This window comes from Gasterosteus aculeatus, chromosome 7 (genome assembly GCF_964276395.1).
Source record: "Gasterosteus aculeatus chromosome 7, fGasAcu3.hap1.1, whole genome shotgun sequence".
NCBI lineage: Eukaryota > Metazoa > Chordata > Actinopteri > Perciformes > Gasterosteidae > Gasterosteus > Gasterosteus aculeatus.
This window is the reverse complement of record NC_135694.1, coordinates 27351891-27486465: the sequence shown is the minus strand read 5'-3', so window position 1 is coordinate 27486465 and position 134575 is coordinate 27351891. Positions and strand designations below refer to the sequence as shown.

The window sequence follows — 134575 nt, the reverse complement described above, 5'->3', positions numbered from 1 at the left end:
CTTACTCTGCTTCTATTCTTCTAAACTAAGAGCAGCCAGCAGCAGGAACAACCAGAATAAAAGGTAGTTGCATCATCAAAGTTCACGTGAGATTGGGATGCAAACACATGTGCACATCTTTGGTCACCAGGGCCAATCACGAAAGGGTAGAGTGCCACCTATTGGTGCACAACCTGAATCCTCTTTCCTCCTCGCCACCACCCATCAGCGCTCCCTCCTCCACCCACCGGCCCACCGGCGCTCCACTCCTACACACTGACTCACCATATGTTTTTTACACGGGCACAGAGAAAATCACAGTTTGACTGCACATGGTGCCCCCACACACACACACACACACACACACAGGCTGATATGTAGAAGATTGTGCGTGTGCGTGTGTGTGTGTGTGTGTGTGTGTGTGTGTGTGTGTGTGTGTGGAGACGTTGCAGAGCGTGCCTAAATATGAGCAGAAGAACAGCACACAGATTAATTCATGATGCAACAACATTAACAACAACAAACATTAACAACTCGGTAAAGTAAAGTTACACAGCTGAATATTGTAACTAAAACCTTTTTCATTTTATTTTTGAAACTCAATGTTCTCTGAATTTTCTTTGCCATCTATAATAAAAGGCAGACAAATAACATTTATATTCAAACAGGCACTGTCCTAATAAATTTGCCGTTGTCACCTCAGAACAAATCTATTGATTATGTAGCTCTGTCCTCTAAATATATGTGCATCTTTAATTCAATTTAAATTCAAGTGACGTGTCGATGCAAATCAAGTCAGTTTCAGGTGCAGAGACAAACTTGAGCAGCAAGCAACGTGTGTTTATCAATGCAAAAGTTTTACACATTATTTGCTTTGGGAAACAATTTCCAGACTGCGAAAGACTCAAAGTCACCGAGCAGGTGATTCACAGAAAGTCATTCTGTGAGTTTCAGTTTGTTTGTCGAGTATCACCAGTGAAGCCTGCGTGCCATCACCACCGGGAGGATGTGAACCCTTTCAGGAAAAGCTGTTAGAGAAAGGAAGGCGCCTTATTCTGCTGACCTTTGACTCCCCTAAAAACACACGTGGATGCACTCACACACACACACACACACACACACACGTGAAGAAATGCTTCCCCTACGCTGGCACACTGAAAGCGCGAGTGATGGAGGGCGGACGGGCCAAAGTGTGGCCGTGTCTCCTCCAACTGCGAACAATTCCCAAAGCGCTGTCAGCAGGCACCATATTAAACACATCGGATTCACTCAAACGCCAGACTGCGCCAGGCTGTCGGATCCATCCACCTTCCACGCTGTCAACCCAGGAGACAAGAGAGAAGACGACGGAGAGAGACGGAAGGCGGCAGAGGTGGAGAGGTGAGAGGACGGCCAGGAACAACCTCGAGAGGCGGAGGGCGCAGCCGACCAGGTGGAGGAAGAGACGGAGAAGATATTTGGATAAACAGATACATTAGGAAAAAGGGGGGAGGGTGGGTGCGTTTAGGGGGGCACAGGCAGAACACCAGCTCTCCTGTGCCCGACATGTCAAGCTGTTGCTCGGGGGGGAATGCAACAGTGTAAAGCAGCCAATAACCCGGAACGCTGCGTGTTGCACAGATGGGAAACAGACTCAGTGTCTCTGGCTGTGTTCGTCCCAGTGTGACGGAGCCACGGAAACACACGACGCCGTGCATTATGTCGAGGTGGCGGCCGATTTAACTCAACTTTATAGACGCTCTTTTTTCTCTGAGGCATATTATGCGCTTTCATCCACACTGATCCGAAATACTGTTGACTGTTTTGTGGTTTTGCGGCAGTACGGTACATTAAAATGTGTCACTGTTTGAAATGCATATGACTTCTGACCTCTAGAGGGAATTTATCACTGCCAAGAGTTTGATGACAACATAATTCATGTAGTTTATTTAACCTGTTAAACTTGCTGCTTATACACCAGCAGGGAGGACATCTGCTCAATGTGGATGCACTGAGAGTTGCAGAGTAGAGGATTGAACCTTTTTTTTTTAATAATCTACAGTTATGGTGAAACTTCCTTATTACATATAGGAATATTGAAAAAGCTATAGATTACCTTTTTTATATATTTTTAATTTGAATAAAATAAAAAAGAACCATTTCAAATATACGTTTGTCTGTGTGTTATTTCTCCATTATGACGTAACTAACCTGCTCTGATTGTCAGCTGTAGTGGACAAATTGCACTACTCCACCCAGTAGGGTAACCCACTCATGTGATTGACCTACATCCACACTAATAAGTCTGCTACATCATGGTAGGGTACATGCACAGACCCAGTCTCATTTCATGAAAATATATTCCTGGTTGATTTGATGAGGAACATCCTGTTCTGATTAGACCTGCACACGGGGGCCGGTTAAAAATAACCCCAGAATCAGTGACGAGCGACCTCCTTCGATGTACTACAGCACGCCGCATGCTTTTGGAACAGAAACACCACGAGGGGCAGATGAGGAGCTCCGATTAACATTTTGACGTCAAATCAAAAGGATCATATTGACGCCATTTGTCCGTTTTTCTTATTGAAAAGGAATGGCAACACATCGTATTTTAATCTGATCAATTAGTTGAATTTTGTTGAAAAATGTCAACTTCAATTAGATAATAATCCTTTAACAAAGTTAAAACAAGATTATGCAGATTCAATCGATCAGTTTTGAAAGCTTCTTTCGGTTTTGTTTATTTGACACTAATGAGGGATCGGGATTTATTTGGACATAAACCAAAAGTGGACACAGCTGGAACTACCAGCAGAGGGAAATCCTTCTGACTGCTTCATTTTCAAATACCAACAAATATGTTGTACAAATACATTTGGGTAACAAAAAAAATCAGGAAATATGGAAGATGCTTGCATTTGTGTTTAAGACTCTTTCTATGAAAATTGGTACATTTGTTTGATACATTTCTTCAAAATAAATTTGCCTTAAGCATTGTAAATTCATGGTGGATTTTTTATTCTGTGGAATATTTATAAAAATGCAGAGCAACGTTCATCACCTGGGCACTACCTAAAAAAATACACCTGCAATTAGTTCGTTCTTTGGAAGTAACTGGTCTGTATCAAGCCTCTACACACTGTAGCAACAGAGCATATTGTTAAAATGGCTCGAGTCACCATGGCAACCAAGTTGTTCTTATTCCAAAAGGGTCATCTGGAGCTTGTGGAGAAGACGGCACTGAACCAACGACGTGGGTCTCCCACGCTGGGAGGTGAAAGGTCACATCTCAGCTTCTGCACCAGGCTTTTGACAAATTATTATCTGTTTCTTTATTTATAGTGTCAACATCCTAGATATATTCCCCGGACACTCAAAACCTCTCACTGAACACCACATTTAGAATGTTTTGGCTCTCACATTCCTTCGCACCATCTGCACAAACACCTTTTGCACCACACAACGATTTGCCTTTCATGATTTGAGACGGTCTTCATTTGTTTTAGTTGTGTGTTTCATGCATCACACTCAGTGACACAGTGATTTCACATCAAATTAGCAAGTATTACAAATAGATTGTGTACTTAATAATAAAGTTGCTGCAGTTTGTGTGAGATGGGGAGACGTTAATAGCTTGGGCAGCCGGCCAACAGGATTGTTATCCAAAGCATCTCATTTAAACAAGGCAGCAGAGCTGCTGTGTTGATCTTAGATTATGTACACAGGACGGAAAAACAACATTGTGAAACACTTCACCTCTTTTTTTTCATAGAAATCAAGTCTTTTAAAGTTATGACCAAATAAAACATATGAAATGCAATGAATTTGCGCCTGAAACACTGGATCCTGAGAAATAACAATAATAATAATAATTGTCTATTGTGAATCATTTATATGGACATTTCTGCATTTGCTCACACTTGGCGCAGCGAGCTGGTGTTGAGCAGGTTTGGGAAATAAGCTGTGCGACCGTTGTTCAACGTGAGGTCACTTTGACTTCACATGGTATAATGAAAAGTGCACCCGTGTCCACAGAGGGTGGGAGTACGACGTAGACGGGTCAAACAAACACAGCTTACGTCATCGTTTCCATCATTCTAACCTCACACATATACTATTATAGCCTAATCCTAAGAAATCATTTCACAACATTAATCCAACGTCATTTTCCACTTTAAGTGGATTTCAATTATTTACTTGAACCCCTAATAATGCCGGTGCAGTGCATGATGATCAATAAAAGTAATCGATGACTTAATCATCGGAATTTAACTTTGCAATGATTTTTGGCATCAGTCAAATGGCTGAATTGAATTCAAACATGAATGAGAAAGCATAGTCTTGCCCATAACACTGCAGCGTGGGCATAATACATCATTGTGAGGATTACAGCAGAGGAGGGGAGAGAGAGAGAGGGTGATGGGGAAAGCCGATCACTATACTTACAGACGAACCAGTGCTATTAAGCAGCTTGGTGTGACCTCAGCATGTAGATTATATTGCAGATATGCAATACTGTGGATGCACTCCGCCATTAATCCAGATCACATGGAGCCAGAGACGAGCCGATGGCCCGTGTGTAATGTATCAGAATCTAAACTCATTAACATGGTTTGCATGTGTTTGTTATGTCTGTTTGAAATAGATACAAAAAATAGTCATACACACATCCTCTTACCTGGAGAGCACTATAAACAGCTATATAAACAATTTATATCATCCTTGACTATATTACTGCGCCATCATTTATGCATTAAATCAACAAGAGCTTTCTGGCTTCATGCACTGAGGAAGGGAAACTATCTTTATCGGCAGGAGAACCTGCAGAGAGCAACTCATTAAAATGAATGCAGATGGCGAAACTTTAATATACAATAATAAATTCTGTCACACGGTAGAAAACTATATACTCTGTGTTGCACCGGCTGCAACCATGACGTCAATAAATAGAAACAAACGATGAGCGTTGATATAAAATGAAGCTGCTCCACGTTGAAGTGTCCCTGAGCAAGACACATAACTCCTAATTGCTCCCCAGGCAAAAATGTAAAAATTGATGGGTTAAAAATTGAACTTTTTTGGGGGGGGGGATAAAAGCGTCAGCTAAATGACCTGTAATGTAATTTATCATTTAGCCCCAATCTCTGGCCTCCATGAAACCTAAAGTAAACATTACACATTAAGACCAAATTGCTACTGACCTTTTTGTTTGCTTTCCCCGGACTTCAGCACAACATTTTCAGGATCTGCATTTTCCAAAGTCACACTTGTAGGTTGAAGTATTGAACAGGGACCTACTCTTTGGAAAACAATGCTATGCACCCAAAGGATAAATATTGTGTCCCAATAAAATGGCTGAATCTCAGGCTACATGGAGCAGTGAAATCTCCCTCTTTAGTTTGCGTATTTTTAGCGGGGGATTGACGACAGGCCTCATGCTGAGGACAGAACCTGTGAGAATGAGGAACACAAGAGACCTCCCTCATGTTCAGAAAGCATGTTGGACCAATGTGGGAACCGTGACACTGAGCACAACAGTTGGTCCTGTTGGAAATAGGTGTGTACATGCGTGTGTTGGCAAAATTGGCCAAAAGGTATTCTTGATAGCCAAGTCAAATTTGCTTAAGTGGAAATATTCCTGACTGAGCTGTTTACAAGTATGGAAGGACATGCCAACATTGTCATGGAGAGGATTTGGTGGTGTGGGTGTGCAGTAGAAATATTAAGACACAAATAAGGTCAAATCCAAATTACCATGGTTACCAACCAATGGAGACCAGCTGGTCCATCTGTTCGACTTCGACTAACTTTGAGTCGTTTCTCACGCACCTCATACCAGCTGCTGCTGTTAGTCACACAAGATCTGTTCACTCAAGTAGCAACATCCTGCACTACGCAGTTCCACTTTATCTTTTTACTATTCATTTTTACTGATTGGTGCCGTTATTATTTCTTTGCCTTCATGCTGTATCTCTAAAGAATCAACAGTATCCTTACTTCTGTCTAGCTGAACTGTAACTGAGACAAGGTCACACGTTCGGTGGACTTTTAAATCGAAGATCCAAATAAGATTTGCATAAATCAAGAGTGGGGCATTACAATTCAACACAGTCCTTCCTAAATACAGCACAGCTTATCACAATGAGTTGAGTTTATCCATTGTTAGTAAATCCCATGATATATAAATAATTTTGCAAATACTATGAGTTTTAAAATATGCCTCTGTGGTCCTGCCTTCGTTCACATTCCTTCAAAGTGGTTTGTGGGCAATTTTCCAGCTACCATATGGCTTTTGACTTTTCCGCTTGTCACTCAAACCCCCCCTGGTCTGAGAAAAAAAACAAAAAACATTCCCAGTCACGTGACCTTCTCCACGAACCTCTTCACCTGTGCTCACTTTCCTTCACCAGCCCTGGAGGTTCCTTCCCTTCCCACCTGCTTCCCGTTTGTAATTACTCAGCCCAGTTGTATTCGTACAGGTGAACGTCCCCTTGTTCTTTGTCAGTTTGTCAAAGACGTGATGCTACATTGACTTGTCAGGCCTTTGGGTAGGTTGTTTCAATAAATCAAAGGGGTTCTTCTTATACAAAGTGACCCAGAGATCACATACTAATCTGCAAATAAAAATCTGCATTTGGGTCCTTCCCGTTACCTTACACACACACACACACACACACACACACAAACACATTCAAATTGTAATTTAACTTTCTCAAAACACAAACCGGTTAATTTAGCAATGACGAGCGGAGGTCACCTGGCAAAATGTAATTAACATAAAACGTGCTTTGAGATGATGCATCGCCCCAACCGGCTCTTTAAAAGACAAAATCCCCGTAAGGCAGCCGGCCCGGACTCTGTTTCCCCTCACACCCTGAAGCACTGTGCTGACCAGTTGTCTCCGGTGTTCACTGACATCTTCAACACCTCCCTGGAGACATGCCACGTAGATTCTTGGGAACTTCCTGTTCCCAAGAAGCCCAGGATCACAGGACTCAATGACTACAGGCCCGTCGCCCTGACCTCTGTAGTCATGAAGTCTTTTGAAGCAACACGTGAAGCTAGGGAAACATGTCTCAGCCTCTCGGACCATCAGCACCGGTTCCCCCCAAGGCTGCGTTCTTTCCCCTCTGCTCTTCTCCCTGTACACCAACAGCTGCACCTCCAGTCACCAGTCCGCCAAGCTCCTGAAGTTTGCGGATGACACCACCCTCATTGGACTGATCTCTGGTGGGGATGAGTCCGCCTACAGGTGGGAGTCTGACCATCTGGTGTCCTGGTGCAGTCAGAACAACCTGGAGCTCAACACTCTGAAGACAGTGGAGATGGATGTGGATTTCAGGAGGAACAGAGCCCCACCCTCCCCTATCACCCTGTGTGACTCCCCCGTCACTATTGTGGATTCCTTCAGTTTCCTGGGCTCCATCATCACCCAGGACCTCAAGTGTGAGCTGAACATCAACTCCATCACCAAGAAGGCTCAGCAGAGGTTGTTCTTCCTGAGGCAGCTGAAGAAATTCAACCTGCCAAAGACGATGATGGTCCACTTTTACACGGCCATCATCGAGTCCATCCTCTGCTCCTCCATCACCGTCTGGTACGCTGCAGCCACAGCCAAGAGAGCCCGGTCCACCACTGACTGACTATAACATTCCACCGGTCACTCTGCTTCATACTGCACATGTCACTTTAACTGTAATTTTTCACCTTGTAGTCACTCGTCACTTTGTCGTCACTCGTCTCTTTGTTCCTTGTTCGATAGTGCACTTTATTTTTTATATTTTTTAACTTTTTTAACATTTTAAATTTTTAACTTTAACTTCATTCTTTTATTTTATACTAACCAATATCCTTATTCTACTGACCCATTGCATTAGTATTTCATTTTATTTTATTACTTATGCACTGCTGTCTTGTTGTCTATTGTCTGTTGTGTGTCTACTGTCACGCACCAACCGCCAAGACAAATTCCTTGTATGTTTGACATATTTTGGCAATAAATGTTTCCTGATTCCTGATCACTTGGTGACGTTTCCGGTTGAACCCTAACTCTAGCTAACAAGCTAATTGGCGCTAACGCCGCACACACGGATAAACCTTTCACCCTGCTCTGTATTAACGTATTTTAAAAAAACGGCATACACATTCTGTCGGCAACAACTGAAGAAGAACAATAACATACCTGCGAAGATCGAGAATCAATCATAAGAGTGATTTTGTGGTGTTTTCTCAGTAGACGTAAAACCCGCGTAATTCACAGAATATGCAGACGGAGACCAAAGCAATCGATCCTTGTGTAGCTCATCAGGCTGTTTAGTAGATAAAGGATTAAGGACTAATGACTCATTTATTTTCAATAAAAATGGATTAAACACACAACGGATAACTAATTCCCAGCATTTCAACCTATTCATTAAGATGTATGGACTCTTTAAAATGATAGCAGGTCATTATTTGCATTTGTCGCACTGGCAGGTGCGTCGATGAAGGGACTAGAGGGGTGTGCAGTTTGGTTTTAGCTCGGAGATCCAGAGAAAATGAAAACTCAAATGTCACTGACATTTATTTGTCGTTGACAATAAATTGATTTTGCTCTCCTATATATACAAATGCAAAAAGGGAGAATGAGGTCCAGATGTTATGACATAAATACTCCTTCGAGGCAATGACGAGACATGTTTGTCACATGGGTCAAGGCTCAGCTGTTTTGGTTTTATGGTCAGCTTGTCTGTCTGGACACTTGACCTATGTTGATAGCTTACTTGATAGTTGCCTTTTATATTGTTAGAAGGCTCTATCTCTGTGCTTCAGGTCTGCCACGCCCCCTTTCCGGTGCCTGCTGCAACCTCACTTGAGTTGTCCTCAGAGGAGGAGATGAAGGTGTTTTACTAACCAGTCTGGGTAGCTTTCACAAAGCTGTGTAGGTGTTATCTATTTTTGGGCTGAGAGATCTTTGTGCTCCTGCTTCCATTTTAGTTGGGTTGTTTCTGTTAATCATTATTTTATTAATAAATCGTATACTCAAGTCTTCAAGATGTCTTCTTTTTCATTTTGTTTTATTTGAGACGCGTTGAATAAGCCGTAACAGAAAAGAATGAGTGTAAATGCCCAAAGAATGTCCCTGGAATGTAAAATGAAATATGTATATGGAGTAATTATAGGGGCTAAAGAGAAGTTGTAAAGGGTCAATGAGGGAATGATTTGGAATAATAAATATTGATATTAGGAAGATGGTGACATTGGAAATAGCAAAAGGTGAAATGGTTTGTGGGAAAAAGGGGACCAAAAAAGGTAATAGAGGCGTACAAAAGAACGGGAGAAGAATACTGTCAAAAGAAATATGTGACAGATGTCAGGAAAAGAAAGGAGAAGTAATAATCCCGAGGCAAGAGAATATGGGGGGGAAAGGATCCAGTCAGGGGCACAAAGGTGAAGTTGTGCAGAAGACACTAAGGGTGAAGAATTGTTGGGTGGAGGGAAAAGCAAAAAGGGAATTGGAGGAAGATAAATTAGCATGGGGGTTGAAGTAGGGAGCGGAAGGATGAGAGACACATACTGTAACAGCACTGCGGGATAAGGGATGAGAGCCCGGAGGTAATGGACACTGTGTGGAGGAAGATAAAGGACTGGCTGGAGGGACAGATGAAAGTATACGGAAGAACAAATGATCGGATGATAGCTGGATAGATGCGTGGATGGAAGGATGAAGGGTATGAACGAGGAGAGAGGAAGGTTACCGGACAAAACAAATGAGAAGGGAGGTGTCTGAACACGGTCAATGTGATGAAAGGACAAATGAGAAATAAAGAAATAAAGATTTTGTAAATTTAATGATGAATAACAATAATTGTAATGAGGAGGACGCTTTTACAACCTCCGTATGTTCTGCCTTCCCAGCATGGATGGTCTGCTTGTCAGAGTTTGCTGCCCATTAATTCTATATCAACCAATTTATATGCCGGGCCTATATGCTGACGGTGCTCTCTTGTAAATGCCTCCTCCAAGGGGAACCTTCAGCCCAATGTTGCATTGACATATGTCACATCAGCATATATCCCTTGAGATCTCACACTCAATCCAAACCAAATAAAACATTCTTTTCCCCATGACCCTCAGAAGCACAGCTGTCACACATCAACTCATCCAAAGAGGGATGCCTGGAAAATAGTTGATTCCAGGAACAGTACCCAGAAAGCTAAAGGTCACAGGTTTGATGAATTCCAGTGCAGCATAAGTCAAAGACTTTTTAGAGATAAACTTCAAAAGAAAGTCAAATCAAATATTAATCTAGTTAGAATTTGAGATTTGTATAATTAGAATGATTTTTTTCTTGAGTTATCGCCAGAAAAGTGTTTTGTGAGGACACAGTGATGTTTGAACGCCAAATACTTGTTAATTTATGCCTTGGAGAAATGGATGTTATTGCCAAATTTTAAGAAACTCAGCTGTGAAACCTAACTAACTAAAACCGTTAACTATTGATATATTCTGTAATCATATTATTACATTTTATATTCTGAATATAATAATACTTTTTTCCTAAAAGGTGGATTCCAACAGCCGCCTCAGACAAATACCGACCATCACCTTGGAAGTTTGACTAAACCCCATGTCCCGAATTTTAACACCCACTTGGAAATAAGTGGCGTCACCGCAAAGTGGATAGGTCATCTCAGGAGGGCGAATGGCTCCAGGTGTCCTACAGAAATCTATTCCCTCTTGAGAGATTGATGTCTTGGCCCTGGAGGTCAGAGAAAACATTAATATGACAATTCTAAATCATAGCTTGAGAAACACCACAGGTGCAGCAAGCCCACAGAACACAACTGGGGAGGATTACAGTGTTCAAATTCCAAATTCACCTCAAATGTGCAAATGTGTATATTTTTACTGGGAAATTAGCTACATTTTTCATTTCATAAAGTATTATGCATTCAATGATTATTGTGGATCAGAATTACTATAAAAAAAACATTTCAAATTCATTGCCTGTATTTGAACCAATTCATTCCTTCTCATTGCAAAGGTCACTTGTTAAAAATTAGTCCCACAAGAACCTTGCAATAGTAAGATTAAAGGACACACGTATCCTACAGAAAAGTTAACATAACCGGTTATCCGGCATACTAATGAAGAATGTGTTCTGGGATTTGAATAATGTGATTTTCAGGAAAAATTATTAGGAGCATCCGGTCATCTAAATGACTTTTGAACGAGAACCAGGTTTTTTTTGTTGTGCATCGTGAACATGCTGAATAATTCTTTTCATACACATTAAAGTCACAACTGACTGACTCTTAAACCGCTTTAACTCCAAGGCAGCATCGGCCAGAGCGCTTTATCCAAAATGGGATTGATGCTTGATAGAATTTGAACCTACATTCCATGGCGCCTGCCACTAATACATTCACCGGCGCCATCTAAACCACCATCACACCCTAATTCTTGAGCTGAAGTGGTCATCTCTCCCTTCACCGATGGTTTCTATCGCTTGTCATCAATCATGGTCGTCTGGCAATAGAGACTGAACGGACGCTTGTTGGTAGTTAAAAAAAAGCAACTGGGACGAGCTAATATAGGCTTAAACACACAGCCTGTATATATGTAACTATATACGTGACATCTTATCAGACTTTATTCTACTCTGATATATTGTCTTTGTGGCACACAAACTCCCCTGGGCTGCTTCATTCAAACACACAGCCACACAGTGCTGTCAATTCAAGTTCATATCACACACACATCAATCTTCATTAAGCCTTTGACCTTGGATGTGAACAGCGAAGAATGGATGATATCACCAAGCCCAAAGCTAGAGCTCCATTGTGCACTACTTTCTGTCTATTGGTTGCATTACTTTTTTATTGTATTGTTATTTCCATTTTAAAGTGGTTTTGTATTGTTGATACCTCTAGGTGACAGTTTGTATTAATGATAATGAATGCCAGCAGTTTAGTTGGAGCTGGATCTCTAATAGGTCCAAATTAGGGAGCAAAGGCTGTTATTTATTATTATCTCAAAACCTTAAAGGATATTCTACTTTACAGAGCTCGTCTTTGACCGGTTATTGATCGCACAGTATTGCAAGGCAGCTCATCGGTCTAAAAGGACAGGAAGTTTTATTATGAAACCCCCCTGAACCAGGGGATGAACTGTGAGTTATTGACTTCTGGATGAGGGCCGGTCGTGCTCTTAGAAGTTGCATTTAGACTACTGCTTTTTAATTTGATTTGTTAGAGATTGGACTTTCACTTCACCGGATCCATTTTCCTAATGGTTTGTTGCATTCTTTAATCTAATTCTTTGTCAGTTTCTCAGAGTTTTCCAAATCACAAACGGCTCCAGTCCAGTCAGCTCAGTGATTATGGTTTCAATTAGCGACCGGTTGCTAATGGAGCAACTCAGACTTAACTGAGCCCCAAAAACTAAACCCTGAGCACTTTGGAGAGGTGCTGATGGTGGATGGCGGATCCACGCATTTCTGTCTGTTACATTCGGTAAGTAAGGATGTCTGGGATATAGCTAAATAGATTCGCTCAACACTTCACAAGTGCAACAAAAAAGGATTTTCCATGAATTTGTCAGTTTAATCTATATATCTATATATATTGCATACACAATGGCTTTTGTTATACACAGAGTGGAGGCTAAATATATTTGAATGTACCATTAGAGTGATATAACCCCTATAGGGAGTTTTTTTTTAAGGAAACCATAGAGACCCAATGGCAAGGGTGACTTCAAAGTACGCTGCAATGCACGAGAGCAAAAGCACCGTCACCTTCTGCACATCTTATCTAAAGAGTCAGCTGGTGTTGGAAATATGTGAGCGTTCCAAAGTGTAGTGATCTTCAGAAGGACGAAGGTTGTAGGAAGAAAAAAATTACAATTGAAATGTTTTTTGCTGTGTATGCCATCTTCATTTCACATATAGCAGTGGGCAGTGCAGGCTATTGTTCTACCAAATTCTACCATTTGGCACAATGTTATAGTCCAAGAACACCCCTCCAGGTATTAATCACAACAACGCAAGTCAGAAAGAAATGACCTCAGTCTTGTCTGCGTGGTGGAAATTTAAGAGCAACTTCTTATGTGCGATTAGCACCTCCACACAAATTCACAGTTTTGCGCAGTGACTGAATGCTAAGCTCTAATGAGGTAGGTGATGTGTGAAAAATATTTTTATTTTCCCTCTGATCCCTCCCTATATTTCCATTTTTTATTATGTCACTTTCTTTCTTTCACACTTGCACACGCGCACACAGACACACATACAGAGAGACAGACACATGCATGCACACTCTGACACCATCCGTTTCTCTCTTAATCACACCGGCTCACACACACACACACACACACACACACACACACAGACATGCATACACAAATACTCCTACACTTCCAGAAATAGAGGCAGTAACAGTCTGAATCTCTCAGCCCACATGTTGATAATGTCACCTTTTCAGTGTTTCATTACCTTGTGCTAACAATCAGAGGACATCTCTCTCTCTCGCTCTTTGTCCCTGTATAGCTTTCTCTCTATGTCTTTATTTTTGGATGAGTGGGATGTTTGAGAGGAACTGTCATTCCGTGCAATCGCCATAGCTACATTCACGGTGCTACAATGCAATTTCTCCATCACATCTGGAGAGGAATAACAGTTTACGATGCATTAATGTGAACGTGTAAACCGCACTCTGAGGAAATATCGGCCGAAGGGAAGGACACTACAGAAGCGAGGTCCACCGCAGGGGAGAGCTCTTCAACTATAACATCCTGTTTCTCCTAATGGCCCTAATGACCACTGAAATTATCACACATTAATTGTCCCATAAAATTGCAACCCGGCTGCAGCATCAGCGCAAATCCTGCTGTGACGGTTGAAACAGATGATTTTCTAAACACCACTTATGTTATGGAGACATAAAAAGGTAAATTAAATACAAATTGTCAAGATCTGCGAGTTATTTAAGGAAAAAGCATGACTTAAAAGAAACATCTGTGCTTACTACTGTTTTAAATAGCGATGAAAGAAAAAGCGTTATGAAAGTATGCTAAATGTAGACATAAATGAAGAGAAGAAGGATGCATGAAAAATATCTCTTTCACAAGATCAAACAACCATTAGATACAAGCAGAAGTATAAGTAACATATCAAAAAAAGGTAGAATTATGATATTATAAGATATACATTGTGGAGGCTTCAATCTCTCAATCACAGTACAACAACAATACATATATAACCATGTATGGTTTAAGAGTGAGGTAGAAAAAGTGTTTGCTATATGTATTTAACTGAAATGTGTAGCTACGTTTACAATACAAACTTCATTCTGACCTTGCTAATCATGTACTTCCATCGGATGACCATCAATGATCCACAATTGTATTAGTACAGCACAGTAATTTAGTGGAGAAGAAATAGAAGACAGAAAGTAATCCCACATTACTGCTGTGTGATATCTGAGCGACACTAGAATCAGTGGGCGGAAAAAAAACTATTTGAAGGAAAGCAACTAAGCGGTGGAACAGATGGCCGCTGAGATTTTAATGCCCAGGCCAAAGTAAACTGTTGCTCGTTGGTTGGATAAATCTCAGGGTTATAATCAGTGTTATGTAAACTGACAAGTGAGAGCGCTGTTGCTGCTGCTGCTGCTGCTGTGCCTCCTCTCAGTGGCCCTATGGCTCTGCCCACAGTGCTGTTTGTGTTGTGATGTTTGTGGAGTGGATGCACTCGCTGACGTCAGTGTTTTTTTTTAGGGGAAAAAAGAAGAAAGAGAGAGTGTGGAGGTGAACCAAGGAGGTTGAGGTGGGAAAACAAAGAGAGAGAGAGAGAGATAGAGATCAAGGCCGGAATTCAAATACGTCCTTTGCCACAGAGGCGTTTGGATGATGACCGCAAACTTGGAATTCTCGGGGCAAGCTGAAGCATAAGCAGGGTGTCCAAAGAAGCAGTTCATCTAGTGGCCACTAGAGGCTGTATTGAAGAGGCTGGGGAAACACGTCCAGATCTACAGATGAACTTCACAGCATTGGAAAGCACATGTTACTGGTTTAACATTCACAACATCAAGGAATCAAAGGCAAAAAACAGGTGAAACATTTAGATAAAATACAAATAAAAAGTAAGTAAGTAAGACACAGTTTAAAAAAGGGGAATATTATTAAAATGAGTATAATCAGATTGACATACATTTACAGTCAATAGGTAATAGGTCTTTGTAAACTGTTAATTATTATGAGTTGCACTTGTCATTCAGTTCAATAAATTCATTACATTTTTTAAAATTCTAATACAAAATACAAAAACTTTTAACAGGCCAATTACGATACAAAAGACCCCCTATCCCTCCTGCATGAAAGCCAGGCAGAGAGACTGAAACAGAAATAAATAGGATTGTTGTCATTTATGCTCTTCTCATCACATTTAAGTCTGATTTGGAGTGATTGTCTGTTACGGACATTTTATTTCACTTTGTGACCATTTTGTGATTCTTTCTAGTCGTGTCAATGACTTTCCAACAAGAAATGACGATCACGTCAAATACTGTAGATGCTCAATCAATAATCCATCTGTGGTACTGACAAAACTGCACCTCCTGACTCTGTGGGAGCAGTAATGAAAAGGAGTCTAAATATAAACGACTTCATAAGACTTTATTACCAGTGAGTGGGAAACTATTGAATCCCACAGTGTGAAAAGGCAGCGTAACATTACATTTTACTGAAAAAGTACCGGCTGTGTCCCTGAATAATAATTAAAAAAAACCTCCCTCCCAGTCTCCATGGGCTCTGATGTGGAATATTAGGGTATATACAGTGGTTCTGAGAAGGAGTGAATATGGAGCATGTGTTCTTATGTACCGGGTCGGCCTGTATGTGTATTCACGTACACACGCACAGTCCATGGGGGGGGGTCTTAGTGTACAGAAAATCAATAGTATACTGTGTGTGGGGTCTCCCAATCCTTAACACCAGGATGTTGGCACAAACATGTGTTCTAAGCATGGACGCTTGGAGGACCAGTGACTAATGTTGATAGTCCTTCCAACAGTATTTATATATTATGGTGTTTCATTGCCAAATTTTGAGGGTGAGAAGGTCAACTGGTTGCTTAGTGTAGTTGCCGGAAGAGATTTGCAGAATCTGTAGCTTTAGCTTAGGATTTACCTACTGTAGGGGGGGCGAGGGGGTGGGCTCTTGCTTGTTTGCAAATATTTACCAGTGTACATATGTCGTAAATGGATGAATATTTGTTCAGAGCCTTTCATGCACTCATGCACGCATTTCTGCCATGTGCATTTTGGAAAAGCACTCAGTTACTTTGCAGATGACATCTTTGAGTTTATCTTATACTGCTACAACTTTACAATTGTTAAATTGGGACATTATTTACAGATACACATGTTAAACGTATGAATCCTTTATCACTTACAGGATAATAACAAGTAGTGTTTATGTGTAGCATTCGTGTGTAGGATTTATGTGTAGCATTCATTTATATGCACCAAATGTAGTTTGGCTGTTTTGAAAGAATTGGGATTTCTTGCATCTTGTTGTTCTGGGTCTGTGCCCTCGTGGTTGAATGCACTTTGTGTAAATCACTTTGGATTAAAATGTCAGCTAAATGAAACGTAATGTTCCGTAATGACCAGTTGTGAGTGTAACAGTAAGCGGTGGAAATGCAGCAGTTGAGTTGGAGGTTCTGTGTGTCTCCTGTTAACTATTTCAGACAGGACAAGCAAAGCTTTTTTTGTTAATTTGTAAGTAAAGTAAGTACAATTTTCAACATTCATTTTATTTGGGAGATTATAATTTACAGATGGAGTTATTCATTTTCTCTCAGAGAGTTTCGCTGGGCAGTGGATTAACAGAGAAACCATATTTCCCAAATGCTTGATGGCCAAAGGGTAGTTTAATCTGTTATGAATGATATTATATAAATTATAATGATGTTCTCAGTGCAAAGAGGGAAAAAGACAGATTACAGAGGAGAGAAACGGTTATTTAAAAACCTGGAGTACACTTTGAATAAAATCTGTAATTGTTAGAACAGAGAAGACTGTTTCCAAAGTGCAACACACTATTTTGCCAGTGAGACAGAAGTAGAATTTTTGTACACCTGCAATGCCCACAAGTAAACTACGCCCATGTGTGCATTCAAATGCAGTTAAATGTTTGTTTGCATCAGGAATGAGCCTGCTGATACGTGTTAGGATCAAATGATTCATAAATGTCCAACATATCGGCAGCATTGATACAAAATGAATGACTGAAATATCTTAAGTACAATACTAATGTTTTTAAATTTCTTCAACATATTTTAAAAAAAAAAGGTATTTGGATTGTAACATCTTTTTTGGTCAATAATTGAACACCATCCCTGTTGTCATAATTTTCTATAAGAAACGTACCCATGAACATTTTTTATTTAAGTATACTTAAAGTATGCACACTTTTGTGTCCAGAAAGGCGTCAGCAAGAATGCATGAGTGAGTGTGGATGCGAACACATGCCCATGTGTGTATGTGTGTGTGTGTGTGTGTGTGTGTCACACACCGACCTGAAACAGGAGACTCACGTTTACAGCTGATTGCAGAGAGCAGCTCACAGAGGGGAAGCCCTCTTTTGTCCTTTACAAAACCCTGATTTATTCCTCAGGACGTCTGATTGAGACGAGTCAGCTCTTAATGCTCTGTGAGAAGAGAACTACGGCCAGCATGTCCGTGTCCACCAGTCAAATTGTTTGAAGGGCATTTGCCATTTAGCCTGACCAACTTCTTTCTGCGTGCCGGCGTCTACTTTCCTTTATTCCCATTTGAGTTGTTCTCCTCCTCTTGGTGCCCCATATTAACTGGAAACGGATTCATCCGCACCTGAGGAAGGTCTCAATTGGCCTGCTCCATCCAGATAGGATGGAATAGAGATACCAGATGAAGCCAGGAGCTCCACAGAAGGGAGATACTGCTGAGCAGCGGGCATTAAGTCCGGGTTCAAGAGCCAGAGCAGCAGCACAGCCTCCAACCCGCTGGCACTGTGAAATGCAAAAGCCAGAGGGGCCAAAAAGGTAAGCATAAATCAAGCCTTACTACAGTAATTGAGCTGGAGAATGCCACCTCTCACCTGCAGCCTCAGTTGGAGGCCAGATGGGAGCCCTATACCTGCAGTATACCAAACCGTCGTGAGTGACCGCTTCACCTGACAAGGAATCTCCAATCCAGTAACACCACGTGTCAGATGAAGACATTCCTGCATGATCAAGGGTGCTCTGGTCCAATCCATAAAATACATTAATAAATCAAAGAGGAAAAGCCCTCTTACACCTAAGCTGCTTAAAATGCACCTTATACTGACACGGACACTTCACCAGCCTCTAAAAGAACCGTAGTGCCTATTGTGAAGGAATCATTGAGAGCCGGGTTTTCACAGGTAAAAAAAGAAAACATCTGGGTCGAAAAAAAGAAAACATCTGGGTCGAACTTACTTTACTCTCTGGGAAGAGGCTGCACAGGCTGCACAGGCCGGCCTGAGGAGGTTGTACACTTATGTCAAACCATAAAATGTCAGATACAGTAAAGTGTGAATGTCATAACTTCCAAAGGTCAAATGGGAAGCTAATAAAAACATGCTCTCAAGATTTATTGTACACACTAACACAACATTAGCAAACACAAATGGGCCCAGGAACAGTATCACAACAAACCCACACAAACTCTGCCGCGCATTGCTTGTGAATGCCACTTCCCCACAGTTGATGCTCTTAGTTTGTGTGAGGCAAAACAAATTATCACCGCATGATGGATGCACAGACGCAGGGGGGGAGGGGCTTGGGGGTATTCCGTCAATATACCTTATTTTACAATTCAAAGGCACTGTTCCCGGCGAGTGATTATTTCTCCATAACCTGCACATCTCTCACCTAAATTACCGTCATCCATCTCCCCCCGTTTAGCTGCGATCACACACGCGCAGGGCACGCGCTCACACTTCTCACTCCGCTATCGGCTCCCATCGCGGGCAGAGATGGAGCTGCGAGAAAGGCAGGTCGCCTTTGCTTGTCCTTATTTGTATGAGCGGCGTCAGTGAATTTTCGTCTCCATTGATCACTGGCAGGGTTTTTGGGGAGGCTGTCTTTCGTTGCCCACGGAGACCTTCTCCTTTCGGGTGGAACGAGAGGTTATTAAAACCTGAGGAGGTGGGCGGAGAGAGGAGAGTCGTATACTTTTTAATCCTCACCACGATCCGTCTCGGGTGTGCGCGCTAACGCAACGCGCACGCTGGCACGTGTCGGTTACGCACGCTCTCGCGTGCACCCGCAGAGTGCACAGACACACACACGCAGGGCAGTCGAGTCACATGCAGCGGTGGCGGCTTTGGGGAAAGGGAAGCAGCTTGAGATGATACCCGCTTGCGTTACAGTAGCGTAAAATCTGCAGGCGGAGCTCAGAGGACGGCTCTCTTGTTGACATTATTTAGACATGCGCGTGTACCTGCAGCATATGGACATGTAATGAGCACAAATATATGGGAGGAAGCCCATATCAAGTATGTGGGTTTGGTCATTTTATTTTGACCATTTATACTTATTTATTTGTTGTGGTCTTTGGATGGTTTGAAGACGGTATTCCTATCGCAAAACGTCAAAACCGATAAATGGACATATTGATATATCTCTTATTCTATACGGAGGCACGAGCCCGTGACGTCCCGTGACGTCCCTCATAACTAATCACGTACTACTTTAAGCACACGTGAGTCGGCAACAAACACACGCGCACACACAAAAACAGCACACTCAGAGAGGAAACGTTGCACTGCAGACCAGACTGACGTGACTACACTGCCAGCTCACTGTGCCTGCTCTGTTGAAAATAAAACCCCCAGTCAAAACTAAAGGCGAAAAAATGAGTTGCTCCTCTGTCAAAAGCATTCCAAAATCAACAGCTGGGATTTATGGGGAGTTATGCAACCATGAATTACACTGATGCGCTGTGAACTGCCCATAAGAATGCCCTTGTTTTCCTCTTATGCCTCTCTTGCCGTGGTCCTCGGCGATGAAATGAAAATGTCTTCTGATTTGTAGTTTAACTTAAAATACGCAGATGACTACAAAAATATACGCCGGGTAGGCTATCAGCAGCCCCCCAATTTTTTTTTTTTCGTTCCTCCCTTGCAGATGCACGCAGATCCGCGCTCCTCGGCATCCTGAGCTCAGTCTGGAGCAGCGCGGCCGCAGCAGCAGAATATTCGGCTGTAAACAGAGACGCGGTGCTGTTGTCTCGATGCGATACGCAGGCTTTTAGAGACGGTGAGTGATTTGAGGAGGATGTTTATTGCAGAGGGAGGCTCGTTGCAACAGGGCAAGCTGGTGAGGGGAGCACGATATTCTTAAAAATTTCGGAGGTGTCTTTCCCCCCCCCCGCTTGCCTGTGTGCGCGCGTGTCGGAGCCGTGCCATCCATTCGGGTGTCATTCTCTCGCGTTTTTCGCTTGATCGTAAGTACTCGCTGTCCGTTTTTATGACTGTCGCTCGTGTCCATAATGTGCCAGAGCGGTCTTTGGTTGCGAGACAATCGTTCGATGCGTGTCAATTGTATCTGCTTTGGAAATCATACAGCACAGTATGAGTCAGGGAGCGACACGGAGGAAGCGCGATAACGGGGAGGGGAATCAAGGGATCCTAGTTGAACATGTAAGAGGATTTTTTTATTTTATTTAGCAGCCACTAAAAACCGATTAAGGCGGCAGCAGTGGAAGTTAAAACGTGCTGCATGTGAAATGGGCGGGCTAGTCTTTATATGAGATTGGTACAGCCTATTCCAAAATGAAACGGTCTGAGCCTGGACACAGTCTGTTTGCCATGCACTTTATTTACAAGCACGAGCGATAAACTAAAGCATTTATTTTGGAGAGAGCTCCGGTACACGGAACCAGCTCTTACATTTGGTAGAATTATTGTGATTTTTTTTTTTTTTTTTTTTGCTGACAGACTAAGAGAGTTCAACTCACTACAGCACCACCAATGAACAGTGAGAGAGACCTGCGCATATCGTCAGCAGCCGCTTCTCCAGCCTCAAGCTGAAATTCGTCAGAGATCACAGAGGATTTTTTTCTCTCTCATTCAGTCCGGCAATAAAATATATTCTCAAAAGTTTGAGGATATAGCCGGCGGACACCGACTGTATCCCGACTCGTCTGCTGTAAGTGATTTTCTCCATGTTGATCTCGCCTTTTCATCAGGCAGAAGAAGGAGAAGAGGGGAGCAACACTCGGATTTAGTAGAGGCAGGTTTATGTAGCTGGACGCCGCTAGAATCGAAGACGAGTTTTTATTGGGGGGGGATAAGGGGGTGTCTGCCGTCGAGATTTCGGACCGCTTGAGGGGCATTTCGCGGCAAACAAGATCCGTGAGATGTTTTCTGTTTTTAACAGGGAAACGCCTGATTTCAGCACCACGGACAGCGCTTCGAATAAAACCGCGTCAACGCACATTTGCTTAATTACTCCGCCATGCATGCATTTCGACGAACCTCGCAGGGATGCCAGTTGCATTGCTAAATGTCAGGCAATCTCGGATGCATGTATGCATGTGTAGGGGGAGAGGGTGAGATTTCCTCTGAATAACTTAGAAAGTGGGCTCGTGCAGGATTTTCTCCTCCGGTCGTTAATCTGCATCATCCCCCCACCCCCTCGCCGCCTCGTCAAATCCTTGTCAACGAAAGGATTTTTTTTATTTTTTTTAAATTTCATTTAAGCAGAGCATTGTACGTCCCCCCACCCCAACACTCCTCGGCTTCCATCCGCTCTCGGTGCACCTTGGAACGAAGTGTAGCAGCGGCATTGTCTTCTGTGTGGGCTTCGCTTCGCTGCCGGGATTTTGTGGTCGTGTGTGAAATACTGGTTTAGCGGATTTCAGATAAGTAAGTAATTGGTCCTCCCGTGGACGTATTGATCATACCTTCAAAAAATGGAACGAGAACCTGAGCACTGTGTTCGCTTGCACAGCAGCGCAGGCTAATTGCTCACATACTTTATGACCCGGCTGACATCATAGTTTAATGTGGAGGAAGCCAACACTCTTCCTTGAGAGGGACTTGATTTGATATTGCGGCATTGTGCATTTCACGCTGCACATCATGTACAGGTGCTACAGGGTGTTACGTGGTCGATGGTGTGTTGTCTTTTTTTTCCCCATCCGTATGCGCTACAGATGCAGCCATATCGTGTATGTGTGTATTGAGTGTCAGTTATGAAAGTCGTAATACCACTGGGTCCCTTTATGATCATTAAAACACTGACCAGCTATTGAAAACCCGCTCTCCCACAGGGACTAGTTAGGGTGTAGAGTATGTCTCTGTCAATGTGACACATCATTTAAAATGATGATGTGAAATCTTTGAGGCGTGCGTGTGTCAAGTAGTATGTGATGGCCCAATGCATGTGGCAGGGCCATTTGGTTTGATTCATGTGCTGTCAGTGGATCCGTAAGGGATGTTAAGAAGCAGAACCAAAAACCGCATCTTTCCAGGAACAAGCCTCCACAGTAGCTGTTGGCGTTTTTAGCACACCTACATGTTCATTTCTGGTCTTGCTGTGATGAAATGTATTGGTTGACGGCGGGCCATTGGGTTATATGTCTCAGTAATGGTTTTCAATCTCTCTCCCTCTCTCTCTCTCTCTCTCTGTCTTTGACCTCCAGCAGTGAAAGGTCCTCATATTGCAACTATGTGTGGACGAAGCAGGACGGCCTTTCTGTTTCTGTGGGCTGGCTTGCTTGTCACCAACAGCGTACTGGGTGGGAAAAGGTAAGAACATACTTTAACTAACATTCGTATACGTGCCTGTGTATTCCATTGGGTCCTTGGGTCATTGTAAATGTATAAAAGTCGTAAATATCGTGCACACCGCTGACATGACTTGGTTTTAAAGTTTTGCGCAGTGTTTGGGACAATTCTTAAAATTGCTCACGATCAAGATATTACTGGAACAATGCAAATCAACACAGTTACATTTGGAGGAGAAACTGCAAGGACCACATGGCAACAGGCAAAGCAGTCAATGACCTTTTTGAAAGAGGGCGATTACCTTTTAACTCTGCTCTCAGAGCCTTCCAAAGGGTTAACTGAACAATAGAAATGTCAGTAAACCAGTCTGCCAGTCCGCCAGCAAGGGCAGCAGCCAGTAATACACACACTAGCTTCCTGCTTATTTCTCGCGTTAATGGCTTACACGCTCATGGACATTCACTGGTTGCCACTGGGGCATCCCCACAGGAGACTTGCTTATAATTGCATTGAGGCATGATAAGTGAAACGCAGAGATAGAAGATGGGAATTTGAAATACCCATTGACGATATTACCGAAGCACAGTTCTTTGATCTCATTTGGTTGTCCGGCTTTGGGGAAAAACCTCTAAATTCTCAGTTCTCACATCTGGGCCGCGTAGATGACTTGTGCTGCACCGGGATATTTGGCACCGATTTGTGAACTCGTTGGCAGGGATAGTAGGGTCGACGCACAGACACACTTCTCAATGTCAACAGTGAGGTGTCGGATGCCACCTAACCAGAGGCGAACAAAGTGAGGGGTTGATTGGATAAGAGGTGGCAGCAATTTGATCCACCATCACGCGTCTGCATCTGCATTAACTGCCACGTCATTCAAATGCCGGCGGTCATTATCGTACCTTCAAACAGCATCATCTGACCCCACTCCTTGGATTAACGTGGACCGCCCTGACATTGAAACCCTTATATTGAATAAAAACAAAGACAAATAGAATTAAAATTCATTAGCTGTTGCAACTGCATGAGATCATGTTAGTTCTGATTCCATTGGGGTTCTACCAGATAATCTTGTAGGAACTCAAGAGATCCCGTTTTTCAGCGGGGTTGAATAATTCAGTAGAACTGTCACAGCGAGTTGACTTGAATAGTGATGTCTTGAGATGGTCCGAGATGGTCCAGCTTGCTTCTCTGCTTGTGGGATCTACACCAAAAAAGAAACGAACATGCCTGTGCACAGTACATGTTTCAGCCTAAATGCCCCGAGTACATACAGTACACAGATGTGATGTGTCCTACTTTATGCATGATGCACTGCGGTACATCATTATTGCACACATATTTGATCCAACTGATTAATCACAGCTGTAGGGGAGGTTTGAGATGTATTCACTTGCAAATGGCAGGTTTGATCTGCTGGGTTTGATGTCGAGCACATCAGAGGAAATCTAAAAGTACTGATTACGTTACTCAGGAACTGTCACTGCAAACTGCAAAGCAATTAACACTAAAAGATTTATGTTTAATCCAGTCCCCTTTTTGAAGTCAAATACAGAATCACGCACTCTCTCTCCCACACACACACACACACACGTGTACACACCTTGGGGGATTTCAACAAGACACAGTAATCAGGAAGACCTCGAACTCTGCTACAGTATGTTTCCAACGATAGAAATTGCCTTATAATTAGATAACCGAGTGACGGGAGTGAAAGGGAGTGCGAGAGAGAGACGTGCAGTAAAATGGAGAAAGGGAAACAGAGTGAGCGTGAACGGCACTGTTGCTGTTCGGATGACCTGTAGATGGGGATGGTGTACAATGTTTTATGAGGAAGTGGCCCCTGGCTGATAAACATGTGTATTCTTCCACAGCACCTTTTTCACACCATTTTCTTTTCTTTTCCTTGACATACAACCCCGAAACCTCCAGCGCCTGTGCTACCCATTTACACTGCAAACAGAAACACATCTGCCATATTATTGCATTTATTCATAACAAATTAATAATATATATTTTTATGCTCTTGAGATTACACATTTAACTTGCCAGTGTCTTAAATCAAGGTAAAATATTGCAGACTGTCATTCAAAAAAATGCAAGGTCAAAGAAATACGCCCAGTGAAAGATGATTTCTTTGGTTTACAAAAAAGTGTGATTTTCACTATTATTTGACTATCATTGATACTTATTCCTATAAGGATAGATTGTTCTGTTTGTATATCCAATTGTCCTTATTGGTTAACTTAAAATAGATATTGGTTCAAGCTTCAGCTGATGTTCCGTGGAGGTAATTTGTTCCTGTATTTATACGTAATTGGCTTTCCAGACCTGAACAAAAAATAAAAAATGAGACTTTGAGTATTTATAAGCTGTTACCTCCAAGAAAAACAAAATTGCTTATCACAGTTACCTCAATTTCTAATGCTGGCTTTGTTTTTTGGCTTTGGTATTATGGGAAATTGGTTGCAAAGACATGGGCATTAACTGCTTTTATTCAAATCCATGTGCGACTGGATGCGGCATCCTTGTTTTGGGAAGCAAAATGTTCCGCATCTCTCGTTCAAAGCTGTGGGTTTGAGGCAGATCCTACAGCTTTGAACTTGAGCTGTCTCACCAATCGCCACCCCCCAGCGTCACTTAGCAATTTGCTCACCTCTCCCCAACCTCAATCGTCTCCCCGTATCCCCCCCTCCACTCTCCCCGTTACATATGCATCATTTTTTCCTCTTCTTTGTCCTTTTGGAGCTTTCCTTCCACGTGTCTCCAGACGCCACTCTCCCTCCAGCCATCCCTCCTACCCGTCCTTCCCTCCCATCCCAAGTCCCTGCTAAATAATCTCGATGACCTCTCCGTCTCCTTGGAGCCGTTCAGCTTTCAGAGCTCGTTTCCAAACACTTGCTGTTTATTTTGCATGCAATCAAACCAAACGCTATTGGCATAAAGAGCGGGAGAGGATGATTGCTTCGAGGCATAAGACAATGCATTGCGAGAGAGTTCCATCTGATTGTTTTCAGCACATGCAAACATATGCATGAATATGTATACAAGCTTGCATAATTGCATTGACCCTAAGTGTACGGCACAGGCGTGCAATGACTCGGGTACGCAAACACACACAGGCGCCCACATACCTTCCTCTTGCACCCCGCCTTTATATAATGTAATTAGGTGCTGCATCCCTGATTATGAGTGCTATCAAATATTTATGTGTGGAGACGCTGCAAACTCTGCTCTTACAATTACTGATTGTGACTGTTTTTGGCATTGCTCTAAGCATTTTGTTTCATGTTGTCGAAAGAGCACATTCAGCAAGGCCTTCGTGGTCCAAGAGACCATATTACGGTATAAATAATGTATCATGAATCCTCTAGTCTCCCCCTCTTTCTCTCTGGGTGTGAGATAGTGCCTGTGTACGGGTGTGTGTTTGCACACGTGCATGTTCTTTGAATGCCCACTTTTACATTTTGAGTAAATGACCACTCTTCACTCCAAGGGGGGGGGGGGGGTACAGGGAAATCTGGCGTTGTGGCTTACCAGTTAATCTTTTAACAATCCCTTGTTCATTCGTCCCATATCAATACGATATGAATCCTCATGGTCACACACCGTGAATTGTAAATGGGCATTGAAGGGCGTCAGCGTCGTGCAGGATTCATGTTTTCTTGTGTGCGTTTTCACAATATGATTCATGATGCATTCTGTGTTTCCCATCCACTTCAACAGACTAACAAAATCTTTTTTTATTTCTGATTTATTCTGTGTTTGTTCTTACTCTTTCGGCGGTTTTGAATGTGCTTTCGGACTGGCTGTGACTTTAAATCTTCTCCTTTGCTTTGCCAGCTCTGGGCAGAACGGCATGACAGATGAGCAGAAAGATAACACAACAGTGTTCACCAAGATCTTAGACAGTCTTCTCGATGGCTATGACAATCGCCTCAGGCCAGGACTAGGAGGTCAGTTAACCCAAGTCATTGAATGTCTTTTGTCCCTTACGGTGACTGTTTAAATCTTTTTTTCTTCTTTCTTTTGCCCTCATGCAAATATGGTCCTGAAGGACTCCTATAAATAGCTTACTTTTCTCGTAGTAATATCCATATGACAAGATCTAACAGAGGTGGGTTTGCTTACAGTGTCAGATTTTGCGAGCAATACTGAAACTATTTTTATTCACCTGCTCTGCCTTTTGTGAAACCGTGAATTGGCATAAAACCAGCGTTTCCAATATGCAATAGTGGGCATTGTGTGGCCGCCACTTCACTCTATTTTCAACTGTCCATTGTTTGAGAGAGAGAGAGACAAAATGGCAGGGAGACTAAGAGACGAATCCAGAAAATGAGAGAGATGGAAAGAGAGAGCGTACAGAGAGTAAAAGAGGAAAGGGGGGAGAGAGATAATGTGAGAATTGGCGTGTGAAGGGCACCGAGGATCCTACACAATGATGCGCCAGGCATCAAACAGCCGAATAAAACCAGACCTGAGAGACGTTCAGGGATCACGAGGGATGAAATTATGGCTTATGACGGGTATCATTCATAAATCAAGCTCTCACATATTTCAGTTTCAGAATCAAAAGGAATGAACCGAAGACTCGCACTTACACGCACATTGCTTCAGCTGTCAGTATTATGGGACAGAACAACGCGCACATTTTTTAAGAGGTCGCACCACCATACGAGTAACATTGAAACCAGCAGAAATAGTTATCGACAGCAACAATTTTTTTATGTATAATATTTTTTTTTCACTTGTGTCCAAGTGTTAAAAATACCGTTGAACAGATTGAATGGATTAGAGATTATAGCCAGGTGGTCTTGTATTAACGGGTAGTTAGGAGCTAATGAATGCCACAGATAGTCACTCACTGTGGCAATTTCCTGCTTCAACAGAGCGTGTAACCGAAGTCAAGACTGACATTTTCGTGACTAGTATTGGACCCGTTTCGGACCATGATATGGTAAGACTCCTTTCGCCTGTGTAAATGTCACTGGATCCCCCCTGTTCCTGTCCTTCCACACTCACCCCTGCCTGCTAACCTCTCAAGGCACAACGGTCTCCAAACTGTAAAGTAATTCGTTCCATTAACTCTTGATGTGTTAATAAAACTGTCACATTTGTCAAACGTATTTTCTGGGTGCGTGGTTGGTAATCACCCTTGCACTACATAAACGCAACCCCTACTTTTAAATGTGATTGCACGTGACTTTTATGTGGAAGTCAAATTCTTATTTGCTCTGACCCCAAATTGTGGTAATTCTTCACATTTATTTAAATCTGAAGCAAACCTCAATGTCAGAAACGGTCTGATATTGAGGTTCAAAGACTGTAGGTGCAGAAATGCAATCCAATTGCAGCAAACATTGCCGCTTTGTTATATCTTAATGTGATTTGGAAGGTCAAGCTGTTGCCACATCCCGTTTTGAGTTAATTGATAAGCACTACCGCATGATGAAATGCTTTTAACTAAAATGCAACATCAAAGTATGAGTCATCACATTTATGGTTTCTTAAATCTACTTCAATGTCCTATAAACAAGTCGTGGGCTTTTCAGACCGGATCTTTGCTCTTTGCACTGGAAATCAATCCCATCCAAATGTCTCAGCGCCTCTCTTTTTGGAACCCCCCCCCCCACCCCCACACACACACACACACCTCCCGCCCGCCTCCTGTTATCTGCACGTGAAGTGCTGTACTCCACTTGATGTAATCTCAGTTAATTGCAGGGGTTGACATGCCGGCCGGGACTATTTTGCTCCTGCGTTGTGGCCAGAAGGAACAGCTCAAGAAGGTTTTCTCAATCTCGAGTCTTTCCCGATCCCTCTCTATTACCTTGAAGCTGTTTCAGCTCACTAATTATCTTACGTGGACCAAGTGGAAATGGGGAGAGAAGAGAACAAAAAAAAACACGCAGCGCTGTAATTCTTACAGGCTCTCTTTATTTTGCCGGGCATTCAAGTGGATCCATTAGAGTCTGCTCTCAGCTATAGTCATTAGCTGCTTTCAAAATGAAATATTCTTTATACTTCCTGTCCCGTGCTTCCTTTCCCTTTTTGATTACGGAACAAAGAAGTTTCCCAAAAGCTAAATGCTGGCAATGATCCTTTTAGGCATTTACCTAACAATGCAACACCAAATGATGGAACATTTGCATATAGTTTATTGACCATACCGCAATTATGTCAACTTGTAAAAGACAACCTCACATATTATTAAGTGGAATAAAGTACAATTATCAAAATTATAACAGAGGCATTTTTTCAGAGAATGTATACCGGCAAGGAGACCACGGACCTCCCTCCACTAGATCCTCTTTATATTTGCAAAAGCATCTAACACGAGGAGACAGTTAGCAGCAGGGAAACTAGGCCAAGACTACCATAGGAAAGTCAAAGTGACAAGAGGAAGAGAACACAGAAAAAGTGGGAACAGGAAAGGGATAAAAAGTAAAAATAAGGTTGCATCTTTCCTAAGCCAGCTTTAGTCGATGGGGGCAGAAGTGAAAAAGGCTGTAATGTTGGGTTTTTCTTTTTTTTTTGTGTGTGTGTTTGTCTCCTTCTTGACTCAAATTCTTCTCCACCTGCCACCTGTAGGAGTACACCATCGATGTTTTCTTCAGACAGAGCTGGAAGGACGAACGGTTAAAGTTCAAAGGACCCATGGCCGTGCTGCGTCTCAACAACCTGATGGCCAGCAAGATCTGGACCCCCGACACCTTCTTCCACAATGGCAAGAAGTCGGTGGCTCACAACATGACGATGCCGAACAAGCTGCTGCGAATCACAGAGGAAGGCACGCTGCTGTACACCATGAGGTAGGGTGTGCATCCCGTACTGGTGCATCTCCGAACTAGCCGCAGAGATAAATGTGTTTAAGCAGAAATGAAATGGTAACATTACTCAAACTGAAGTGCGTAGAGAGTCGGTGGGGGTTCAGCTGTGAATTTATCCGGACAACTGGAGAAGGAACATGTTGTCCTGTCCAGTTTGTTGATTGGTTATTAATGAAATTAATTAGCACTGTAATGGAGATATGTGGCACAGAGGCTTCAGCTAAATAAGAAATATTAGTATTAGTATCTAATTGTTGTTTTTTTCCCTTGGTTTTCAATTACAAAATATGTTTTCATTAAGAACACAATTGACCATCGCATATTTAGGAAACATTTTATGGAAATACGTTTTTCAATATCTTTAACATTTTTTCTGAAAACGCGTAGTAGAAAAAGGCCATGGGAAGTCAAATGGTCTACTCTTCACCACCATTACAAAACACACAATACTGTGTAATGTTTAGGGTTATTCACTCTAATACAAATTCTACGGTTACATATTCTATGTTCTGTGTTCCCCCAACAATTTCCTGTCATTTTTCAATTGGTCACCAGGACAAATTAAATAGTTTTATCCTGTCACGGTTGATCCCTTTCTGGCTGCTGCTAGAAGGAGGGTGAGGTGTATGACCATCTGTGCTGGGTTTATAATCAGTCGTGGCACCTTGGTAGCCTTCAGCGGACTGTGGGTAAATAACTGCTCTGCAGACACTACAGTCCTCGATGCGAAAAGCATCAACGATTGTTGGCGTGTTTGCTAGACGGGGGAGGGGTAGAATTAGAATAAGTGCTTACAAACAGGACAATCCTTGATGCACACTGCTGAGTCGTGCTAATGTGAGATGTCTAAGGCAACGATGGTAAAACATTTGTTTAAGCATGTTTACTAGCGGGGGGGGGGGGGGGGGGGGGGGGGAGGGGCTGAGGCGGAGCACATATTGCTGTCACAGACGAGAGAGATGAAGGATAGATGGGAGATTAGTGTGTCACGGGTGGCCCGACGTGCTGTTTTTCTCCAAGCTGTCAGGAAATGGGAACCCACAGCTCAGGGAACTGGAGCGTTTATGTTGGTTTGAGGGAAAGTATCTGGTGTTCGGTGCTGAGAGGCCGAGAGAAAAACCTTGCACCACATGTTCCTGCTGCCTCATTGTACTAAAATGTCATTCTTGTGTTTTAATTCGTGCCGTCATCTCCCTGACCCCTTCGCCGGCCCTGTCAGCATGGTTATTTTTCCCTTTGCGCTGCCATATGCCGTGTTTTGCATTATCTCCTGGCTTTTATGTAATTCGCAACCGATGTCTGAATGTATCTCTCTAGGCTTACAGTAAGAGCAGAATGCCCCATGCACCTGGAGGACTTCCCCATGGATGCCCACGCTTGTCCGCTGAAGTTCGGCAGCTGTAAGTTGCCTCTGCACTCGTGCACGACCTCACGTACCGACACACTTCGACTACCTCGTTCGAATTGGACGCGTGACCCCCCCGGCATCGGTCCCCGACAAGGGAAGACAGTGTGGTAACGGCTGTTCTCTCGGAGGAACTGCCCGCCGAGGCCCCTGTGGTCCCCCACCCTATCCAACCCTGCCTGCAAGACCCTGGCTGGCATCCTGCACACGGACCTGCGTTTATCCCAGAGCATCACACCAGCTGCTCCACCGCTGACAGCTCCCCCTTTTCCCACATCGTCCTCGGGAAGGCATAACGAGGGAGAGACGGAGGTTGGAGACAAGAATATAGAATGAGAGGAAAAATAGACGGGAGAGAAACATAGGAAGTGGGGGGAGAGAGTGGAAAGAGGTAAAAAAGTGAACATCACACTGTCTCTCTTTGGCATTCTGTGGGCAGCTGAGAGGAACGCCCCCCCCCCCCCCCCCCCCCCCCCCCCCCCCCCCCCCTCAACCACACACTCCTCCCGCCTTTAAATTGAACTCACTCCCTAAATATTTCAGTGATGAGCTCTCTTCCTCATGCTGCAGTCTGCAGTGGAGCCGTCGTTTCCTCTGCAGTGGCCGAGCCACACTGCAGCTTTGACAGGTCGGGTGGCCGGAGGGAGGGAAGGACTGACTTGGCTGTTTTAAGGTCATGATGTCCTGTTGGGATGTTGTTTATTTGTTTTTCTTACATATAGAGCAATGACATGACCCAACGTGACATGAAAACCCCCTCACGTGTTGAAATGCTGAGGGGCTTTGTGAGAAACAACATCATATGAGACAGAATGATCTTATCTTATGACCAGATTGGATAAAACGGGGGAATAAGGTAAGAAGACGCTCTAATGAGGTGAAAGAAAAGAATATGCTTGAATAGCAAATGAGAGAAGACAAGCAGAATTGAGATGAGAGAAGATGAGAAAATACATTGGTGAATTGAGTGGAATTCCTCATTCTAGGTTTGCCTTTTTCCTCAACTGGCATTCAACCCAGTAACTCGCTAAATAGCTAAAAATACGACCTGCAGGGCATCACGTGACAACAGACAACCAGCAGACAAATAATTTATAACTTTTGACTCTGTCCGTGCTCGTCAGATGCCTACACTCAAGCTGAGGTGGTGTATGTGTGGACCAGAGGGGCTGCCCAGTCCGTGGTGGTAGCAGAAGACGGGTCCAGATTAAACCAGTACGATCTGATGGGGCAGAGTGTGGATTCTGGTGTGGTGCAGTCCAGTACAGGTGGGTTTCAGATTGATACAGTTTACCATGAAACATATATGTATATATATATATATATATATATATATATATATATATATATATATATATATATATATATATATGTAATGTATTTAGATTAGATTGAATTATCCAGTGAGAAACACTGAGTCAGATGGGAGTCCATGCACGGGTACACTGTCCTTTTCACGGCTCATTCCGTCTTCTTCATCGTTCCTCACTGATCAAACTGACTGGTCTGAAACAGCAAATTCTGACACAGCTGCTACAGTTCATCTGTATCTTCAACCGCATCAGTCTGAAGCTTTACAGGCGACTGGCCGTGACCTAGATTCAAAATGTCGCAGCTCTCGATTACATTTTTTGCCCACTTCCTTGTTCCTTATTGATAGAGGCAAGAAATGAGTGAGAGCCTAAAACGGGTGAGCAGTTTGCAGTGGCACTGGCAAGAAGTAATGCTGAAGAAATCCCAACAGTCATTTGGCTTGTTTGCATCAAGCTCACCATTGACTGCGTTTAGCTCAATGAAATGATGTTGATGTTTAAACGTATTGTATCTTTAATTTGTTCCAGTACTCTGGAAAGCCTCACAATATACATAAAACCATCTAAAATGTGGCTGTAGTGGTCGTTTCGTCTGTGCAACTGGATCTAACTGCACGGAGGAAATAGGTTGTGCCTTTGCATTGGGCTTATTGACAAATGACACCCATGACTATGCCAATAAATCTCAACCGCAATAAAAAATAATGGCAAAAACACAACAAACCACTTAACAAAATAGCATGTCTAGAGGGAGAGCTACAATAGATGTCCTTAATATATATTTTGAAGTGTAAAGGTCATTTGTGCATTCTTTCTGACTCTTCTGTGTCTTTTGTCTGCTCACCACAGGAGAGTATGTTGTGATGACAACCCATTTCCACCTGAAAAGGAAAATTGGTTACTTTGTGATCCAGACATATCTACCTTGCATCATGACAGTCATCCTCTCCCAAGTGTCTTTCTGGCTCAACAGAGAGTCCGTCCCTGCCAGGACTGTCTTTGGTGAGTTATTACCTCGCTTGCTTCTAAATGTCGGTTATTAGAGAAATAAGGCCGCCAGCACTGAATTAAAAATATGTTGTGAAATCATAGTGTGACATCAAGCACTCTAACAAAACTGTAATGCTGCGAGGAAAGCAGGATAGAACAAATAAAAAGTCCTTCTTACTTTAACGAATACATAATTCAGCCACTTAGTGTCATTATATGTTGATCTAAGTTTTGATACTTCTATTTATGTTTGATAATGTAATGTAATAATAGCCGTCATGCCTAATAATATAAATTGTTTGGTTGCTTGTAAAGTTTTTATACAATATAATCTGGTATAAGGTTTAAAAAATAGCAAGCATCAATTTTAAAAAACATGTTCACAGAGGTCTGATTAACAGTGAAAGCCAGGCAGAGAAAAGTATATTGCTTTACATCACAATGGAGTAACATTATCGGAGACGGGCAAATGTCTATCATTTAAACAAGTAGTTAACATTTGCGGAAATGTGTGAGTTTGCCTCATTTGAATGAAAGTTAAACATTGGTCTGAAGCAGAAGATTATTTAAAGCGTAACAAATGCCAACCCCTCTGAAGCTGTTAGATCAATAATTTGCATGTTGTATCTTGCACCATTTTTTAAAAGAAAATGGGACCACATGAAGAATTTCATGAACAGTGGCCACAGCTTCTTCTCTGAGTCTCTGCTGGTTGCCTGGCAACCTGGCAACCTCGCAGGGATGACAGAATGGCATCAATCTTCTCATCTAATTCTCAGCAAGAAAGCTAATAAACGTATTTGCCAAAATGTCAAACAGGGTCCTTCAAGGACCTTAAATGTTAAAAAGAAAAATGCCCTAACGTCATTGTGCGATATTTCAACCCGTCTATTCCATCCTGTCTCTGCACCAATGAGGCGAACAAGCGCTTTAATCAGCTGTGGCTGGCTGCAGTAGAATTTCAAGCACAAGGCTCAGTGTGAATTTAGATTTACGTGTCCTGAATGTTTGCCTACAAGTGTGTGTGTGTGTGTGTGTGTGTGTGTGTGTGTGTGTGTGTGTGTGTGAGTTGTGCCTTCCTGCGTGTGATGTGTTTGTCAGTGTGTGTGTCTGTGCGTGTGCATTTGATGTTTGTGTATCTAACTGTCTGTCACACTGAGGTCTTACATAATACCGCCCAAAAGGAAAGCTCTTGCTAGTCTGCAGCATGCTCTGTAGCAGCAAAGCAGAGTGTCCTTGAGTTACCTCCCCCCTACACTCTTTCTACTTGTCTTTCTTCTCTCTCTCTCTCTCTCTCTCTCTCTCTCCCCCTTCTTCTCATGCATGTGTCTCCCCTGGCCTAAATGACTTAAAGAGCTTTCACAGAAACATTGTACTGAACCGTGATTTTGCAACTCTGCAGTCTCAAGCAGCTTTTTCCACTCTGCCCGCAATGTTTTGCTTGTCTGTTTGTGTGCGTTGTGAGTGTCTTTGTGTGTCACAGCTAGCTACCTGCGGTGCTCGTCACGTGTCGAGGGGAAATGAGGATGGCCTAGATTAAATTCGAATAACTATCTAGGGCATGTGTGTGTCCCTCATGCTAGCATTGCTGGTTCTGCTTCATGAGATTACAGGCATGCAGTGCACAGACACACACCCACACGCACGCACGCACACAATCTCGGTCGAGTAGGCACGTGCACGCGCTTTCATGAAGACGCAGAGCTGCACTGCATCAAGGTATGGTAGGTAGGTCGTTCATGTGATTAATGTGCATCACCTGAGACCACAGATGAATGGGGCTGTTACCATGTCAATATCGCTGTAAATGCATCGTTAAAAAGACATAGTCGACAATTAGCGTATTTCATTGACTTACTCCGTTGGATATCTTCTAAATCGAGAGATTTATGTGGTATATTAAACCATTGTACATGTTTTTAGTGGCATTAAGATGGAAGAGTTTACGCCGCTATCTTCACCCAGAAGGTTGGATATTTAGTTTATATGTTATGGTGAATCATAGCCAAAACGCAACCTAAATAACAAGCTCAATGCAAGCCCATTGATAATATGTTCACGTCAGAAAAAGGTTAAGGTCCTGCTTGTCATGTTTGCTGGCAGGAAATTGGTCCATTAGCAAGTCTGGTTCCATTTGTCTCGTTGTGACTTGATACGGGCGTGAACGACGCTTATTTACAGAGCCGGCCTCGTAAATGGTGCTTTAAACATCCAATGCATGTGATGTGATGCAGACGGGTGTCGGCTTGAAGGGAACAGAGTGCTGACAGACACAAATTATACTTGATTATGCCGTGGTTTGAAGACCCTTTCAGAGACACACTTCATACGGACATTCAAATCTTATTTTTACATTTTTAACTTGTCAGAAGTCTAAATTTGGATGCACTCCCCGTTAATGCAAAGGCTAATAGCTGACAAGGTCACAGTGGTCACTCATTAGATCTTCAACGGCAACGTTTTGAAGTCCCTTATGCAACCTGTAAAACCATTCAATCGAACCCTAACCCTCCAGCAGACACTGATTCCCACCTCGACCTCTCTGTGTTTAATACCAGAACAGAATCATTACGTATCAAATATGCACGCGCGCTGAATGCAATAGAAACTGAAGATAATAAACTACTGATATGGTATGTTTGTACTCTTATTATCAAACCAGGTGATAAAAACGAACAAACCAAAGTCCCTGTTTAAATCACATTATGACTATGAAGCACAGCTCTTCACTAAATCCTGAGCTACAGAGCTTCCTCAGTAGATGAATTGGCAATTTAAAAAACCCAGCAGTGGGAAGACTTATCTTATTTATCACTGTGCGGAATAGGAGGCTGATTAGTGCGTAGCCAGATTGCTGTAGTGGAAAACTGTTGGCAATGTATTCATTCGCAGTCCAAATGAAAACCAAAAGGAAACCGTCACTGATGGTGCTGATATGGGTCTCCCTCTCTCTCCCTCCCTCTCTCCCTCCCTCCCTCGCCTCTCTGTCGCTAAGCTGTCGGGGACAGCAGTGCTCAGAAGATTATCTTGCTTCCTTCTCGTCTCTTTAAGCAATTGGCCGCCTATTTATTGGTTCCCCCATGACGCTGTTTAACGTACCTGCTCGTTAGGGAACAACACCTTGGGTGTGTGCGGGGGGTCTGCGCTTGTGTGTATTTGTTCGCTATATACGTGCACGTGCTGCTCGTGTGCCAGTCGGTCCTCGTCAATTCACGATTACCAGCTGACAACATTGTAGGCGGTGCAGCTCCTGTATGCATGTGAGTGTGTGTGTGTGTGCACAGTCACTCTACTCAGCCACCAATCGACGTGTCAATTTATTTCTTTGTTCATGCAAATCCGAGGTGACGTAGTGATGCTGAATGGAATGTGTTTGTGCGTCAGGCCCCCCCGCTGCTTCAGTTATTGATAAGGCATGAAGACGTAAGTAGCTGCAGCACAGTGGAGATATTGATTCAATAAAGACAGCTCCACCCCCTCGGGTCTGGTTGATGGAGTATGAAAAATGGTTTGAAACTTCCCTGTATTATTAACCATCTCTACAAATGGTTTAACATTATACAAAGCAATTTGTTTTTTAATCTGCAGCCCCTCACAGGCAGTGGAGCACCAAATGTCTATCGGACTCATTACCCTGATAGACATTAAATTTAATTTCAACAAGGTTTGCAATAAAGCGCAATGAAAAATGTACAAGCTTCACCTTGTCTGCCTGCGTTTAGTAATTTCAAACTTGACTTCTCCTTCCCTGTAACCCTGCGTGTATTTAAATGACAGTCTGCAAACAGTGGCAAAAAACGTATTATAAGAGTTGTACCATATAAATCAAGAGTCAGTCACTGTGTCGATACACTGAGCTAAATTGACACCACTATTAATGCAGCTCTAACATTCTGGATCAATTGATTTTGTTCATTAACACCCTCACATGTCAAATGGAGTCATTTAAAACGCTCCAGAGTCACATTTTTAATTAATCAACCAACCAGTACCCTGAATGATTCCCGAGTAGACCTAAATAATAAGAAAATCCTATGTTTCGAAGCATCATGTAATGTTTTTACATCTTCTGCAGCGATGCATTCCCATAACATGTCAACGAACCATGCTGCCCCCTATCACCATGTCCTGCTAAGTGCACAACATGGTGATAGGGGTTTTTATTATGACATCACATAAAAGTATTGTGCACCTCATATCTGAGTATGTAAATACAAATACAATTTGTCAATGTATGACCTCAGAACAAGTACTTTTCTGATACATATTATATTATTTATTACTGTTATTCCCCTTTGGAGCCCTGATGAATAGCATAAATGTGTACCAACTCTACCTATTCAGTTAATCAATTAGAGGTGTTATATTCAGTTCTGGCTAATAAACAATACGTTTTTATGCTCTGACTAATGAGAACAAAAGCCTTTATTCCTCATGTGGCGGCACTAACTCAGTAAAGCCAAAATCATGTAAAAAGAGAGTGGGAGGAGGAGGAGTCTGTGATTCATCACTCACGGGGAAGAAGAATTCACAACTCCAGAATCAATCGAGCATCTTTATTAAGGGCCTTTGTAATTTGCTGTTTATCACCATTAGTCCATATGAAGGAAGCCTTAAACATAATGACAATCATAAGAAGTCAACTGGCCCGAGGGGTGGCGGACAGATGCCAGCACTGACTTTTTTTGTATTGTCGTATCTTAAATTTGAAATGAAACTCACAGAGGGTGGCTCATTCAAACACGGAAGTGTGTACGTGGCAGCATCATATAACTGCACACGTATGTTTCTATGTAAACACCTCTCGCCACACGTGCGGGCGGGTCCTCTCTGCATATTTTATAACTCCTCAACAAGCCAGCTGTGCCTCAAATCCCTTCGTGGTGGCCCCGGCTGAATTGGTTGATGGTTTGTTGCACGGGTTGCTGTTAATTGGTGTGTAAACATCTGCAATAGTCTTTTCTGCGCATCGATACGCTGTGACCCAGTTCCTCTCGCTCTCTCTGTCGTGGCTTAGCGATTTGACATGAGCCCCTTAATAAGAGGCACATTGGCGCTAAAAAGCTGCAACTGCATTAATTAGTGCTTTTTTCCATTTCTTGATCACTGCTTTAGCGTTGGTGTGCGGATTCAGATTGAGATAGAAGGCTTGGTATCAGCCAACAGCTGGATCTTCCAGCAGCACATGTGGAAACCTCTCGCAGTCTAAGCAGGAGCTACAAGACTCTGCTCACATCGATTAATGTGGACCGCTCGCCCATTTGATATTAGAAGACTTGCTCTGCCTACAATTCCCTACACGATGCCAGCGTGTATTGCTAAATTTTAGCAAATGTAGACCTTCTTATGCTGCAGAATTCATTTAGGTTAACAACAAATTCAGAGATTGATGATGGTGCTTTTTTAAAATCTATTTGACAGTGTTGAATCCTTCTGAAAACACACACACATTTTCTTTTCATACATTTTAGCAGCTGTCTCGTCTTGTCTCCCTGCAGGAGTGACCACTGTCCTGACCATGACCACACTCAGTATCAGTGCCAGGAACTCCCTCCCTAAGGTGGCCTACGCCACGGCCATGGACTGGTTCATCGCCGTCTGCTACGCCTTCGTCTTCTCAGCCCTCATTGAGTTTGCCACAGTCAACTACTTCACCAAGAGGGGCTACGCCTGGGATGGAAAAAGTGTTGTGCCAGAAAAGGTACTTGAAGCGTTTTCTCAGTAATACTTCTAATTCACGAGATTTGCATAGAAACAAATAGATGTCCGTTAGGCGTTTTTTTTTTTTCTCCAGTTTTTGTTCCGTCCCTTGTTTCATCAAAAGCAAAATGAGGGGGAAATCCTTGCGTCACGGCGAGGAGCGAGCCCGGGACAGTTAGCGCTTAACCGTTGAGGGAGCTGCGCCTGGCAGGGAAAACCACGTTTGCAGTTTGAGGAACATGACACGGACATTAATAGTTTAATGTTCATCTTGTTTTCTCGTCTTGTCTCAACGCCGCCGTTAGCAGGAGGCAACCGTGCTCTGTGATCTCCCCCTTTAAAAAAAGATATTAACTTAGAGAGGCCAAATGTAACCGTTAGATGTATCGCTTCTGTCTGGAAATAGGTTGACGTGAGGATTTGATAAATCACATGTTCACATCCTTGACAGCGCAAAACATGTAAAACACATCAAAATCCTGACCTTCATTTTGACTTTTCCCAATGCCCCCCCCCAACGAACGGCATCAGCAAAAGAAGAAGAAGGAGTCCCTCCTCAAGAAGAACAACACCACTGCCTACCCAGCTGCCACTGCTACGGCCTTCGCCCCCAATATCGCCAGAGACCCTGGATTGGCCACTATTGCCAAAAGCGCCCCGGCACCCCCGACTGAGCCTAAGGAGGAGCCGAAGCCCAAACCTCCAGAGGCCAAGAAGACCTTTAACAGCGTGAGCAAGATAGACAGGATTGCCAGAATAGCCTTCCCGCTGCTCTTTGGAACCTTTAACTTGGTCTACTGGGCAACCTACTTGAATAAGAAGCCCAAGTTGCAGGGGATGGGTCCACACTAATCCTACATTTCATTCCTTTAATATTATACTTGTCTAATTTTTTTTTTTTCATTTATTTTCATATGCCTCTTGTTTATTTTCTTTTTTTAGACAAACATGGTGTCCATGCTAGTTTGAACTCCCAGTTGTTGCATTGCTTCTATGTTTATCTAAAAGTTTGAAGATTTTGAAAAAACTAAATAGAGAAAAAAAATAAAGTTAGCTATACAGACTTTTGAAAGGATGTTGTTCAGGTCTTGGGTGATGCTACTAAGAAAATGCTACTATAAATATATAGCCAAGAGAATGCTATTCTACAACTCTACATTGCCCAAACCTGTTGGTGGGCTTTTATTTCTATGTTTGTTTTCTTATTTATTTATTTTTTCTTTTATTTAAAAATGGAATCACAGACACGGTAAAAAGGCACTTGTGTATATGCATGAGCAGGGCATCTTCTTATGTGTTTATTTATTAATCAAGATACACTGACCACACATAGCTTAGTTTATTTGATATCAGCAGCATCAATGCTACGCTCATTCTCTGTTCAAGTTTGAATTCTTTGTAGATGTTTTGCGAGATTAATTACGTCATTTTGAAAATACTTTAGGGTTTCTGCAATAGCAATAAAACATGTCTCACACCATTTATTTAGGAATACAATATTTAAAAAAAATGCAGTCATAATGTGCTAAAAATATTATTTTTGTTTCACATCATTGTAAATATTATCAAGAGTTAGAGATGTCAATATTATGTTTAAGCTTTGCAAAGTGTAACTAAAGGGTATGTTTATTGAATACATGGAGAAGATAACTTTTTTTAATTTAATCAGTTATTTGCTTTGGTTCACGACACTATAAAAAGAGTATATGCCGGTCTAATTCACGCTTAAGTGACTGTTCGCGTTCCATTCAAAGCTGCTTTCCCACTGAAGTAAAATATTATCCAATTTGTGTGTTTGTGTACACACTGACGGCCACAAAAACATCAACGGTGTAATCTGAGATCAGTTGGTCGTGAGTAAGATTGTAAAACACCCTCTTAAATCCTGGAGCGCATCCGACATTTAGAATTGAACCACACTTTCTTTTGTTTACTCTATTTCTGGTGGGGCCAAAATGCCGTTCATAGCAAAGTCCAGTAGGCATCGCTCAACGGCAGCCGGGGCACATTAAGAAGGAGGACATCGTCCTTCCCACCGTGTCCCTCCCCCCCGACCCCGTTTAGTCCCCCATCTCCTTTCAGTTATAAAAGAATTGAGACATAACACTCAGAAAGTACCAGCTACACTGCCTTCAGTATCACACGCCCGTTTGGACTCATTGGTTGCTATTGGTGAGCAACAGCGACGGAGACAGAGACAGGGACAGGGACAGAAAGAGACAAAAGACAGGAAGGCGACGGTGAGTGGAAGTGGCACTGTAAATCTTACTTTAGCCGGCATTGCGTTTCTCACAGAGGACTCGTCTCGTGGTTCCACGATAGCCACGCAGATTAATATATTTTTGTAGCATGATGTCAATCCCTCTTCCGAGAAAAAGAACAGAAAACTGACGCAAATGTGAAACGAATGCTTCTGTTTTGTCTTGAAACATTGCTTGCTCTTTTTTTTCTTTTAACTTATTAAAAAACACACACACACATTCGAAGTAGATGCTTCTTCTCTGATGTGGCAACATTGAGGTTTCACAACAGTCCATGTTAGATTACGTTAATGTAGCAATATTAATTAGCAAGGGCTTTTCTTAGGACCTGAACACGACAGTCTGGGGCGGATATCCGTTGTAGCTTTACACTGACCCCTCTGCACTTGGGTTTGTCTTCTCGATTTTGGTCAAAGATAAGATCTTTCGCCGTTTCCAGCCCGGCTTACGGAGCCTTCGGGTTCCCACACTACTTGTTTCACAAAACTCCACATTTCTGGTTGGGGTGCGTTGTGTTGTGTCATTGTGGGTGTGCTTTTTTTTTTTAATATGTTTTACAGGACGCTGAACGGGTTATATGACATGTAAGAATCCTGCAGAACTCTCTGAGCGCAGTGGTGAAGGGATCACGCTACCGCCAGAGGAATGCGATAAAGAGGCCCCCCCCCTCTGGTTGTTGCTAATTTTTTATGATTTGCATCATCATTATGACCAACGCTGAACCGATCCCCTGACGGCATACCTCTTTGCAGGTCTACCGTTAACAGCCACTTAAACTAGAGGCAGAGGCTCACGGAACTGCAGAGTTCAGGAAGAAGGGTTGTATAAAGATATTTGAATTCTAAACTAGTGTATTTATGTTTATTATCATGAAGAAAAAATCTATATATACATATGTAAAATACATAATGCATACAGTATTTGATTCTATTAATGAAGTTACTAGCTAAGATGATGATGAATATTGTTTGTATATCAACTATTGTTATGCATTTTGCACATTTAGAGAAACAATAACATTACATTTCTGTAGTCAGCTTTGTGCTATGCAAGGACAGCTTCGAACCCCATCATCCACCTTCTCTCCCTGCCCATTGTGTTGCAGATTTACAAGCTATTATGAACAAAAAAAAAAGGAAATAAAAATAAGCTTAGCTTTCACACCAGCTGCTCAACTGCTAGCTTTTTTTCTTTTTCTTGTATAAACCACGGCCGCACAGGGTGACGTGGAAGAAAACAGTGGAACATCTCTTTTGTTGGCGCTTTGTGGTTGAAGGGAAAACGGCTTTTTATTTTTTGATTGCACTTTTTCTCCAGAGACATGCAATAAAGTGATCAGACTAAAATAACCAGGAGCAAAACTGTAACAAGATCAACTTAACGATATTCTGTTCATTTCTTGAGCTTGTTTGTCATTACAAAAATGGAGGCAGGTGAATAGGTCCCTTTGCTAAGTGGACGGTTCTGGTTATCTTTTGCTCTCCAAAGCTTTACGATATTACAGGGTGAGAGAGTTTGACTTTGCGAGAGTAAGTGAATTTTGTAAACTTTTCAGTCGGGAAAAATCTTTGCTTAAGCCCCTTTCTTGTACTCCGAGCAGGATCAACCAAATGCTCCGGACCGTTACAGATGTGTGTTTTTGAGCCAGGTCTGGTTTCGTTACGTTTGATGCTCCGGAGAGAGAATGTGAAATATGAGGCACAGTGCAATCATGAGCTTCCAGCTTTTACCCTCACGTTCATATGCAGGTATGCGTACATGTAAATATCACATCTGTAGGCACATCTGGTATTTCTTTCATTATGTTTGATGCGAGTTCCATGGCAGTTCTCAGCAGCACTTGCTTTTCAACATTGAGTCTTTGGTTATTCCTAGATACCTACTGGAGTTTTTCTTGTATTTTTATCAAGCAACATGTTCTGATTTTCACTGAAATGTAAAAAAAAAAAAACTAATTTTCTAAAGCACAAAAGTTGAATAAGGAAAGACAAACTAGAGTGAGACTGTCTACATACGGACATTGAGAAACACACGTTCAAATGACACACTTAACACACATAGACACACACACACACACACACACACACACACACACACACACACACACGCAGGAATGTGTTGATAGTCCAATGATACTGGGAAATGACGAACCTCCTGTAAATGTTTTATTTTGTTTCTTTCGGTTATGATATGGCCCTGTAGAATCTGATTCTCTGCATTAGTCTTTAAATAAAAAGAAAACAACTGAAATGTGTGTCTTTTACGTTTTTTGTGCACAGTTTGAAATCGCAGGTAGTCAAAGTGGGAATGACGAGGCGCTAATATCAGAATCACCTTTTTGTTGTAACACTATATGTGATGTGTGTACACTTAACATTTCACCAGATAGATAAAAGAACATTTTAAAAGAAAAATGAGACATTGCTCAGCAATATATATTTATATGTATTTATATATGACAAGAGGCCTTGTATCTCACTTCAATTCGGAGTCCATCTTTTATTCATTTGTTGGCTCTCGGGGTTGTAAATGTCCGTCCACCAATTTGTTGATTACTGACTCTACTTGAGTTTGATGAATATCACAATCGCTTAACCAAAGCGCGTTGGCATATTTCCTGTCAGCAGTGGAGTCTTACGGAACAACCAATGCTGTTGGCTGTTGTGTTGAAGTACGACACACTTGGCATCAGAGCCCATGTTTAAGACAATGAAGAAGTACAACTGTCTTCACTTATATTCCACAAGCACGCGTCCCTAAAACCCCGACTTACCCTCCAGGCTCACATTAATTACCTCACGGTGCATCCGTCACAGCCTGCTTTCTGCACCACACACACCCCGTGTCTCACGTTTTCCCCTGTCTTGTCTCTCATTAAATCCGCAGCTGCTCTCAAGCGTCCACCTCGTCTCCATCTTCTCCCAACCTGCCGCGAGATTTCAGGTGGAAAAGGAGCATGTGCTTCATCCTTAAAAAGCATGTGAGCTGCCAAGTCCTGCGACTGTTACGTAATGAAGCTGCTTCTCGCTGGCAGACGAGCATGCGAGAAGCAGAAGGGTTCCCGCTTCTTAGCCTCTCTCGCTCTCTTGTTGACTGTCACTTCTCTCCTCAGAGGATAGAAAGACCTCAATTGTTTTCATGCTTTAAATGAATTGAATTCTCTTTCAATGGATCGCGTTCTTTGCAGCTGCTAATGGAAACTCAACCAAGGCCGTCTTCATGCAGCACTTTCAAATGTAGCAGGAGCTGTGATGAAAAACAAATGTTTGTCACAACGAACTACATGTTCTTCAGAACCAGCTTTTAGTGAGTGTTACTAGAGGACAGGTTTGTGGTTGTCACTGCAGTATTTTGAATAGTCCAAAACGAGAAAGTGTTAGGCACTAATTTAAGTTTATTTCATGACTCACAGAGATTAATGTAACAAAGTAAAGTAACTGAACGACTGTCAAATGTGAAGTCGCTTTACTTACACTACTTAGTACAGGAGTACGTTTTTAATACGACTTAGGATTTATCATTGTAAAGGATTCGTTTTTACTCTGCCATGACCTCAAACAGCAACACATCATTTTATTTGGCCTCTTAGCAGCAGCTATACAAACTACCTTCATACATTATTACATTTAAAGTGGTTGATATGGGACCCTTAAAACCTTTTTTCCTTTCACCTCATTGGACGACGGCACAGTTTGGGGACTCTGGGATTTGCTGAGACACAAAGCAGCCCCTCATAACATAAGCATCAACCTCAAATTTGCTTGGATTTAACCACAACTACGAAGGAGTCCCTCGTGGGGAATGTTACCGTTTTCAGCCATAATCGTGCTGAACAATGCAGACCTGAAGCCCACAGGCTGTTCCTTTGCAATAAAGGATCATTTTAGTCACGTAAGACAACATTTGAAGAGCCGCCATAGTGACAGGTTTATCTCAATGAGCTGGACATTAGGTCTCGTTAGACCGCTTAATGCTGGGCTAATGATGATCGGCTAATGGTGGTGGGAGCAGCCGAGGGCAAGACTCGTCAGTCCAGGGGAAAGACACGGTGACGGTAGCGCTGAGAATGGGACATGTCCTTTAGGCCACCGTGATATCATTCCCATTTTGTCGTTGCTTCCTCCAGCAGCAGTCGTCAGAACATATTGTGTCTCCTCCCCGTCTCTCATTCGTGTTGCCTCCTGGGACGAGAGCGAGGCAAATTTGTCTCCGCAATTTCTGTTGTATTTCTGCTCGGTTTAGTTTGCGTTCCTCCTCGTCTCGCTGATTGTTTTGAAGTTGATGCAGGAGGGTCAGTCCGACCATTGAACCACGGAACAATATGACTCCTAGTAAACCTTTGTCAGGACTGAAATGAGGAACGGCCCCACAGAGACCACAAGTAACTAAAGGTGAACTGAGAGAATTTTTAAAAGCTAGTTGAATGGAAAGGGGGGATGTTAGGTGGTCAGACGGTAGGTTAGGAGGGTAAGAGAAAGAAAATTGTTGGAAAAAACGTCAAGAGAAAATAACAATAATGAGGAACAGGGTGAGAAGAGGAAAACATAATATAAAGTCATGAGTAATTACAGAGAAAAGGGAAGTAAATGAAGTATTGTGGCGAGGGAGGAGGAAAAGAAGGATAGAAAATGAGGAAATAATCAGCCGTTGGACAATAGAGAGATGTTGGGGAGTGCTATAATTAAGTATGACGCCCCTGCACCACATGAAAAGCAAACAATTCAAAGAAGCTATTTGGAAAATAAATTCCAATTATTGTTGAAGGTGGATTGTATTCTGTGCAAGACTCTAATCAGCTTCTCCCTTTTGACTATTATCTTCCCTTTCAGCTCACCTTCTTTCATAGACTTCTGCAAAATCACAGACTATCTCGCCCTGACTCATTCGTTCTTAACACTTTGTCATCTAAAAAAAATTGCTTTTCTTTTTTAACTTGGTACACAGTTTTAGTCCATCAGGTCGCCTTATGTAGTGGCAGTTATTACAAGTTACTGTTGTACCATCACAGGAATATATTGGTGTGCTCTCTGATGCCATAACAATTGTCTTTAGCTGGTTGCAGCCTTGCTTATATTTAATATCAGAGAACAGGGGTCTATTATTTGGCCAACATCCCCGAATACATCCCGTTCTTTTAAACTGCAAGTGAAGTCTTTAATGTGGAAACAAAACCACCGGTTAATAGAGTCAAACATTATGAAGGCAGGTGGAGCTTCTTGCTAATTTTGGACCACTGCTTACACACAATTATTTTTGCTCTTATGGCTCTTTTACAAACGTAATAATTACATTGGATAACGATGATATCTTAAATCTTGTAATCTAACAAATCAGGTGGATAAAGTAACACGCTTGCACCTTCAACTGGCAATGGACTGGAGGTGTGAACTCATTAGATTCAGTTAATATTTGCAGCAAACAATGCCCTCTTTGTTGCAATACAACTGGATTTATGTGGAACAAATTTGACCCATTTGCGTATTTGAATGGTACTTTTCCAAACAATGGAATTGGAGTTTTGCTGCGGGAAGCCATGCAGCCACGCAGTGCACAAACACGGCCTAATTCTTCAAGGTCACAGAATAAAACCCATTGGATCCAGTGTGGACGGCGTGTCTGCACGGTTCACTGCGCGGCTTTACGGAAATGGTGCTTGTTTGTTTTACACAGCTCTCTTTTCAGGGTGTTATCAGAACGTGTGCGTTGACAGCTGTGCGTGCTCAGTGTCAAACCACACACACACACACACACATGCCCACAGGTATTTTTTTCTGTGCTCTTATTCTCATTTCGCTCACTGTAATTGTCAGCGTTGCTAAACCCACACATACCACGACCAGCACAAGGTTCTCTGGTTCTCCTTCCTTTGAGTCGTCGTTCCCCCGTTCGACCTGGGCGCCGTTCCCCCCCCGCAGGGATCGGAGCGCGTTCACTCTTCTGTGATGTTCTTTGACCCGCCTTCTTTCTTGTCCCTTGTCTCCCACTGTTTCCATCCGTTTTCCATGTCCCTGCTCTTTCTGTGGCCTTTCGGATGCTCTTTGTCAAAACCAATGGTTGCTATGCGTGTCACTCACAAACCAGCTCTGCGGTAAAAGAGGATGTGAAGCTTCTTTCTGCTCGGCTACCAACCATTCACTGTTGCCCCCCTTAAACTCTGTGTTTTTGAAGGAAAAATACTCATTTGAAGGACACACATCGTATTAAATTCGAACACAAGACAATAATATTTTTCTGTCCTTTCATACCAAATAGTTCCTTTCACTATGGACTTTTAGAAAAAAGGTTTTCCACAGTAAATTGCCCTGCAAATCAGATTTTCTGTAAGTATGAGACTAGCCTTAATAATTGTATTGGCTTGTACATGAACACAACAGGATTCCTCTCATGGCCATTTTTTTCTTCTCTCAAGAGCATAAATCAATAACTAACTAAAAGAATAACAAGGGTGAAACATTCATTGGATGTCTAGTTAAGATACAGCATGCTTTTGAGATGCAATGACTATGGGGACCATCTCAAGAAAAACAGACTTTAAGGACGACATGCTTCTCCGCTTCCATTGCTGATGCCATGTCTTTACATAACGACAAAAGCCTACCAACCTGGGAGCGTAAATAGCCTCTTACCTTATCCACATTGGTTCTGGAGCCGCTCGTCTGCGCGTGCTAGGCAGCTACGTACTTCCATTTGTTGAACCTTCAATGCGGACCTGATGGTTTGTGTACACTGAATGGACACGTATCTCACATCAGCTCCCCGGGGACCCGTTGGAGGTGGAGGCATCCATCAACAAGTAAGCAGGTTAGATGCAAATGGATCCTGATCTAAACCTACGGTATTATTTCCCAGTGATTCTTAATGGGCCAGTGAAAACACATTGCTATTATTGTTAATGTGTTTATAGTCGTGAGACTTGAGGCAGACCTTTACTGTGAGAGTTGAGTTACTTGACACTGCTTAAAGACAAAACAACTAAATGATGAATAAGATGCAATCTAGAAAAATACACACGGATTTTCATGTTTTGGGATTTTCACTTCAAAGAAAACACTAGTGTTTCCATTCAGCCACCTCATTAATAATATAAATCTAAAAAAATACATTGACATAGACATGAAGAATATTAATCAATACGCAAAGAGCTCCGTGCTAACAAGTCAGTTGACGTCTCATGGTTGAACTGTGATTTATCCACAAACGTGTCAAAACAAGCTGAATAGAAATGAGAAGTTTGGATTTTTCTATCGACATAGACGTATGAGTTTATGGGTAAATACTCTTCAATAAGTAATAGGACATTGGCTGGTATTGTTTTCTCATGTCTTAATCGGTGTGTGTGTGTGTGTTTCATTTTGGCCAGATGTGGGCCTGGAGAGATTTGCTGAATTGGAAACCACAGAAATGTTTGGAGAGCAGACCAGCTCTGGCAGATGTTCATGCGTCTGTCAGCGGGCGGATGATGTTGACGGCGCCACGGCTCTGCATGATGCAGTCGGGGAACATCACGGGTGTGTGAATCGAAGCCTGAGGTTCGCCGGGTGTCGTGCGAGCAAGTTGTCCTGGAAACGAGGGCCAGGAAGTGTGGACGGGACCCGTTATTTCCTGACGTGGCTGCATGGATCTCATCACGCGGTGGTCTCGGACCTAATCAGCTCTCCTGAGCAATTACATTATTAAAGTGTACCTCAGATATTGAGAAACGTTTAAAGAAATTGGGCCATAAAGATAGATGGAGGAAGGGAAAGCTTAAGAGAGCAGAAGACTGAAGAGAATATAACGGGCAGGGATATAAAGAGAGCCTCAATTAGTCATCTGCTCATCTCACGACAGTCGATCCAGCAGGGGGAGATGTTGCAATATTTGGTTGGTTGCTGGCCGTCCGTTGCAAGAATCCAACGAAATGCAAAATTAGACTTTAAAGAAGGAAAAGTAAAACCAACTTCTTTCTCCACACTTGAGAAGGGTTCCCCAAACAGTATCCTTGGATATGTGATAGTTATTCTTTTTTGCTTTTCTACATCTACATATTTATCGTAGGGCCAGATTCAGCCAATGATTTCTAGGTCTTAAATTGTCTGCCTATTTCTCTGCAGTGCCTCTGCATTCTTCTTGGTTCAAAATAAATGACTAAAATTTACAAAGACAAAATGCTGGTAGGATTGTCACTATGTAGCCACACCATCTCCTGTCTGGTAGCTGTGTAACAGTGTTACCTGTTTACTGTGAGTGGGACCCTGGTTGGCTTGAGTTGCTCCACTTGCCAGTTTATTTTTACGGTGTTGTCTTTTTTACGACGGCCCCTTGGCTCGTTTACTTGTACGTACGTACGTGATGCTCTCCGGGTTATGGAGCCCCCATCTCTCTGGCGGCGAGATTGCACCGGGCCCCCTTCGCTAATGGCGCTCCGCTCTCCGCTCCCGGGCACGTTGCATTACTTATAAATTACTAATAAATGACTTACCTCTGCCATCCGTCTCCCTCTTATTTGTCATGGCTAGAGAGCCAGGTCGTGACATGTGGCTGGTTTATGATGTGAAAGAACTACACACGCACACAATTGGCAGGAGGCAGACGTTTCATAGCCAAGAGGTAATGATTGGATTAGTGACAGTGATGTTGGTTTTGGTTATTCTATATCTGGAAGTCAACATTACAACAAACAAGCTCCACATTACATGTTGCAGGTGGGCAGTTTTCGTCTAAATTATTAACACATTCTCTTTGGTGTCTTTGGTGGCAGCTATTACTCCTTCTGAGACCATAAATGATTATGATCATGAATTCTTAAATAAATAATTTGATTTTAAACCTGACCGCTGAGAAAACTCACTCATATATTATTATTCTTTTTTGAATTGATGCACTAACATTCTGAATTTTTACTACATTCTGTTGTTGCGTGGAATTGCTCCCTGTGTCTGAAATTCAATTATGTGAACCAAGCAAATTGTGGTTCATAAACATGCTGGGGAACCACATGTCTAACCAGATGGGTGTGTGTCAACAAAATATGATTTTTATCAAAAAGGGCCAATTAACTGCCATTGAAAGTGACAGATTTGGTTTTAAGGCCGCTGATCTTTTTCTTTTTCGTTTTCATGATACATTTGGATTTCTTGAACTCTTAAGTTAGTTAAGACCATAATACATCATATGGTGCAAATATGTGGTAAGATGCAAAACAGGCGCTTGGTGATTGATTCTGTGCTCTATAAATCTCAGTCTTTATCATAACGTTATTTTTGGAGCTGGCATTACTGTGAAATGTCCATTTCCCATTGCCTAACCATAAAATCAATCAATCAATCAAACAATTCCATTCAGGGAAGACAGATATTTGATGTTGTTGGATCTGCTTGAAAATCCACTGTTATCAGTTTTTCACGCAACCCTTCAGTAAGGACGGATTTTTTTACTCATATCACTCTTTACGGATTCACTGTGTTGTTTCATTCTTTCAACATCTGAACATTTTCTCACATTTAATTAGCCGGAGAACGACAATCCTGTTGGCAGACTATTTGACGGCACTTGCGGTCTGCAGTTGTGTAAATGTTCTGCCAAGATTTCTCTGTGATAGTTCTGTGGAAAGTAAAGAGAGTTTTGTGAATAGAATCAAAAAAAAATCTTTTAACTTTCCCAATGAATTTTCACCAGTGTGCAACATCTTGAGAAAACCGACTCAAACAAACTCAAACAGGAAAGGATGTTCTAACGTATTCTGAAGGTACAGCGTGCAAGTAAGGATCCACTATGGGTTTGCACGGCATCGACAGAACACCAGATATATATGGCTTCCTAGCTGTCTTGCAGCCATCGAAGCGGGTTTCATCCCAAGTGGCAGCATGAGAGACAGGGAGGCAGGTGTGAAGCCGAGGAGAGAGAGACAGAGAGAGAGAGGGACAAAGGAGGAGACACAGGGGGGAAGAGTGATGGAGGGAACGGTCCAGACAAGAGGCAGGATGAAATAATCCAATCGAGGTTTTCAACGCTCTCTGGAAAGGGCATTAAGGAGCTACTCAGCTAAACGCATTAAGCTTCACAGGATGCGCCTGCCGTTCTGCTCTCTTCTCAGACTATTGTGTCCAGGTAATTGTTCTCACATTTGAAAACCGACATCCTGCCAGCATCGACTAAATGCTCATTTAACCTGCCCCATGAATCTGAGGTGCGGGAATCACTTGATGACGGTTTAATGCTGATGACGCAGCAAACAATGTGAGGACAGTGTAACCAAAACGGCGTACGTGACACTAAAGAAGCAGATCCAGCTGCAAGGATGACAGAGGTGACAAAAACCACGGTGATGATGATGATGATGATTACCTCTTTTTAAAACAAATTTACTAATTGCAGTTTCCTAGTTACACGCTGCTGAGCTTGAAGGCTCCACAGTAAATGTTGTTGTTCTGTAAAGCAGCACAACTGGCAAGTCAGCATGATATTTCAATTTTGGAGATTGAACTGAAAATGAAACCAGATAACGGTTTGGACCCCCCCAAAAAAAAAAAATAGGATATATTTCTATCCAGGGTCTAAGTTCACGGAACACAACTTGAAAGCTTTTTCACTGACCCCAGACACAAACTCCACTGCTTAAGTCAGAGATGGATAACTTGGGATAACTCACATAACCAGCAAATGAAAGCTCGGTGGCTTCATCCAGAGTCATTTCCACGTCTCGTTCCACGTCAATCAGTTCATTCTGTTCACCTGCTAGTCACGTGCACCTCCAGTCACACTCACCTGTGCACCTGCTCGCTCACTCACTCACGCGCTGCCAGGTCGTCCTCCGCGTTCACGCCAGACCTTCCGGAGCGTTCTTTAGGACAGATTCCCCGTTACTGACCCTGCCTGTCTTGGACTACCGGCGTTCTATCCCCGCCCGCGTCTTTTCCCAGTGTCCCTTTAAGCTGTTTGTCTGCGTTGAGGAAAATAAAAGACTTTAATTGGAACTACTGCTGCTGTCTGTCGTACTGCGTCTGGGTCCGTTACTCCAGCGTTCTTACTTACTTGAAGCTCCTGCAGACTTTATCTTTATTTATTTTTAATTTCCTGCCTTTTGTGCGTTTCCTTTGCTTTTTGAATATCCACACATGCACTCAATTACTCACCTTTTAGCCTTTAGTCTACACTATTTATTTACTCCTTGTTAAGTTCCTTGTTCCCGTCGGGTTGTTTTTCTTCAAGCTTGTAACTACTAAGCTTTCTTTCCTTGGTTAGATTTATGGTTTTCACCATGACTTTGCCTTGACTTTGCCCCCCCTCCACCCCCACACTTAAAACTCCTCCTTTTTGCTCTACTTTGTGTCTTCCGTTTCCATGTTTGTTTTACCACATTGGGCGTTGCTTACATGATAATAGTTAGTGAACATTTGGCCTCTTTTGTTGAACATAAGTAGAATCAAAGGGAGCGTTTGTTATAAATCCGCGTTGGTTGGTGACGGTTGCTGCAGGTCACACTGGCATCCTACGGATGTCTTCCCAGCCGATCCTCACAATCTTCTCCAGGGCTCTCAGGTGCTTTCTGCAGGTGGTCCATGATTTAGCTCAACACAACAGGATGGGTAGAACAACAGCTCTGAGGTAATGTAATGTTGTATATAACACACTAAAGCGCACAAATCACACTGCAGGCTGACCACATTAGTCCTCATTTGTTCTGCTGCAAGTAAGAAAAATGACTGCTACAGCAAATGAATTACTCAAACCTTCAATGTGTGAAGCCCAAATCGACCTTTACATGGAGCCTATCAAAGGGGTGTATTACATAATTGAAAATCTTTGAAATATAAATGGATACTGAATCTCATCAACTTTCAATGTAGAACATCAAGAGGAAGACTGGACTCCGTGCTTTGAGTCTAGAGTTATTTGGCTTGATTTGCCCCCCCCCAACCCCCTCTTTGCTTTTTGGTGGAAATATTCCTTTTTTTGACTTTTCATTAAAAAAACTGCTTACAACAGAAATCTCAAATTTTATACAACACCTGGTTTCATTATCTTCTGATCTCGAAGGACGTCCAATTTCAAGATCTTACCAGATGTACAGTTTACAGATCAGTTGAAAGAAGAAAATAGTGTACGATCTAAAATACAATGCTGCGTCCTTGGTAGCCTTCAAAAGCATCATGAAATCAAATTCAACAGAAAGTGCACATCACGTCCCAGATTCTGCATCGGCAAACAGAAAAAAAGTCTGTCGAAGTCAGACAAAAAGAAATTAAGGAATCATCTTTAATGTAATTATTTTACAATGCATTTCTTGAAGAAAAGAAGAAACATCAAATAATAAAATTCAAAAAATAAAACAGACAGAGGTTTTTACTCTGAACTCAAGCGAATCCCAAAGCGGAGTGCTAGACACTCTTGTTTCACCAAATGCGTCTCTTTCAGCCCGAGGCACTTTACTTTCCATCTAAATTACACCCGAGTCATGTTTCAGCTCTGCAGGTAAGAGCTAATGGCCTTGGGTTAGGCGTCAGGCGTCAGGCATGAAGAAACTCCCGATGATACATTATGTCTGCTTTTATAAACAAAATACTCTGTAAACTCCCAGTACGAAATCTGTAGCAATGTTGTATTGTCAGAAGGGATAAACAAACAAGAGCCGTTTCTTGTTTGTTTGCACCCCCTACCAGGTTGTCTCCTTGTCGCTGCACTTCTCCTTTCAACGAGTCTACTGCTGATATTCATGCGTCAATAGAAAAAAAAGTTCAACGATGGACAGAGAAGAAGTCCATTGTGATGCAGGAGACGTTTCTCTCTAGTTGATTTCATTTGAACTGTCCACTGATGTCCTCCTCTTCTATCAGCGGGGAGCTAATTTGTCAGAGCAAACTCTTCTGGCCTTCAGGGCGGTTTCAGGCAGTCCACACACACTGTTCACTGAATAATCAATTCATTGTTCAATAAATATAATATTTTTTTGTGGTGCCATGGAGTTTATGGTCCTCAATTCTTAGTTGGATGCAAAAAAAAACGGGGGACCACCAACCAAATTACCACATATTGTTGTAACAACCGATGGCTGCTACACACAATGGGACAGAGTGCTGTGGCCTTGGGTCGAACACGACGTTACGTAAGCATTCTGACGGGCGAAGAGAAGAGCTCGAGATTCAGCCTTTTCCTACGCATTCAAATCCTCTGAGGTGTGTTCAGATCTGCTCCACTGATTGGGCAAAGTACTTCTCATATTCATAAAAACGTTTTTTTTTTTTTTAAATCAGTGCGCTGAAGTACAGTAATTTATTTCTCCTCTGATCCTTTTGAATTTCATAGCTGAGGTAAAAGAGATGCGATGCTCTAGCGTGTAAAAATGATCCAGGGAAAGCAGCAGTCACACATTTATGGATAAGCCGGGAAACATTTAATAGGAAATGATTGCGGGGAATATTTTTATGAACAGATTCTGCAAATTAACACAGACTGTAAGCAAAGGAGCGAGATTTTGGCATCTGTAGTGTTCTGGTTTTCCGTGTAGTGCACTTGTCAACAAAGTAGCAGTATATAGATACATAGATAGTTATTTATAGATATAGCCTCAGATTATGACATCTGAAGGCATGTTGAATGTGCAGCGTTGCAGGCAAAGTGAATGCACTAAATGTCTCCATTTCCACTGCGATGCTTCGGATGGCATTTGGATGCAATTTTATTTTTGGTTAAAAAAAAAGTGTTACAATAAAGGACACAGACAGAAAAGCATTTTGTATTTTATATATTTTGTGTTTTTCCCTTCAGCACAAAAAGCGTTAGCATTCTGTCAGGGGGACCGTTGAGCTCGATGGCAACTGTTGTTTAATCAAAGGGAGATTTACTTTTGCTAGAATAATGTATAATATTATGAGTACATCCCAAAGCAGATAATACTTTTGGCATGTGTTGAAGCATTTTGTGATGCGGCTTTCTCTCACTTCAGTTTTATTTTCCTCTAATTTGAAAAAAAAGGTGACAAATTCCTGAGGTTTCAAAGAAGTAAAAGTAAAAAAAAAAAACACTTTACCCTGCTTTAACTCATTATTCAACTAGCAGCACTCTCCCATTGTGGCGTTTTCTCCCCGGTATGTAATCTGTAGTGTCTGCTTCGGTGACTTCGGGCTCCGCCGTGGTTTGGGCTCGATAAAGCCGCGACCCCGAAGCGAACACTAAAGCCCGGATAGCACCAGCGCTGAAAGCAGAAACTCCCAGTGATCTACCTCTGGGAGTGGAGATTATACCTGCTTAGCGTCAAGCACACCGAGCACCGTAAACAGAGGCCATGAAATCAGCCAGTTAAATGTCCCCATGATCGCAGCGGCGGTCAGACGCTGGCTGGCAACTCCGAGCCACAGTTCAGTGGCATGTGCGCAAACCTCATGGAAATCATCGTGGAAGCTTGATTGTTACAGGCTTACAGCAAATCCACAAACAATAGATGGTTTAGCGGATCGAAACAATTGAGATAGAGCAATATTTGTTTGTCTTTTTGAACCATCTTTCAACTATGTATCGCCAAATCGAAAACTCAAATGGAGCTTAAGATATGAAATATACTGTAATTCTTGACTTTAAGGCCATTTTTCCTTTTCGACCATTGCAAACATTACTATTACTGTTATCTGTTATAACAGGTTCTCAAACCTCAAAATATGGATTGACCTTTGGTAGTTTCCATGTCCAGTAGATAGATTGCACTTCATTGGCAGCTTCTATCTGCAAGCTGTTACAATATATATATAGCTCACTGCTTTGCAGTGCAGCATTATATATTAAGCCTATGTGATGAATGATTGATTACACAATATAATTAATCATTCATCACATCGTCTTTCCGAAACAAAGTCCATCTATTTCAGCGTGTAAAATGCAAACAGAGTGAAGGTAAAAGCTTGTTTGGTCGCGCCATTCTGACTCACCGGGTGATTGGTTTGGTGGCTCGTGCCCCCTTCAGGATGACATCTCTGAGTGGCCACAGGCCTGAAAGAGTTCACATCCTTCGTGGCTCCCTGTCCACGCCGCGAGTGTTGCTGCTGGCATCACATATCAAGCCTATTCCAGCGGTATCTTCCCCAGTGGCCATGACGTGGTTGTTATTCAAACCGCACACCTCCGTGTTGGTAACCACAGAGGGGCGTCTCGGGAACAGGCAACAGTTGGTGTCCTGGGTCGAGGTGGCAAACGACAGGATTATTCTTATTATATTGTTTTTTATGTGGACATGAAGCATACAGTATGACGGATTGTTACGAGCTTGAAAGTAAACTGCAGCAAATCAAGAATTGCTGTGCTGTTACTCTTAATGGGGGACTGTGTTAAATCAGCAGACGGCCACGAATGACTCAGCAGCGCATGTTGTTGGATTAAGAAACAATTTCTAAGGAAGGTTTTAAAGAAGGTTCCGCTACGTGACAGCTATGGTAAATAAATGGACTGAAGGTGAACGAGGTGGAATCCGGACAGGCAGCATTTCAGCAGAGCTTTAAGCATTTTAGTCATGTCAGACCTCAGCGAGTGCTTTCTCGTGTTCGTGTTTTTTCCGACAGCTCTCAGTGAGCAGGGATGTGTTTGCACGTTTGCTATTTTTGACAAGCAGACCAACTCATCTTCGTTCCAGTACTTTTCTATTTTATTTATATTCATCCATGCCGCCGAATATTCCAATAAAGTTCCCAAAAGTTTTTGTGCCTCGCTTCTTTTTGGGATGTTACGTCGCAATAGTCTGAATGCCAGACCAATATTCTCATATCCAATGGTGCTTACAGTGGATCATTCTGCTCCCACAGCTTGATGCTAACCGAGTGGGCCTGTGACAGCATATGTGTGGGTTGTAAAACTGGAATGATAGTGGAACTGGGCATCTGTGTGTTCAATGGTGCCATTGTAGAAGACTATAACTCCCCCAGCTCTTATCTAAAGATGACACGACATGTCATCGTAGCCAGACTCACACACGCACCCCGTCTGCAAAAAGAATGGGTGCCGTGAACGATAAACTCACTGTTGAAATTTTATTTGGAAGGTGTGTCACTAAACTGAGCCTTCGAAATGTCGCTGCTGTCATTGCCCACAACACACCCAATCATTTTGATTTCTGAAATAAAAACCATGGGTGCTTTATAGTAGGCTGATTTTATTTGCAGTTTGCTGCATTGTGATGGATTTAATGCACTTCACTACGGCACTAAAGTCCCTGGTTCAATTTCAGTATGTCTGTATAACACTAAATTCCACGTGTAAATCCATGTTTAAGAATTACGAGTAAAAGGCAATAAAGGTACCTACACCCATGTACTTCCTCAATGTTATAAATACAGACGAATGCAACGGTTTCTGTAGGTGGGTGAATGTGTGAGAGCTCAGGTGCACTGGTTATATGTGGATGCTGCGGTTTGGTGTATAACTCTGCTGTGACTATTGAACCAAGTGGATCTAACCTGACATCTCTCATTCTCTCTTCCTGTTTCTCTCTACATCAGTGTGTGTGTGAGAGGGAGAGAGGGGGAGGGGGAAACAGAGTTGGAAAAAGAGGAGGAGAGGTAGATTTCTTTTCTATGGATATTAACTGGCAGCCTTTTGTCATCAGAATAAATGTTGGTATATAGATTATATTTCTATAGATAAACATCTGGTAACATGTTGTAAGGGAAATACAAAAGCTTTTACCTCTACTTAATTGCTTTTATAGGGGCGAATAAAAGCAATTATTTATTGCAATTATTTAAAGCAATTATTTATTGCTTTTATTCGTCGTGGCGCAGGGTTTAGAGAAGGTGTGCTGGGAAGCACAAGGTTGGTGGTTCAAGTCCAGGCTGCCCCATGTTCCATGTTGAAGTGACCCTGAGCAAGACACCTAACCCCTAATTGCTCCCTGGGCAAAAATGTGAAAAAGCCGTGGGTTTAAAGTGTAATGTAAGTCGCTTTGGATAAAAGTGTCTGCTAAATGACCTGTAATGTAATGTAAATATAAACCAACCATGATGGTCCACCACTAACAAAATACATCCAACATAGGTTAATTAACCATACAACTTTGTAACCACTAGATATATTGCATTCTTCTGAGTGACCTCTTCCATTTGTCAATATCTCCTACTAATAACCAGTGTCTTTAATGTTGTCATGACCTGCACGGAAAAAGTCTCACCACAGCTGTGGTGACATGGCTGCAGGGCAGAGAGAGACAGCTTGTCCCGGGGACTGAATGATACGGGACATGCAGGATCGTGTGTGTGTGTGTGTGTGTTTAGACCACATCCATTCCCCATGTATAATGAGCAACGCCAAAAATGTCATTTGTATTTCCAAAGTTGTAGATATGTAGAATATCTATGCTGGAATGTCAAATTGGAAAAAAAACAGGCATGCAAGGGTAACAGAGGTTACTCTCCTCGTCTCCTAAAACGTAATACAGTATACCTGCTAGGCTTGTGAGACCCAAATCTCCAGTAAAATATATATTGAGCTACACTATTGCCTGGTAACACACATTGCAAAGTGGTTATAAGAATATACAAAACAAATTACAAGACTTTCTCTCATCATTAACCCTGCTTTTCTGAGCGGCTGCTGGTTTATTCTCTTTTGATGAGGGCTGCAGGCCTTATGAAGCATCTGTCAATTTTATTAGGATGATTAACCGAGACTGAGCCTCACTTGCCACAAATAAACACAAGATGGTTATTTCCAATCAGACACAGCTCATCTTCCATGCATGTCATGCTGAGGCAGCGCCAATCAACTCTGATTGCTCCGGTCTGAAAACTAATGTTAAAAAACCCACGTGATCTCCAAAACCCGTCCGTAAAAATGTATACGAAAATCTTGAACATACAAATTCGGAAAAATACATACGAACTGGCGGTGGTTAACCACGCCCCTTGAGTGATCAACATGGCGGACCATGTTGGTTTCTTGAGTGAACGTCTCTCCGCCATGTTGGATTTTTTGAGGGGGTTAGGGTTAGTATTGTATTCTTACAATTTAACATTGATTTCTCGTTAAAAATGCAATCATAACACGGTTATTTTACATTGTTAGACTTCTCAAGTGTGTTTACGGGGTGCAGGTCCCCATTCACTTTGAATAGGGTGACGTCATCAGTTGCAGTCCGTATTTATTTTGTATGTATCACTACGAATTTGTATGTTCAAGATTTTCGTATACATTTTTACGAACAGGTTTTGGAGATCAGGCTGTAAAAAACAGAAACCAGATGACGGACATTTGTCATTCGAAGTGAATGAGTTCATCAGGACTCAAACATTTGAAGAAAAAAGCACCAGCGTGCGCCTTGATCCTTTGTTTGGTGGTCATCTTTTGACCCCTTCCGGTCAAGGAGGATTTCTATTTTTCTATTTTCACAGTTAAGAGGAAGACTTGAAATACTTGACAGATGTGTACTTGGGTCATTTGAAACAGACAACAAAACAATGCTGCTGAGGACATTTCTGCTTTGGTCTTGTCTTTTACGTTACGCACATAGAAAAAGTTGCTCTCTCTTCAAGTAGCATTTAGAGACGCTGTATTATTGAATGTGTATAAATAGATCAAGCGAGAGAGAGAGAGAGAATTGCCAAACGCAGTATGAAAGTTATTTATGAGACAGTATGGGATTGACTACCATGCTGTATTTTAGATTACGAAGACATATTTCTTCTCAAATATGCCTCAAGGTGTCCTTGGAAAGAATTTACACCGCACCAAAGCAGAAGCATTATCTTACTTATATAAGGATAATGAAATGGGTGGGTGCACCCTACCAAGGACTATTCAAACCTCAAGATGCTGTATCTGGATAGATTTGTTATTACGTCAAAGGACTTGGAAAAACCCATATATCATTAAAGAAATAGAATAATGCCAAAGTTTAGATATGTCCTCTGGCAAAGGCTACCTTGGTTAGCGACACAATCAATTTAAGAGGAAAAATTAACAACCAAGAAAACAAATCAGTTCCTTTTGGGGGATGCCGTTGTTTATTCATGTTTTATTGTTCAAACTGGGCCGTTACAGCGAGCATCGTCTCATTTGAGCAGCAGCCAACGGACGGAAGCTGTCCTCGGTGCTGAAGCTAGTAGAGCTGTCCAAGGTCCTGACAGCGAGACCGGGCGCAACTGAGGCCTCATTTAGGATTCTTAGTGAAGCATAAAGGGACACACACTCAAACACAAACACACACACACACACACACACACACAGGGAAAACCATAAAAAAGATTTCTTTATGATTACATATTGGGGAGTTGTGTGGAAAAAGTAAATTGAGATGTCAAGGAACATGTAACATGAATTTGCAGCAAATAAATACTTATATATAACTATATTATATACACATACCAATTGTGTGCAGCTAAACATAACACCCCCCCCCCCCCAGAACCGGGCCAAGTATTTTTCACCGGAGTCGGTGCAGCCGCGCTTCCGCTCGGTGAAACCACGCATGTGTCGGTGGTGCTGCAGCAACGTGCATCCGCTCCTCTCTGACCCCTCCGTTAATCTGCATTCAGCCTGACGCTCTTCCGTTGTTGTTTTTTTTTCTCCAGCCGCTCGACATCAGAATAGCATATTACCGGGGTTATTTTTTTATTTATTTTTTATTAGGGCCCTGTTAGACTGACGATTCGCCAACAGACACGCGGAAGAAGAAAAAACAAAAAAAAACCTTTCTACTTGCATCGATTTTGTTTTGGCTGGTTTCACTTCACCGCACCTCCGCCTCGGGTCCACATTTGCAGACCCGCCGTCCGCTAACGTGCGTTATGTGTCGCAGGGAGGACTCGCAGTAAATAGACGGACACGTCCATCTGCAATAGGAGCGAACGAAGATGGTGAAGAAGGGTTCACCGAATTTCGCCTCCAAAAGCTCGACTGCAATGGCGAAGCCTTCCCTGCCCCTAAAGCTTTTTCTCTGGGCGTTCATTGTCGTTAATCTTCCCACAAGGTAAGCCGTCGATTCGATGCCCTCGCATTTACCCTCCAAACCGCGAATCTATGCCGCTATTTGTTGGTTTGCGTGTGTCTTATTCGAACAACGCGTAATGCTGCGGCGCCTCCCATCCGATGCCAACACAACCCCGCTGTCCGAGGGGTCCCGGGCGATCAGAGGCACCTCGTTTTATTAAAAAAAACAAGACATGCTGTGCTTGCATCACATGTTTCATCGTGGTTCGACCTGGCAGGTGATATATATATTTTTGTAAGACACCTATAGCCACACATGCATCGCATTTTTTTTTTTTTTTACATAAATCACCAGCGACGATCCGCTAAAGTGTGACTTCGTTATCCGCCCGTGGATATCAGATGATTTACCACCGCGCAGTCTTGCGGTTTAACACGTCTAACGAAGATCCCAGCAGCTCTGGCAATATGTCCAGTGCTGGAAATAGCATAGTGGTGGCGTGCTAATGTGCTCGGAGCTATAAGGCTGCATGTATCTCATGCCGAGCAGGCTTTGAGGATCAGGTCTATTCTCAGAAGCCGCAGCATCCGTACTTCAAAGGCGGGTGTCCGATGTGGCAGAACTCGAGTGGCTTAAATACAAACAATCGTTTCAATCAACTGGAGTCTGAATGAGGATATGGTTCATCTCGAGAAAAAAAAAAAAGCATTTCAAAATGGCAGACAATCACATAGTGATGCAAGTGTAAAGGAACAATAAGGACAAGCATAACACATATGGAGTCATCCTTGACACCCAGAGAAAGGACTGCCGTTTCAGCTTGAAAGGAGGTGCAGATTTGAGTTTGTTGAGAGAAGCATTTTTCTTCCCCCCCCTCTCACCTCCTCTTCGAGACCTTATTCCGTGTGTACTAAGATGAGAGGAGGCAATGGGAAAGATGGCAGATGGGCTTTCTTCTTCTCTTTCCGCTGGAGGCAGATATTAATCAGACGCCGCTCGATCACGGCGACCTCGGGGCTCCCTTCCCCACAGTGCCCAGGCTTCATCGTGAGGCCTGTTCGTACGATCAGAAAAGCACAAGCGGCTTGTAGTAAATACGCCACGTTGCCCAATTAAATAACGCCGGCTCATATGTGGAGGTTATGGATTTCATCATTGCTAATAAGGAGCTCCGATGCGACACTTTGGTGCTTCTTAGATAATCATATTGAGGCCAAATGAGAGCTCCAGATGTGAACACCTGTGCAAATGTAATTTATATGGCTCAGAGCTAGTAACCCCCTATCACAGCGAGATGTATTCTGTTTCAAATAGTGCGTACATAATCCCTGTGTGTTGTGTAGTTGTTAGAGGACAGCTAATGGCTCGGTAATTTACATGAGACTCTTTTATTTGTGATTCATGTGTGGGACTTCTTACATAAGGCATCTCTCAAGGCCGCAGGGATGCTTTCAGTAATCTATGCTTCTTTGTGAGTCATTGACAGCTACTATGTGTAGTGATTCTGTGTGCATCACCGTGGATACCAACGCACTGTCGTCCTTTGTGTAAAAGTAGAGGATTTATTATCAAGAAGAATGTGTTGGCATATTCTTTCTCCAGTCAATGGTTAGGCTCCAGATGTTGGGCCAGGGTCCACTAGGTGTTTTGGTAAATTCAGATGTCATGGCCACTGCAGGAGGAAGTGATGTCAGAGTGAGGAAGTGCTTTGCTCAGGTTTCTTCAAACTGATGTTCACTGTTTGGTAAACTCAACTTCAGCATTTTAGGTTCCAGATAAAGTTCATCATATACTCATTTTGGATCCTCTGGATTTGTTTTCTTTATTATTTAGAAATGTTGTCTTTTTGTTTTCCAACTATAACCGTACTCAGACTTGACCGGATGTACTGTTCGCATTGATCAAGTCTATATGGAGTCCATATTGGTTGTATGGATACTTACATTGGATACCTGTACATGTGGCAGTTGTTCATAATTCAGGATTGTTGTTTAGAATTCCAATGCGATTAATAATGTTTGTATGGTGTCAAAATAGTTCAAAACAATCAACATTTGATCTACACAACTTTCTCTTATGCCTGACAAATAATAACACAGTTTATATAATCTGACATATGAAAAATACAAAGCTTAGTAGGTCCAGCAGAGCGTAATACTGGTTGTTAACAACATACATTATTTGCATTGCAAGTGAAGAGTAATCCTCATTATGGCATATTTCTTTTACTCTGTCAAGGTTGTAAAACATCCCTTAAAAATATCTCTGTGATGTAAAAATGTTGTGTTGTTGATTTAACTCCATAAACCTCATCACGTATGACGTCAATGTTGTGTAACTTATGTTGTGTCAACACAACCAATGCCCAATGTAGTCGGTTACTTCTTAAGATTACAGTGATTTTCTTGCTAAGATCAGTGTTCTAAGAAGACTACGCTATTCACATAACACACTAAATGAATCCGGCACATGGAAATCTCCACTGCGAAACCACTTAGAAAAGGTTAAGATGTATAATGTTGGTAAACGTAAGCATTACATGTACGTATGTCTCAGAATTCCTTAGATGTGTTTGAGAAAAAAGAAATCTGTCTATTAAAAGATGACGTTGATACATCTAGCTGGCTCTTGTTTACAATTGGGAGTGTCCATCCATCCATCCATCCATCCACATCCGCTGATCTGGGATCAGGTCGAGGTGGGTTCATGCCCAGCAGACTCCCCCATCACTTGCAACACTTCCCAGCTTCCCGTCTTTGCTATTAATCACCCGGGAGCCTTGATGTTCAAGTGATTTCAGATGCTCGGGATAGAGGTTTTGAGAATTAACAACAGTGTGCTGATTACTCACAATTACTCCCCATATGGGACTCGAAGAGGGGCCATGGATATTGGGCAAAAATGTGCCTTGTTTTTTCGGGGTTGTCTACTTCTAAAGTTATTTCCCCATGGCTTTAAACAATAGTTACTAGTATACTAGTCCTACCCTTTAATTCTAAGAGATCCCGGGGATAAATATAGATCTACTACACTTACTCCAAAGTAAGGGAGTTGGTGTGTTTCTATTTTAAGGAGAAAGGTATACAGCAGGTGAAAGAGGAAGCTACTCCACTGATGTTGGCTTTCCCTCCATCGTAATGTATGTGGCTGGAATCCACATGAATGGATGAGTTCATTACTAATCGGTCAATGTTGAAGTTTAAACAACTGTTTCCTGACTCATTTGATGACCTTTTTGTCCAAACCTCACCTTGAAATACTCCCTTCACCCTTTACACCACATTGGCAGCAATAAATATTGGCCTAATCTGCTTTAGTGTAGTTGATTGCTGGCATGCCAGCATCAATGTAGTCATGGGATTTGGAGATTAGCCTGTAAAGACACGTGTCCTTACTACCTGACGTCAGTTAGACGATGTCGGTTGAATTTTAAGTGAGTACCATAACGGAGGATCTAATCCGTTAATCAACAGCACATATACATATACCTTTTAATGTATATTTAGGTAATTAGTAAAAAAGCTGCCCGAGCATTATCTGATTTGGTTCTATTAATAGTTCACCTTGTGAGAGCAGAGTTGTGCTGTGGCAACAATATGATGTGCAGGACAGATTTATTGTGTTGTGCCCAGAGGTGCAGAACCAATTTTATTTTGGTTGTTAATTAGCATGAGGAGACTCGATTCCTTTATTAGATACACTTAAAAACATGCAACAATCATACCCCAAGAGCACTTTTTGTGTACGCTAATAATATGAACAAAGATGTTTTTGCTGCTATTACCCTACTTAGACTTCATATGTAACCTGAGATTTTAATTTGGCCGCTCCATATAGAGCTGATGCGAGTGTTCGTTGATGATACCTCAAAATATGAAGGGGTAGAATAATTCAAAATATCAGCCCGTGCTTAATGAGAGTTGATGTGAACACAACACTTAACTCCAGTCCTCACTTTCATTACGTACGCAGCTGTGAACATGCATGAAAAACAAACACAAATATCTTCACAGAAACGCACAACAGCACGCACACAGCACTCGCTGGCACAGAACTCTCCGGGGATCTTCAGGTACCGCATCAGTAGGCAAAACATCAGATGTGCTTGCAGAGGAGAACTCATGGCTCTTCCCTTAATGATCTATTCGTGGTTTCCATATGCCCAAATTTACTCTATATACCCATCTATGCAACCATACATCTAGTCTGTCAGTGCCAGAGACAAATACCCCCTGGATATATATTTTATGACATCCTGAACGGTATAAAAAAGGATCCACCTGAGAAAAATATCAAGCAATAATGTTTAAGGCATGAGCATTGTGGTCAAGATGGATGGCACTTAATGCAGTCTAAAGAAGAGTGCTGGTCTAAACAGAATTCCTCACAACCAGCCTAGAGGAACATGAGAAGGCCATCAGAGCTTCTATCTTTGTGCTTTATTATTGGAACTGTCTTTTTCTTCACCTCTCCCCTCATGATTATTTATTATATAATTAAGAAGTCTCTTTTTCCTCTCAGTAGGCTACCAAATGTTTCATTGTGGATGCCGTTTGCTGATTCTTTAAACCCTTATTACTTGGAATCGCTGTATCTCACTTCATCATTCTGTATTTAAACATCATTGTATCACTTTTGGTTTTATGATACAGTGTGTGCCTGTAAACATCTGTGTTAATTATCAGTGTTTTCTCGGGCCGGCTCAAACGTGTTATTAAATCAGATCCTCACAAAAAGTGTGTGTACATTTAAATTGTTGTGTTAAGAAGTAATCGTAGCTATAACTGTGCTCTTTTGACATGCCTTTTACAGTATCTGCATCATATCAGCAGTGGGTAGATTCAGTCTCTTTCTGTTTAGTGGTAGTGAAACCTTGTACTTTAAGTGTCTGTCAAGCCGCCTTACAAATACACCTTGAGTGGGACAACCCGTCCTCGGCTTTTTCGGTGTAAACGGTATCGCAGCGCTTTGTCAATCAGTTAATCAAACTTGTTCTTTGTCATATGACTTCTTGGCGGGAGGTGGTAACCTGGATGGAAGCCAACAAAAGTCAGAACATTTTACCTTATGAATGCTTGTGATAAATCTATCCAGGTGGGCTTTTTATTTTGCGTCCAACTTACTCAACATTAACGCTAAAATCAGCTGTCAAAGCTGCGGTGAGTTTGCACGACTCGTGCCTGCAAAGTTGCTGAATGTCTAACCACATTACTCAAATTAAACACTGGCAAGGTCCTGCACTGGGGGAAAATTTTAGTACAAGGCTTCCGAGAGGACCAATTTAATAATAAAAACAAAGTGTCACTTAGACAATAGTGGATCTCAGCTGGCGTGGTGGCGAACACTGATATGCCCTGATGTATGTTCCACTAAAAATAAACCAAACCTTAGTTCTCCTTATTAAAAGAAAACTGGTACGTAAAAAATAACGACTTTTAAGGGGCGATTCACCAAAGCCTCATTAAAATTGATTAATGATGTGAAAATATCACGCTATTTGTGAAAAGTGGATGTTTTGTGTCACATGTTTTGCACTGAATGTGAACTATAGTTAATTCATCTTCTGACTCTTTATGAAACTCCTGCATCTTTCAGTGCTGCAACCACTTTGTTTGACAAAAAATCCTATGAACAAAAGAGAAGCAACTATACTATACAACTATAACGTCATGAGGAAAAGCCCTGTAAATATACCTTTTGGCCGAGTCTCTAAGCTCTTTATTTTCATTTTTCAAGAAAGCAGAGCACGGTTAAAAAAAAAAAACACTGCTTGTTCTTTTTTCTATGAAAACATATGATTTATTCTCTCTTCTCCTTGCAGCTCCTTCCAGGTTGAAGACGATGACGAGGCTACTAACAAGACGTGGGTGCTGACTCCCAAAGTGTACGAGAGTGACGTCACACACGTCCTAAACAGCCTACTAGACGGATATGACAACAAACTCAGGCCTGACATCGGTGGTGGGTGCCGATTTCTCACAATTCTATGAGTATTAGTGACAGAATCATAATGAAATACACGTTTAATCGCAACTGCAGCTGCTGAGTAATGGCGATGTAAGGAAGTCTGTGCTTTTGTATTTGATTAGGCAAAACAAACCTCATGGGATCCACAAAGTGTCGGCCAATGACGGATGAACACACACAGTCCTGGCGGATAGTAATTCGAAAAGTTGCGTCGTGACAGCGCGGGATGTAATAATCTATGCTGTCCTCCTCGGCTGAGCTGTAACATCAGCTAGCTCAGTGGTGCTCGATGAGAAAGCATAATCCAGGATAGATGCAAACTCTCTTCTGTTCATTAGGACAAGTTTGGTTACAAAGACGATAGTGTTGTCTGCTTGACTATAAATAAATAATACTCACGTTGACAGACAGCCGGACAGTCCGTCTATCCTCAAGCCTTACAGTCCATCTGCAAGGGAGCGAGTTGGGAGGAATTTAGTACCCTTTGAATACTTGATGATTCATGGGACAGTATTCCTGGGAAACATTTTTGAGTCAGAACCTGTCACCTACTCTTACAGAATAATAAAGACATACCACTTCATATGCTGGGAGGGAATGGCTTTGCCGTTCGGTGCCGGGGAGATGTTAGTGCTGTATTAAAGCAGCCGATGGTAAGAATAGATTTGAATTAATGCCCTTGTAGGACCAATGTCACTGGCCTGTGACATTGTAAATGGTGTAACCCCTCAGCTGCTATGACACTCCGGAAAGTTTTCTCCCAATCTGAAATTTGCCTTTGTCTATGTCACTACTCCTTCAAATGTTTACTTAAGGAGGGAATATATGTGCTGCCCCAACCGCTGCATCAACAGCAATCGAGAGGTTCCTAATACGCTTGTCAGGTGTCAACGCTTTCTTTAAAGTAGCATCTACAAATAATTTTACGTGGAGAAAAACAACGACTAAGCTGGAGTTCCACCTCCAAGAACTGACCCAATGCAGCTTTACAGCATGACCAATAAATTGTCCACAAGATGAAAGTAACATAGATGTGTCCACTTAGTCTGGTACAATGCTTTCATGCTGTGCAATAAGTACAATGCTGCATGCAATGTAACACATTTCATGAAGGGCAACATTTGTATTCTTAAGACTTTAAAAGTGGACTTGCGCTATAAATTGGAGAGCAGCTCAGATCTGCTTTGAGGTGCAGCAGCAGCCCAGAGAGCCACCGCGTAGCTCGGCGGCTGGCTGCCACCGTCTTAACCATCATCTTCAAACACGCTATGATCTTGCTCACTGGTGGTATTCCAGCTGCTGCCAAGTTACACAGCTACAGAGGGGTTATAATTAGCTGGCTACAGTGTCATCTGATCCACCAACCAATCAACCAAGCAACCAGGCGTACCAAGGCAAAAGCAAAGATTCTCCTCCACTCCTCAAAGCACTGCAATGCTGTGGATTCAGATCCATGGCTGAATGTGCCTCAGCCTCCCCTTTGAAGTTCATCCTGATGCTCATTTAATTTTAATGCCCCTGGAGTCTACAGTACGAATGAAAAGTGAAGCAAATAGGACAGAAACATTGAGAGAGGGGGGAGAATCCTTTAGTCGTAATACATGACTTGATGATGGAATGTCATTTCCTTCTCGAAAAACATTACTTCACATAATTAAGCGTGATTAAGATAATATAGAGATCAGTGGACAGGACATGAAGTTGTATTGTTAGTTTGATGAATAGGTGTTGCATGGAGCTGTATTTGGTCATTCTGTGAGTTGATTTGATCATCCATTCACTAGACACTCAGACAGCAAGTTAGACATTTCAGCAGAGCCACTTTATGTTAATTGGCAACTTGCAATAATGTTGTCCAGGTTCACATATTCCCTGCATCACATTTTCAGTCTTAAACATTCAAATTATGCAGTTTTTCATGTACGCTCATACCGTTGTGTAGCTGTAACAGCTGGTGTTTCGCAGGCAGTAGTTTATTTTTTCCCTTCAACTCCGAATGCACGTCGGTCAGAGCTATTAGTCTTACGTGTAGGCTATTGAGATTAAGTTGTGGTTTTAAGATTTTACAACAATTAATAACCCACAACAAATGCTCTTTAGCAGGGTAAAACGCCACGACACAACAATTTGAAAGACTAATAATTGTACATTTATAAAATTACCCCGTTGAACTAGCTGCTCTGCTAAAAACAACCAAAAGAAAACACGGAAGAGAGCGATCCAGGACGATCAACGAGAGACCAGAGATGCACCAACACAAGTGTCTGCTTTTTATTGCAACGTTGGTTGAGCTAATTCGCTAACAAGCTAACGTTAACTCACTGGCTAGTTGCAAGCGAGTCCTTTTCGGCGTCAATGAATAAAAGTTTACTCGAAAGAACATACTGCGATATACCGGGATACCGCCAGCGTGATATGAATTTTTTTCATGTTTGTTTGAAGATATGTGTGTGCAAAGGTGTTTGCGGTTTCAATGCAGATGCATGTGTGCCGGTGTAACCCCATCTATGCAACTATCATTCCTGCTCTCACACCTTCACCCAGACTCTGTTCTCCTACACAACGTCCCGTCATTCACAAAGATGCACGTTATAGTGGACGCAAGTGTAGCGATCCAGGCTGAAAAGTCTTGAGGGTGTGACGGAGCACGGCCGTCTGCTTGACACCTAGCTTTCCAGTTTCCTGAGCTGAACCGCCTCTGACGTCTGCCCATCTCACTAAGTGTGGGCAGCAAACACAAAGGTGTAATCCATGGCGGATGGTGGACAGATCTACACATGTGCTCAAGCAAAGCTAATTGATGTATATACAAAGGTTACATACAATGTTACAACGTTTGATAGTTATAGTAACAAAGGAAAGACGAGGACAGCGCTCCAATTTGACTAACCCCAACCCCTAACCCTAACCCTAGCCCCTGGCATCAGTACATCTCTGAGAAAAGATAGTAACTGATTGGCTAACGAGAGGAGCTCACATGCCTGGCGTAGGTGGGTAGGAAAGGGCGGGGGATGCGATGTCAAAGAGGGCGCCGCAGTATTGTGCTAAATGGGACGTGAGTTCAGTTGGAAAGACAAACAAAGCCGTTTCACCATTAAATTGTCCCCCTAGGCTCCGATGTAGTGTCGTTGCAGAAATAGAAACCCAAGTTTTCTTTTTCATAAGCGGCATTTGACGCATACCTGAATATAAGTCATTTAATGTATAATAAATGAAATGCGGCCATCAATTACAAGAATATGATATCTCCATTTTTTCACTTTGGCCACAGGATGAAAGCCAACACCAAACAATGACCCAAGACAGCTACAGCAGCAATAACTTTATATATGATTGCTTTCTACACATGTCTTCATTAGAATCTATTCTATTCTATTCTATTGACATGTCTATGTTCGAAAACATTAGACTATATCAAATGTTTAGCTTGAAATAGCTTGAAGTGTAATATTGTCTAATGTAATTGTAATCTTTGTATCCCCTGTATTGGGATAATTATTAGATATTGTTTTTTTTAATCTATTTCTTTTGCATTTTGTTTACATTCCACCATTTTGATTCATGGCATTTGGTTTTATGCTCTGGATTTCATGCCCGTTAAAGATCCATGACGAAATGTCGCGTTCATTGAACTTAGTGTGAAATTATTAAAGAATGTCTCACGATTTCATCATACGCACCTGTCAATCAGGTGTGTATCAGATAAAACTGAAATGGCATCGACTGGGAGCCAGCTGAGCTGCTTCCTCCTCAAACATTCACAACAAGATTATGTCTCTCTTTTTCTTCATTGACAATGAAGACAGAGAAGACTCATTAAAGAAAACTTCCTGAAATGTCCTGTGTATGTGCATGATGGATAACTGATCACTATGTTACTGACTTTCTTGTGTGCTTCTTTTCAGTGAAACCAACAGTGATCCACACAGACATGTTTGTCAACAGCATTGGCCCAGTAAATGCCATCAATATGGTGAGTGATGCTGGAAAATGGTGTTAACATGGCAATGTTTGATATCAATAACCAGGCTGAAACTGCACGTGTAACTAACAGAGAATATTTATTTTAAGGATGTCTCCGGCCCTCCCTTATCGTCGGGGGGCTGAGCTCTCTGGACCTGGCAGGGTTTCACTGTCCTGCTCAAGCACACTTCAGCAGAGCAGATGCTTGCTGTCACGGTGGATCGGTTTGGTGCAGCTAATCACTATGCTGCGCCACTGCCCTTCTAGTGTAGCAACACAGGTGTCAATCAGCTCCTTAACTACTGCACTGGAGGTGATAAATCTGATCTGAATCTGATCGCATATGCATTTTTTTGAGGTGACCATATATTTGGAAATGTGCCGCTTGAGTTGGTGTTTCATAAAAAACTTTGTGATTGCCAAGAATGGCATCAGCGACATCCGAGGTGTCTCCTGATCAAGCTCTCTGTGTATTCAAATGATTACAGCAGGTCGTGACTTTCCTTTGATCAGTTTTTAATACGTTCTTTTTTTTACCTTTGACTGCATTTTGATCATCTCATCTGTTTACTGGTGACAGTGACACATTTCAGTTGTTTACTGGTTGTGTAACTGCGTTCACCGACTACAAAGCTTCTTTAATGAGAGGTACCATACAAAAGCTTTTTTTTCTTTGTTTTAAAGGTATTTCGGTTATCTACGGATGAATGACCTGAAATTCTCATGATATGTAGGTGAACCTTTGGTATATGCATTCATTCATTGATATCAATTTGGGAAATATCAGTATTGGTCCAATAATATTTCCTCTCGCTGTTGCTGTCCTTGAGTTTAGACTACAACTGTAAAAGTACAGATAGAATAGAATAAATTCACATTATTCTTTTAAACACTTTGTTACCTTTAGACCTCACGGAGGGTGACTGCACGTCATGTTGTTGTATTTGTAGGCTTTTTATTCTTTTTATTACATCTTATCAACATCATTTATTGCTCAGGAATTTGGAACACCAGTTTTTGTAAAGCTTTTAAATACAGACTTTTTAACAGAATGTGATTTCGTGCTGAAAGTTTGAGTCAAAGTGCGCCGGCCGCTGTCCCACCAAATCTGTGGTGAGGCATTGTGTCTTTTTGTGTCTTTTTTTTAGCCTTAATGTTAAGATGCAAGAAGATTTTTGTGACCACAAAGGCAAGTCTGTGTGGAAATAATTGTATTGCCTTTACAAGTAATGCACCATCATTTCTGCCAATTTGAGTGGGAGCGCAGCTTTTTTGTACAATGTCCTCTTCCAAAACGGCTTTCTATCAGTGTGGCCCTATTCCTAAAAATAACAATTTAACAAGCTGGAAGTGAATCTTTAACGAGACGCTTTGGATGGAAAGATTTTTTCTTCTCTCCCTTAGTTATGTTGAAGCAATGCGCAGAAACTAATGAATTCGTAGTGCAGAGGAGGGAAAAGACAAACGTCCTTTGGATAAAAAGAAGAATTAGCAAATCTTACGTCAGCGTTGTTTTATGTGTCATTGTTTTCTGCGGCGCGTCCCCGCTGAGAACTCGCTCCTATTGTTTCCCTGCAGAGCAGTCGGCTCTGCGGGGCGGTGTTCCGTTTCACTTGGTCTTAGCTGAAACACCCACTCTCAATAACTGCAGTCACAGTGGCGTTGAAAGGGAAGCATTGGCGGGATCAGTGGGAACATGTGTGTCTGCGAGCGTGTGTGTGTGTGTGTGATGACATTCTTACGTAATTACCGTGGCCTCAGCGGTGTGTTCACACTATGACGTGACAAATATGGTAGGTGGATTTTCTGAAGAGCTAACAAGCATGAACGCCATTTTTACATCTTAATAATGGAGGCGGAACCTTTGAAATATGGATAATTTATTACTGTGGTTGTAGAGGGGGAAGTGACATCCAGAAATAGAAGGAGAAATTTATTAGAGCTGTTTTTGGATGCTTGCAGCTGTGTGTGTTTTACAGAAGTGTGATTTGGAAAAGAACTCAGACTATGAAAAAAAGCGATATATATTTTTAATTCAAATCCTGTTTAGGACTCTTTGGCTATAGATTTATGCTTTAGTATAAGGCTGCGCTTTGTCCAAAAGATAATGCCTGTGAGCCCTTCTTTTCCTCTCCTGCTGTACTTCACTTCGTACCTCAGAACTCAACCATTCCAAATAATAAAATAAATATGAACGACTGATTGATCCCTTTGACTCGCTGTGTCTCCTCCCCCTCTCACACTAAACCACATCTCACCTCAAGCTTTTCAACTCTGTCCCGTGACTCTTTTCATACCTCTCACGTGTATTCTAACCCGGCTCTCACGCGGACTGATAGCAGGTTTCGTAGGCTGAGGACAAAGTGCGTCCTAGGCTAGGATGGCAATGAGGTTGCATACTGCTTGAGCCAAACAAGGGAAATTATTAATTGCCCACGATAAACATTCCATTTTCAGGTTGAAAGCTTCAAGATGGTCTTTTTCAACTCTTTAAGAGGAACAAAGGGACTTGCTGGTCTGGACAGAAACTCTCTTGTCTGAAGACAAAAGTGCCTGCAAATGTGTTCCAGCATTAAGTTTTCTCTGCTATACAATAGTTGCCCCCGGACAGAAGAAGCTGGGCTTTTGCAGCCCCGCAGTTCAATTTGATATCATGTCACATATGAGGGACAGCAGTGGCTGGGAAAAATGTCTGCAAGATTTTGGAGACTTTTGTCTCGTGTTTTATTAATCATGTTCAGCCTTTGAACAGAGCTTAACATCGCAATTGAGGTAAAAACCTTGTTTCATCCATCTTTAGGAATACACCATCGACATCTTTTTCGCCCAGACCTGGTACGACAGGAGGTTAAAGTTCAACAGCACGATGAAGGTTCTACGTCTCAACAGCAACATGGTCGGAAAGATCTGGATCCCGGACACGTTCTTCCGCAACTCGAAGAAGGCCGACGCCCACTGGATCACCACACCCAATCGCATGCTTCGCATCTGGAACGATGGTCGGATACTTTACACCCTCAGGTGATATGTCAGACATGTCTGCTTTGATTCATACAGCTGAGTTATTTATTTTAACAGTTACCATTTGATAAAACCAAACCGAATGATACAAAAGAGCATTTACTTTCCTTCGCTAGAAAGATAATGTATTAGGTAGTTTTACATATACAATTACTTATAGTGCTCTCGATTGAATGAAGCAGAATTATATAGAAAACATTAGTAATTAGTCTCAAGTTAACAATTAACGATAACACTGCAGCATGTCATTTTATATTTGGATTATTATCAATTTGTTGCCACAAAGGTGCTTCCAGCTCTTCCTGGAATCCACCACAGTACTCAACAGTTATCGGCCTCTCTGCACAACACTGATTATCCCAAAAAGCCCTTCGGCAATTTTGCATTCTGACGTTTTCAATTTGACATTCATCAGCAGAAGTGAAAATGAAAATAAATGAAAGAAGTTATTAGTGACAAGGGGAACACTGTAACTGCATGACCCTAAACTGATGTTTTCAAGCACGCTTACATGTCCTATGGTGAACATTTTAAACCTTATTTCAGTCGTTCTGAGTTTCAGAAATCTAGTGAAATATTGTAATTGCTTTATTGATTAAGGACCCAGTCCTGCAGAGCAATTGATTGGACGAACATGGTAGGAAATCACTGCTATGAAGGGTTAAAAGTACTACGATCATTGCATACTGAGTATAAAACCCATGAAGCTAACAATACACGATAATAAGGGAGAAAGAGAACCTTTCTGGACTCAATCAAGCCGTGATGGATGTTCTGCTATGCAGAACACTACCCTTCCACTTCATTAATTTGTTAAGGAACTCAGAATTGAACCTCTGGTTAATTGGGATTATCGCCGTGTTTGGGAGGACAATGATACATGACAACAGCGGCTGCATGGACGGGTAAAGTCATTTAAGGTCATTCTCTCATTAAGGGGAAGTTTAATGACTTTGCCTTCAAACTCCCTCAAGTGTGCAAACGAAGAGCCGTGTGTGTTGCTGTGAAAAACAGCAATTTGGTCTGGTGAAATTCAAATTAATATTTCCATGTGTTAATATTGATAAAAAAAGGAATGCTGTTCTGACTTTCCCAATACCCTGTTAAATATAAACTGTTACTTTATTATAGGTAATATGCATACCAGTATTCTGTTTCTGCAGGTTGACCATCGATGCAGAGTGCCAGCTCAAACTGAACAACTTCCCAATGGACGAGCACTCGTGTCCCCTGGAGTTCTCAAGCTGTAAGTTTGGCATTTTACGGAACTCCTACTGTTTTACCTCTTGTCCCTTTCATCTCACGCACTCACACACACACACATACACAGTCTGAGCCCATGAACAAGCACTATAATAGATGACGAAAATATAACTATATGTGTAACTATATCAGATATTTGAAGTAAACGGTTTGTTAAACCATTTATTCATTCATAGTATATATATATATATATATATATATATATATATATATATATATATATATATATATATATATATATATGTACATATATACTGTTCTAGAAGACTATTTCAAATAGGCACACAAATGACTGTGAAGTGGACGGGGGGGTAAATTATGGTAACGAGGCCGCTGCAGATCTACGGAGAGATGCAACACGGGATATTCTCCAGAGAGAAGGCTTCCTGAACAGCTCCACGGCAACAAGAAAGAGAAAGCGGAGGGGTAGCAGGCCTAAAAATGGAACAGAGGCGTTCATTTAAATTTGATGAAAGCCCTGGATGTTTTCAGAACTTTGAAAATCGCTTGATGTGCAGCACATGAGCTCAATCTCCGAGGCGGCAGGCGGAGCCCCGAGCAGGCTGAGGCCTTGTGTCACGCGGGCATATTTTCTCAACACGTGCCACAAACTATTATAGATTTTTCCGCTGCCGGAACCTGTTTCGCAGCGGTTTGAGGAGAACGCTTGACACACACACACACACAGATGATGCACCGTGTCATTATATGCTCGCTCAAAGTGAATTTACATCGTTGGGCTCTGGCAGCGTCGTTGTTCTGGCTTCCCAAACGGACACTGAATCAATAATTTGTCCTGGATGCACTGCCAGCCAAGGAGCAGACGGCCCGCCTGCTTCGCTTTAATGTGGCAGATTCCTCCATCCGCTTCTCCTGTGAGGTTCGGCATTACTCGATGGCAGAGAGCACTTTAGTAATACAGCCATTTGAAGTTTCCTATGCATTATTCAAGCCACTCGTTGTCCGCTGCCCACTTCTCATGTGTAGACTGGCGACAACCGTCAAGATATGGAGTTGCAGTTTCAAGTTTATTGTACTATTATTTTTTAAAGAAGCTGAACAATGTGTTTTTTAATCCAAATTTGGCTACCAGATGTAAATTCAACATTATATCAAATATGATTTGATTGTGCATGTAATGCGTCTGCATCGTCTTAGTAAATTAGCATTAGTGAGATTGTTATTGTAATCATCCCGACCAGACAGCATCCTCTTGATCTAATGCAATTACTAAGACTTAGACAGATGTGAATCATTTTTGCTTTTTAATCAGCTGAGTGTTTCAGCTTTCAATTTTTCACTCCACAGATGAACTGCATATTTTGTCCGGAGTGTGTTGTGTGTGTGTGTGTGTGTGTGTGTGTGTGTGTGTGTGTGTATGTATATATATATATATATACATATATATATATATATATATATATATATATATATATATATATATATATATATATATATATATATATATATATATATATATATATATATACACACACACACACACATTATATGATTGTCTCATGAAAAGCTTCCCCCTCCAGGCCCACTGGCTCACCTGTGTGGATCAATCTAAAGAATGTGGGCTTTTATATTGAACAGTTTTAAAACACATTGCTTTAAACTTATCTTCCCATCTTGCCTGAAGTGTCGTTTACCTCTCCTCCTTTCGTCTTGTAGCTCGCTGTGACTGTGTCCTCTCCTTGTTTAGATGGTTACCCCAAGGAGGAGATTGTTTACAAGTGGAAAAGGAGCTCCGTCGAGGTCGGGGACATTCGCTCCTGGAGGCTCTACCAGTTCTCCTTCGTGGGCCTGAGAAACACCACTGAAGTTGTCAGCACTGTCTCAGGTAAGAAAAGCATCAATACGTTTTTTCCAACAAGGAGCTTATTTAGACAAAAAAAAATCATGGTTATTCAGTAAAGGAAGGTTTCACGTTCTTTGCTGGCGACACGTTTCTTGATCTGTGGGTCCTTTCCGATACAGCATTCATGTTGAGCGTGATACATTTAACCTGCTGGAGGCACGAGCTTGCTGTTATGTGGTGAAACGTCATTCGGGCAAGCGTGGGAGGCATCATTACTATCAGACTTGATCGTGCATGCCGGTGACTCTAAAGGCGTCATGGAATCAGGTCCATGTCTCTCTAACTTTGCGTCTGTTGCTCGGGGTTACAAAATGAACATTGTGAGAAACGGAGACATGACTCGTGATGTTGTGTCCGCCTGCAGACAGACGCTAAAGATCACAAAGGCCATGTATACCCTTTCCGTGTGATTTTGGAACATACAACATGCAAGTTCAGAGTTCTTCAATGACTAATCTTGACTATCTCTCCCCCAGTTTTGTTTAAAAGACTATCATTGGCGTTTGATTGCATAATCATTTTCAAAAAATATTTGAAAATATGCATTTGAATGTCCTTTGAAACAACACATGGAGAAGGACGTTATGCATCATGCATTATGTTGCACATTCACAAATGAGTGAAGGAACATGACTTGCTTTTCCCTGACGGTGTTAATGTTTTACAAGAGGTCCCCTGTGTTTTTGCATGCATACTTGTTTGTTTGTGTTCACATTCACGAGAAGTCGGTAATGTATGTTTTGCCAGTAATTTCTAGTGAATCAAAGAAATGCTTCCTGCAGAGATTAACTTTGCCCAGAGATGAGTTTGGGCTCATTGGATCTACTGCCTTTTTCTGTAGGACTTGACGGTGGACATTTTAAATACGGTTCCATTATATATCGACAATAATGAAATTCCCTCAACAAACCAATTGTTTTGCACATTTTACAATCCTAAACTTGCAAATGTAGAGATAATAATCAAAGGAAAGCCATTTCTCTATGATCGCCAATGCAAATAGTCTCTTATATTTATTTGTTATTGTCCTGCTCAATCTCCTCTTTATGAGATAGTCATAATCCTTCTGTTACATTAGTATTGATTGGGGGAATAGATGCTTTTTGGCCAAACTCCATCCGTTTAGAATGTGCTACAGGCTGGATGCTTCAAGTAAAGTCTTTTAATCAAACGTGTGACAGTTGGGTTGTTGTTCGTGCTTTCATTTCCACTTTAGCATCTAGTCATCATAATGAGCTAATGAACTTTAGCTACACAGACAAGCAAGTGAAAAGTCTGATCACAGGAGTAGTTGTATCGGACACAATGAATCGCCGGCCTGTAACTTGGTTACGCTGGACTTTTCAAGGTGCCTTTGTGATCAAATGCGGCGGGTCATAAATCGTTTAACTCACTTCCCTTTGATTCCGGTTTAGGATTTATTTGATCTGATCTGATATATCGACCACTAATGTAACCGATTCAGTAACTAAACATATTTTGGGTCAGAAAACATTTTTTACTTGATAAAAAAAACGACATGAATTATTCAACAAAGACTCAATTTTGCCGGAAAACTAATGAAATTCCTTCAAATGTGGGCCGACAACCTAAGCTCCATCGGATATACACAGAAATACGCTTGAATGCACTTGCACACACGCTGTAGCCATGGGAATCAGTGAATTCACCCAGTCGCCACTGACGCGTAACGCTCACCCTCACACACCGCACCTGCATCATGAAACCCTGGTGGAAGTTCATTTTAAAAATATCTATTTTTTTACATTTTATTTTCTTTCTGTTTCAATTTAAAACATGTTTAAGCCACAGTTTGAAAAGTCAATCTGTTTAGGAGGAGGAGGAGGCTGTAGTGGGGAATTTGCAGCGTCCTTTGACTCTCCGTCTCTCTGATGTGGTTCGTTATTCCCACAAACAGCCATCTGGTCTCTTGTCAGAGCAGAGCACCTCGGCTGGGGCTGAGACCTCTTGTCTCATTTTGCAGTCAGTTTGGGTATCCGACCTGCGTTAAGATTCATGAGCACAACATCTGTCTGCAAAAAAACAAGTAAGGGCTTTATAATTACCCAGTCATCTCAAGTTCTCTCCATGCAGAACTGTGCTAAAAAGTGTAAATACTCTGCAATATGCTGTATCATCAACAGAGAGTCACCGGTGAGTTTACATTGCATTTGTTCTGCAGTGAATTAATTCAAAATTCTCTTCGATCTTGTCTTCTTGTATTATCTAATATGCATCAAACAATTGTTCCTTAATGACCTAGCCGTCATCTTGGTGGTTGTTGAATCGGGTCAAAGCCACCGTGTCTGCTGCATTTTGTCATTGACTGGAGGAGTGTGAGCGGGTGCCTGAGGTCCACAGTGAGCAGTGAGACTGTCCTTCAACCGGACAGCGTCGGATTGTGTGTACACTGTCCACCAGCCAGCCAACGAATCCCCCTTTATCCAAACAGGGAGGTTAAACAGTACTTAGTTCAAAGAAATCTCCTTTTTTCACGGTATTCCAGTCGGAGCGCTTCGATGAATCACCATCGACGAGGCTGACTTGAAATGGGTCGGGTGAGGCGACGGAGGGACGCAGAGTTGCCGAGCAAAGCAGACGGGCGTCCAGACAGCGAAGACTGTAGCAAACGGTCCCAGGAAGAGTTTCCATCTCTTTCTGTGAGACTAGCCAGTATCTCCCAGGCTGAACTTCAACAAAATGACTACTCCCGCTTTATGAATCCGAGCTTCTGAGTATCTTCACGTGACGCGTGATTAAAGCACGACTGAGTGGTATTGTGATTAAAGGGATCTGGGGCGGTGGCGCACCATCTGCTGCTCTCATCCAGTTGTGTTCAAGCTGTTTGGAAAGACTGTCTGTTTTTATTTAGTTCTTCTCTTCCTCCGTCCAAAGACGTGATCACCCAACATGTAATATCCCATAATAACCACCCGCCTCGCCTGGGCAGCTTCTATTTACACACACGCATGCACGCATTTGGATGCATGCATGCGACGATCTCAAGGGAAAAAGACAATGGTGACGATTTTGAAGGGTTCCTGGATACAGAGCGAACGCTGCGGTGTGGTTAACCCCTCGGTGGCCCCCGCAGGCTTGTGTTCTCACCCATCTGCCAGGCTAGAGTTCACGGATGATCACTGCTCGCCTCACAAGGACACAGTGAAAAGAAAGAGGACGCCGGGGAAGAGCAGGAGCAGACAGATCACGGAGGAATGAGGTAGTTGGGGCATTTCATTGGAGGAAAAATGGACCCATTTTGTCAGATTAGAGTTCAAGTGTGAAGGATTTGCGGCTTTGGGAGAAATGTGTGGATTTACTATATCTGAGGTTATATTTTTGGGATTTATCTCTCTGTAAGCAACATTAAATAAATTTGTACTCCAATTGGATTATTGGTAGTTTTTCTAAAATAATAATAACGTAGACCTGAAAGGATTTAGGGAAAAAAAACCTTAAAACCAGAGGCTTGAGAAGCTTAATTCATTTCACATTTGGAAGAGGACTTTTTAGGGGGGGAGAGGGGGGATCATGGAGAATACAGTATCTTATTCAACCTTCATGTTTTTGTTGTTCAATGAAGGAATAAAGTTTTATCCACAAACCCTCACTCGGTGTAATTACATGTTACATTACATGTCATTTAGCTGACGCTTTTATCCAAAGCTACATTGCATTTTTTAAGCTACATTTACATTTTCTTTTTTAATGTAGTCACTTGAATTTACTTTCAATCCCATTTAGATTAAACATCAGCTGTGTGGCTGCATTAATACACTATAGTGTTTGTTTGACTGATGGAGAGGAGGTAAACGCAGATATATTGTGAGAGGACAACCAAGATGAATGAGTGATTTGTTTAATCAATAAATGGGTGATTAGTCACTTGTCTATTGTCTGATTAATGTAGCCAGTGTGGTGCATTTACATTAACTATCAAATACCACCACCGGGATCTCTCTGAGGCTGTTAACCATCTTCCAGGCACATTAGTGGAACAAATGAGGTTTGGAGAGCACTTCTTACATTTGCCAAGAAGCTTTTCGCTTCGAGCACAAAGGGAATCAATGTCTTTCCTTTTTGTTTGGTTTCCACTTTTCTCATCAGTGAATTGTGAGATGTTTTGAACAGGACTTTTGCATAATTTTCTGCCATTTTTGCAGCGGACTGCCTGTCCGTGTGTTTGACAGTATTCAGAGTGCTTTGGTCCGCGCCTGTGTCCATGAATTAATGCATTCTTCTGCGTCCATTTGCCTTCATGCACATTTCAGTGTGCGCCGGATGAAACTCTTTTATCTCTTTTTTTTTTTTACGTATTGAAAGCTATTCTTAGAGTGACCTTCCAAAAGCCAGGCAGTGCCGCCCTGTTGTCCATGTGCGGCCGCCTGAGTGATTCAGTTTGAGTGCGGAGGGCCCAGGGATACATCAGTGGCCCTCTCCAGATCCCGGACTTCCACGGTTGGTAGATGAATCGGGAAGCATCGTGGGCTGGAAGCAAGCGGCCCGGGTCGAGAGGAAGACAGTCAGTCGTACAAACACATGCGCGCCCATGCACACGGTTCATGCAAACACGCTCAAGTGTGCACACTCACTGCGACCCGCCAAAGGGTTTCTCCCTCATAGCGTGGCTGAGTGCGTCTTTAGGCCCTCTGTTGCAAATGGGGGGGCCGAGACCATAATTGAATCTTCAGCTCCACAAACACCCTCGCACACAACTGGAATAGATACAGTTCTGCTGCGACATCGTTTCCTCCATCTTCCTCTTTGATATGTTTTGGCTCATATGTTTTATAAGAGCATTTCCAGAGGAGGAGAAACGTCACCGGTGGGTCCTTGGATAATATCGCAGTGTTGTAATGATTAGTTGGGTTGTTATGCGTTACCTGCTCTTGCACTGCCGCACCAAAACCCTGTTCACTTAAAGCAATCAACTTAAATAGAGGCGGAAAAAATAAGTGAGAATATTGTCTCGGCGTCGGGAGGTTGGTAAAATGGCCACGCCACAAATATGAGTTCAATAGCAGAGGTTTTTAAGCAAATTAAAGGGAACGTGTTATCAAATTTCTCAAAAAGAAAAGTGATGCCGCCGAGGCAGGGATGCTTGTCTCCGTCCGCCTGATTTAATCAAGACCAGATGGAGGGATACAAAAAGCAATAAAACCAAAATGCCAATAGCTTTTTCTTTTTTTCATTATTATTATTATTGTTCCTGAGACATTGCATCCCTGATCAAATAAAACACAACTGAAAGAATATTGTGCAAAAATTATTCCATTTTCCGACACTTACATTTTCTTGATGAGAAACACTTCATTCTCGGAACGATGTAAAAGGAGATGCAATATAAGACGTGTATGATTCAAGCATTAAATTAAGTTAAACACTGTAAAACTGTGGGACTTAATGTTTGTTAGAAGTCCCTTGATTCTAACAAGGTATTAAATCGGAGGTATAATAAAAATATTACAAAGGTTTTGCAAAATATGTCCCCCATGACGTTGTTCTGTTTATTAAAGCGGCGAATCATAAAAAATAAAAAAAGTTTGAGTGTTTTTATCAGACGACGATCACGTGTTTGCAGCAGGAAAAGGCCGAAAAACTCCTGAAACCATCCTCAGCCGCTGTAATTGCTGCTGGCACTAATCCCCCCCCCCCCTCCCATCCCCTCCCCTCACCCCTTTTGGGGGATAGTTGGGTTGGGCAGTAGTGGGAGGCAAAACGCTCACTCAGCCCGAATCCTCCTTTTGTGAAGTTAAATACCAATTTACTCTCCTCGCCATCCCTTCGCTCAGCTTCCACGCGTACAGACGCACAGTATTCACGTCTCCCCGTCTTCTTCCTTCTCTGGAAAAGGGATGGTTTTTATATAGCTGCCTGTGTATTCCTGTGTGCTATTTTTGTACAACCTCTCTCTCTCTCTCTCTCTCTCTCTCTCTCTCTCTCTCTCTCTCTCTCTGCGTTTCTCTCTTTTATTTTCGCCCTCGGCTGTCAGTGTATTAAGCCGGTAACAACACCTGAAAAGAGAATGGTGACGTGTCATCGGAGAAGAGATTGTTTAGGGAGTCAAAGCTCTTGTTTTCCTCCCCATCAATCACCCCGTGCATTTAAATAATGTGGTGCACAGCAGAGGAGCACAGATTTAGAGAAATAGGTATATTATTTGTGTCTTTGTCGTATGTTGTACTCTTAATAGATGTCTGTTCTTGCACCACTACGTGAATCGAACTGTCCCCATGATGTATATTCTTTCATCCACAACGATCGTTGCAAAATTAGTTTAAAAGTGATAAACTAGGGCACTGCTACTTGGACTTACAAGATGAGTCATCTAAGTAGTTAGAGGGGGAGGACGGGGGGGGGGGGGGGGTCTGCGGGAAGCCGACGTTAATAAGTCAGCTTTTTTTGGTTCCCGTATTGTGGTTAAGACGCCGTTGGCAACGACGGGGTTCATGAGGCGGAGAGATCCAGGATTAAAATAAAGAAGAGAAAAAAATACCAACGCGGGTCAAAGCTGTTTTTGTCCTTATTCACTTCTACTTGTGCAGCTGTCATGTTGGAGCACTGATGGTGTTGTTGGGGTTGGACTAGGATTTTGACAAGAGGAGAGTGAGTGACTTTATGGGCCGGAAGGTGCCGAAGGGAGAGTCTCACACGTGTTGTAATTCATGATGAAATGTTCTATTTGATCCGCTTGGACAAATGTTCCCCTCCTAGCACTACAACCACGTTCGGCGTTACATATTACTACTACATAGTCTACTATCTTCTTTAAGACCAGTATAATGTTATAGAATATGTAAGCAAGTAGTTTGAATCTTGCATATATGTTAAATGCAATAATAACTTTCAAATGAATGTAGATGTGTGGTGCAGTACGAAGTAGCTGCAAAGTCCAGGTCCATTACAATTGTACCTAACATAGTATTTAATGTCCTCAGTTAAACTCCACCACTTAAACACATGGTGCAAACCTAGAAGGTCGAGGTTGATGGTCACACCAATACAAAAGAACCTGAACAGCTACTGTATTTACTAGCCTGTGCACAGTATTTCTGTTAAAAGTGCCATTGCAAAGTGTTAAATAATAACTCTAACCGTCTCTTGGTACCCTGTTGACACACACAGAGCTCACTCAGTTGGCTAAAAGCGGTGAAAGTTGGTGTTCCGGAATCCGAAATCGCATTGCTGCAAGATGTTCTTCTCAGTTTATTGGCCTTGCGTGATATTCTGCATCCCAAGGCCTCTAACTAATTAGCTGCACGGGATGAGGAGAGAGTGGTGAAACAGCTTGTGTCTGGCATACGAGCGTAGATCTCAGAATGCAATAGAAGCAGACGGAGCTTCCCATGAATCATAATGACTCCGTGCAGCACATAACCTGAATTCTCAGGAAGCACTAAATACAGATTAAAAAACGAACATGGGATCAATATCATATTACGTATGCTAAATAATGTCACAGACGTGTCAGAGGCCTGCATGTGTGACCCCCAATTAAGCTGTTTGTGATGATCATGTATGACATTAAGCACAAAGTGAACATTTGCATATGGCACATTAAGGTTTTCTGGGAGTTCTGTTTTGGAGAAGCTTTGTGATTATTGAGGTACTTAAAAGAGAATGCTATTGGTGTGAGTATGCACAAGCATAAATCAGTGCTGTAGTTTTGGGCGATTCATTCAGTGTGTTGAATATGATTAATTACATTTACAAAGCCTGAAACCCGGGATCCAGAAGTGTAATCTGTAACAGCACTAAGCCACTGGCAATGGAGAGAGGACGGATTGTCTTAGTTGATGAAGTGGTTGTCTGAGCTCATCCATCAAAGTAAGAATTACATTAAATTGTTGCTATTGTCAAGATTAATGCCTTGTGTTATTAGGATTGGAAAAATGTCTTGAAGATATCCTGTAATAGTGAGTCATTTTTTGGTGGTGTGGTGGTTTGCACCCCCACCTCACAGCAAGGAGGTCGTGGGTTTGTTAACAATTACACGTTCTCACCTCCTTCTGCCCAAAGACATGCAGGTTGAATTAAAACCTGACTCCAAATTCCCTGCAGTTGTGTGACCGTCTATAATAATTACTGTAAGATTAAATAAATTAATTAAACTTTCCTCTAACGAACGTAAAACAGCAATTCAAAGTCTTCACAGTTCAATGGGTCTGTGATGCATGAGATCATATGGTTTAAGAGCAAAATGTTCTGAGACATCGTGTAACAGTTTATTCTTCTTTTTGGGGGATGTGGGAGACACTTTTTTGTGATGTATCCTGGAGAAAAAGGTGTAGAGGGGAACGATCGGAGCTGAAATTCAAAATCGTTCGAGTTAATTCAATTGTGTTATATCACTGAAAAAGACATTCAGTCAGTGTGAAAGTACTGAGAAGAAAGGCATATATTGCCCGCCAATCTCCTTCTGAGTGCTTGTCTGAACGTGTAAAAGTCATCTGTCGGCCCATCTTTGATGATAGCTTGTCCAGTATCTTTTCTCACTCACACATATCACAGCCAAACGGTTCTGCATACAAAGAGGCCTCCACAAAGCTTTTCCCTCTTGTTTGTTCATCTCTCGTTTTTTTTAAACAGCGTCATATTCTTCCATCCTTGCTTTATATTTTATATGTGTGGGGCTGAGGGGACCAATAGTCGAGGAGTCTACATTCCATCCGCATGACTTGACCTACTCGCTCTGGAGAACATTTGGATCAGGTGTGGAGAAGGGAGACGCACGTGAGCTGATTTCCTCATCGGGAGATGAACAAAGGTCAGGTCATGAAACTGAAGCGACCAGGCTGAGAGGAAATGCAGGCTGAGAGGAAGCACAGGCTGAGGGGAAGTACAGGCTGAGAGGAAGTACAGGCTGAGGGGAAATACAGGCTGAGAGGAAGTGCAGGCTGAGGGGAAGTGCAGGCTGAGAGGAAATGCAGGCTGAAGGGAAGTGCAGGCTGAGAGGAAATGCAGGCTGAGAGGAAGTGCAGGCTGAGAGGAAATGCAGGCTGAGAGGAAGTGCAGGCTGAGAGGAAATGCAGGCTGAGAGGAAGTGCAGGTTGAGAGGAAGTGCAGGCTGAGAGGAAGTGCAGGCTGAGAGGAAATGCAGGCTGAGAGGAAGTGCAGGCTGAGAGGAAATGCAGGCTGAGAGGAAGTGCAGGCTGAGCGGAAATGCAGGCTGAGAGGAAGTGCAGGCTGAGAGGAAATGCAGGCTGAGAGGAAGTGCAGGCTGAGAGGAAATGCAGGCTGAGAGGAAGTGCAGGCTGAGAGGAAGTGCAGGCAGAGAGGAAGTGCAGGCAGAGAGGAAGTGCAGGCTGAGAGGAAATGCAGGCTGAGAGGAAGTGCAGGCTGAGAGGAAATGCAGGCTGAGAGGAAGTGCAGGCTGAGAGGAAATGCAGGCTGAGAGGAAATGCAGGCTGAGAGGAAGTGCAGGCTGAGAGGAAGTGCAGGCTGAGAGGAAGTGCAGGCTGAGAGGAAATGCAGGCTGAGAGGAAGTGCAGGCTGAGAGGAAATGCAGGCTGAGAGGAAGTGCAGGCTGAGAGGAAGTGCAGGCAGAGAGGAAGTGCAGGCTGAGAGGAAATGCAGGCTGAGGGGAAGTGCAAGCAGAGAAGAAGTACGGAGTTTGGGAGAAGCAGGGTGGCTTCTGAGTACCACCTCCAGGATTGGAGATGGTAGGTTTAGGTAAGGTAAGTAAGTTGGCTAACGGCCCGGTGGAAGTAGAATATATTTTCTGGTGTTGTGATCGCGCTCGGCACTGAGCTTGGATTTGTGTTAAGTAACATTTAAGCAAGTGGAACTGTGTCTGCCTCTGATTGCTATGCTGCCACTGTAATCTGTGTCCTCCGAGTGCTTCTGTTACATTAGTTTGAAATGGAGTTCATCTGTCCTTTTTAACGAAGCAAGAGTAAGTCCAGCCATTAGTGCCGGGACTGTTCAGTGAGAATGAATGTTCTCAACTTGCCAACGTAGAGTTAAAACAGAAAGTAATCAATAGGGGATCTGGGAAACATGGGGGAGACTTCAAATAATGCTAACGAAAACCCGGCAGATTCTGTCTACGAGTTATAAATCCTATAAACAGCCTTGCTCTCAATAATTTGAGCGCCATTAGTGTGTCGGGGAGAGGGGTAATCATCGCTCTCTGTCACATCCAACACAATGTTAACAACAAGGCAATCAAACTCTGCAGACTCCTGTCTGGTGTTTAATCATGCAGCTCTGTTCCTGCAGTCACTCACCATGACAATGCTGCGCTTTGTTCTTTGTTCCTTCTTTGTGCCGTGATCTTTTCATCTTTTCACCCGGGCAGGAATAGCTGCAGTAGCCTGTGGCGGCAAAATGCGGAACAACGCTGACTTTATCGGTGGCGTACAGCTTCTAGTTATGACACAGAAAGTAGTGAGTTAACATTCCCTCGAGGCAAACAGGCTTCTCACCGACATTCAAAACACAAACACGGTCACATGCGCAGTAGCGTCCGCTGTCAACCCTGATTCTGTTGACCCGTGACAGGACGGCCTGTCAGCTGCCGTGCGATGTCTGCGGCTCGTCTCCCTTGGTCGGATGGCCAGCATGTGCCTCGGGTCTCCCCTTGCCCATACACATCCACCATGATTTACCCCCCCCCCCCCGACAACAGGCTTTTTTTTTCTTTTACCACGTCAGCAATCCTGAATTACCATGAATTCCCTCGTGGCTTTTCTGCAATAACGTCAATAATCAACTGCACCTCGCGCAGGTTCAATAGTATTGAACCCTCCCGTCAAATACAGAACGATACCCGTATTCATAAAATAACAATAATGAAACCGTGACTTTTCCATTTTTAGTAGAAGGTTCATACTCCGCGTGGTCTTTTGAGCGTGTTGTCTCTGTGGCTTTTAACAATAAAGTAACACAATTGTGATGAATGATCATCCCCGCCACGTTTTTATTGCTTTTCTGTTATTCCATCAGTTTGTCGTGAAACGCTCCTGCCGAGGATGTGTGTGATCCTAATGAAAACACTTCAAATCATATATTAATGCAAAATATATATATATATATATATTTTAGCTGCATGGTTTATTTTTCCCGTAACCGTTCATGAAATATAAACAGAAAGGAGCAGATTGACCTGACAGTACATGTACAGCAAAAATAATAATGGGTCAAACCGGAGTTCTCGACAGACCTGAACTCTTGAGTTTATTATGAAAGACTCGGGACGCTTATCTGATGTAAAATCATCAAAACAAGTCATGCGTCACGTTTTGTCTAAAAAGGTGAAATCGCTATTAGCGGAAACACCCCAGAGAAAGAAAAGAGATCGCGTGTGAACACTCTCTGCTGGCGGCGACAGATGGGGAGTTCTGGCCGAGGTCAGTTTGAGGGCTCACATTCCGATGAACGCATGCACGAAGGCTCGAATGCTTTATTCCGCAGCTGCAGCCCTGTGAGAAACAAACCGCGACCTATCGGGCTGCAAGCAGGCAGCGGGGGCGTTCACTCCTTGTACTCGCCCTGGAGCACGCTAGGATGCAACTCGAGCAAAATGCGCACGGGTGTAAAATAGTTGAATGTTGTTCAATCTGAAGAAATAAAAAGCAGGTTCGACTTTGTATCATTTCATCTAATTAATCAAACAGCAGTAAAATCAAAAATGAGGTTGATGTTGTTAGTTACGTTAATGATGGATTAGAGTGTGTTGGGAAACCAGTAATGTGGGACGACTGGCAGGCTGATGCAGAAACACCGGCCCGCCGCAACGGAGGGCGTCGGTCGATAACACCTTCCTCAAAGTGTCTTCCTGCCAAGTGCAGTAATGAAACCAGAGCAGAGACGTATCGGGTAGGATGGGGGGGGTTCTTTTCGCCTATCCGACCCCCTCTCCCCCCTATGCGGTGGCGATCCCATTATCATTAAGAGTCCGAAGGAACACGAAGGAGGCGTCGTGCTGCTGACCCAGCTGAAATAAGTGTATTAACCGGCTGTTTCTCAGCTGCCGTGGGGTCTCGGCTTTCAGGCCTCTGCCAATGCAATGTTAATCAAAAACAAAACAGCGAGCTGCGGGACCCCTGAGAGCAGCTTTTGATGTGTCTCCCGTCCTCGTAGAAAGCGAGGCGGCCCGGCGGTAACGCGGCGTGCACCTGCTACCTGCATCAGCAGAAAGCTCGCGCGCTGATATGAACAGTCGCTGGTTGTGCTGCTGCGGTAATTGCACTTGGTTTACCTAATGGCCCTTTTCAATGGCTGGCTGAAAAGAGGTGCACTAAGGTGGGATGAATCTATAATAGACCCGCTCCCTGTCCAGACACTACGTGCGCCGACAGCCTCCTCACTTCCCCACTCTTGTCTCTCATTAACACACAGATGCCCAGATGTTGGCTGTTTTGTTAATAAACCGCAGTATGTGTCGCGCTCATGAGGAAAAATGATTTGCCAGCTGTTCAACCCCCAGCTGCAGAGACTATTCACTGTGTTGTGGGTGCTTAACACACACACGCACACACACATGCACGCTGTAGAAACGCGGCTGAGAGAGAGCAGTCCCGTGCGCCTGCATGTTACGAGCCACGGCGAGAGGCCAGTGGAGGTTTCCGACACCTTTTAACAGTCTGTTGTTAATCAATTAGCAGACGACTCACTGAGCTGGAGGCCGGCGGTAAACTGCCAATAAACCCGGGAAAACTGACTGACGGGTACACGGTGAGGCCGCTCAAGAGGAAAGTAACTATTGGCAAGCCTTGCTGCACAGTCGGGCTGGCGGGAATGCTGCTGGGATGTCAGCCTTCTGAATTTGTTCCTGTGCACGTGTGCATCCACATTTTCTGCAGGCCGGCCAGATGATCCGTATGGTCAGGGTCGGGTCGAGCTGGGCTCAGCTTCCTAACAGCCAGCCATCCCAGAGAGGCCTCATCATCATCAGCTGGGCGCTAGTGTTCATGGCCCGGCTAACTACTGGGATGAGTGGAGGGTTTCTTTGAGAGAGTGTGTGTGTGTGTGTGTGTGTGTGTGCGCAAGTCTGGCTCCAGCTCTCCGAAGTCCTAAAATGCTTAATTCCTGAGGTGTGTTGTCACGGTGACGATAGGCTGTCAACCCAGAAACAACAGATTTTGAGGCTTGAGCAGATATTTAAGATAATACTAGCGTAATTAATACTCTTTTTATTGTCCTTTTGGATGTGGGTTTAAATACTCAAAATTACACACTCTACGCACAAAATGACGCATTTTATACTAAAGTAATTCCTTCGCATATAGACGCTTTACACCCATCATGTTTCGTTACATGCTCTGAATCTCTTCTTTCTCCTGTTGATTTTCTCTCTGCAGGAGAATACGTGGTGCTGACCGTCTACTTTGACCTGAGCAGGAGAATGGGCTACTTTACCATTCAGACCTACATCCCGTGCACCTTGATTGTTGTCCTCTCCTGGGTCTCATTCTGGATCAACAAGGATGCGGTACCTGCAAGGACGTCGTTAGGTAAATGCAAAAAGATAACTTGATCCAAAATGATTAGAAAGAAATAGTTTGGATTGATTTCATGTATTATTTCAGTCACCTCATCCCTCTCCTCCATAAATGCTTGTGAAGCCATGACGGTGTCTTTGCTGGAGTACATTTTTATAATCATTCCACTTGGCCCAAACACACACACACGCTTCAGATGTAGCAGAGAGGTTCATTAGCGAGCCTGGCCTTAATTACTCTGCTGTGAAACACATCAAAAACCCCGTGGTGGTCACACACCACCTCAAACCGAAAAGCAATCTGCATAAACTTCCTCTTTCCTTTCCGGCCGTCCCTTTTTTGTCTCGTACACCACAATCCTCTCTCCTCCTCTTTTTCCCTCTAAGACCGGCCAGCTGCTTAGAAATCTGGTTCGTCTTGATTAGAAAAATCTATCCTGCCCCATATGTTTTCATACATGCCCTAATGAGGCATTAATTATACACTACAGCGGGGAGGCTGCAGAGATGCAGCCTCAGCACAATAAGAATGCAGGTGGCCCCCGAACTGAGTGCAACGAGGAGACACCCGATGGAAAAAAAAGGGGGCGGCGAGAGTGAGGATTTTTTAAGGAGATTCATCAGCTTTTTCACTTGCCCTTGGCGACCATTGGACATCTTTAGAAGTTCACTCGTGATGGGAGTCACATACATATTACCTAGTCAGCTTTCCCCGTTGGCCTCTTGAGGACCCGAGAGCCTGACCCCCGAGTCAGTGGGATGGGATGATTAGTGAGCATAATGCAATGGGAAACAATCCCTGCAGGAAGAAAACCTCTTTCTACCTCACTAGCGTTGCTACTTTGCCCATGATTAATCTGTCTAAAAATAGGTTGTTTTGATTTCCCCTTGCCTATGCAGCTCCAGACATGATCTGTAGTCTAAAGAACAACACCTTTTAATTCCCTGCTAAAATTGCACCAAGAGTCAAGCATTTTAATTTCCGTTGAAAGATGATGCAGGAAGCGCAGGAAGCCAGGTGGTTATGAGGCGGATTAAATGCAGATGACATAATCCCTAATCCTTCAATGGCATCCAGAAATATATCAATTGACTTGCAATACCGCAATGTTAAGCTTGACTTAAAATGATGTCTTTCTGTCGGCAATAACTTCAAACAAGTCAGTTATTTGTTTGTTGGTGTAGGAGAGTCGCCATGGCGCTGTTTGTAATAATAGTATATCAGTCATTTCCTCGTCGTGAGTCATCTCCCCGCCTCCGTCTATAGTGAATCATTATGAATCAGAGCTTAAAAGGGTCAGAGGGTTACCAGATGGTGGATAAAGGAGTGGTATGTCAGCGTGATGGTCAATGGCTGCTGAACCATTAACCAGCAAAGTGAATGGAACCATAGGACAGCTGCTCCCTCCGTCCTCATCGAACTCACACTAATCATCTTTCATATATATATATATATATATATATATATATATATATATATATATATATATATATATAAATATATGTAGAGACAGTAAATGTATGTTATTGTTGATCAAAATAAATCTTAAGTGCTACTTTAGAAAATGATACCAGAAAAGGAATCATTTGATATGCATCGCCGGGAAAATCTGAACTCCACAGACAAGAATACGGCTTTGTGTATTTTAAGTCTTTTAATGCGCTGGAAAAAAATAGCTTTGCATTCTGTAACATGAATAAAACCTCACTTCATCTTGAAAACTATTTCGAGGTGAATAAACTTCAATATTGTTAACTCTCCTTTTTTTCACCTAAATATATTTCTGAATAAACAATGTTGCCTTTTTAAATGTATGAGAAAATAGTCTAGTATTTTTGCATTAAATAAGAATTCAGAGTGTAAAATTGACGTGCAGTGAAAAAACGTACAGTACAACTGAACACACACGTTCCTATTTTCTCATATTTGTATCTCAGTTTGTGTCTCCTCTTATCTCATTACCAGGTATCACCACTGTGCTCACCATGACCACACTGAGTACCATTGCCAGGAAATCCCTTCCGAAAGTTTCCTACGTGACCGCCATGGATCTGTTTGTGTCCGTCTGCTTCATCTTCGTCTTCGCCGCTCTCATAGAGTACGGCACGCTGCACTACTTTGTCAGCAACAGGAAGCCGAGCGCCAAAAAGGACAAGAAGAAGAAAAACCCGGTGAGCATTCATTTGTATTTTTAGGATATTTTCTTGAAGTTGTGTTTCCGGTTTCCTTTTTATTTAGCTGAAACGTTAAGTTCTCACTGTCTCTGCAACACAGCATTTACACTACAGGGAAAGTTAAGCTAAACACTGCTAACCCAAGGCAGCCTCCACACAAGTGACTCAACGTCGACGATAACCGCGTGTCACATGACACGTGGGCCTTACATCCCTCGAGGGATCACGGCTGCTTGGTTTTAAGGGCCAGGTTTCCTCAACATTACATGTATGAGCCCAGAACGTTACTGCTCTACAGCGAGGGGAACGTGTGGCGTGAAGTAAGCTGTTACTAGACCAATTAAAAACCTGAAGGCTTCTTCTTGAAAGGAGCGTTCCTTTAACTGAAATCCATCATTGTAGTATTCTGCTTCTCTTTCGGGTGGGTGGGATCAGACCAGGAAGTTGTTGAATGTTAAACCTCTGAACTAAGTGTTCGGCGCTCGGGGGGGGGGGCAGCGGCGTGGAAGTGGTGCTTTGGGAAAAGGAGGCGCTGTGGTTTCAGCCTGTGTAACTAAAGGTTTCTAACTGTCTGCTAGACGAGTGAATGACTAATGAGGTGGAAAGTGTCCGGCCAGTTGGCCATCTCAGAGGGGGTTCGCTCTGCATCACTTGCCAACACGCAGGAAGGAGAAAACAAGGTTTTGACTGAAATCCACGTGAAACACAAATTGTTAAAAGAATTGAAAGAATAGGAAATCGGGGTAATATATATATGTAATGAATTTAAAGTGTATCTCACTAACTGTAAGCTGTGTACTCGTACCATGCATCTCCCTCTCTGTCTGTTTGTCTCTCTGCAGTTCTAGTTCTTTCCGTTGTGAATTAGCTACTAAAGAGATTGTAAATTTCACACATTATCTCGTGTCTACGTTTCTTTTCATTGACGTTCTTTGTTCTCTGTTTACATGTATTTGTTTTTGTCTGTCACTCTCTTTCAATTCCACATATACTTTGTTTCCTGTCTGGACAAAAGCTCTCCCGGCTCTTTTCCTCAAAGGTATATTGCCTGTGTCTGACTGCATGTGTCTGCTGCATTCTGGCTCTCTTGAGCCCCCCCCCCCAGTACCTCACTGCTTTCCAGTCTGCTCTACAGCAGATTTGCCTCTCTTTCCTGCATCAGTTGTCAGACATAACATTAAAAAGCGCAGGGGGGTGGGGGTGCCCTGCGGTGCACAGTGCGGAGGCAGCCAGACAGACCTACTCATAGAACTTTTCAAACTAAAAGAAGCGTCCCACACATCCCGTGTCCAGAGGAAGGTGACAGGCCCCGCGTGGACTCACCCTGGCTCCCTCTGTCCTGTCTCACTCGTTGTTGTAACCATGGTGATCTAGCAGCTTCCTGTTCCTTCCCTTCTCCTGCCAGTGGATCTACCTGTGTGTGTGTTTATTTTATTTTGGGGGGAGGGGGGGCTTCTCAACCTGACGCTTCCTACAGAGTCAGCAGAGCCTTAACAGACTGAAACAGACAACCCCTGCCTGGTTAAGTCTATTTAGAAGATCAACTCTCGCGTCTTCAAACACACTGACAGCAATAGCAAAGAGCTCGACAAGGCAGTCTTCTTCTCCAAATGATGGTCCACATCAATTATTTATTGGTAGGGATCATCATACAAACAGATCAATCAGATCCGTCCCACACGCGAAGAATCAACTTTTACTTTAACTGAATATTCAGTTGAAGTCAAATAACAAATCATCCAGTAATGATTGTGAGATGTTACATTTTGTCTTCTCCAAGAGGTTGTCTACATTCAGCCAGTTAAAGTTGCCAACGCCACTGTGTTGTTTTTATGTTGTTGTTTTTGATTTACTATTTGCTAAATCTGACACGGCTCCGCCCACTTTGGCCCCAGTTGTGTGAGCAAACTGCTGTTCCAAACCATCACAACCTGTCCTGCTTATCTGCTTCATTACCGCAACATGCTGTCCAGTTAATAAGGACAAAAATGGCAAAACCAACTGGTGTTATTTTTGGCTGTGGTTGTACAGTATATCATTTTAAAAAGTACCACAGGTTTATGCTCTAGTGTGGGCAAGATAACCAATTGTAGGGAATGAATAGTTCATTTGGATCAAGTATTTTAAGCCTCATTCATTATGCATGCTAACAGATATTTTCAAACTAAAATGGCAATGCATTGTTTTCAACAATGGTAATTGTAGGTACATTAAAATGAAGCCTAAAAATTAAATGAGTATTTCATGTTTTGGGATCCATGTTGATATAAAAAAAATGTAATAGCATAAATACATGCTCTAAAGCATCTATCTGCTCTAATAGTAGTAGTAGTAATAGTAGTACTTGTAGAATTATTTAAAGATTATTGTGATATTGTAAGAATGAAACGACAGCTACCAGCATTATTTTTAATGGGAAGTAGAGATGTGAACTTCCTAAAAGTTGAGTTCAAAGCCCTGTGTCATTTTTAAATGATGAGCTTGACACTAGTTTATCAGCAAGGTCAAGCAACCTCTGCCGAACGTGGTGGAAGAGGGGGGGGGGGGGGGGAGTATTAGATCTGCCAAACTGCCAGAATTCAAGCTTGTGCAGAGGTGGCACAGCATTTCAAGATGAAAGCAGCCGGTTTGAATACTAATTGTCTCCTTTTAGAACAACAGGGCTGCAGACTCACTGATGTCCTATTTTGGGAATCTTAACAAATAAAAGGCATCTGCCCCCCCCCCCCCTCCCAGGATGTGTGTTTCAACCCGTTTAGTGACAGAAAGAGTGGGCTGGTGCAGTATTGAGCGGTGTGCCGACACATCCTCCTCCCTAAACATAATGATGTATCATAAGCCAGTTACGACCTTAATAATGCATTTTCAGAAAATAGTTCATCCACACTGGTCCAAACTATGAATTTTTGCCAATAATATATTCTGAACATTCATTCAGCATCAAACTAACTATTTGTGGGTAAAGATGTACTAATGTCCAACCGGGCAAGAACCAAGGTGCGCTTCTGTACTCTCTGTGCTCTCAACACATAGCAGTGCGGCTGCACGTGCCTTTTAGTGCATGTTAGTGCATGTGAGCGTGCCACTATGGCTAGTTTGCCGCTTTACATTCTACTGATATGGCAATTCTAGAAGATAACGCCGTCCCGTCGCCGCGGAAGCGTGGTGCCCACCCCCCGTCAGGTTAAAACACTAGAGCTCCGTCAGCGATGTTTATGGTGTTTTCACTTCTTTTAGCTCCAGGTCAGCTAGCTCAGCCGTCGCATTTTTAAAGCCACGCAGAGGAACTACATATTTTCTGAATTTTATATCGACTGAATTGTTTTTCAGTATCATATATTTTTTTTAAATCATAAACGCGTGGACATTGTCCGCTGTAAACCAATGTGCTAAAAACATCACGGCTGCTTCAGCCGGCAGCCTAAAGATGTCATTTGCATCACGATTCAACTGTGTACCCTTATAGGCCTCGATAATTACAACCAAAGGTTCAAGCTGGATTTGTATTTTAGGACTTTTAAGGGGTCCATTGGCAAATTGAGAGTGCAAATTACATTTTGCTGACTAACGAAAATCAAATAAGGTAACAGGCAATGGCAGCTCAAATTAGGTGCCCCCAGGTATGCCAGGCAGTTCCCAATCACGCCACTACCGGGGCTTCGGTGGCTAACTGTGTGTCTCTTTTTTGTGTCCAAAAAGCAGACACCCACGGTTGACATCCGTCCACGCTCGGCCACAGCCATTCAGATGAACAACGCCACGCACATGCAGGAGCGGGATGAGGAGTACGGTTACGAGTGTCTGGACGGGAAGGACTGCACCAGCTTCTTCTGCTGCTTCGAGGACTGCCGCTCCGGAGCGTGGCGGCACGGCAGGTTGCACATCCGCGTCGCCAAGATAGACTCGTACGCGCGCATCTTCTTCCCCACTGCGTTCGGCCTCTTCAACCTGGTGTACTGGGTCTCCTATCTGTATCTCTAGGCCTTGGTGGGTTTCCAGCCTTATCGTATAGCTCATTACATCCTACATATGCTCCGTGCCGGCAAGGGACAATGAGAAAGAGGGGACCCACTGAAATGACCACTGATTTGATTTAATTTTTTTTCCTTTAATTCCTTAGTTTTAATCTCTTGACATTTTTTTCTTTTTTATTTGAGAACTTTGACAGACATTGCAAATGTTGTAGCATTACATTTAACTGGTAGGAGGAGGTTGTGAAATCATTGACTATGTAAGTAATTAAGAGAAAAAGAAATTGTGTTCATGGTGATGTGATATGATTTTGGACTTTTATTTTATATTCCCTCAATTTCTTCAAAAGGGGATCTTGTACAAATTGCTTTATTTTAGGACAAATACATCCCTTCTATAGAAAACAATTGATAGGAATCCTAATTCAGATCACATCAAATGCAAAAAAATGACATTATTTATGTCTTATCATTCCTTTTCACTTTTATTTTTCACTTAAAAAACTAAAACACAGAATCTGAAGCACTTTAACAGAGCTATGTTTGACTGTGATGCTAATTTAAGTAATTCATTTAATCATTGGCACAATTGCTCATTGCATTTTACGTGTGTGGTCAGAGACAAAGAGGTTAATGCTATCCATGGGACATGCTCATCTGTACAGACACTGTATATATTTTACTATTAAATAGTGGTTTACATTTATTGCATGCACCTTTCAAGCCAAAAATCAACATCTTTTATGGTCTTCTGTTGTTGGCTACAAAAATATTTAAAAAATGACCACTGTTGATTAACATTTAAGATTTAATTAAACTATTTTCTAGGAAAATTGGAAAACTAAATGATAAAAATGTGCCCGGTTTATCCTTTTTGTTTGGGAATCATATTGCATACAGGTAGGAGGATGAGTACAGAATCAGGCCGAAACAACCGCTTTAATTATTTTCCTCACGGCTATTAGCTCACAGTACAGACAGCACTGACCTCTCATGCTCCCCTTCATTTGCTGTTAAAAGTGTGCGTTTACAAATTGACACACTTCTGTTTATGTAATCTTTTACACAAGAAACTGTGCTAAAAGTATTGTTTTCTTTAAAACACACATTGTTGTTTGCCCTTTACGTCGTCAGAGTGAAAGCTGCAACAGTGTAACCGTCACTTTAATATGAACGCTGACACACTTTTGGGGTATTTTGTGATCCCTGCAGTGGTACGTGATTTATTCCATGTGTCATTCTTCTGAGTTGAGCAACAGAACAAAAAAACTGAAAAATATGAATGATATCAAATTAATTTAACTACAAAAATCACCTTCTTTTTGCGTGAAGAGGTGTGTATACTTTATTATCAAGCGCCTCATGTCCTATTTCTGTTAAAGAAACACTGAGAATTTAAATTATTAGAATTTTATTATTTTTAATATGTTTTTTTTTCATTTTTCCTATAAAATTAGCTTGAATTTCATAACGCGTAAGAGCGTCTTATACAGTGAGGGCATTTGAATTGTAAATGTGTATAATAATATGTAACTCACACAAATGAAAAACACTTACAGGTTACAGATTCGGATAGACGCCGGCGTATAACAAATGAAGACAGTGCTTCAGTATAATTTACAAACTCAAAAGCTGTGGGTGTATATCACATTGTTTATGTAAATAAATTATGAACGGAAGAAAACACTTTTCCAGCCCTTGGGATTTTGTAAAACGGTATATATTTTGTAATTTCAGCATTGTTACAGTATATCATCATACAACATATTAGATTTATTCTACTATGCTGGACTGACCATGTAGAAAATGTTGGGTTATTGGGGTATTTATTTATTTATTTATTCATAATGCTATTTATTTATTTCATTTGAGAAAATGTATTTCATGTTCACACAGCCCATGAAAAGAAACACAGAATGCTGTCATTTATATCAAAGATGCATTTTTGTTTGATGTGTCAATGGAGCTTGAGCTTATTTATCTTGTGTTTTCTATGTTGTGGTTGATGTACACTACTCTCACAAAGGCCTGTCGCACTGTTATAACTGTTGAATTAGTGAGTTGCAACATTACTTTTTTCGCAGATTCTGGGTAGGAGACTATTTTCCGATTGGGGGGAAAAAAAACACAAAAAACATTTCCCAAGCCACCAGAAGAAGAACATTTGCTTGTCTACGTGACTGTTGATGATATCCACCTCCACAAGGGTTTTCTTTGGTCTTGGTATTTGAGATCTTTAATAAAGCATCAGTGATGATATTAACATATTCATTTACCAGATTATCTCATACTTGCTGAAGTTCTTTCCATTTTTCCTATTTAAATGTGGCCCGTTTGTTTTTCGAAGCTGCCACTTAGTACTCAGTGTGCACATCCTCCACCTCTGGCATCTTTTGGGACGTACGTGCGTCACTAGCGACGTAGGATGCTCATCATCAGTATTCTGTAGATAGAACTGTACAAGAGTGATTACATCTTATAAAGTGCCAAACTGACACAAATGCAATAGAGAATATCAAACTATAATATCATTTTATCTACTTTTACTGCCTTGAAGAAAAAAGGACATTTGCTTAAAGTGTGCATTTCCTTAAAGGAAATGCTACAAAGCAAACGTTGACCACACCATGTTTCCTCAGACATGTATTCATGTATCTATGTGTTGTTATTTTTTGCTTATTGATTTGTTACTGATAGAAAAGCATCAGGACAATAGTTTGAATGTAGACCAGACCATTAACAACAAAACATAGTTAAGGCTAATATTAATACACTTCAGGCTTAATCCTGGTTGAATCAGACGTTGTCAGGATGGTGGATTCGCAGATAAACAAACATAAAACACGGAAAACCGTGTGCAAAAAACCCTGATTTGAGTATTTCCATGATGGTAAAAGCTTGTTTATACATTTGTCTACACTGTACTGTAAATGCAGATCTTTAAAGGCATATCGGAGGTACGATTTATTCAGTGGTGTGCATGTTGGATGTCTTTTCACAATTGGGACTAATTCAAGCACTGTTTCATCTAATCTCAGTCTCAGTTTGCCTGCATTGACATGGACCTTTATTACACTGTACTCATTTTTGACGAGAGTGATTCCATTTATTCTGGGACCCACAAATGAGACATATTATGTAAACCGCACATGTAGATATTTTCTATTGTTATGTATATTATCAACAGGTGAAAACAAAATAATACACACTGGAATTATTGAGCTCAAAAGTACCCAAAAACAAAAAACAATTCCATATGATCCTCCTACATACGTTATGTTAGCTGTTTGTCATCTATGTATGTTGAGTATTGTTAAAAAAGGGGGGAGGGGGCACTCATCAATTCTGTTAGGATTTGCATTATATTCTATATATGTACTGAAAAAATCCTTTTCATAAGGGAATGGCACATAGCTGTGGAATTTTACAATAAAATGGTTGCAGTTATCACTGGCATCATCATTATTATATATTGCTATATGTTTTTGTGCTCGTAATACTTATGTGCTATGTTACATTTCTTACATATAAATGATACTGTGAACAGACAGCCCTTTACAATTTTTACATGTAAAAGCTTACATGAGTAGAAGTACAGTTCTGATTTCGTACATGCCGGTAGTTGATCCCAACTGGGGATGTGGATCCTTCCAAAGGTTCACTGTGCAGGAAGAAGACATGCATCGTTCATGGAATATTTTAAAGCTATTACCTTTTGGGGATCAGCATAGCTGGTTGTGATGCAATATGACAATAGATTTCAACTTATGATGGAAAAAATGAATATGGCAGCCAGTAATCCAAATTAATGGTGAAGCATCTGCTAACGTGTCAATGTCTCCAACTGGTACGTCATTATGTGGTCGTGTGTGTGTGTGTGTGTGCCTGTTCACCTCTATCTCACATGCTGCTGCAGCAAACCACATCATATTTTGGTTTCTGCGTGTTCAAGGACCTCTGGTGGTTGCCATGACTCACACTTTCTTAAAAAGATATTATATTGGCTTTTTTACAGCGCTTTGCACTGCCTGCTGACTCCTGTGCATAACAGTTAATGTTTGGCTAGGAGCTACCAGAACCCTAACCTCTCTGTTTGTCTAAACCCTGAAGCTGAAACTGTAGCCGGATCACAGTTTGGGGAATTGGGATTTGAAGAAGATTAAATGAAGTTTAGCTTTATTGCTTTATACATTGCTGCTTGTTTTCCACTTTGAATGACGTGTGAGTCTACTTACTGCACACTGCTGTGTAAACAGTTAGGCTGGACAATTATGAGTTGTAATCATTCAATCACACAACACAGAAGTGGTCTTTGAAGACACCACCTGGCAGACATCGGCACCCTCCTGACTGCACCTTCCAAGTATAGTATATTGGTTTGACCAGGAGTTCAGGCGATAGAGGGAGGCTGATCACATCCAACTCTTAAGAGTCTGCCAATGAAAAAGAGCAGTTGACGTTAATAGAAGATAATTATAGCCTCTATAAATGGATAAAAAGATGCAAATGTTTCCTATTGAAAGAGGCTATCATTTTAAGAGCTGCCTAATTGTATAATCAGCATAACGTAGTAGCAGAGTAAAGTACAGTATTCACTGTCTTCTGTAAAGGCCAACAGTCAATGCACGGATGAATTGCTTAATTTCATTGGGGTAGTTAAAACAAACAAAATGCACAAAGCATTGTGTTGGCATGGATTTAAGAATTTAGAACACCAGGTTAATTGATAAGCTACAACAGTAAACACCTTCCTCTTCTGTAGCAATGCTGCAAAATGCCTAAAACGTATTGATCACTATCATCCCTCTTGTTGGGGCAAAATACATTTAATAGGATTTCCTCTCCGTCGGTTCGACACACCACAGGTTTTTAGTGCAATTATCAAGCTTTTCTACTCAACTTTTGCAGCATGATTCCAAAACATCCAGTCCCTGAATAATCTGATTTGTTTTCTGAAAACAGCTAAGCACTTTTGTTTGGGATGACTTAACTGCAACCAGAATAATCTTTTCATTACCAACGAGTCCTGTGTTGTTGTTTGTTTGTTTTTTTCCATGTAGGAATAGCACGGTCTGTCCATCCTCTCGTCCGGGGACTCTCTTATATCCTTCCAGGAAAGTGCGCACTGGATGCAGAGCGGCCATTGGGGCCGACGGGGCCCCCTTGCTGCTGGCCCCTCTGCCTCCACCGGGCAGTGCGGCAGCTGCAGAGGACGTGAATCCCTCTGATCATAACACAACCGTCCGCATCGCACAGCCGTCGCAGTCCTTTCATCGGCCCCCGGGAGCGGGGCTCTGCGGCGGGTACAGAGCTCCGATGGGGGGGGCAAGTCCTGCATGAGTTATGCGCGCTCTGCACACGGCTCGCTGTTCAGGAGCTTCGCCCCGCTGGTCCCATCACTGCGGGCCGCGAGAAATCCAGAATGGCTCCTTTTTTAATCATTCCGCCTCGGGGATGTTTTAAGATTGTCAATCGATCCGTTCCATGCAAGTGAATGCAATATCTACGCAACGCTTCAAAGGAATTTGTTTCAGTGATAAGAATGCGGGGGTCAGAAGTCAGTGGGATCTCACATAATACAAGTTTTGCCTAAAGGAATTCAGGAACAAATTTCACAACAATACGTTAAAGAAATAGAACTGAACGCAATTACTATTTCTACAAGCTTTACTGTTTCAACGATATGTACTCTGACTTTTGAAATCATCTTTCATGACTTTTAAAATACTATACAATGACTTTTAAAAAAAGTTTATTTTTACATACTACACTCCAACTTACTTAATATCACATATTATTGCATGACTTTTTTTGCCATGTTCTACAATGACTATTTTCTGAATTATTTGTTATGTTGAGTTGTGTTGTTGTTATGTTGATTTGATTTGTATATGTTTTCTTCTGACTCTGTGACATTTCGGCTAAACTGTCTTGTCTTGTGACTTTTGTAATAACGTTTTAGGGTTCACCGTGGCTCCTGCTTCAGCAAGACACTCAACCTGAAAATTGCTCCCGAAGCAACGAGAGCAGCATGTGGATGTTATTTACTCAAGGTCAGGTGGCGCCGTGTACGGGACCCTGTCATCAGTGTATGAATGGGTGAATGATGACATGTAGTGTAAAAGTGCTTTAAAAGAGAGCTATATACAGTACAGTACATTGGTACAGTTGTCTGTTCATAAGGCCTTTGTAGGTCTATGTACTCGTGACCTTGCCTGCATATTTTTTTAATCTTTATATATGTGTGTTTACGTGTATATATATGTGTGTGTGTTCTTTCCATTTACCTGCTATAATGTGACTTTGTTTGCCGTAATACACTTTTGACATGCTATAATATTACTTTCATGTTATTTTTTTCAACATGCTATCGTCATAGAGCTGGTTAAAACAATGTACGGTGGCGGCATCAGTTATCAGCAGGTACATTTATGTATGAAAGTCTTGCAGTGTGTGCGATGCAGCAGAACTCAAACTCAACTGTGTCGTGCCGGTGACACAAAGGACCTTCCTCCAGAGAGACCAAGGAATGAAGGAGTATTTAAGGGCACCGGCTCAAGTGTGTCTCATACGGCTGATAGCCGTCTATGCAGCACCTGGGGGCGACGGTGGCTCTGCTGGTAAGTAGGGTCATCCTTCAATAAGAGGATCAGCGGTTCAATCCCCGGCTCCGCTAGTCCATGTCCGCGGCTCGCGTTACTGTGACGTCGGTGGGACACGGCTGTGGGTGAGTTGTGTGGCAACACGTGTGGCGTCTGGTCATGTTTATGTTGGGGCAGGATGGTAACACCAAAATGATCGGCAGTACAGTTTGTCTTCCTTATGAACGTTCCTGTTTTCATACTCATTTTGAATTGCTATGTAAAACATGTCTTGACTTATTTCAAAAAGATTGGCGACGTATTTTAAATTAGAGTACATTGAAACTTTTTTTCGTAGTTAATAATTCCTCTTTCTCAACACTACTGACCCTGTGCGTCTCCTCTACTTTTTTTTCAGCATAGTTGCCCTGCAGCGAGAGAAAGCTGCAGGTGTAGATATGTTTTAATCTCTAATCTCTCACAGTGACTGACTTCTTGGCTGTGACTAAATCTGTGAAATTAGAACACTCAGTAGCTTTGGGTTAGAATGCTGACGAGAGCACAGCCTCGCTAATGTTGATTAAAGCAGCTTAGAAAAGTTTGGGAGACGTTCCGTATTTAGAAACGAGTTTGCGTTCTCGAAATAAACATCTATTTTTTGTGGGGATATTAGAAGATGTAAGGTTGTTCTTTACTTGCCGTAGAGACTCGATAGCTCCCAGTGGGGCAGCCACCTGTTCTTGTGTTTCGATTCCACTAGTATACACTTACTGATATGACCAATTGTGTTTTCTTGTGTATCTTCATCTAGTGTTTTGCTATTCATGTCTGATCGACATCAATGCTCCATTAAAAGATAACAGTGAGTGCAACGTGAGACATCGATGTTTGCTCTGCATCCAGCAACTATGAAACATAATCAAAGTCTGATAAACCAATACTATCACCAGGATTGTCTGGTTTTGAGATTATCTGTAGAAACGAGCTTTGACGGGCCCGATGGAGCGTGCGACCAGGAGCGTCCCCCGCAACCCGACCCCGCCGCTTTGAACAAGGATACAAATCGTTGAAGAGAGTCAAACGTTCTGTGAAGGTGAGACATTTGACAGCTATTTATAAACCACACTCTCGCGCTCACGCGCACAGATACAAATAAAATGTGCAGGATGGTGATAAGAGTGTTGTTCACAGATACAATAAGGACCATGTTGTGCTGACCTTTTCCACTTCCACCTCCTCTTAGGTGTAGAGCCAGTTTACCAAAATATATGACACTGCTTTGTCCTTCGATGCTTACAAACAACTATCCATCTTTACATTGTAAATTGCGGTCTATTGTAATCGAGTTGAAATACAGATAGCCAATCCAGACTGCACTCAGTCCATAGGTGTTTTCTAAAGGATTACCTGCCTGCATAGGGCTGCCTGCTTTTCTCATACATCAATGCCATTTTTGACAATCTCCTCCAAAAGAACTCTGTTCACCCTTCACAGAGGTTTTTACAAAGACAACTTTGTCGGTGCTTTTCAACGACATGAGTTATGTTGCTTTTCATGTGAAAATGACATTTGGCACGATGAGTAAGATGGGTGAGGGTTTGGGTATGAATGTCAGGGTCAGTCACCCAGAGGCCGAGTGGGCCTTTTCTGGCCTCGGCTGAAGAAGGATCTGTAGCATTAAAACTGAGTGAACCCCCCTGGCGTGGTTACAAAAAGTCGCTTTCCAAGATGGTCTATTTATAGAATATATTCCTATTATACATGGCTTTACGAATCCACGAGCGAACTGGAAGGTATTTTACCAATAAAGTAGTACAAATATAAACTTTATAAATATATAGATCACAAAATCTGTATGGTGGCTCCAAAAATATCGATAGTTTTATGTTATATGTAACATGGCTATAATGTAAAAACATACTTCCATGGTACATGTTTATAAATACAAAATCAATAAATGTTGAGTGCTAGTGTGTTTTCTTAAAGTCTAACTGACATCATTCACTGTCAATCGTTATACAATCTTAGTAACTGGAGCTATTTTTGACAGAAAATTCTGTTCACACAAAACTCTTAATAAGAAAACCGCAAATACAAAGTAAGCCTTGGAGCCGAGCGGGGCTGATACGCTGACATGTTGTTAGGATGAAGGATGATGTGATGAGAGCAGCACCGTTTACACATCAACAGAAAACACACGCTAAACCGCCGGGTCGAGTACCTTTGGCAGCTGTCTATTGCAATCCATCAGCTGGGTAGCCGGGCTGATCTGTAAGCTCTCTGCTCGATTCAGGCTACGGTAACTCAAAGGGCAGCCCGACCCGTTGGCTTACTGACGTTTTGGTGGTGAAAAAATATTCTATACAGTTTGTTAACAGTGTTTGTGGTATGCATGCACACCCTCTCAATTAAATGCGTCCTCCTCGACGTGTTCGTGCATTGGACAGCCGACAGAACGCACTTGTTGAGCATAATGTCCTTGACACTGAGTCTCTCCACGTGACCGCTCCTGCGTTGCCTGCCTGAGGTGATGTCGCTCCAGCGTCAGACCTGTCTTGTCGAGAAAACTGGATCTCAATCCCTCCACGGGGCTTGATGCCCATGGTTGTGTTCCTGAGATATCTTTTCCCACTAGCTGTCCATTCCCTCTAGGTCACAGTGACTCACCCGAGCTCACAGCTGAGTCACTGCCACACAGACAAGACAGGGGATGAACATACAAACAAATACATTTGACTTAAATGTATACGTTATGAATTTATCTTTTTTTTTTTTTGAGGTTGAAATATTATGTTTGGTTTAAATATGGCCCCGAAACAATGTATAGGTCTTTGGCCTGTTTGTGATCAGGGATTTGATAGCAGTTGGGGTTTTCCTGACGCTTGAACTAACCTCACTTGTCTCCTTGAGTGAAGACGCACGCCGCTGGCGATCCTGCGGGCATGGATATAATGGTCAATTTATACAGAGCATTAGCTTAGATGAACATGCAGACACATAATGAGCATCCCATGATAATAAGCCTCTCAGCCTTTCTGATCCATGTGTGCACACTCCCAATTCAATTGATCGCACGTGTGTGGTATGCAAACTCCCTCACGCTCACACAAACTGTGGACACCGACACGTGACAAGAAGTATCAAACGTGTAACAATTATGTGAAAACTGGCACCTTCAGGGAATTTGTAGTCCTGCAATTTGGTTTGGCAGGCAGTGAGATGAGGAGGAGGGCATTGGGAACATTGGCTCCTGATATAATAGCTGGATAGTCTATTTCCTATCAGACCTGTTTTGTTATAAGTATTTGTTGCATTTGTAATAAGTGCATCTTCTCCCAGTGAATTCATTGGTTTTATTTGACTGCTCTAAACATCTCCACCTGTTGAACATATATATATATATATTTAGCATAGTACATTTATTTTACTAATACTGACTAAAGTTGTGCTTGGAGTATTTTCAAATGTAGCAGAACTGTAATGCTTCGAACCAGGTGAAGCATTTGTATTTGTTTTCATGATGAGTACCCTAAATTTCGGTTCTGGTTCTATTCTGACTTAGTTTCTGTGGGTCTCCCATATAGGAGACCCCCGAGACGCAATGTCCTCTGGAAGTGAGTTAACACCATGAGTGTTTTGTGTGCATATGTTCATTGGTTTATGGTTCTTTTAGTCTGTTACATGGGCACAACTTCAGTAAATAAAGTAAAATTTAAACGATCATCAGACAACTACAACAAGGTCAACGAGGATCTTGCGATGTCTTTTAAATAGCATTATTTTAAAGCCACTGTTAAAGTCAGACGTGAACATATGGTCAGCGGTCTGATATAATCATTTATTAAATCAAAAATCACAAAGGATGTTGGGAAGAGCACAGGCATTGAATTCAAATGCCTGTCTTGTCAAGTTGCAGTATAAATCACAGGCATCGACAAAAGGTCAAGGGTTTAAGGAGCTTTGTCATTTAATTATTAATTCTGAATCTAATAAATTCACAGTCCTTGGGTGTTGGATGGCCTTCAGAGTATTCTCAGGGAAGCTGAGATTGAGCAGATTGAATGATGTGATTCCCCTATGTGCAAATTTGAGTATAATTGGATTTACTTGCATTTGTTACTGAATTTTTTTTCTGGCTCAATACACTGTATCCATGGCACTTAAAAAAACCTCGAATACAAAGTGTAATAAAAAACAACCGAAATCCCTGATTAAAAACAGTGAATTTATTTTGCAATTCATAGGTAGACCTGAGCTGCCTGATTAGCTTTTTAAAAGGTGCCCTTAGACTGCCAATAGATAGAAATGCTAATGAGGCTGTTTGAACAATGCAGCACAACAAGCGTTACACACTTCTTAAACAATCAGCTAGGACTCAAGCATGACTTCATCTAATCGTATAACATCACTGTTTTACAGTTTGCTCACTGGTCTTATGTGAAATAGAGTGCGGATCAAAAAAGCCACAGAAGCGTGTAAACCCTTTTTGGGTTGGGCATCAAACAGCTGTTCCCCTTCACCCTGAACTATGATAGACTGTCTATGATGTAACAGAATGAAAAAGAAGACGACCAGCATTCAAAACATCCCTATGAAAACTATTCTCCTTCGGCAATCAACCATGATGATGATAATGGAAAAAAATTCTGTGATGACAAAAAAATAGCCTAAAAGCAAGCATGAAAATAAAAAAGTAAAAGAAGGGAAAATCTAAACCAAAAAAGGGTTTGAGGGAAATTGAATGAGCCAGCTGTTAAAGTGTGTTCTGTCATGCACAACCAACACGCATTAAACTTCAGCTCATATTTGCATTACTTGAAACAACTGGAATGAATATAACAGCCAACATTATATAAGAGGGGAAAACAGAATTCTGCTGAAAGTCATGAAAGTTGACTGAGTGTGATTGCTCATCCATTAAATCTGATCGCGTTCATCTGAGTCCACATCCACACCTGGAAGCTACCAGAGTTCAGCCCTCCAAGCTGGAAGAGTTAGAGATTTGTGCATCAATGAAGACAAATGGTAGATGGGCGACTGTTTAATTTCATCAACCCCAAGTTTTCCTATGAAAAATGACATTTCATAAACTCAATGCTCTGACTTGATATGGAAGTTTGACACAAGAAAACAACCAGCAATACTGTGGGAATATGTAAATTATTATATACTATTATAAAATGCTCGACTGGCCAACAGAAGCAATCAGGAGTGCTTAAAAAGGAAGTATCTTCTCACCTTCAATTTGGGTTTCCAGAAAAAAAGCCTCATTTTTAAATCTGAAAAAGAAAACGTTGTAAAAACCTAAATTAAGTTGGTTTCTTTTAATGATGCAGTTAAAAGTGTCTTATCATTTCAATGAAGTTTATTTCTTACTGTGCTGTCATCGACGTACTGTAAGTTTGCCTTGTGTTGGAGAACTCTGTTTTCATTTGTAAATTAACATGCATTCCTTTTGTTTTTTTTTGACATATGTCACTCAAGACATCTTTATCACCTACTGCCAACTGTTTGAATTTCCACTAACTTTAGGGACATATTGACTCTTTGGATTATTCTGAGCGTACTAGCTTTTTATGTACACGATGCAGTCTCAGCCAACAGTTTTGATGACATATGGACAAAATGTTGGGATTACACTGGACTTGTAAAAGGTTGCTTCCCTGAATCCATCCGAAGAAAAAGAATATACTACTGCCCGCTGTGAAGGTCGGTCGAGACAGAGGAGACAATGCATGTTTAATATGTACATCAGACTTAATGTCCATTCACCTGCCAAAAGACCACATCAGCAAAGACTGGCATGTAATGAGATGTTGTGCATCTCAATACTGGTAGACGGTTGCTACAAAAAAAATGTAATTTTGAAGACTAAGCTTTTTGATCCCTTTACCAACATCTTTTAATTTTGATGTTGAGCAACAAGAAGAATGCATTCATACGTCTTTACTCAGGTAAGAATTTTCACTTTATTGCCCCATCAGAAAGGTAGCTTACTGTTGACCTACATACATCTTTGAAATACCTAAACACCTTTCAGTCCACTGTGTAAGAAGGAACACATCTGGAGAGGGAGTTTCTCTGTTTATTCATGGTAACTGTGAATTTAAAATCACTGTAGGGAGAATCTCGCTTTGAAGGCTGATGGGGACGAGGTAGAATCTGTGTGTTTAGAAGTCTGCTGTCTCTGGTGGAATTTTCTGAATAAAAAAATGCAATTTGTTGAGTGAAGGAACCAAATCTGGAGTATTGTATTCAGATTTTATTTATAAGATACTTTCACACAAAAAGGCCAATCGTCTCACTGATGGTCTCATTTACTTTTGTAGGTCAAATCGAGGCATCGGTCTTAAATTGAGATCACAAACTATAGAAAAAAAATTGTAGCCGTATACAAATATGTTGAACAATGTGCTCAGGAATGACCACAATTAACCTTCGCTTCTTCTTATCAGAGGTCTGGTTTGCTCTATTTAGCGAGCTTAACTTGAACTTTGAGAGATATGCCATAAAATCTAGGGTCACCAAATTATATGTGTAAAAGTCAAAAGACCTGGGGCCTCATTTATAAAACCTTGCGTAGGATTTGCGCCAGAAGTGGCGTACGGATGAAACATAGGACGTGCGTACGCACAGAAATATTCAGACTTATAAAACCGTGAGCACGCGCGTCCTACGCAGTTTTCCCTTAATAAATCACAATCACTTCTAAATGCAGCGCAGTTTGTGCCCATGTCACACCAATAGTTGTCCACATATAGTCTGTGGAACGCCCACAAATTAATATTCATCGATTGCGAAATCATGGCAAACACTGAGAGGAAAATGAAGAAACGTAACTTCACTCAGTGTGAAGTCAAAATGATCATTGGCGAGGTGGAAAGGAGAAGTCTAATGCTTTTTGGAGGGCACAGTGTGGGCTAATGCCAAAAAGGCACTTGAGTGGCGAAAGGTTGCAGAGCAAGGCCGCAGCCTCACAACTTCGGACCGTGGCCGAAATAAAGAAAAAAGGGTCTGACATCAAAGTGGATGCAAAAAAGCGTTTAGCGCGCCATCGCTAAAGTGTGTCTGCCACGGGGTCCCCTCTTGATGAGAGACTGGCGGCAATGATTGGGGATCGGGGACAGGGTCTGGGCCGACACAGCCATCGACGTCAGGGGGGTCGAGGCGCGTTTGGAAGCTGTGCCACATTATGTAGCACAGCACACGCCAGCACGATTTTGCACACCTTTTCAGGAGTAAACAATAACCTCCCTCCAGTGCAGTCGAGGCAGCGCCATCTGCCCTTAAACAGGCCGATGGTGCGCTGCACTACAGCGCGAATCCTTCCATTTGCCACATCTTCTAAGAGCGCAAGATCAGCCATCAGCGTCATTACGCATTGTGATGGCATCATGGCATTTTATTATCGTCCATTTGATTGCATCTGAAAAGCAACAGCTGTGTTTTGAGGATGAATTGCATAACATGCCAATATTATTGCAGAACATATTTCACTTTTCTTTTTGAAAATGTGTTAATTTGTATTTCTGTTTGTTTTACGCTGCAGATCGATCAAACGGGTGTTCGTGTTATTTATGAGAGGCAGTATTGGCATTTCTTCCAGTTTAGTTTTACACCCTTTCACACACGTTTGCGTGTTTCTTGCATTTGCCGACGGTTCTCATTTCACCCATTTTTGTGTGTACGCATGGGTTCGAGCTTGCATGAAGGGCCGCACATTTTTCTGTCAAGTTTGATTTTTATAAATACCAATTATTGCGTAGAGAGCGGCGTACGCCTTCTTTTGTGCGTACGCAACGTTTATAAATGACGACCAAGACCTCCAAGATGAGAGAGCGCCTTGACCTTGTTATCGTGAAGACACGCCGTTTCCTACCCCACCTGTCTTGCATACGGATACTTTGTGTTCCGCAGAGCTTTAGGAAGCCTTGCACCGCCTCGCAGATGTGAAGGTGTGCCTCTGTGCGTCAGGGTTCTGTAGCTGCAGGGAGCCACTGTGCAGGAACAGGATTTATTTCAAGAAGTTCAATTCTTTCAGGCGGATCAAAGCCGAGCTCCTGGCACTAACGATCAGATGTGAGCAGCTGGCTGGTTGCCACGGCTGCCGCTGAACTGGCTAAAAGTTTTCACTTGGACTAAAAAGGACGGCCCTTTCGGGACTTTCTCTGTTAGCAAAAGCGACATCAATGGGGTAGCCAGCAGTGCACTAAGCTGCTGCAAAACAGCAGAGGACAACGCATTGGCTAACAGTTACAGACCTTCAGGTCCCGTAGACCTTGTCAGATAGGGTAATACTATGTTTTATGATGTCCATTTGAGCTTTAAGCTTTGCCTGTAGTCGCTTAATTGTTTTTAGGGGGGGGGGTTGTAAGAGTGAATTGATGAATGGACTCTGATATACCAGCCCTGTATCACTTTTAGAGAAAGTTATAAAAGTGTGTATTTTGAAAGGTATTTCTGACAAAGAGATAATACAGTACTCGCAAAAGCATAAACCTTCAAATGGTGGTTGATGAAAAAGGCTGCGATGATTGTGTCATCGGCTCCACAATGGTGATGCAGTTCCATTGGTTGCGGACTTTCTCTGTTCTTCCACTTCACCAGTTCTAATGAATGAAAGGTGTTTGGTCAATGTGCTTATTAGCATTCATAAACCCACCACTCTCAGCTTAAAAGCTGTTCTCTCTTTGATCCCACATTATACAACTTCCAGTGTATTACGCAGGGAAATATGTTTTTTAATGTGGTATCGCATTCAGTATAACATGTATTACGGGACATGAGATTACGTTTCAGTGTGAAATACATCTAATATGTTGTAGCCTACTGAATTCATTTGTGACTTTTTTCCCTGGATTTTTGGATGCCAGAAAGATCCACATAAGCACCAACCAACACTGAGAGAAACAGGTTTAAAGAGGGAAATGAAGTGCAAACCCAGCACCTTCCAGTGCTTTATGGCGGAACACCAAAATAAATCATTACATATAATCTTTAAGTCAAATATGAGGATGATTAATCTTCAGAGAAAAGGCCTCTGGATCTGTCAAGTGTATTCCAGCTAGTGGTTGATTAATCATACTGGACTTACCAGCACGTCAATTAATATTTTCCATTATGAAAGTTAAAGGAGGCGATGTTGCTTTTTAAATACGTTAATGTGTAAGTGAGCTGGAATATGAGTGACTGCTCAACAATCTGCAGAGAACAGAATGTGTGGGGAAAGGCACTGGTGCTATTTTCAACACATACAAAAGGTATCAATTGTTATTCGCTGGTAGCGTGTCAAAAAGAGACTTTACGGACTTTGTTCTTTTTTTCACGTTGACGTCTAGAGAATGACAGAATGAAACACCGAAAGACGGATCTGGAGGCCTTTATTCCCGGTGACGGCTGAAAAAGGCACTGAGAGACAGGATATCAGTGGCTGAGGAAAAGGCAGGATAAAACTTTCAAATTCTACCTGAAAACTTGAAAAGGAAGGAGGTCTCCTTGTGTAAGCTTGATAGGGCCTGGGAAAACACGGCATCTAAGACACCTACGTTCCCAAGAAGGGTTCTCAGGGGAGAGAAGCCTCTCAAGCTGGAGACGCCAATTATGGGAAACCTTGTCTAAGCAGTTAACGAATGGAGCCACGCTCCTCGATGCTAATGAAAGTCCTAATTATATCAGACAAAGCATCCAGGGTTGACGTGGATGGTTTGGAGGGTATGACTCCCCGTTCCTTAATGAACAAATGTCGAAAGTAGCTTGAAGGAAAAATCTTTGGACTGATAGGTTCCCCCCCTGGGCAGCTAAGGATTACAACGCCATGGATAAAAGGCATACATGGATTGAGAGAGAATGAAAAAGAGAGGTAAGGAAGACGGTAAAGAGTCCAGGTGTGGGCTGAAATGAGGCGAGGAAGGGCCCTCTGTCACCTGAAAAGGGATGCTGCAGGAGGTAATCTGTAGTCATGAGGAGCTCTCTGCAGTTACACCGAAGGTCCCCCGGGAGCTGTCATGTTGTAACCGCCGCTGTTGCCTTCTAAAAGCTTAAAGCTGAGTGTACGTGCGCGAGTCGGGCGTGTGACCGAGTCCGCGCACGACCGCCTCCGTTTGACAAGCTTGAGCAGGCGGAGCAAATAATCAAGCCCGTTAACGATGACTTCCTCAATCACTTCCAGTATTGCCTCTGTGGACGAGAATTGAGCGTGGGTCAAATGACAATCCTTCTATGAGCCGCAGAGGAACCGCACAATACTACACAGATGAGCAAACAGTCACTTCACACCGCATCCGCACCATTTGTCAGCACATGTCAAGCTTTGTTAGAACGGCAGTGGGTTGTTACAAGTGGCTCTGTAATGTTTTAGCGTAATGTTCACGCTTTGCTCAAAAGCGATAACTAACATAATGTGATTTCAGTTATGATTGCATAACAGTTACTTTAATTGCGATTTTGCATCTGGGACGAGTTGGCTTGGTGCAATATGGACTCTGGGGAATGACAACTTCATCAACTTGCGTCTCTTTTACCTGCGTGGCTGGATCGCTGGCAGCTTCACTGTGCACGTGGTCGTTGAAGCTGAATTAGCAGGTCAATGGTTGGTGATTAAGCTCAGCTTGCATCTCATTTAACCACCGAGTCCTGACTTTGAATTCTACAGAATTTAAATGGATGTTCCCGCTTTGACATTTTTGCCGGAAGGATTCTTTGCTTGAACTGGATTGAGGAATGGTATACATGGAAAGTAATCAAGGAAATGTCACATATCATTAATTGGCCGCTGATGGAGGTAACAAATGGTTACATTGCATCAGACGCACAGATACACACAGAGTGCGCATCACTAAAGCTTATTTACTCCATTTGCCATCAGGGATTCGGCACTTTCCCTTGTGTAGCTCAGCGATTCCAAGGTTCCTTAAGAGATTTCCGAGCATTAAACGGTTGACCTATCCAGCACTTAACACTTGTTATGTGTGCATTGAGTATGTCGGTGATTAATTAAAGCAATCTATCCGGAGTTCCAGGGAGGAATCAAGATGCTGTTTGAAAGATTAGTGGATGAAGAAGCTGTAGAAAGTCTGTAGACCTGCGGTCCCCTCAGGGTAAATACTGCTTGGGCCAGGAGAGAATACTATTTTATAGTACACAATGGCAGGCCTTAGCAGTATTTTAATTGGATTTCTATCGCAATTACTATCTTATTATATTCATAATTACATATAGAGCATAAAAACAAAAAGGCTAGACAATACATTTGTCAGCAACGGTCTGCAAAAGCAAATTGGCAAACTTTGGATGAATAGATTTTAAAACAGACTACTTGTTGATTAGGACAACATTTCCCAAAGCACCTTTACATGTCAAGACGAATGAAGATTCTGTTCATCAAGTTATTATGTACACTTGTGGTAGTACTTGGGCAAAGTCTCTTCTGGGTACTTTGAAAAAACAACAAAGGGGATTTCCAAGTGGGATTACCTGTCTGTGCACACCAGGTTCTTCATCGTCACATGTGGAGTGTTTAGGTAAGAGGTTGGAGTGATTGAGATACGTCTTAACTTCAGTGCATCCATAATAGATTTAAACAAAGCAGAATTAGAGAGGACTCTCATCTCATGTAGATTTTGATCCGTTCATGACTAAAAATGAAAAGACCTACAAATTCCCTCTCTGTTCTCTCCTTCTCTGGCAATGCAGCAATCCTATTTCAGAGTTAATTCTGTTCTTGTGTCCTTCCATCCATAATTAAAATAACAAGCAACTAATTACTTTTGAATAATGTCAAGCCAGTCAGGCGGGTTGCACAATCCCTCTCCATAATTAAAGTGCACCCAGCAGTTTTGGCAGACATTCCCCTCCAAGTCACATCACTTTGCATCGGACAAGGGTACAGGCCGACCCTTTGGAAAACCTTCGAGATATTCCGGGGTCTGAATGTCAGCTTTCGCCTGCTCTGAGCTGGAGTTATTTAAGTTTTGGAAATGCAACACGGCACCGTCTGAAGCATCCGGAGGGCAAAAAAAAACCTCAAGCAGGGAGTTGGAGATGTCTCACTGTGTGCCAGCCAAAGAATCAGTGCCAGGTTGACTGTGAGGAGGTGGAAGACTGAATTGGTTGCACACTGTTTAGTTGTTTGAAGCGAGGCCATCTTTGTGGCCACATGAGATGCTGTCTTACAAGAAAGACCATACAAGATCATTCCCTATTTCCGTCTAGAAAAACAAATGGTCACTACTATTCAGTGTGAAAGAACTTCAAGAGTCACCATAAAAAATAGCATCTCATGAAATATAGACACATGATGATGTTCACATAATAAAGTATGGATTCTGTGATATTTGGTTTAAATGCCGATAGTGGATTTGATGCCTTTACAACAGATGATTCAAGCCCATCATTGCTTGTGGCTCTTATAACCGATTGGCCCACTTCAACGCCTTTACCACAATGTTGGAGCTCTGAGACCTCGCTCCCAAAGACCGCGGGGAGAACCCCGGTGTATAATCGTGCCAGGAAAGGCAATTTATCAGAGGATATTGCCTCTGTGTAGAGTGGGGGTCCCTGAGCTACTCCCTAGCAAGCACTATTGGGTTTGGACCCACGGCAGAGAGTGGGGGAGGTCTCCTAACTGATCTTTGCTCTGCCACAATCAATCTTACAGAGATCCCAGTGCTTCAATGGACACAGCTACACGGGGCCTAATGAAGGCCTCACGCCGCGCGCTGTCTGCTGCAACAAAACATGTTTATCTCTGTCAGACTGTGCTGGCTTAAAGATTAGTGGGTGGATGCATACTTCTGGAAGGCATGTTTTTATATGCCCGTTTGTTGACAACATACCAGATTATTTTTATCATTTATTATCTGATGTATGTAACATTCAATAGATGAGGGAGTTTCTGACTCTCCTTACCAATTGTATTGTTGTTTGACTGTGAACTCTTGACATTAATGACTAATTAAACTTTAGCTCACATCCTCTTGTCATTCAGTATGTAATGGATGTGGCATGTCCTATTGCACCATTGTGTGGCAGTCCCTCCCCTGCTATATTTGGACAATGGTTTAAAATCCAATTGCTTTTGTGCACGAGTTTACAATAGACATACAATATATTCAGAGGTTTTAACTCATGTGCATTTTTATTGTGCTGCTGTTTATTTGCGTCATGTTTTACAACAGGAACCGATGGACCTGATACAGAGTAGAAGCATTTTTTTCATTCCATTCATTCCAAGTCCAATTACATGTTAGTCAGTTGCTTATAGTGTCCCAGAGTAATTCATTTTTTACACATACAGTTTAATGCTCAGTCTATATTCACGTTATATGACATAGAGGCATATGATATGAAACCTATAATATTATTTTTCTATGCTATAGGCTTGCAAACACCCCTCATTCTAGACACAGAGTAAATTAGGTGATAATAACAGGTAAAAACCAGTTGGGATTACTCCTGACTTTGCTGAATGGGTTCGTATTCTTTCTGATTGTATTTCATCTTTTCTTACACTGTTGAAATGAACAGATTGGGAGTACTGAGTCTATTGTATTAGCCCCCTAACCCAGTAACAGTTAGCGCCACATTTAATATATAATTCAATGGTGGATCAGTCAACTGAAGCATTATGGCAGACCGCCCTGAAATGTTACCACTGCCTTCTCTGTTGTGAAGGACGAGAATGAAATGAAATTCCACATTAAATCACATTTAACCAAAGAAATACGGTATCAAATGGTGGTCACTGATGCATGTTCTCACAAGGCCAGCGACCTATTTGTGCGTCATTGATGTACAAAAGGTGACACTGTCAGTTTAAAAAAAATCAACCAAGCGACTGGTGCTAACTCAAATTTTCCACGGAGGACAACCCCTCTGTGTGAGTATGAACAGCAGCAGGACAAGTGTCTAAGTGGTTTGCTGTAACATGTCAGCTTTATTCAAGGATAGCAGGTTGACTTGTAGGTAGGTAGGAAGCTGCAGCGGGATTAAGACAGAGGCACCCAGCATTTATTAAAGAAATATTGTATATTTAGTAATAGTAAATATGTATGTTCCTTTTACATTTACTTAATGCATGAATAAAAATAAGAACCTGACTTAACAGAGCAAAAAGTAAATATATGACTACATAGACATGTAAAAAAAATAACTCCTCAGGATAATTAAATCCACCTTTTAGTCAAATTCACAAGCTCGCCTATATGTACAGCTTGATTTAGACACCTCCGTTAAATAATATAATATTTCCTCATCTAGAATAATTGAAAGTAGTAATTACAAATACAATAAAAACAAAGTGACATCTCCTTTGCGGGGGAAGCAGATTGCTCGATTGCTTTGTGTTAATGTCGGCTCGGTTCCTGGCACCTTCTAATTGGTTTGTAGGGCTGATGGCTGCGGCTACGTACATCGCTGATGTCCGTCTGTCGGCGGCTGTTAGAACAAGTTCTGTGTAAAATCCTACTGCTGCAATGTCAGGATAACCTTACTGCACATAGCTCACTAAGGTAAGCTTTCTTTTCTTTTGCATTCTGTCAAATTAGTTTTAATGGTCACTTTCAGAACAATTCATTTACAGTGGGTTTTCTTTTCTTTTCGGATAAAATATCTAGAAGTATTGAGCAAATTCAGCACAATGCATGAGTCTTTTCTATATTAAAGTAAGCTACAACTAGAATGCCATTTTTCTTGGCCAAACTCTGTGAGTTAATCTGACCTTTTTGGTTCCATAGTTAAGGGAGGTTGAGGTGATTTTACCCACTTCGACTCTTTCTGCAGCAAGGGCCTCATTATTCCCACCTACAACAGCGAAACAGACAGGGTGGAGTAAGAACATTTTTAAGCCCTTCAGATCTTCGCTCGTAGTGTCCAAGCCTATTAGAGCACCGTGACACATGGAAATGAGGTCATGTACTCTCTGTGGGGCAATCCTTATCCATATTTCTGGGATTTGTCCTCGCTGGGTGTGGGAGACAGCGGGCGAGAGATAAAGAAAGAGGAATGGGGAATAGGTCCCGGAGAGGATCATTAAAATGTGAAAAACCCTGACCAACGGGTCCGTTCAGCCCTTTGTGTCGTGACAAATGTTTTGAATATATAGATCTGAGAGCAGCTCCTTGCTCCCTTCAACGAAATGACAAATATAAAACTTTGTTTGCCGCTCAATACTTCATTTTTCTGCAAAAAGCCTTTCAAGTATAATATATGACATTATAATGTGTATGAATATAAAATAATAATTAGCTTAACAAGGCCATGCAACTCGCTGAACTGCTGTCCCCTCTGACACTGATGCCTCAGGCTATTTTTGCATTAACAAAGCTCTATGGCTTGGTAATATGCGATCTCGATTAATGGTGATTAATAAATGTTGTTACAATGTTGTTTATAATGAATGTTTGTTTTTCTTCTAAAGACTAAATCTTAAAAGTAATGAGTAATCACTATCAGTGTGTATTTTACACACTGTTGTTTAATTGTTTGTGTTATTTTAAACACAAAACTACACACGTCATGATGGCGTCATCCACGAACCCAGAACGCTCGCTCGCTCGCATCGGTGCAGCGGTGGTTCTTGTGCACTGACTACGGACCGCAACAACTATTTTACGCTTCGGCAAGTTTGAACGTGCACTTCATTAGTTTAGCTCAGCTGTCTCAGTTTAGAAGAAGCCGCGATGCTTGAGAAACATGAAGACCCGTTTAACAGACTGTCGGACCTTTCTGCTCTGTTCTCTGGCGACGGCAGGCAGCGTTTCCTCGGCTGGATGAGACGGTCCGTTACAAACGCGTCTAACTTAATGAACTCATTGCAGGTTCTGCCAAGAAAATAACGTATTGCAACGATTGTAGGACGTTACGGTCTCTTTTGTGGGGACAGTGGAAACAATAAAGGACCATGAAGTTTCCGGTGGCCGTGTCAAAAGCATTGCAAGTAAACAGACAAAGACAACAAAGTGTTGCGTTCCCTGGTCCTCATGAAGTTGTTACACCTTTGCCAATTTGTTAAATTGCCTTGCAAATAAATGCTTTGCTATTTGTTAAAAGCCAAATCCTTTCATGTAATAATTTTTCACATGTCATTTAGATTAGCTCACACAAACACTTCAACCATTTTTTCTTGGCCCGGCTCCGTCACATTTTACAACCCATTGTGGCCCGCGAGTCAAAAGGAGAAAGAAAAGTAGTTTAATATGGCTATTAAATGTGACTAAAACTAGACTAAAACTAATTACATTTTAGTCTAGTTTTCGTCGACTAAAACTAGACTAAAACTAAGAAGGATTAAAATGACTAAATGTGACTAAAACTAATATGCATATTTTGTCTAAAGACTAAGACTAAGACTAAATCAAAAATAGCTGCCAAAATTAACACTGCTGTGTGCGGCTCAGAGTACCGTTAGATGTTGAGATGGAAGTAGCATAGCGGATAGCTTAGCATAGCAGCTAGCTTAACATAGCAGTGCTTTAAGTGGTCCGTTTGCTACTCACCCACCTTCTGTTTGACACGTGGAGTAATTCCTCCGCACAGTTCTCCGCTGTATGACGCACTACTGTTTGTTTTACTTCCAATGCAAAAAGCTCTCTCCATCTTGATGTAGCCGTTTTGTTTCCGCGGTCAACTTCCGGTTTACGTCCCGGGAAGTAAACCGGAAGTAAACGAACGTTAACTACGTTAAAATATTTTGTTGCATTAATCGCATAGATGTTGACAGCACTAATAAAAACAACAATAACAATACATTATGGATAATGAAAATGATGCTCTACAAACAACTTGTTTCACAAATGATTGTAATGGCTGTGAATGTTAGAGGGACGGAGAGGTGACCTTGTAAATCCGCCAAAATCTGTGGCCATTTATTCTTTAATTAAAAGGCAAACCCAAAGATGCTCACTCTTCTACTTGCATTAGAAGCTTTTGATTATGCATCCAGTCATGTTTAATTCACTGCATATTTCAGGGTAAAAAGATACATTGCACAGTCATGAAATATTGAGACGGCCCCAAGAGGCAAAGATCGCAAGCTTGCTCTCTCAAAAAGATCAAAAAAAGATGATAACACACCAGCGCACATCCAGGGCAGCGGTGTATCGTTTCGATCCTCTTATCTGAGGCAGCAACGCAACAACACATTTCATCGACAGAGTACGACCAGCTGAGATGTGAGAGGAACAAATGCTCACAATACAATGGTCATACAGTCACATGCACGCAAACACACATGCACTACTGTTCAAGCTACACAACATTGCATGTTCATATGGAATCGTCCCCCTGCCAGCCAAGTTGCTCTTTTTTGATTAAAATCCAATGCAAATCAGAATCAATAAAAGTCATGTGTTTTTTGATTCTGCTTAAAGAAAATATCAGTGCATCAATCAATAAACAAGGACATATAATGCATGACACTGCAGTGTTTGCAACTGAGTGGAGGTGTTGATCCTCTCCGTAGTTATTTTTCATGTAACCTCCTCTTGCAAAATGTTTTTCAGTAGATGCCCCAGGCAAACATTTCTTAGTTAAATATGAAATAAAACACGATGAAAATGGATGAATCACAGGTGAGAGCTTAATATTGATTAATTCGTCCATGCAGAGGTAAATATGACGATTCATCTAAATATGGATTTCAAGTAATATCTCCCTGCCTACTTTGGAGTAAGGAGTCAATTTGATATTCAATTAATTATATTATTTATCATTTTTGTGAGGTTATCGTAGATAAGCTCACACTAAATCTCACACAATATTGATTGCAATTGATTGCATTAAAAAAATCATTTAAACGTTTAAACTGTGGCACCCCACAAGCAAACCACAATCTACTGTCTCATTTAGGAGGTAGTTAAATAAATTACTTTCCTGTTGCAGTCATTTCCCCACTGCTGCTTTATCCATTCTACCTTGTGTAATCCCCAGGTTTGATTATATCAACAGACCACTTTTTGGCGAGAGCCAATCTCCTCATTTTCTGCTCTTTTCACAGAAACAAACTGATCCCAAAGCTCGCTTCCCCGAAATCTCCCCTGAAAGCATGTTTCAAAAGATTTTCAATCTACACTGTGGAAACTGGCAGCCAGCGAGTAGGATTTCTGCAGAGCACAGTTCATACCTTTCTCAACCTCCGATATGGAAAAGTTAACTGTGGCCACAAAGGGCATTAACATTCCATTGGACACAAGTAACATGCGATTCATGTTGTAATTTTCACTGGATTAGTCTGACCTTTATCCAAATATACATTTATCCTAGACTTTAAAAAAAGGAATGAATTCATCTGGGTGGTCAGAAAAGCTTTATATTGGCCAAATATTTAAAATCCGAGAATTCCTTATCATAATACACTATTCATGAAGTCTATTTACACCTGCTTGAATAGAAAGGATATTGAATGCAAGTAACCCCATATACTATGCGTGAGCAAGTGAGGGGTGGAGATGGGAATGATCCAAGTATGTATAGGAATGCCTTTCTTTTGATGGACGGCTAATTAATGATTAATGATTAATGGCTAAATTCATTGGCTCAGTTTCAATAGGAGATATTTTCTTCTCCAGCAACATTAGCAACATGGCATTTTGATTGATTCTGCTGATTCAAACTATAAATACCACAAATATTTTAAAGTTTACCGTTTACATTACAGTGTTTGTCATTTTAAATCTACATTTACACAGAAATTCTCCTCTTGATATTTTTATCGCTCAGTATCACAGCTATCAAAATGTTCTTTCAGTCCAGTTAAAATGTCCATTGTAATCCAAAGCGTCCCTCTTCACCTGTTGCTCTTTAATCACCAATGATGTCGGCCTACAGTAACTTATAGTGAGATAAGTTGTGAATTTGAACATGTGTAGTTGTTATGGTAAAGGGATGTCCAAAGATCGTGATGGGCCGTTGCCCATAATTCCTAAATTCCATCACTGAACACAATTAAAGAAATGTACTTAAGAAAAGGACAGGTCTTGGCCTAAGCGCTTTACGCTCATGCACTGCATTTATCCTCTAAAGTCACTCAGCGCATATAGAGAGACAAAACGGCTCCTGATCCCGAGAGGGGCTGAGGCTATTCAACCTGACCCTGCCGTGTAAAGTCTGCTTATTGTTCCAGCTGCTTTAAGTCAGCATGGCATTGGCCCCTGGGAGGTGACACACAAAGTCTTCCTCAAAGGCCACAAACAGGTGAGGAGACTTTATTTTGCTCTGCCTAGAGGGCGTCTGTCACGCAAGCAACCGCATGAGGACCCATGCACTAACATTGATAGAAGCACTCACCGACTTCCTCTGCATGAGCATACACAACCTTTCTTTCTCTGTATTCCACGTGCACGTGCAAACACATGCACACCTGGAATGAGTCAGAGCTGAATAGGAGCAGGAGGTGGTTGAGAAGGACAAGCTTTCCCTCAGGTATCTGACTGTCGTGGCAGCAAATGGGCAGCTCAAAACAATAGACTTGCACCCCTCACATTAAATCTCATCAAATGTATCCGTTCTGAAGCAGAACAACAAATGGGACTCTGTTGTTTTTGAACAATGACATGTCAAAGAGGTGACAACTGCATGATGAAAACTAAATCCAGTAATTTTTGAATGCATTATCATGAAAACTCATTGTGGGATAAGTAAAAAGAGATTAGAGTAATGGGCTAGTTCTGGAATATCTCTACACACTCACTGCATTGTGTGTCTCGACACAGAGCTCAGTTCCTGTCAGAGAGTTTGGTTCCACAGCTTTAGCGTTGTGTGGACACAAATGTTCATTGGGTATCTCTGCACCTCCTGGACCTGCTGCTCCCCCAAAGAGAGGAGACTCGAGTTTCTCCCCCAAGGACTGACTTTATGAGGGTTCCCCAGTAACCCTAAACAAGGAGAAGCTGCTTTCTTATCAAGTGTATAGCAAACGTCCTCTGAGCGGTTGCCCTTGCCACTGTCAAGTGAAAACTTCTGACAAGAAACAACAAGACATAAATCTAAACAACTCATACGTTTTCTAAATCTAACAGGCAATTTGTCACGACGGCGCTCTCCACCTCCCTACCTTTCAATTTCAACAAACGACTCATTCGTGTTCTTATAACACCACCCATAGCCTAAGCACATAACTTTGTGATTAAAATTGATTATTTTAGTTTTCTTTGGGAAAGAAAAACAGCGAGGATTTTGCTCCACGATGTGACAGAAAACTACTTCAAAACAAAAGAATACAAGCATTCTGGACAAACTGATATTTTTCAATGAAAGCCATATTTGTTTTAATGGTTTTAATGGTTAAAGGTAAGCACATGCATAATATTGCATAATATTAAGGGATTAATAAACTTCTGTTTGGCCAGAAGAGTATATATGCTGCAGTGACCCGACGAAAGGTACCCAGCGCTACACACATCTGCACGACAAACACACAGAAAATCCTAGCCGGCTCAGTGGAAATGCTGACTGGACACACTTTCCTGAATCTGATCAATGCACGCTATAAGTAATGGAAATAGGCTCCTGATAGGAATCTAATGGAGGCTCACTTAAGCAATTTATACTTAAACATGCTATTACATGTTGTTCCTGTAAAAGGAGCACTTTACCAGGAGACTATGGATTCCTGTACGTATGCCCCACAGCTTAAAAGATCACTTCTTAGTTCGGTCCAGCAAGATATCAGATTCAGGTCTAGAACATAAACACTGAATCCCTCCGGCTCGGCGGGCAGAACTCAACCTTTCTTGAATTATTGGGAGCAAATCTCGGGATGACTCGCCACTGTGTCTCTCAAAACTCTCAAACAACTCTTTAATCTCAGCATTTCAGAAAGTTCCATGTAACTCTAAATGAAGCATGACTGTGTAACCGCTTGGCCTAGTTCTCACTTTTCAATGTATTCAGAAATACTCCACTGACTCAGGAATAAAGCAAACTGTCTCTAAAGTCAAAGAGCAGACAATTTCCTGAAATTATTGCAGCATGGCGGCTTATGATATATAATATAATAGACATATTTATACATTACCCTGCTGTGAAATTGCGTGATCTGTAATGCCAACAGTACAAACAAGAATATATACATATCTCCTCTAACCACAAACGGTGTCTTGTTATCCACAAAGTCTCTGGGAGGATGAAACCTCATTAAAGCGACAGGAATTGCATGAGACGGCACACGGAAGCTTTCTTAAACCCTGCCTTTGAAGTCAAAGTTGAAGTGCAGAGTAACGTGCACAAATGCATGCTCAAACTCACACTTATGTGTGTGTGTGTGTTTTTGCGTGAGTGTAAGTGCGTACACAATCACACGCACACACACCAACTTTAAAAGTGTTTGCATATGAGAAAAACATTCAGTTAAAGGCACAATACAGGCAACAAAAGAATACGCAACAGACCAGACTGCCACACAACAACAGCAACTAAACAACAACTAAATAGATGCTGCAGCCCCGGCGCCTTGGGAGCAGAGCCTAGAATAAATGACTCGACTTCAAAACCCCTCACATCTTCCACATCCCTGCTGACTCTTCACCAACCCACCCGCCCAACACATCAGCCAACCAACAGAACAAAAGCATTGTGTTTCTCGCAGAGACGCTTCATTAACAGCTTGGTGGTGTGTTTGCGGAACCCTCCACTTCAAAGCCTAGTCTGGTTCCTCCCGTCATCGCTGAGAGAAGAAGACAAAAAAAAAGCCCTTGTGAAAGGAGAAGGACCGCCGCGCATTATCCAGAGTTAGAATTTAGGGTAACGAGCCTCAAACCCACTTTAGTTTTGCGAGTTGAAAACTGCGGGAAGAATACGTAATACAACCAAACTGCAGGCAAATGGATGTTATTGCATTCATTATATCAGTTAACATTATGGTAAGACGGTCAAAACGAAATGACTGTCTCGCTCCGCATTAATAAAATACACGACAAGATAAAATAGAAGTGGAAAGTAGCCGTGCGAAAGATGAGGCAACTGGGCTGACGCAACGAAAGATAAGACATTGTAGATGGACAGACACACACCAAGGGACCACACTTCCTCTCTACTCATAAGAGTCCTTCAGGGGACAGTGTGAGGACGAACACCACCCCCTGCTGGGCACTGGTTTTGCCAGGTGTTAAAATAAAAGATAAATGTTGCCTGAAAGGTGATGCTACGAGTGAATATGCTGTAAAAAGACGCCAGCTGCTTGAGGAAGGGAAGAACTGTGGGAACTGCATGAAGGCTCACAGCGCCCTAAATCAAAGACAATCGAGGGGTTCGGTGGTTGGTCGGATCGAGGTTATTCCAAAGCCAAATAAGTACAAGCTAAAAAGAGACCACATTTAAAAAGACATACAGGTTTGCTGGTCTGCAGAGATTTTCTTTTGAAGATAAAATCCGTCCAGTACCTTTTCATTTTAAAGAATCACTGATTAAAGATGAGTTACACAGGAGAGGAGGTACCATAATCCAAACCACTGTACAAATTGAACAAAAGCCTTAATGGGGCATATTCAAGAGGAAGGGCCTGTTTATTTTAGGCCGTGACATTTCTGTTTTCAGACCCGTTCCCGTTGCTAATGCCAATATCTGCATGTGCCTCAGAGCATTTCCAGATGATAATCTTCTTACAAACAATAGCTTAAAGAATCACATTTGGAGTACAAAATAAAATCTATTTTTGTTACCTGTTTTGTTCAGTAAATAATTACAACCACTCGTCTTCATCAAGGTAATCTGTCTGATGCAAAACAGAAGAGGAGAAACGACAAGTGTGCTGCCATTTGTTCTTGTGAGCCACGATTTGAGTCTTTTTTTATACCTAACAATGTATTTTCTATACCAACGACAGACAAGGTTGATTTGAGCGAATTGGGTGTTTTGTAAAGATGAAAGAAGGGGATTTCTGATGACATGTGGATTCACTGAAGAGAGAGGGGATTTTTATTGTCTCAAAAATAGAGCCTTAAGCCGCGTGTTTGCTGTGCAGGCAAAATAGAGTTATTCTCATCCAAATCTCTACTGTTACTGCCATTAGTGTTTACTTTTACAATAACTATGGGGAGGATTTCATTATCCTCCGTTGGCAGGTCTAAAAAAAGGACACATGCAGGTTTAAATCCAAGTGCTCAGTAAACAAGGGTGCACTATTTATAATTATTTTCATAATTGCATGAATTAACTTATGACAAAAAAATATTTAAATAAGTTTTACCTGCTGTGAAAATTCTATGTAGCTACTTTCCCCCCAATATAGTTATAAATATTTACATTACCCTCTGCTACTTTAATTTATGCCAAAGATATGAGGTTTCATATTTCGTATTGCATTTAACCAACAGCAAAGCTGATAAAGAAAAAGAAGATGATTTTCTGCCCTTGACAGAGAGCAGGATGTCCTTCTGACAGCTGCGTGGATGAGCTGAGAGGTGTCATGTGTAGAAGAGGTTTTGATACAAAGGCACTTACCTTCTCAAGGATTTCCCTGTCAACTCGGCATAATCCAGCATTGGACTTTTAGATGCTTAAGAACCTCATGAACCAAGTGAATGGCAATCTGTCAGTCGTCAGTGTAAAGTTTAAATAAATATGGTGATGGAATAAGTGAGGATGTTTTTTTTTCACTTAATTATATACATGAAAAAATAAACAGTTTTCTTCGTAGAAAACGAGGTTTAGCACTTTATTATTGCACAATTACAGCAATTTGCAAAAGGATTTGCCTGCGGACAATGGGGGAAATTGCACACTTGATATAATTAGCGATGCAGGGATGGCTCTATCTCTCTGACTGGGTTCAGACTTTTGGATGGATTTCTATGAAATTTCGCAGCAAAACATTTTTTTTAAATGAAGCATTTTTTCAAAGATTTGTGAAATATGCTACCTACTGCTGAAAGATGTCAGCCAAAGTGGACGCGACTGCTGAATAACACAAATTAAAAGGACTATTTTCTTGTCTTTGTAATGGGTCCACCAAAAAAAAAACATAATTAACATCGGCTATGGTCACGGAATTTTGCATCTCTGTTTTTTTAGGTAGGCTTCAAAAGTTTATTCTGAAATGAAGCTTAACAGTCAGCAAACGAAAAAAAGGAGCACTTTTTTATTTCCCTCAGAGTATTAGGAGTTGCTCCAGGAGATAATTTGTTTGAAGTTGTGTAGCTGTGTTGATGCTGTTGTGCCTATAAACATATGAGTTGACATACTTTCTGTTTATTGCCGGTGTATGATTTCAATTCATATTTGTCTACAGACAGAGCTTTGTTGTGTTTGAGTGTTTTTCTGCATTAAGTATCAGTAATGCAGCTGACTTGTTATGGATGGTGTTATTTCACTAGTTTGATTGTCCATCCTTACTCAAATCGACCCAGAGCCATAGCCAGCGACCATGACTGCTGCAGCCGGTTTTCCTGTTGAAGCTACACATGTTCCAACCTTGATATCAAACCGCAGTGAAAACAAGTGCTGCCCTAAACTCTGGCAAAGCATATTTCTCTCGACCTCTGATGTCTTTGGTGAGTTGTGAGTCCCCCAGAAATGGGAACAAATAATGAATGTTGTTGAGTCGGTGCTTAGCAACACTGCCGTGTTTATCTGGGAGAGCAAAATGAGTCAATATTTGTGATGAAGGTGTCATTTTCAATTGCAACCTATTATTTGAGTTTGCAGCGTGAGGTCGTTAAACAGCGTGAACATCTCTAAGGTCAACTAGTCTAAAGTCATGTGATGAAGCCAGTTAAAAATAGCTTACGTCCATACAATATTTTTGGGAAAACTGATGGTTTGCTGCACTTTTGAGTTTCTCCCATTTATCTGTGTGTTATCTATTTGCAGTACAGTATTTCATATGCAAAAGTGAAAAAATATATAAAGTATCCAATCTTCCTAAATTGCTATTCTTAAATTTGTAAAGGCCATTTATTGGTTGATTTTATTGTATTTCTGAGTCAGCTGCCTAGTTTGATTGAAAGGACTTTCTGTGCATTCATCTGAGGGACTCCACAGCTGACAATCATGATTGATCTTACCTCGTTGGGAGCATTTTTGACTCCTGTGTGTCTGACGCCTTTGTTCCTCCGACGGCTCACGACAAAATAAACCAAAAGTTAACAGAGATGAAAGGCCGTGGAATGAATCAGCACTCAGAGTTCAGACATTGAATGAAATGTGTTTTGTAGATCAGCGACTCGCATATTCATTTGGTTTATTCGATTGATTGATTGAACACCCTGCAAACCGACACTAGTGATCTAAAATTCATTGTATTATTTCAATCTTTGGTGTGTCTGACTTTTAAATGGGGTAGCAAGTCACTTTAAGCTTTTATTTTCAAGTGTTTTAAAAGGCTTTGTAGCCTGCACATTGTGGTTAGGCATTGTTCATGAAAAATGCAAATGGTGCATTTTTCATCCAAAGACATTCTTATTTGTCAGATTGTTGTGTACAAGAAGGTAGAGTGACACCAAATTGGCTCATGAGACATTATTCACAACTGCTCCTGTTTTGCAACGACCCTCAATCAGGCGATAATGAATGCAGCAATTAGCGGTAAATTAAGCTTCGTCAGGCTTCCTTTTGCCGATTTATCTTGCAGGAACGTTTGATTTATCAGACCCTTGCGGACATGTGATGATGATGGGGAACCACGTGCACTTCATCTACTGTCTGTGTGTTCACCACTGCACCCGTTGACTTCGAGGGTACTTTTATACGGCTTCTAACTATAACGTGGCCAGGATGGAGGACTTATTTGCCTCCCAAAAACCCCAGATAAGACGAGGACACAGGCACTAAAAGACACACAACAGCAACATACGTTAACCGCAAACATGAAAAATTACAACCCTGTTGCCTATTTAGTCTGATGAGCCTTAGTGAGAAGAAAGGATACGGCTGCACCATCCAATGAAAGATACTATTGATTTAGTCATACCTTACCTGTCCACTGCATGCACAGTTCATTACGTTACTCAAACACTCTACGGAGGCCTCATTAGATCTGCATCACCCTCGTGGGATTCATGTTGACTTTTGGTTCTGCGGACTCCCTCAGTGTCAAGGTTGTTTTCAGCTGTGACCCAGAAGGGCTGGCTGTCCTACAGGACGGACGGATATTTATTTTGGAGTGCCGGCTGTGTTTGATTGGGAGGGGAGCTGGAGAGCAGATAACGGGTCTATTGGATGCATCCATAAAAATGTGATTGCTGTCCTTCTTATGCCGCGTATGACCTCTCACAGTAGCACCAGATCTACTTCTTTAATATCAGTTTCATGGTGCTTTAATCTCACTTGATCACCAGATAAGAAGCAGAGGGGTTGCCGGAGAGACTGATGTAACCGCTCCAATTCGGGATTAAAGCGAATGCTCGTGGTAATAATACAGATTTGGCAATCCTTCGTGTTTTGTCGTCTGCCAGGGGGACATCAAACTGAGAAAGTTGCTTGTCGTTTCATTTGCAATATCCAAGAACTTTAGAACTGATGCTTTCTAGTTTAAACACTAAAGCGTTGCTTTCTCTGCATAAGAAAAAAAACAAAAAACATTCTGGGTGTCGAAAAAGTGATCCGTTCCACTTGGTAATGAGTTTGGTTCTGAGCCAAGAGGACCAAACGATGACTTGGGTAAAGCATCGGATAAAACAAATGTAAAGCAAAGCAATTCACCAAATGCACGTTTGCTGTATGAGGGCATGACATAAGGTTTCTGATTTTTGCTCAATCAGTCAGTTTGCCAGGGCGTATGGTCTACAAAGGAGCACATTTAGGTGCAATGTTTTTTACTTAAGCTTAAATAGTAGTAAGAGTCGCTCCTTCGCTCAGTTGCTGACCGACATGACTAAATTCCTTTTCGTTGAGCAGCTTGCAGAAATGAAAATGCTCCCATCTTATTAAATGCCATGTCAAGCAAATGTCCCCTCAATAGCTAAAAGCTGAATGTACTGGACAAAAACATGGAGGTGAGAGCCAACTAAGCCCAGTGGACCAGATCAAATCCTTAAACTCCATCTTTCGATAAACCGGTGAGCCTCATAATCTCCGTACCTCACAAACAGGTTTGGCACCGCATTAAAAAGGCTGAGAATTATTATTTTATCAGTATGCAAGAACAGCTTCCATTATTTAAATCTTTCCATTATTCTCACTGGCTTCAATCAGCGATCTTGATATCCATCCGCCTGTGTGATGTCCTATTGTTACCATGCTGCTATGAAGACTGATGGCCTGCTTGGTTAATTAAATGAACTGGCCAGGATGCCTGAATTACCATTCCGAACTCAAATTCGAAGTCATTTAGCCAAACCATATTGGTGCTTTACAGCTTTAATTTGTAATTACCATTACATGCGAGGAAGGTTTGGCTCTAATTTGATTGAATCTGCTCCGATGTCAAGTCAGGATTGTCATTTAACTAAATATAAAGGCTTAGCATGAATTTGGTTCTTTAATGAAATGTAGGCAGCACTGGGGAAAAAAGATACAAAAGGAGGAACATGTAATATGAGCATCATGACAGAGGCAGAGAGAAAAAGAGACGAGAAGGTTTGTGTGCCGCTGGAGGTAATTCATTTTTTAAAATATCAAAGCCTCAGTCAGGCATGAAAGGGGCATCCACCTATTTAAAAATGTCCACTCTGAGGGTAGTAAAAGGATAAAACCGTGAAAGAACAACACTGTCAGCCTGTATTCCAAGACATGCTGGTGCGGTTCATACTACACTGGCTCGTCCTCGATCATTTCCCTCGACTTAACACCCGGTGGTGCAAAGTTGTGAAGTGAAGTTTAAGCATTCTCCTGCTTAGTTTTCCATTTCTTGACACTGCGGGAAGGCTTGGTCATTTCCCTCTGCAATAAATTGTTGATCAAACCAATGGGGTGTACAATACACATTTTTCTGTTTCAAAGTCCACAGAAAGAAAGCATTGGGAAAATGCGTTGGTTCAATGTCTGTGAATGCAAGTGCATATGCAATTGTACATATAGGTTTACATTAAACTAATAGTCCAACAGTCTTCAAAAGTCTCAGTGTCATAGTTTCACTTATAGGCTGCAGCAATAGATTGTCTGACATGATTAAACTCTTTATGAAGGTGTGAGAACTTTTCTTTGTACTTGATACAAGTCCAAATCTCATTTACATTTTCCTTGATCGACTTCAAAGGAGGGTTTTACTTTGATCTTAAAGTCTTAAAGAGTTACAGTTTGTACATTTTACTGAGATCATTGGATTCTGATTGCTTTGTTGGTATGGAAGCCTATTAATAATACATCCCAGAAATCATCTTTATGCTGAGGGGAATTTGCATATATATTGGCTTATCATGAGATTATTATCCCTGCAGCCATCACGGCATTCATATTCAATAAGTAAAACACAACTAAATCTGTTGTGACTCATATGACCAGTTAAAAGATCTATCTATTATTGAATTCAAATTTCCAATAGTTTTTTTGCAACTCAAGAGTTGAATTTCAAATCGATGCGGATCAATAGAAAATGTAATATATGTATTTAACTTTTAGAAAAATATTGTATATATTATATATTCAGAATTATTCAAGGTAATCTTATAATATTTTTACTCAATGGTCACTGCATTTAGAAGTTAAAATCTTTTTTGGTATTGACGCCTATAGATTAAAGGGGAGTTTTAAGAGATAAGCAGTATAATCCTAAAAGATTACAGCTCAATATTAACATGTTTATCCTTTCATTCAATTTATTTGTTGTTCTTAACTTTCTGCTAACTTGTTGCTCACCTGTAGCCCTCTTTTAAACAAAAGGTTCCAAGAACTGTGATGAGACCCATTTTCTACTCGAGACCTTTCTTTTTCCCACCAAAGATTCTCACAAAGAATCCACCGTGTGCTGTTGTGCGCCGTCAACAACACAGAAAGCTGCACTCAACCAGAAAGCCCTCCGATTCACGGCTTCCACAGTCGGCTCCGTTGTAGAGCTGATTGCTCTGTAAAAACAAGAAACAAAACATTTACACCTTGAAACCCCGAGTCAACTGCAATCTCAACTAATTATATTTTACCCAAATAGAGGATTGGCTGTTAACCACAAGATGGCAGTAAGTTATGAGGAGAGGAAACATCTCACTGTCTGCACTCTGTCTGACGTTAGCTAACGTTAGCTAGCTAGCAAGCCGTCGTGTTTTCACGGAGTCAAGGAAACGTACTTCTTAAAGTTTTCGCCCCCTTGATGAAGTCAGCAAAAGAACTCGCCGGTGGTGGTGAAGAACACCGTTGGCAATTCGTTGTCGGCAAGTTCAAGTTCCTCGGGAGCCTCGCAAAAATGCGGGTGTTTCTCTTGTGGTCTTCCTCCACCCCGACCCAATCTATCTTCCATCTATCGATGGTCTGTTTAACCTGAGATGGCGACAGAGACTGGATTTGCCTCTCTTTTAGTGATATCTGGGGCAAACCTTTATATCCTGGGGGCAATTTTGCCCTTTTCCCTAACGTATTTCCGACGGTGACGTCAGCGCACAAATGCACATGAAAGCAGTGACTGTTTTTACACACCTATATTAACCTATATTACCTATATTATGAACCTATATTAACAAGAGCTTTAAAGATACCATGGCGTTTAAATGCTGCACGGGCCATCGCTGCGTGATTGAATTTCACGGAACATACAAGTAACTTCTTTTATTTTGAAAAGGCATTTGTTTCTCTAGCGTTTGAAAGAGCATTGATTCAGCTCGATGATTGAAGTCTGCTCCATCCGTTACTTTTATATCAGAAAACTTGGTCCAATAATTTTTGAATAATTTAAAATCTTCCTAATAAGAGGCACCGATTTTTAGGATGATGCAGGTATGGAATCTTACCATAGTTACTTGACACTAAAAAACGGCTTTGCTACAAAAACCCGTTCCACTCATCAAAATGTTTCCACCGTCTCCTGGGCGAAGCTCATCCATCAGGCTGCAGCTGACCTCTCCTGACACGGGGCGGTGTGTATCGAGGCATGAGAGCCTTGTTATTTTCCCAGCAGGCACCTCATTAGAGTCCCTATGGCCTTTCACAATTGAACAGACTATTGGTCACGTAACTTTTTGAATACAGATATCCATTTCACTGACATTTACAAAAAAAAAGACAACATTATACCCGGTTTTGAGAAATTGTTGCCAAGCTGAATATTGGTTCAGTGGCGTAATTGATCCATGCAAGGCTGAAGTTCAGCCTCGCATGGATCAATTACGCCGTGCCTCTGGCGATTGGGATTTCTGTCAGCTTAAATATGCCACAGGATTACTAGACAGTATCATTTTTCTGATGTGTCAGGACGATTTCAGTTGTTTAATGACACATGTATTCAATAGAAATTACAACGCATAGTTGCTAATTGTCTAATAACATGATTTTACCAGTAATTTGGGTGAAATTTAATTTAATTGAAGTCAAATGGATTAAGTTACAAAACAACCATCGGTTTTATTTCTTGTAAAACCTTGTGCAAAGCCTCTATAAATTATAAAGGCAGGTCAATAAAAGTAAAGCCAGTCTTTTAACTTCAGTAATACGAGAGATAAATAGCGCTATTCCACTCTAAAGCACGTATTAATAGCTGTAATGAAAAGCTTAAATCGTGGCATGCTTGCTTCTTTAACGATGAACCAAGAATGGCTGAAATGATTTTAATTACCTCCACTGCTGCTACTGTGCCCTGTCTCTGTCCTTGGTATGCCTGCTATTTTGCATCTTGCATATCATTAGAAGAAAAAGCTCGTAACAGTATTTTCATTCGAGATTTGTAACCTACTGCAGACGACCTTCATCTAAACCAAGTGCAGAGTTTGCACGTCGTGGTCATAGTATTGTTTTTTATCTACCGTCGACCATTATTTCACCCTCTTTTTTGTATACCGTACCATAAGTATTATTTCATGTCATTGAAGAAGGAGTTAAGGCCGTAGTGGTGCCAGCCCACACTTGCCTTCTGAGCTTTCACTTGACCACAACTAGACTGCATCTTATCCGTCACGACTCTCAGCTCACCTCTGTTCACCCTACTAAAAGGATGTAATGGACCGACCTCGACCAAGTGATACAGAGGAACCCGACAGCCATGAAAAGACTGTTTTATTTGCCCTACCGTTTAAGATCTGTGTGATATTGTGGGATGCACACATAATTGCAGGGATAAGAGACGTCGTTTAGATTGAAAGCAAAGATGCCCTTGGCCGAGTTAGTTGACTAAAGAGTCTTTATCTCTC

At 41.9% G+C, this 134575-nt stretch overlaps 2 protein-coding genes across 15 annotated transcripts; both read left to right on the top strand.

Annotated features, from left to right (window-relative positions):
- Window positions 1–19955: 19955 nt before the first annotated feature.
- Window positions 19956–43492, top strand: gabra1 (gamma-aminobutyric acid type A receptor subunit alpha1). Of its 11 annotated transcripts, none has more exons than XM_078107229.1 (11): window positions 19993–20269; window positions 20950–21160; window positions 22662–22764; window positions 26587–26699; window positions 27633–27700; window positions 29335–29555; window positions 30891–30973; window positions 32103–32246; window positions 33141–33293; window positions 38780–38982; window positions 39513–43492. In XM_078107229.1, exons 3-11 carry the CDS (start codon window positions 22685–22687, stop codon window positions 39831–39833), a joined length of 1386 nt encoding a protein of 461 aa, XP_077963355.1. In that variant the 5' UTR covers window positions 19993–20269; window positions 20950–21160; window positions 22662–22684; the 3' UTR covers window positions 39834–43492. The 11 variants fall into 11 exon arrangements, with proteins under 11 accessions (XP_040036964.1, XP_077963355.1, XP_040036962.1 ...); XM_040181028.2 differs by having other exon boundaries at window positions 22659–22764; XM_040181029.2 differs by lacking the exon at window positions 19993–20269 and adding an exon at window positions 20313–20456 and having other exon boundaries at window positions 22659–22764.
- A 17131-nt stretch (window positions 43493–60623) lies between these two features.
- Window positions 60624–100242, top strand: gabrg2 (gamma-aminobutyric acid type A receptor subunit gamma2). Of its 4 annotated transcripts, none has more exons than XM_040181021.2 (10): window positions 60624–61166; window positions 66949–67088; window positions 71000–71067; window positions 73858–74078; window positions 75242–75324; window positions 77050–77187; window positions 90510–90662; window positions 92616–92821; window positions 93840–93863; window positions 96527–100242. In XM_040181021.2, the coding sequence occupies exons 1-10, from the start codon at window positions 61051–61053 to the stop codon at window positions 96803–96805; spliced, it is 1428 nt and encodes a 475-aa protein (XP_040036955.1). In that variant the 5' UTR covers window positions 60624–61050; the 3' UTR covers window positions 96806–100242. The 4 variants fall into 4 exon arrangements, with proteins under 4 accessions (XP_040036955.1, XP_040036953.1, XP_040036957.1 ...); XM_040181019.2 differs by having other exon boundaries at window positions 96524–100242; XM_040181023.2 differs by lacking the exon at window positions 93840–93863.
- Window positions 100243–134575: the final 34333 nt, after the last annotated feature.

Excerpts from the sequence above, each read along its gene's own strand:
- gabra1 (XM_078107227.1), top strand. Across the intron at positions 30,974-32,102 it reads TCCGCTGAAGTTCGGCAGCT|ATGCCTACACTCAAGCTGAG; the intron begins GTAAGTTGCCTC and ends CGTGCTCGTCAG. Across the intron at positions 38,983-39,512 it reads AAAGTGTTGTGCCAGAAAAG|CAAAAGAAGAAGAAGGAGTC; the intron begins GTACTTGAAGCG and ends GAACGGCATCAG.
- gabrg2 (XM_040181019.2), top strand. The coding sequence starts at position 61,051 with ATGGTGAAGAAGGGTTCACCGAATTTCGCCTCCAAAAGCTCGACTGCA. Across the intron at positions 74,079-75,241 it reads CGGATACTTTACACCCTCAG|GTTGACCATCGATGCAGAGT; the intron begins GTGATATGTCAG and ends CTGTTTCTGCAG. Across the intron at positions 77,188-90,509 it reads AGTTGTCAGCACTGTCTCAG|GAGAATACGTGGTGCTGACC; the intron begins GTAAGAAAAGCA and ends TTCTCTCTGCAG.